Genomic DNA, 144,179 nt, shown 5'->3' on the forward strand with positions numbered 1-144,179 from the left:
TAAGTGTGAACTCGCTAGAAGCGTACTAGGCTGGCACTATAAGTGTAGTCCAGCTGTAGAATCACTGGCAGAGATCCTCCGTGTCGGTCACCTAACGCGCCAGTGAGTAAATGCCGTAAGCGGCCAAGACCCGTAGTGGATGCCAGCTCAAGGTGTAGAGCTCGACATCTCAACAGATTTGAGTAGAGACAGTCCTTCACTAGTACATGGGGAGTCCACAGAACCAATCCCATGCAAAATTGATGAAAAAGACATCATACGCGTATGATGTCTCCAGAGCCATTTTTAGCCCAAAATCTATCCAAACTTCATAAATCCACTGAATAAGCCTATCTAAAGCCAAATCCAAGCTTATAGAGAAATTTGGTCCAAAAATACACAAAAAGATATCATACGTGTATGATGTCTCACTATGTGATTTTGGGACCTCAGGGCTTCAACCACCAAACAGAAGTGATCTACATGCCATTTGAAAGTGAACCACCAAGTTTTATCCAATTCGGATCATAAAATCCAATTCCCTTTCAAAATTTTGCCAAGAGCCGGAACTGGACTAAATTGGCCAAAACTTGACCAAATGGGATCCAAACTCAAATCCAAGCATATGATAATCATGTATACACTATCAGCTACAAGCACAACCAATATGAAGTCATTTTGACACAAAAGACATCATACGCATATGATGTCTCCAGCATGATTTTGAGCCCATTTTGCATATTTTTTCACCTACCTTGCATCCTTAGGCCCTGAATAGCTCATGTTTCAATTTTCAAATCATTTGGATAGTTAAAAGCTTCACTTCGGCTTTCAGTACTAAAAAGACGCTAACTTCTGAAATTGGAGTTACAGGATCCATGGATTCCACCAAGTCATCGGCAACGAAGAGAAAAAGACCGACAATCAAAGATGCTATTGCAGAAGCGGAACCCTTTGACATTCCAGCAGAAACCCTCAAGCCAACCAAAAATTGGGTGGAGGAAGCAGTATTGGAGAAAGAGGGAATAAAGATCTACCAGGGGACTTTCAGAGATCCTCAAGGGCAAGCGGTGGATGTACCGATGATCCCACACGAATTGGTAGATTATAGCAGGTCAGGAGACATCAGCAGGTACCTGGAAAGGGTAGACTTGCACAGTTTCTTCACCTCGAGACCATTAGGTGTGGATACAAGAAGAGTGTACGAGTTGGCAACATCCATTCAGAAGGATGGAAAAGCCACATTGATAGCCATGGATGGAGAGAAGGTAGAAGTACAGATCACTCCACAGCTAATTGCAGACGCATTGAAGCTGCACAACAAAGGGAGCTCGGTCAGGGAAAGAAGAGAGGCCATAGAGGTCTATGGGCCCAAGAAACAGAATGCGACCTATGGAGATATGGCGGACCCAAGAGCGGCAACCCTTTGCCGATTGTACAACCAGTTTCTTCATGTTTGCAATAAAAGACCGCAAAAGTATACGACACCACCCCATGCCATTGCGACCACCATCACATGGGCATTAAAGAGCAATATGCCAAAAGAGGTGAATTACGCTCAACACATCCACGAGCAAGTAATTGCCATGCACAACGAGAAGCCAAAATACATAGGAGGAGCGGAAATTCTGACAAGAATAGATTATGAAGCTATTGGAGCTAGAGATCAGTGGCCAAAGGCTCCCTCCCAGAATGAGTGGCTTAGAGAAGCCGACGAGGAGGAAGAACAGCCCGAAGTACCCAAGAGGTCATCCACAAGAGCACGCCGGAAACTAGAAGTAGTTTCAGAACCTGAAGAGGATGTGGACGAGCCACTTAAGAAGAAAGTAAAGAAGAAGGTTGCTCCCAAGCAAACCAAAAGTCAGAAAGCGGCAAGGATGGAAAGATTAGTGGAGCAGTTTAGAGCAGAAAGAGCTCTAAAGGGTGACTTTGAAGAAAAGTGGGTGCCAGACCCTACTAAAGTCGGAACTAGCTCGGCCAGGCCACATATTGATCAATACGATCAATATATTAAAGCTTAAGAGGAGTCAGAGGCTATTTTGGAGCAGCAACCTGTCGAGCCATACACTGAAGAGGAGGTACAACAATTAAAACCTGAGCTGAAAAAAGACGACAAGGGGAAAAGGAAAGTAGATGAGTCTACTAAGCCTCAAGAGAAAGATGGGCAAGCCGACAAGGGGAAAGCCAAGGAAGCTGAGGACAAACATCCCTCTATGACTGATGTACCAAGCCCGAAGAAGACGGAAAAAATTGTGGAAGAGACCACAGTAGAGGTGGACACAGATGTTTTGGAAAATCCAGAAGTCGAGACCAAAGAAAGGAAGATAGATCCAGTTCAGCAAAAGAGAAATGATTATGAGGATCTAGTAGAGATAGGATACACCGAAGAAGAGGCCCTTGAGGCAGTTTATGGGATCACCCTACAAAAACAAGATGAACGGAGAGGGACGGAGAAAAAGACAAAGAGTAAAAAAGAAAGTGAAGAGAAACTGGACGAACCGAAAGTACTAGAAGATCCAAAGCCAGTGGAGGTGGTGGCGGAAAGAGCTTTAGAGTTGACAGATGATGATGAAAAAGACATGCACATAGTGCATAAACTGCTCTGCAAGATAAAAGAAAGGTCCAAGGCAAAGGAAGTAGAGATTGAGACAGCCAAACAAAGGGAAGCAGAGTTGCAGAGAAATTTAGAGAATGTTATGACTGAATCTGAAAGTCATAAAGCATCACTCTATGACGCGGAAAATGAGAGAGACGGCTTGGTACTCCAGCTAGCCGAGGCTTCAAGAGAAGTAACAAGTGCACAGGAAGCAAGGGAGCGGATAGAGGATGAGTTGGAGGCGGAGCTCATTGAGCTAAGGGAAAGAGTCGAGCTCCAAGAAAGAACAATCACTAGACTCAGGTCTACCCCTAGAGCTAGCAGAGCAGGAACCGAACAAGAGGGAGCTATCGTACCAGTTTTGGAAGACCAGGTCCGAAGCTTACAAAGAGAGCTAAGATTAGAGCAAGTGCAAAGGTTGCACATTGCGGAGGATCATTGGCCGCAGAGGAGAGGCTCACATTAGAAAATCAAACACTACGGACAGAGAATGAGGCCCTCCGCAAATAGCTCCAAGATCTACAAGAGCAACAAAGAAGAGAGACAGAGACACCACAAGAAGAATCAGGTGGAGCAGCCATAGAGCTACCAGAAACTGGAGAGGCAACCACAATTGAAGATCCAGCCCCAGCTCAAGAGGTGGCCTTGACTTCAAGAATCTCTGAAGAAGAAGAACAAAGGCTCCATGACCAAATAGAAAAGTCAGCAGAGGAGAGTGCCAAGGCGGAAATGGAATGGGAGAGGAGACTCCTAATCTCCATTAGACTTCAGGGACTAGACACAAAAGTGCTCCATGAACAGTGGATGCAACCCAGCCTACCTTTCCCTGTGATGAAATTTGAAGTGCTAAAGACGAAAAAGAGAATAGAGGAGGAGTAGTATGTCGCTCTTTACGAAGGCGACATCACAAAGGAGGAACAATCAAAGAAGATAGTAGATTCACAACCTAGATGGAGGAAAGGTTGGCTGAACAAATACCCAGCCTACCTCATCTACTTGGTGGAGGCACCAAAGGAGATTCGAGAGGATGCAACCTTCTGCCCGGTTCCAAGAGTCAGAAACTGGAAAGAGCATGGCAGGATTGCAGAAAAGAAGCCAAATTGGCTTAATTATCCCAGGATGCCAGGACCAAAGGTAGGAGAGAGAATAGGTAAAGCCTACCTGGTGAAAACCCTAACGGGCACCATCAAGCTCTTTACTGGCTCTCCTGACCTTTCATGTCAGATGCTCAAGAAAATCTGCAGGACTCTCTTAGCTTGCATTGAAGTGTTTGCGCCAGATAAAGCCACGACCTCGAGTCTACTATCGACGGCCGACACGGTGACTGATATGATGTACGATCTTTCATTGCAGCCTTCTCCAAAAGTGTTACACCTCCTATACCAAAGGATTATGTTTTTGCCTAGCTTCCACATGCAAACATTCGAAGAAGCTTTCTACACCGGCTTTTTCACCCACGAAAGCAAAATATTCGGCCCAACCTTGACCATCGACAACCTACGATACGAATCACATTTGCAGATGCTCAAGAGGACAGGACTTTATTGACCAAGCATAAAATTCATGTCAGGGATGACATGAACGCGGAGGGGGGGAGTGTTGAGCCAGCAGAGGATCACACCCACATTTTTGCTCACACTCATCATTTTGTAACCATTGATTGTAATAAATGTCTTTCCGACATTAATTTTGATTTGAGCCATTCATTAAGTAACGGGACTCAATTGAGTTTCCAGCTTGTAATCCCGAAGTAATTTCACTTGCTGATGTAATTAGTTAGAGATGTTCTCACCTCCAAGGCTGAGGTATATAAGCCAAAGTTTTTGTAACCTAAGGGATTCAGATTATTAATCAAAGTGAGTTTTTGAGCGCCGTGACTGTGTCTGAGAGAGAGAGAGAGAGAGAGAGAGAGAGAGAGAGAGAGAGAGAGAGAGAGAGAGAGAGAGAGAGAGAGAGTCTTATCTACTTGCTACGCGAGCTACGGAGCCGCCGTTGGAGAAGCGACACCGCCATTGTGTTAGCAACGGCGAGAGCTACGCATAGATACCAAGAGTGCGCGCTATCGGCTTCTATGTGTGGTAAGTTCCTACGAGCTTCGGTGTGAGTTTTCTTCCAACTCGTGTGTCGGAATGGAGCGTGTAGCATATCTATAGAACCACAACGAGTAGAGCTACACATTAGTACCATCGGGGTCAAGTTTCGATCACCTGTATATTTCGGCCTGTCTTCATACGCGTTTACCGCACGGAGTGGTTGTAGATTGAGTTTGCAGTTCAAGTCTTTAGGGTGTTGTTCTTACCTAGTGTATAGACTTCCCCTTGAGTTTGAGATCGATTCAATGATTCTAGATCTTGTTTCGTATAGCATTCGTTCGTAGTACGGATTTCAGTCACTTGCGTATTCTAGAAGTTAGATTTGATTTCCTTAGTAGTGATTGTCATTAGAAGGTCGAGTAGGTGATTTAACACCCACCTAGTTGTTTCCATGCGCCTGCGGGTCAAGCTCCGTCCTCGTCTGACAAATTCTGTTGTTGGTTGAGTTCTTGCTATTTAGCTTCCGCTAGCGGCGCAACCGCCCTAACAATGGACAATAGTTGTTGACAAGTTTAGCAAACAAGCACATTCTATACCTGTCAAGAAGACTATTAAGGCACATCAAATGGCAACCCTCTTTATATGTCAGATTTTAAAGTACCATACCTTGCCAACATCCATAGTGTCAAACAAAGATCCTAGAATGACCAGTAATTTTTGGAAGGGTCTCTTTGAGAATCTAGGAACAAGGCTAAATTTCTCTTTGGCCTATCACCCACAAACGAGAGTCAAACTTGCAAATATCGACTGTGGCACATACCGGAGGATGTGCAGGTTTAGAGGGGGTGGATGTCGTGCTGTGGCACGTGCATAGTGGGAACAAAAGCTAAGCCCTACAATATTATGGATTTTATGTGTATGCCTTAAGTGTGCATAAGTATATCACTAGAATGGTAACAAGACACTTTTATGTCCTTGGACACTTTTGTGTCCTGTTAAGTGACCATTTTGCTTGAATTATTTGCAGAGTATGAAAATGAATTTCTAGGTGCTATATATCCACAAAGTTGCCTTATGAGCTGAAAAAAACTTAGCATTTTTTTTAGTATCGATCTCACAATTAACCTGACTCTTGCACAACATTTTTGAACCTAAACTGTGTGAAAAAACGGGTCTTGTTTTTGGCTTTTTTTCAATTTTTGGCAACTATACCACTCTAAACTTCATGTTTGTGAGGTTTAGATGGCTAGAGGTTAGGCCTTCATAGTTCTCAACATGTTTTGATGCTTGTAGGGAGAGCTAAGTGTTAAAATTGAAAGTTATGACCAATTTAAAAGAATTGCATAATCCTGTTTTTTGGCCAAAATTAGCACTTTTATGATTTTTTTGGTGGCTTTCTTGATATCCAAATTCAATTTTGATTGTGTAAGTGTAATGTATAACATAAAGCTAATCTTCCTTGAGTTTTAAGGGACCTAATATGCTATATAGCGTAGTATATGATGATGGTTGAGTTTTTTGATTTGCTGAAGAATACGATACATTTTAGAGTAGCAAGTATAACTTTCTCAATATCGCTAGTTTCTTAGGCCAATTGTGTGTATTTTGTAGGTAGTGACCATATCTAATCATAGACTACAAAACTTGGCTAGATATTGAGTAGTTTCTATGGGTTTCTAGAGGTCATAATGCTAAACCCAGTTTTTTCATGTTTGCTGTATTTAGCACTTTATCATTGCCCCCAAGGTTCCAATTGTAAGAGATCCATTATCCTTTTGACATGCTCCATGGCTCCTTTTGAATCCAGAGGCCCAAAGGGAACTAAGAAAACATGTATATAGTACTGTATTGAGCGTGACTATAGAAACTTTGATGATAGGTGCGAAGAATGAAAAAATGCAACTTTTTTGTACCTATTTTTTTTGCCCAAAAAAAAATTAGTGAGGTAAAAGCAACCATATGTTTTGGTCACCAACCCATTGAAGTTAACGGAGCATTTTATCTCATGTCCTACAAAAATCTCCACTCTTATTTATATGCAATCAACCGTAAGAAATTGTTGTTTTGGGCAAAATGCACTGGTCCATCAACTTTGGAGGCTTGTAGTGACCAAGGGATGAGAAAAATTACAAGTTTCTCATTTTTTCCATATGTAGTAGTTATTGAACTATAAGCTCATGAAAGGATTTTTGAAAATAAGTGGATCTACTATGGTTTTGGAATTTTTTCCCAAAACCTTGAAAGGACACTTTTATGTCCTGTTAGGTTACCATTCTAGTGATATGCATTTTCTATTTAGCATGCAAAAAGCTAGTCGAAGTCTGATGTGTCACTCTTGTTGGGAATGGGCTTTGTCCTATGATCCCGGGCTTCTTTGTGAACCTTTTCTTGGAGCCATGATGAAATAAGCCTATAAAACATACCTCCTATCTACTAGGCATCCTAGGTGGCATATGACATGTGTAGCATGGCCAAAAGTGGCCTTAGTCATAGTATACCCCATGAGGTGTCATTCTACACATAGTAGGTACACTTTGGAGTGATTATGGACCTAGAAAAATCCCTTAGAAAAGTGGTTACGAGTTTGTTAGATGTCATCCATGATGTATGCAAAGCTCTCTCTCAATTATTTATGAAGATATTTTATGCACATGTTCCCACCATAGCTCAACAACTCTTGGAGGCTTAACCCTTGACATGTGGTGGCAAGGAGAAGATATTTGGAGAAAGATCTAGAAGAACCTCTAGATATTTCTTGAAGAGAAAGATCAAGAAACTTTGAAGATAATTTCAAGATATTTTGAAAAGATAGATACTTGTCACACAAATCCCTTGAATATTTCTAAGCAAATAAGTTCTTCAAGGGGCAACTTCACCTATAAATAGAGCCTCTTGCCCCTCACTTGAGCATCAAGAAAACCATTAGGCAATCAAGTGCTCAAGCAATCCTCACAATCGAGCCACTCTATCAAGCCATCACCCAACCTCCTAGCCATCTCCTTGAGTGAAACTTTCTCTCAATTTCAGCCCAACACATCTTGAGCTTGCTACATCATGCCTCAAGCCTTCTATTTCCTCGCTTGTAGTACTCATACACTCTATGCAACCTTCTTTCATCGATAAGGAGGCATTGTTGGTGGCTCTCAAATGGTGTTGGGTAACTACTACTCATCTTTCACTTCATCAAGTTGGCTACAATACCACAAAGTCTTGAGGTGTGCTTCACTTCTTTGGCTTAAGCTTGTGTGGGTCTTTGTGTTGTTTGACTGCTTTCTAATCTTTCTTAGATGTATAATCCCAATGGTGTAACCTTTCAACCCTTTCACTTTGTGCAAAATATTAGGATTAATGTTTGTATTAGCCATAAAATCCACTTCCAGCAGAGAATTGTGTTACTCTTTGGGCTGGAAAGACTGCGAGAAATTCTTCTTTCTCCACGTCCTCTTATTTGCCACTACTAGACTACTCTAATTCTTTCGATGTGCACATATTTATTCTCCTCTAGGGGTTGAGCCTTGCTTTCTTAATATTACTATGACCAAGAAGACTTGTACACACGGCTCACTCCTATCACTAGGAAAAACATCTACATCTTTGTAAGCACTAAGTCACAATTTCAAAGAACCATTCGTAGTCTATTTGGAGCACAACGACTTGCTGCTATAAATGCATTAGTGAACCCTTTCATCTTACCTTTGATTAGATATGATCAAAGCCTTGATGTTTTCATATTTGTTTTGTTTTGAAGGTTCCATGTGTGCGTATGTGTGTGTCTGCGTGTAAGATTCCAATGGCTACACACAATGTATTTGCTACAAACACTAAGCTTGCTTAAGTGAAAGCCTTCACAGTCTCCCCACAAACCCTCACAGCTAGAGGTCCGGCACCTTCCTGGCAAGACTGCCAACTCTTTGACAGCGGGACATGGAGGGATTCAGTCTACCCTAAAGGGAATTGAAACGTATTTCTATTGGCCTACCATGAAAGCAAACATACAAGAGTATGTTTCTAAATGTTTGGTATGCCAAAAGAAAAAATTTGATAGAGGGAAGCAACCTCAATAGCTTCAACCCTTGCCATTCCCTAATTCACCACGGGAGAGCATATCCATGGATTTTATCTTTGGATTGCCTAAGTCTATCCATGGAAATACGGGAATATGGATTATAGTAGACATGTTTAGTAAACAAGTTCATTTTATACATGTCAAAAAGACTATTAAAGCCCATCAAATGGCAACTCTCATTATTTCACAAATTTTCAAGTACCATGGCTTGCTAATGTCCATAGTGTCGGATAGAGATCCTAGAATGACCAGTAATTTTTGGAAGGGTCTCTTTGAGAATTTAGGGACAAGGCTAAACTTCTCTTCGGCATATAATCCACAAACGGATGGCCAAATTGAAATAGCTAACCTAACAATTCTTGATCTACTAAAAGCCTATGTAACAGAAGTGATCAAAGATACCAATGGGAGAAGTACTTACCCTTAGTGGAGTATGCTTACAATAACACTGTACATACTTCCATGGGAAAAACACCTTTTGAGGTAATTGAGGGAAGATCAAAAAGTCCCTTGATACTTAAGGTACATGGAAAGATCTTCGATGCAGATGAGTATAGTTGAGACCTACAAGAATCTTTTCAAAAGATTAAGGATGCTATCTCTATCTCACAGCAAAGTAAAAAGGCTGCTGCTGACAAGCACAGAAGAGCCCAAGCCTTTAAAGAAAATGATTGGGTCTTATTAAAATTTCCCAAGGCTCGACTAAGGCACACGATGGGCAAGAATCCTATGGGACACCAAAAGTACTATGCTAAACTAGCAAAAAGATTCTTAGGCTAATCAATGAGATGGCCTATCAACTCAAGTTGCCCAATCACTGTCTCATACACAATTCTTTCCATGTGAGCCTATTAAAGCCTTACAAAGGAGAGCCATCTCAAGAACCAACTACTGAAGACCCACCGGAGATCGAGGACCAAGAAGAGGTGCTCCAGCCCGAGTCCATTCTCTGACATGAAGACAAGGTATTAAGAGGCGGTAAGACTATCCGATGATATCTTATTAAGTTTAAGAATTATCCTTTTGAAGATGCGAGATGGATGCAAGGCATACAATTAAAGGATAACCTAAATTTTGTCAATGCTTACAATGCTTCCCAAGAGTAAGCAAATGTACAAATGTTAAAAATGAACAAAGTTTTTGTCTTATAAGACTCTCTTTTTCTTTATTATGCATGCTTAGATCAAGTTTGTGGAGACGACATCTCCCGAACACCAAGCAGATCTTGTCACTCTACTATGGAAGACTGATAGGACTAATGTGTAGACATGCTTGCGGCAGCTTAGGTTCTCAAGTGCCAAATGGACTAGTCATTCATTCTGGAACGATGTTGTAGGGTAACATAGGGATCCTCTACCCGCTAAGAAAAATGACTCATGAATATGCTTTATCTTCTCTACACCATAGTCGAGGATGACTATGATTTCAAGAGAGAGGTAATGTCATAATAATCAAGTTCTAATTCTCCTAAATGATTTTCTCATGTTAAACTGATTATTTAATATGGGGAAGTGCCAAGGGAGAAAAAGATAGAATATTGGTTAAGTTAGCAGACCGGCCACAATAGGGATCCAAAGGAGGGAAAATAGGGATCCAAAAGGGGGGCCATCTGCAAAAGAGCTATGTGCAACAATGGGCTTAAAAGACCCTAAGGTTCAGCCCATTAAGACTTCCAAAATGCTAAGGTTCCAAAATTCAAAGGTTGTGTCCAAATGTCAAACATTAGGGAAATTGGATGCTTTGTGTGTGCCCCAAAAGTCTTCATCCATCCCTACATAGGAGGGGGCGAGCCTTGCAAGTAGGGATGAGAGAGAAGATCACACACACACACACACACACACACACACACACACACACACACACACACACACACACACACACACACACACACACACACACACACACACACACACACACACACACACACACACACACACACACACACACACAAGCTCCCTTTACACAAAGCGAATGAGGGACACATGTCAGCTCCCTAGCCCAGATGCCCACAAGGTGTACTCAAATCCTATTGGATGGCCTTGGAGGTGGACCAATGAGAATTAGTCTAGAGTAAATCTAGTTTAATTAATTAAAAAACACTTAATAAAAGAACCAATGGGAATTAAGCTCTCTAGAAGACTATTGGACAGTCTCCCAAGGGGTCCAATGAGCATTCAATAGCCCAATGGCTTGCCTGATTCCTATTGGCCAGGAGGCAAAGGGGTCCAATGAGAGTTTAGTTGGATTAAATAATTACCTAAAGCTCTCACAAAAGGGGGACACATGTCAGAAGGCTATCACTTATGCTGCTTAATTGTCATTGGCTAAGCCTGGGGAGGTCCAATAGGATGCCAGCATGAGTAATTAGCAAGGGGGGTCGACCAAGAGAGATAGGGGGCTGATTTTTGCAAGGCATTATCACACACACACACTCACACAATCTCATGTGTGAAGCAAAGAAGACTCTCTCTCTCTCTCTCTCTCTCTCTCTCTCTCTCTCTCTCTTCTCAAGCTTTAATGGAAAGCTTATCACCTACTCCAAGCTTGTGAGAAGGGAGGCCTACATCAACAACTCTTGGCTTTGTGATGCAAATCCAACCAAGAGCCAAGCTTCAATGCATGCTCATCTCGAATACCATGCTAATTACTAAGCTAAGCTATGCTAATATGAGTGATTATGTGAGGAGATGTACATATTTCTCGTAAGAATACTCCTTCTTCCTCTCAATCTACTCTCATAGCCCGCTAGCTCTCACCATCTTCGAAGGTGTGTGAGGTCTTGGGTCTGAGAACGTGAGGGAATTGATATTGTGTTTGATAAGTGTTTTGCTTGGTGCATGAAGTTTCCATCTTCATTGCACTAGCTAGTATTGAAGGAACACAAAGAATTGTATTGTAAAATGTCTCTCTTGATGGGAGAAACCATAATACAAAGAATTTTGGAGGGGGGACCGGCTCCATGTAAATCCGGTCCTCAATTGTTGTCAATAGCTTAATTTCTCTCTCTTTTGAAGTATTGTTCATGCTATCTAACAAGGTGTTATGCTTTTTGTTGCTCTCTCCACCCTAGCACTCTTGTTATTCTCATTAGTAATCTATTCTAATGAAATGCTCACTATGTTCATGCTATTTTCTGCTACACACAAGTTACTAGGCCATTAAATGCTACACCAAAAGTTTTCCTGCGGGTGTGAGTAAGTGTGCGGAGGAGACACCGGAAACTTTGTGAGGAATAATCACCACTCTGAATTTCATGTCAGCTTCTTTGAAGTATTTATTATTGCTATGACAAAGTGGGGCTCCATTTCGAACCTTTTTCTTGAGTAGCAAGGTATATCTTCAATCAAAGTGCATATATGAGATCTGCAAACAAATGTTGGTGCATTGTTTCCACATATTTATCAAAGATTGGACAACGTTTCAACTGTTTGAAATGCTTATATTGCTTGGTTACAGTTGTAGGTAGTTGTGATCATGGCAATCAGCTAAGATTCGGGTAGAGAGAAGACCCATTCATGCCAGATTGTCAGATAGCAAACAGGTGGTTCTTTTATTGAAATGTTTATGGCAGTCATTGTCATACCATTATTTTTGGTTTTGGCCCCCCTTCTCTCTCTCTCTCTCTCTCTCTCTCTCTCTCTCTCTCTCTGTCTCTCTTTGGTCTATGCATCGATCAATTGGAACAAATGGTACTTGACTTTATGCAAGAAGAAGGCATTGAAGAGGTCACTATTTGCAATGCGGTAATCATGCTTTTGTTGTATGGGGATGATGTAGTGCTTCTAGCACACACTTTAGAAGATGCACAAAAGCTTATGGTTGTCCTTGAGAACTTTTGCTTGCATAGTGGGCTGATTGTAAATGAATCCAAAACAAAGGTTATGCTTGTGAAAACCAACCATAAGGAGAAGCCATGCATTGTGTACAACAACGAGACACTTGAAGTTGTTGAGAGCTTTAAGTACCTTGGCCTTGAGGTTCCATCCAATCACAAGTGGCATGAATGTGCTATGCGTCATTTGGAAGCGGGAAAGAGAGCATATTATGCATTTGAGAACATGTGTAATGCGGGAAACATCAAGTGTTGGGTTCTCAAGAAGTATCTTTTTGATGCATTGGTGACACCGGTTCTTCTTTATGGAGTTGAAGTGTGGGGTGGGAGCATCTCAAAGTCTACTTGGAAAGAGTTTGAGAATGTCCAAAAGCGTTTTCTTACAAACTTTCTCCAAGTTAAGACACAAACACCATATATGCTCCTACTTCTTGAGTCGGGATCTCTTCCAATTGAGGTTATGGGCATGGAAAGGGTTGTGGAGCACATGATAAAGATGCGTCAAAACCCCTCACATCGACTTCCTACAATTGCATGGGAAGCAAGCAAAAAAGTTCAAAAGACGCATAAAAGCAAGATCTTGAGCACGGGATGGATGCAAGACATAAAGAAGTGGTTTGGGAGATGGGATGCATTACACTTGCTACATGATGCTTCAATTGACTCTCAAGTGAATGAAGCTTTTCTACAACGCCAATGTATTACGGCTTGGGAGAAATCCGGTGGGTCACGCTTCATACATTACACCACCTATATTGCCCCCAACTACAAAACCATGTTCTTCGCTGAGAGAGGAAACCGTACTCACACTTACATGCATGAGCCTATTCCCTGTCCGCGATACGCACTATCGCAGCAATTCGGCTTAGCTCCCATTTCCTTCGATGCGAGATAGGGCGTTGGGGCAATGGAGAAGAGTCAAATCGATTGTGCACATTATGCTCACTACAAGTTCGAGAGTCTGAGTACCACACACTACTAGAGTGCTCAGCTTTTGATCACATCCGAACTTGCTTCTCTCACATTTTCAGCCATAACTTAGACCTACACACTTTCCTCTCCCAGCCAAAGTGTGGGCTCTCCATTGTGACTCTCATCACTACAATTTTGGAGCATCGAGAGTCACTCATCAGCCGTACACATACTACATCACATGTAACTTTGGTCCCATAGGTCATATTTGACCTCCGAGGACGATAATAAAATCTATCTATCTATCTATCTATCTATCTCTCGTGTCACTACCGGTTGAACAAATGCTAAGCCTTGTATTGGCTTAAGAGTAGCAGAGTCACACGCCGTCTTTAACTTATAGGTCTTTGTTCTTTTTTTATCTTGCTCGCCCAATGCCTTCTTTGATTCACAGCCCATGAGGCAAACGTGTGCACGCACACCTGTGTTTAACAAAACTTGGAAAACCTACAAATAAGAGTCATATTGAGTATATTTGAACGTTTTTAGATTTATTTTCCACAATTTCAAAGGTCGTCTCTTATAGGTCTTTGCTCGTTTTGATGTGTGCATGTGAGCAAATGCACACCCTTGTTTTTCAAAACTTGGAAAACCTACAAATAAGAGTCATACTGAGTATATTTGAAGGTTTTTAGATTTAATTTTCCACCATTTAAGAGGTCGTCTAACCTTCAAATGTTTAATTTGACAGTAAATTTCAAATTTTGTAGGTGGGATTACAGGTTTATTTCGAGCATGTGCAGTATGCAAACACATTCTCTCATAATGATTTTCACACTTCGAAAGGTGTACCAAAATGTCATCCAAAGAGTTTCATAAGAAAGTCACGAGGTAATTGATTTAAAAAAAAATTTAAACACTAGAGTTTTTGTCCATCTCCCCCACTTCAAGTTGGGTGCCGTGTGCACACACAAACTTACACACCTTTCTTTGTTTACCGATTTAGCTCTTCACTTATGGGTAAGGTCAGCCCATGATTCTTCCATGCCGTGTCAATGGTGTCTATGATGAGATTGCCTCGCTCCATATTCTCTAAGTTTAATTTTGCCAAGAATCCCCATCAATTTAAACTTTTCTATGGAACTTCTCTCCTAGATTTCCCCCCTTACTCACTATATAATATGAGGCACACTTGCTAGTTGGCCTTCTTTGACACCGCTCATACCATTAGGGTTGCACTAGTCCTCTCAATTGTGCCATAGATCTGAGTCCAAACTATGAAATCTATAGATCATGCCGAATAGTGAGCAGTAGCATACTTTTGGCCGATCAGGGGCGCGCCCAAAATGGGGGTGGGTGCGTAAGGGACGGATAATAAATCATACAAAACACGCACATACTGGCATGCGCACACACACTATGTTTTATGTAGTCATGATTTCAATCTTGTAGAGCGAGTCTAATACTTAAACACCAAGCTACACATTCATTATTCCCCTTTAAATAACACTAGTATGTGACCCGCGCGTTGCTGCGGCTAAGAAGAAGCAATCATGGCACTCTCCTCCCTCACCTTCCCCTAACGGTGGCAGCATGTACATATATACATTAGTATGTGACCCGTGCATTGATGTGGTTGAGAAGAAGCAATTGTGGCACTCTCCTCCCTCACCTTCTTCAAAGGTGGCATCATATATATATATATATATATATATTAATTACACACACATGTCACATACATCATACACACACACACACACACACACACACACACACACAGGCATGTCCATGCTTTGACATCGGCCTAGCCATGATCTTAGAAGAGGATTCACACAATCAAATGCACTCTTGTCGAATTTAATAATGGGCTTTTCAGAAACCTCCTCCCTCTCTCTCTCTCTCTCTCTCTCTCTCTCTCTCTCTCTCTCCCTCCCCTACACCCCGCGAAAAACTTGAATTACATTTAGAGTTGGCATGTGGATGGATTAACTTTGCCATAAGCAAACCAATACCCCTCTATTTGTAGAAACATACTCAACCCTCCAGGTTTCTTTAGTGTCTCTTTTGTGTACGCGAGCATATACACACTCATCGCAACAATCAACAACTCGGTGGGCGAGGGGACGAGGGTGCTCGTGACACATGGAGGTGTCAATTTTTCAAGAACTTTAAGAAAGAGTAGAGGAGTACCTCTTTAGAGTAATTTTTAAAAATATTAAATTATACAATTTTTAAAAATAATATCAATATTGGTCTTGAAAACATTCCCTTGAAAAAAAAATTCAAATTTATCTTTAAAAGCCATATTTGCATTGAGTAGAAAAAACCTCCTCAAACTTATCTTTTTTTTATGATTTATCCTAGTAGAGTAGAAAGTCTTTTGTCAAAAAAAAAACAAAGTAAGCTTTTTTACTTTTCATTGTCTTTAATTTGTGCATGTAGCTAGTTGTACATGGTTCTCACATTTCCAATTTGTTGCTCTAGTTCTCTCAAATTCATCATCATCTAGGCATTCTCAAAGATTTTTCAAATAATACGAATAAGCCTTTTTAGAGAGAGAGAGAGAGAGAGAGAGAGAGAGAGAGAGCAGTTAAAATTCCCTTTCTATTACCTACATGTAGTACATTGGTCATCCAAATTCCCTTCTAAGAAACAGATTCAGAGTTCAAGATTTATTGGAGGTAGAACTAATCTTCTTTTTCTTCTTCATCCAAATTCCCTTCTAAGAAATAGATTCAGAGTTCAAGATTTATTGGAGGTAGAACTAATCTTCTTTTTCTTCTTCATCCTCTCTCTCTCTCTCTCTCTCTCTCTCTCTCTCTCTCTCTCTTAGTAGACAGCAGCCGTTTTTTGACCTAGTAGACAGCAGTCCACTCTTTTGATCATAACTTCTTCATCCGAACTCCGATTTGGGTGATCTATAGCCTCAATCGAAGAGCACGAAGTCCTCTACGCATTGATGTAAAGACAGAAATTTTCAGAGTTATGGAAGGCGTTTCTGTAGCAGTATTTCCGAAGTGAACAGGTTCAACAAAATTGATTCTCATCTTCTATTTTACATACAATGTCTTCCGGCACTCGCAAGGGTTCTTCTTCTTCAACAAGGTCCACCACCATTGTGGAAAATGATCCAAAATCTCCTAAGTGTGGAGATAGCAACACAACCACCCAACCAACGACATCGAAAACCATGATCATGGCGTACTTGGTATCATTGCAAGAGACCGTAAACAAACAAGGCGAAGACTTACGAGCACTTGCAATGGAGAATGGCACACTAAGGGTACTTGTGGTTGAGAATGAGAATCTCAAGAGGACACTTGAGATGCAAACAACACGTTTGATGCAACTTGAAGAGGAAGTCAAGGAATGTAAACGCTCTCTTGTGGACTTGAATGCTTTGAAGGAGCGGATGAGCAAAGTAGAGCATGACCATGTATTGAAAGAGGAGAAATTTGACACTATGAGCCGGGATGTATGCGACATGAAAAATGTATGCACAAACAAGTCTTGGGCTGATGTATGTGGTAGCAATGTGGTTTCTAATTCCTCACTCATGCAAGCTATGGTTCAAACAAAGAATGTTGAGAATGTGGATGTGGAGGAGTTGAAGGAACGGGAGCGACGTTCCAAGAACATTGTTATTCGTGGAATTCCCGAAGAGAAGTTAGAGACACCTCCTTCTCTTGCCATTGTTATTGAAGATTTCTTCAAAACCCACTTTGGCATGTCCGGAGTTATGGTCTATGGAGCACATAGAGTGGGGAAGCAAGGAGCTCCTCGCTCGGGAGAACGGCCAATTGTATGCACCATGCCGGATGAGACCAAGCGAAAGATTATCCTTGATAATAGTTGGATCTATTTGAGGGATACAAAATGTTTTGTATGTGAAGATCGCACTATTAAGCAACAAAATATGCGTCGCAAGGCATATGAGGAAAAGAATAATAAAAACAAGGAATCTCTCATGAAGAAAATGTGCCCAAGGAGGAGGCAAGTCTCTCAAGCAAATAGGGATGCGTGACCTATGAGACCGAGTTACAATTGAAAATATGCTTTTGGAATTGTAATGGATACCCATGGAATGCGGGGGTTGGCATTGATGAACTAACAAGCAAAGCCGATGTTGTACTTCTTGTTGAAACTTGGGAGCATGATACACAAAGGATTAACGGCTTGGAGGATTACAATGTACATTCATTGATGTGGTCAAAGAATCTCAAGCAACGAAGAGGACAAGGAGGGTTAGCATGTATGGTTAAGAAAGGATTGGAAGATTTTGTATCAATTGTGAAAGATGACAAGTACAAACGTTATGTATGGCTGAAAATTATGACACCAAAAAGAGCACCCATTTTTGTAGCCGGTTGCTACATTCCTCATCATGATTCTCCCTTTTATGCTTGCATGGATAGAGATCAACCATTTTCTGATTTGGAAGAGGACATTGCTTATTTCAAGGTGAAGGTGATGTTATTGTATTTGGGGATATGAATGCTCGCACAAAAACATTGCAACATGATACTCAACAATTTGATATGCCATACATTTCAAGGGAGTTGGAGGAAGTTCACTTGTATGATCGTACTTCAATGGATGAGAAAGAGCCGGATCACTATGGAAAGTTACTTTTACACATGTGTAATAGCACGGGTATGCTCATTGCCAATGGTGTATCTTTGTGAGTGGAACCAATGGATTTACATGTAGAAGACATAATGGGGATAGTGTGATTGACTATATGCTACTCTCTGAAGCCATCATGTATCGCATAAAGAGTTTTATGTTTGGTCAATGGACCCCGGAATCCGACCATCGCACCTTATGTATTGACCTTTCATGTGGAGAAGCAACTAAGCATGATAATCTCAGCCAAAGGAAAGAGAAGTTATCACTATGTATGGATTTCAAACGGGCACCAATGTACATTGAAATGGTTGAGCAAAAATTATGGATGACAAAGCTTCAATGTGATGCACCATTGGAAACTAAATGGGAAGCTTTCAAGAAAGCTATTTGTTCTTGTGCGAAAGAATGCTTTGCCATAAAGCATCTCCATGGTATCAACAAAGATAGATCACGCAAAAGGTGGTTTGATAAAGAATGTCAAGATGCTCGAAAGTCCTTGATAAAGCTTGATGCAACTATGGACAAAGACAACTATCAAAGTCATTTGCATACATACAAGGCATTGATTCAAAAGAAGAGAAGAAGATGGGAAGTAAAGCAACAAGAATTTCAAGTCCAAGAAAAGGCACATGCATGTGGAAGATTTTGGAGAAACTTGAGAGGCAAGCGGTTGAGAATTTTGGTAACTTGAGTCTAGTGGATATGTACACACATTGTAGGCAATTATATGAGCAAGAAATACTGAAAAAATGCCATTTTATGGTTCACTCCCATGTATGCCGTCTTTTTTTACTATTGAGGATGTATGCGGTGGGCTTGAAAAGTTGGCCACTCGCAAAGCGGAGATCTTCAAGGTATCAAGCCGGAGATGATCAAATGGACGGGAGATTTTACCCATGAGTGGATGTGTGATATGTTCAACCTTGCACTTCAACATGGTATGCCTTATGATTGGAGTACTAATTGGGTTAAGCCTTTGCATAAAGGAGGGGATGTAAAGAATGTAAGCAACTACCGGACTATAATGATTGGGTCTCTTATGGCAAAGTTATTTGGGTGCATAATGGAGATGAAATTGAGTGATTGGGTTGAAGAGAATGACAAGCGTGCAAAGGGACAAGCGGGTTTTCGTCGATGCCATAGCACCATTGATCATCTTGTCACTCTTCGTGTTCTCATGGAGGAAAGTCGGTTGAAAGGCAAGCGATTGTATTGTTGTTTTGTGGACTTTAAGAAAGCCTTTGATATGATTCCACGTAACAATTTGTGGAGAAGGATGGAAGAACTCCAAGTGCCAAGTGAGTTTATGCTTGCGGTTTCTCGAATCTATGAGAAGGTGATTTGTCAATTGCGCATGGGAAGAGAAATTTCAGAAATTTTTGTAAGCACTATTGGGGTTAAACAAGGATGTCCATTGTCACCAACTCTCTTTGGTCTATGCATCGATCAATTGGAACAAATGGTACTTGACATTTTGCAAGAAGAAGGCATTGAAGAGGTCACTATTTGCAATGCGGTAATCATGCTTTTGTTGTATGCGGATGATGTAGTGCTTCTAGCACACACTTTAGAAGATGCACAAAAGCTTATGGTTGTCCTTGAGAACTTTTGCTTGCATAGTGGGCTGATTGTAAATGAATCCAAAACAAAGGTTATGCTTGTGAAAACCAACCATAAGGAGAAGCCATGCATTGTGTACAACAACGAGACACTTGAAGTTGTTGAGAGCTTTAAGTACCTTGGCCTTGAGGTTCCATCCAATCACAAGTGGCATGATGTGCTATGCGTCGTTTGGAAGCGGGAAAGAGAGCATATTATGCATTTGAGAACATGTGTAATGCGGGAAACATCAAGTGTTGGGTTCTCAAGAATATCTTTTTGATGCATTGGTGACACCGTTCTTCTTTATGGAGTTGAAGTGTGGGGTGGGAGCATCTCAAAGTCTACTTGGAAAGAGTTTGAGAATGTCCAAAAGCGTTTTCTTACAAACTTTCTCCAAGTTAAGACACAAACACCATATATGCTCCTACTTCTTGAGTCGGGATCTCTTCCAATTGAGGTTATGGGCATGGAAAGGGTTGTGGAGTACATGATAAAGATGCGTCAAAACCCTCACATCGACTTCCTACAATTGCATGGGAAGCAAGCAAAAAAGTTCAAAAGACGCATAAAAGCAAGATATTGAGCACGGGATGGATGCAAGACATAAAGAAGTGGTTTGGGAGATGGATGCATTACACTTGCTACATGATGTTTCAATTGACTCTCAAGTGAATGAAGCTTTTCTACAACGCCAATGTATTACGGCTTGGGAGAAATCGGTGGGTCACGCTTCATACATTACACCACCTATATTGCCCCCAACTACAAAACCATGTTCTTCGCTGAGAGAGGAAATCGTACTCACACTTACATGCTTGAGCCTATTCCCTTGTCTGCGATACGCACTATCGCAGCAATTCGGCTTAGCTCCCATTTCCTTCGATGCGAGATAGGGCGTTGGGGCAATGAGAAGAGTCAAATCGATTGTGCACATTATGCTCACTGCAAGTTTGAGAGTCTGAGTACCACACACTACTAGAGTGCTCGCTTTTGATCACATCCGAACTTGCTTCTCTCACATTTTCAGCCATAACTAGACCTACACACTTTCCTCTCCCAGCCAAAGTGTGGGCTCCCATTGCGACTCTCATCACTACAATTTTGGAGCATCGAGAGTCACTCATCAGCCATACACATACTACATCACATGTAACTTGGTCCCATAGGTCATATATGACCTCCGAGGACGATAATAAAACTATCTCTATCTATCCTCTCTCGCTCTATCTTTACTGAAAACTGAATATACTTTGTTGTGAGTAGTTGTTGAAAATCAATCGTCTCTATGATCTCTCTCTCTCCTCTCTCCTCCTATTTCTTTTCATTGATCATGCTCTAATTGTCTGACCTATCTATTCTCCCCTCTCTCTCTCTCTCTGTCTCTCTCTCTCTCTCTCTCTCTCTCTCTCTATATATATATATATATATATATATATATATATATATATATCTATATATATATATATATCTAATATATATATATATATAATATATATAGATAGATATCACACATGTCTCTTTGCTCTCTTCTTCTCGTTGATTAGCTCTCTCTTTTAACACACACAACCTCTATCTACTCTCTTCTTCTCATTGATTGATGCCCTCTGATCTCTCTCTCTCTCTCTCTCTCTCTCTCTCTCTCTCTCTCTCTCGTGGTGAATTCTCAGAGATTTTTCAAATAATACGAATAAGCCTTTTTTGAGAGAGAGAGAGAGAGAGAGAGAGAGAGAGCAATTAAAATTTCCTTTTTGTTGCCTACATGTAGTAGATTGGTTATCCAAATTCCCTTCTAAGAAACAGATTTAGAGTTCAAAATTTATTGGAGGTTGAAATCTTCTTTTTCTTTCATCCTCTCTCTCTCTCTCTCTCTCTCTCTCTCTCTCTCTCTCTCTCTCTCTCTCTCTCTCTCTCTCTCTCTCTCTCTCTCTCTATGAGGCGGTCCGGGCGGGCAACAAGAAGAGTGGCCTCTAAGCACTTTTCTAGGCTCCCGTGCTGCTCAATTGGGTTGGGGTTGGAAAAAATAGCAAACACACACACAAACCCGCAACCTAACCCTACACAAATTTGGGGCACCACCTAGTTTTGGATGCGAACTAGGACGCGCAGAGAGAGAGAGAGAGAGAGAGAGAGAGAGAGAGAGAGAGAGAGAGAGAGAGAGAGAGAGAGAGAGAGAGAGAGAGGAGAGAGAGAGAGAGTCTCGGGCTGCTTTGAAATGTTCGACAGTGATCAAGCAAACACAATTATATATGTAAGAAAAAGAGGGAAGGGGGAGGGGGTGCTTGTTGCACTAATATCTTCTTACAAATCTGTCATGACCAATGAAAGTGAGATTAGTATTTGTTCAACATAGCTTGAGTAAATTACACCACAACACATCACAAGAAAAGCCACCCCAATCACTGTCTTAAAGCCAGAGGAGTCCTCTCCACCGTGTCGCCCTCTTACAGTATGTGGGATTTATGGCTAAATTGATGACAACAGCCAGAAAAAAGCTATCAAGAACTTAAAAAAAACACCAAGACACTTACACATCATTGTTGTCCATTACTCACGTTGGAAGAGAGACAAAGTATCCAAGATTACTCCAAATCCACCCTCCTTGATTCAACAAATGTTGGGCTTACACTAGTAGGAGAAATGATAGATTTCCTACTCTCAATTGAATGATCACTCTCTCTTACAATGGCATAGAGTTCCCTTGCTAATCATCCCTAATACAACACATACATATGCATAAGACAATGAGCTTCCACTCAAGAGCTCCTTCTAGAGAGGTTGAGCTTGAATTCTCAAGCTATAACATAGTGCTCTTGCTTATGGCTCCCCCCCTTTTGTGCTAGCTACACCCTCCTTTTATAGCAATTTTGAAGGCTAGGGTTACTCCTCTGACCATGGTTGGGTTAGATTTTCAGCACTTATCTAATTTCTTTTGCTTGGAATTATCAAGAAGTTGGTGTGGATAGATGAAGAAGAGAGAGAGGAGAGAAGTGGAGGTGATAGGACTTTTCATAGTAGATTAGTGTTAGTAAATTAGTAGAGTTAGTATTTTTATTGATTTAAAAATGGAATTGGATATTTACAGTGGGAGTATCCATGTAGGATACAAATAAGGAAGAAAAAACTCTTAATAGGTAAGAAAACATGGATTTCTTACAATGTTGATGCTCCAAGAGTCTTGAGTAGGGTCAATTTTGACGCTTGTTGACGGTCCACTAGCTTTGACGGTACATTTTTTCTCCACTCTTGACCTTCCTTGGAAGCCAAGGTAAGTAAACATGAGTAATCAATCGCCATGATGCTGTCTTTCAAGAGAAGAGGCTAAATTTTGTGGTTTTTTTGATAGATATTAGTAATATGGAAGAGGAAAAATGAGACTATGTGGTCAATTTTGGAATGGAAGTGTGTGTAGGAGACATGAATTCACCATGGTTTCTCTTATTCTTCAAGGTTGAGAAGAAGGTGAGTAGGGTGCAGAGAGGAGTGGTGAGAGAGGTGGGGATGATGAGTGGAGAAGTGTGTGTGAAAGAGGAAAATGATAAAGTGGAAGAGGGAGTGTGGCTGCATAGCATGGGCAAACTGGGGTCCACCAATAAAATCATAGCTCATAGCTCGTAGCTCAAAAGAATATGAAAAAATTTGAGGTAAAAGTTCAGCTCACGAGCTACAACTTTTGTTGTATCACCTTTTCAAATTCGGGGAGCATGTGATCTTTAAAAATTCAGCAAAACCTTTTTTTTCCACTGCACAAAGTCCTTGTGAGGTCCTTCTTTGGATGATTCTTTTGAATACCTCCAAGAGTGAGCCTCCCATAGTGCATGCATGCATGCCACATACCCTTGACCTTATTTGGTAGGTCTATAATTGAAGATATTGTTGAGATCATGATATAAGTGAATAGTACAACTAAGAAAATCAAATATTGAGGGGTCTAAAAAAATATGTACATGTCAAATATAAATAATATAGGTGGAAAAAATATAAAGGGGTCAAAATAAATGTCTCTCATTATAAGCCTACCATAAAAAGATGAATATTTTGGTGGTCTAATTTATGAGAGTAATAGAGAATAGATGTAGGAAGGAAAAAATGACAATAGTGAAAAAATATACACATAAATAAACTAGTTTCTTTTGGATTTTTGTTGGGATGGAGTTACACCAAAAATAAGAGAAGCTTGCATGAAATTATTTTTATATGGAATAAAGAGTATGCAAAATGGTAAGAAAAAATATGGCAATGTTGAGTCAATGTACATAGCATAAATAACACACCATAGGTAGAAATATTTAAATAAATACCAAAATAATTATGAAAAATCCTTTTATTTAGGCCCTATATACAATGAAATATTTACACACAAATGGGCCATAATATATTTTATTTTTTTTGATTTTATTTAATTTTTTGGCTCAACTAGCCCAGTGACTAGCTAGCTGAGGGTTTTTAAGAAAATATGGAGAAAGTCCCTAACTCACACGCCTTTGTACAGTGAAATGGTAGGGATAACGAAAATGTTTGAGTGATTTGATAGGGTGAGGTAGCTTACTATGGCAATTATGGAAAGCCGAAAAACGGCTATCATTAGCCCTCCCCCAGGATGATGGTATATTCATGTACCATCATAGAGCATCTTTTCCAAAGAGAGTGCTTTAGAGTCCTTGACGAGATCTTCATTGTTTGGCCCCTCAAAATTTTGGCTGGAGTTACACTCATGCTTCATGTAACAATACTTACATGAGACAGCTGCCCTTTGATAGATCTTTGGTAGATCCTTTGGTAGAAGGCGACTCAAATAGGGCTTCAAGCGATAACCATTTACCTTCCTAGAGTGCTCTTTCCCATTCAAGTCCATAAGTTGATAGTAACTTGAATTGAAAGCCTTCTTAACTATGTATGGCCCCTGCCATCTAGTTTCAAATTTGGCATCAAAACGATTATCGAGTCGATTGTCATACCTTAGCACAAGATCTCCTTCATTGATGCCTTTGTCCTTTAGTTTCTTTTCAAGCTTCTCCTTCGCCTGCGTAGCTTTCCTCTTGTAGCACTCGTATACTGCTTCTCTTTTCCACTCAAGCTCAGCTAAGGTAAGAAGTCGATCCATCCATGCTTCTTGATCATCTTGTGCTGTTTTTCCATGAATTCGCATTGTTGGAATGTTGAGCTCAATTGGTTGTAAAGCCTCTTGACCATAGACCAAGTGAAATGGTGTAAACTTCGTGGCTTCCCTATATGTGGTTCGATATGCCCACAAGGCACCATCCAAGAAGTCATCCCACAACTTTGACTTGTTTCTCACCATATTCTAATGATGCCTGCAATGACACCATTAGCTTTTTCTACCAGACCATTGGATTGGGGATAGTAGGGTGTCCTATGACGATGTAGAATGTGAAGTTCTTCACAGACTTCTGTGAGCAAGCCCTTTCTAAACCCTGGACCATTATCAGAAACAATCTCCAAAGGTGTGTCAAATCTACAACAAATGTGAGTGTAGACAAATTTGCTCACTGTCCTCTCATTTACCTTTGCCGCACTTTGTGCTTCCACCCACCTAGTCATATAGTCTACAACCACTAGAATGTAGAGTTTACCATTTTTTGTCCTAGGGAGAGGATCCATAGCATCAATGCCCCACTTTTCAAAGGGTCCATTTGCAAGCACGATTTGCCTTGGACCATAAACCAATCTTCTATTCCCATTTACCTGACAATTGTGAAAACTTTTGCACCAATGTTGGACATCCACATGTAGACTTGGCCAAACATACCCTGCAAGAAAAATCTTCTTCACAGTTAACTCTTGGGAAAAATGAACACCACATGCCTCTTCATGCAAACCTTTTAGAATGGCTGGAATTTCCTTGATAGTTGGTACTCTTCTGCACACTTGATCCTTTCCTCTTTGATAGAGGGATCCTTCTAGAAAGAGATAAGCGCTTGCCTTTTTCATGAGTCTCCTCTTCTGAGCCTTCGTGAAGTCTTGTGGAAACTCACCCTCCAAAATGTAGCTAATAATGGGAGTCAATGACTCCAATCCCTGGTATCTCGGTTGCTTGACAGTTGCTGCCACCATGATGACCTGCACTTCTTTCTCAACACATGTAACTGCTTGTTGTGCAAGTAAATCGGCATCTTCATTTTGTTTCCTAGGAATATGATATAGTTGCACTTCTTCAAACTGATTAAACATCCTACAAATGGCATGAACTTTTGTCCTTAAGCTTTCATTCTTGCATGCCCAAATGCCTAAAATTTGCTTCACAATGAGAAGTGCATCCCCTTTTACCATGAGACATTGTATACCTTGGCCAATGCATATCTTTAAACCATGAAGTAGCGTGTCGTATTCTGCTTCATTGTTGCTAGTTGAACCTGGTAGATTGACCTTCTCTTTCATGACCACCTCTCCACTTGGGTTGAGCAATACTAGCCCTCCCCCTGCTTTTCCTGTGGCTTGTCGAAAAGCTCCATCAAAGAACAAGGTAAAAGCATTAGGAATACTTTTAGGTGGTGGCAATGGTAGGGTCTTTACTTCAGGCACCTTAATCTCCTTCTCATGTACCCTATAAGTAAGGATCCCTGCCAATTGTGCACGCACACTATCTTCTACCTTGAAAGAGTATTGGAACTCTTGCAATTCCATAATCCACTTTGAGATCCTAGTGCTAAGATTCATTTGAGATGACACCCAAGGAAATAAATTTTCTGCAGTGAGAATTACAAAAGGTTTTGGTAGCAAGTAGCATCTAAACTTTCTCACCGCAAACATGAGAGAGAAAGCATCATGAGTTCTGCCTCCGTGTAGCCTCTCTCCAAAGCATTCATGACCCTACTAGCAAAGTAGATGGGTCGTATCCTGGTACTGTGGGGATCTTGTTGTAATAAAACTGCACCAATTGTTTCCTTCCCAACACTAGAGCTAACAAAGAATGTGTACTCCCAACAAGGAGGCATGAGTATTGGTAGCTCTGACAAAATGACTTTAATGTTACAAAAGTACTCTTCAAGCTCATAAGACCATGAAAATTCTACTTGTTGTGTAAACTTTTGCAAAGGATGAAGCAACTCCGAAGCTAAGTGAATAAAGCGTGACATATACTTCACCTTTTGAATGAATGAGATGACCTCTTTGAGATTCTTGGGTGATGTGAGCTCAATAAGAGCCTTTGCCTTTGAAGGATCCACCTCAATGCCTTTATAGGAAACCTTGTGACCAAGCAAGATCACTTCATCCTCACCTATGTGACACTTGTCGGGGTTGAGTTGACCTCCCATGTCGTAGAGCTTCTTTAAACCTTCTTCTACCCTTTGAAGATGCAATGATTTTGAGCTATAAATGCAAAAATCATCAATAAAAACCCTAATGGACTTCCCAAAGAATGCTTGAAACACCATGTTCATGAAGCGTTAGAAAGTTGCAGGAGCATTTGTCAGACCAAATGGCATGACTCTAAAAGAATAACAACCCCAAGGAGTGATGAAGGTTGTTTTCAACTGATCTTCCAATGCGATACCTATTTGAAAGTAACCGAGTAGCCATCACACACAATGTACTTTTCATGAGCAGCTACCTCGTTTAGTATCTCATCTTGAAATGGGAGGGAAAAGTGATCTCTTTTTGTTGCCTCATTGAGTGGACGGTAATCCACACACACCCTCCACTTGCCATTTTTCTTAGGAGTGACAACAACGGGAGAGACCCACTCTGAATTCTCCACTGGATAAATGAAACCTACTGCTAGAAGCTTTCTTACCTCCTTGAGTAAATCCTGCTCCTTAATGACTCCTAGACTTCATAGCTTCTGAGCCTTAGGTGTGGCCTCTGGCTTTAACTCAATTGTGTTGAACAGTATCTACTCCACGCACATCGGTGTAGTCTTTAGAAAAAATCCTAGGAAATTTCCTTAACACACCTTTGAGATCCTCTCTTTCATCCTTTGTAAGTGTTGTAGATAACATACCTTCTAGCATTCTTTCATGTTCCACTTTTTGTTTTCTTGGGAACCTACCTCTTCCAAACGTGGGCAAGAGGTCTCTTGGTTGTTTGGCTTAAACCTTACCCCCATGAATTTGATGGAAGACTCCTCTTCAGTAATGCTACCGCTACTTTCTCCTTCTGAAGTGCTATCGGTCTAGCCTTCCTCCGTCTCACTTTGAGATGATTCTTCATGGAGCTCCTCTTGGCGTTGCTCCTTCATGTCAAAGACAACCTTCTTATGATTGTCATTCTTGCAAATTAGCTTTCCACTCTCCCAATCCTGCAAAGCTTGCATTTTCATTAGCCATGGTCTCCCTAGGATAAATGGGTAACCATTTCCTTTCGTAGACATAACATAAAAATCCACTGCCTTCTTAATGCCAAAGGCCTCTACAAAAACATTTTTACAAATGCCTACACACCTAGCTTTGCTATTGTTTGCCATCTTGACTTTAATTTCAGGTGTCTCATGGATGTGCATGCCTAGTTTTTGCATGAGTCCCTCTGTCATGATGCAAATTTGTGCACCCCCATCCACTAGACCTTTCCTAACCAATCTTCCTTTGATGTAACAATCTAGCACAGGTGTAATATCCTCATTCATTTCAATGTGCAATGTTTACAACAGGAACACTCTCTTTTACCTTTCTTCTAGTGCTAACTGCCTTTGTTAAGTCCCTCCTAACTTGTGGGCATAATGCAAGAAACTGAGGCCATGAGATATCAGGACCCTTACCTCTCATGTCTTCCAATAGGTTGTATGGAGCCATACCATGTCCAAGAGTGAATTCTTGGAGATTGATACGACGTCGAGTCCTCTTAGTTTCCTTGGTCTCCTTTGCCTTCTTTTCTCATCCATGATCACTTTGTGACGTGACTCCTTCTTTCTCCCTCCCTTTTCCACGGCCACGCTTAATGCCATTTGCTTCCATGTCAACCTGTTTTGAATTTTTCACCTCCACCACATGCACATTTGGGTCTGGCAAAGGTGGAACTCCTTCCACTCCTTGTGGAGGTGGTCTTGCTCCATTTGGCCTTTGTAGAAGCCATGGTTGCTGACTAGTTCCTTCACCTGCATTCATCACTGGGTAATTCAAGTTAGGTCTCCGTGGCTCCCCACGGGGCCAAGGACAATTATACATCCCATGTCCAGACTTACCGCAATTCCAACATTGCAAGACTCTCCTAGGTCGTGAATCTCGCTCTTCAGACTTCTTTGCTTGTCCCTTTGGACCTACAGCTTGTGCAAGGTGAATTGACAGGCTGCTTAAAGATTCATTTAACTTCTCAATCACTTCCGCCGTTACCTCAGGAAGATCCCTAGATGTCGATGCTTGTGACTTACCTTTGGATCTAAGACCTTCTATTGGAACCTCCCCCCTTAAGAACTTGAGTTTCTTATATTTCTCAACAGCCCTAGTTTCAGCTGCATCAAAGGTAGCAGGTGCACCCGCCTCAACCTTTACCTTAAGGTCAGGAAAGAGTCCGACTATGAACCTCTCCTTCTTTAGAAGTTCTGCACCATCACCAGGGTTAGAAACATTTCGTATCCATAGAGCCCAAAGACGTAGAAAATCTTGCTTGTACAAGTAGTAGTCATCTAAGTCTTTTTGCTTACGAGAAACAATGTCTTGCCATAGTTTTTGAGTGTTTTGGGGATCAAAGAAGTATTTCTTGAAACGATTCAAAACTTCTGTGTAATTACCCTTAACTTCCTCAGGCAAAGAGTCAAACCAAGTGCTAGCATCTTTCCTAAGGACTACCTCAAACATTTCTACACGTTCCTGATCAGTTACTATCCTCTTGATACGGCAAGACATTTTGAAATTTGCTAAGAATAATTCTGCATCCTCCCCAAGCTCTCCAAAGAACAAGGGGTAGCCACCCATTTGCCTAGTTGTATCCATGTTGTTGGTTTTACTCAAAAATTTCTTTTTCCTTTTTTATTTTTGTTTTGCAAAATCAAATTTCAAAGTAGAATGAAAATGTAAACGCCAAATCTTAGATCGTAGCGAATCAATGGCAAAATGAACGGATTGACTGAGGCATTGATAGCCGCTACTTGCCTAGGTTCAAACATACGACGAAAAACACGTTGAATTTGTAACTTTGTGCCAACTATTACATGCACGTCTTGTCTAGCCAAAGGAATGAATGTACGATACAAGTCCTCTTGATTCATTAACCTAGCTAAAACAAGATAAACACATGTACATCAAAAGAGACATTATAGTCTACAAGTGGGAGTATAATAGGATTTGGAGATTGTAGAATATCTCTTAATGCTTCAACACCAAAGAGGAATACAATACGTTGTTGAAAAAAGATTTTTCTTATCAATGCGAACATTTATCCTAATCCCTTGCACCCAATGAAACTGATGAAATTGAATTGCATGAGCAGGATCAGGAGGTGGTGGATTGTTCATGTAAACACAAGTAGTTTTTGAAGACTTACCTTGTGTATGCTAACACAACTGCTCGTCCTCAGTGGGGGCACCAATTTGAGGCGATCCGGGGTGGGCAACAAGAAGAGTGGCCTCTAAGAACTTTTCTAGGCTCCCGTGCTGCTCAATTGGGTTGGGGTTGGAAAAAATAGCAAACACACACACAAACCCGCAACCTAACCATACATAAATTTGGGGCACCACCTAGTTTTGGATGCGAACTAGGATGCGTAGAGAGAGAGAGAGAGAGAGAGAGAGAGAGAGAGAGAGAGAGAGAGAGAGAGAGAGAGAGAGAGAGAGAGAGAGAGAGAGAGAGAGAGAGAGAGAGTGCTCGGGCTGCTTTGAAATGTTCGACAATGATCAAGCAAACACAATTATATATGTAAGAAAAAGAGGGAAGGGGGAGGGGGTGCTTGTTGCACTAATACCTTCTTACAAATCTGTCATGACCAATGAAAGTGAGATTAGTATTTGTTCAACATAGCTTGAGTAAATTACACCACAACACATCACAAGAAAAGCCACCCCAGTCACTGTCTTAAAGCCAGGGGAGTCCTCTCCACCGTGTCGCCCTCTTACAGTATGTGGGATTTATGGCTAAATTGATCACAACACCCAGAGACAAGCTATCAAGAACTTAAAAAAAAACACCAAGACACTTACACATCATTGTTGTCCATTACTCACGTTGGAAGAGAGACAAAGTATCCAAGCTTACTCCAAATCCACCCTCCTTGATTCAACAAATGTTGGGCTTACACTAGTAGGAGAAATGATAGATTTCCTACTCTCAATTGAATGATCACTCTCTCTTACAATGGCATAGAGTTCCCTTGCTAATCACCCCTAATACAACACATGCATATGCATAAGACAATGAGCTTCCACTCAAGAGCTCCTTCTAGAGAGGTTGAGCTTGGATTCTCAAGCTATAGCATAGTGCTCTTGCTTATGGCTCCCCCCCTTTTGTGCTAGCTACACCCTCCTTTTATAGCAATTTTGAAGGCTAGGGTTACTCCTCTGACCATGGTTGGGTTAGATTTTCAGCACTTATCTAATTTCTTTTGCTTGGAATTATCAAGAAGTTGGTGTGGATAGATGAAGAAGAGAGAGAGGAGAGAAGTGGAGGTGATAGGACTTTTCATAGTAGGTTAGTGTTAGTAAATTAGTAGAGTTAGTATTTTTATTGATTTAAAAATGGAATTGGATATTTACAATGGGAGTATCCATGTAGGATACAAATAAGGAAGAAAAAACTCTTAATAGGTAAGAAAACATGGATTTCTTACAATGTTGATGCTCCAAGAGTCTTGAGTAGGGTCAATTTTGACGCTTGTTGACGGTCCACTAGCTTTGACGGTACGTTTTTTCTCCACTCTTGACCTTCCTTGGAAGCCAAGGTAAGTAAACATGAGTAATCAATCGCCATGATGCTGTCTTTCAAGAGAAGAGGCTAAATTTTGTGGTTTTTTTGATAGATATTAGTAATATGGAAGAGGAAAAATGAGACTATGTGGTCAATTTTGGAATGGAAGTGTGTGTAGGAGACATGAATTCACCATGGTTTCTCTTATTCTTCAAGGTTGAGAAGAAGGTGAGTAGGGTGCAGAGAGGAGTGGTGAGAGAGGTGGGGATGATGAGTGGAGAAGTGTGTGTGAAAGAGGAAAATGATAAAGTGGAAGAGGGAGTGTGGCTGCATAGCATGGCAAACTGGGGTCCACCAATAAAATCATAGCTCATAGCTACAACTTTTGTTGTATCACCTTTTCAAATTCGGGGAGCATGTGATCTTTAAAAATTCAGCAAAACCGACTGTTTTTTCCACTGCACAAAGTCCTTGTGAGGTCCTTCTTTGGATGATTCTTTTGAATACCTCCAAGAGTGAGCCTCCCATAGTGTATGCATGCATGCCACATACCCTTGACCTTATTTGGTAGGTCTATAATTGAAGATATTGTTGAGATCATGATATAAGTGAATAGTACAACTAAGAAAATCAAATATTGAGGGGTCTAAAAAAATATGTACATGTCAAATATAAATAATATAGGTGGAAAAAATATAAAGGGATGAAAATAAATGTCTCTCATTATAAGCCTACCATAAAAAGATGAATATTTTGGTGGTCTAATTTATGAGAGTAATAGAGAATAGATGTAGGAAGGAAAAAATGACAATAGTGAAAAAATATACACATAAATAAACTAGTTTTTTTGGATTTTTGTTGGGATGGAGTTAGACCAAAAATAAGAGAAGCTTGCATGAAATTATTTTTATATGGAATAAAGAGTATGCAAAATGGTAAGAAAAAATATGGCAATGTTGAGTCAATGTACATAGCATAAATAACACACCATAGGTAGAAATATTTAAATAAATACCAAAATAATTATGAAAAATCCTTTTATTTAGGCCCTATATACAATGAAATATTTACACACAAATGGGCCATAATATATTTTATTTTTTTGATTTTATTTAATTTTTTGGCTCAACTAGCCCAGTGACTAGCTAGCTGAGGGTTTTTAAGAAAATATGGAGAAAGTCCCTAACTCACACGCCTTTGTACAGTGAAATGGTAGGGATAACGAAAATGTTTGAGTGATTTGATAGGGAGGTAGCTTACTATGGCAATTATGGAAAGCCAAAAAACGGCTATCATTAGCCCTCCCCCAGGATGATGGTATATTCATGTACCATCATAGAGCATCTTTTCCAAAGAGAGTGCTTTAGAGTCCTTGACGAGATCTTCATTGTTTGGCCCCTCAAAATTTTGGCTGGAGTTACACTCATGCTTCATGTAACAATACTTACATGAGACAGCTGCCCTTTGACAGATCTTTGGTAGATCCTTTGGTAGAAGGCGACTCAAATAGGGCTTCAAGCGATAACCATTTACCTTCCTAGAGTGCTCTTTCCCATTCAAGTCCATAAGGTGATAGTAACTTGAATTGAAAGCCTTCTTAACTATGTATGGCCCCTGCCATCTAGTTTCAAATTTGGCATCAAAACGATTATCGAGTAGTTGTTGAAAATCAACGCCTCTATGATCTCTCTCTCTCTCTCTCTCTCTCTCTCTCTCCCCTATTTCTTTTCATTGATTAGTGTCTCTCTCTCTCTCCCCCCCCCGCCCTCTCTCTCTCTCTCTCTCTCTCTCTCTCTCTCTATATATATATATATATATATATATATATATATATATATATATATCACACACACACAATGTCTCTTTGCTCTCTTCTTCTCGTTGATTGGCTCTCTTTTAACACACACAACCTCTATCTACTCTCTTCTTCTCATTGATTGATGCCCTCTGATCTCTCTCTCTCTCTCTCTCTCTCTCTCTCTCTCTCTCTCTCTCTCTGTCTCTGGTGAACTACATTTGGAGTTGGCATGTGGTTGGCTTAACTTTGCGATAAGCAAGCAACCCCCCCCTCTATTCATAGAAAGATACTCAACTTTCGAGTTTTCCTTAGTCTCTCTCTCTCTCTCTCTCTCACTTGTGCCTACACACTCATCGCAAAAAATCAACAACTTGGTGGGAGAGGGGACGGGATAGCACGTTTCCTCATGACTTGTGGAGATGTCAATTTTTTTAGAACTTTAAGAAAGAGTATATGAGTGTCTCTTTAGAGTAATTTTCAAAATTTTAAAATACAAAATTACAGAATTTATTAAAATAATATCAATATTGATCTTGAAAAAATCCCCTTGAAAATAATAATCCTAATATATCTTCAAATTCAAAAGTCAAATTTGCATTGAGGAGTAAAATTCCCCTCCAATTTACCTTTTTTTGTATGAGACATATTTTATGTAGAGTGAAAAGTCTTTTGGCAAAAGAAAGAAAGTAAATATTTTTTTTCATTGTCAAAAGGAGGCCATTCCACAAGTCCCCCCCTTTTTTTTTAATAGCAAAACTCACAATTGTGAGTGAATTATATTTATCAACCCAAATAATTACAAGGTCTTGTCATGCTCGTGTTGAGCCATGACATCATCCAGGGACCATAATTACAACAGCTATCAGGGCAGCCATCCCACCCAACTCGCCCCCTTATCCTTGATACAAAGGGTCCCTTATCATGTTCTTTTGAGATCTTTTAATTACCGATAGCCAAGATTTTCCCCCGTCCTAGGCGTGCCCTCTACTGTCAACAAAGCCCAAGTAGTTCTAGACCAATCCTCCGAGTGTTGCTTGCCTCCGAGCGTCCATATTAGCACTTTGCTTTCTTGTCTGGGTAGCCAAGCCGTTGAAAACAAGTTGATTATGTTCGTTCTTCAATTTGTTTGTGTAGAATAGATGAGGTGTCATAAATTTGTCAAACAATTTGTTTCTAAGAGTAGAGTTCACATAGAGCAAATCTTCGTTTGTTTGTTGAGCCTTCCGTATTCTGTTGAGAACAGAAATAAAATTTGTGTCTGATTGGCGCATTATTTGTGTTAACTCGTGGCATTTGATATGTGTGTGCCAAAAAGAGGGTGTGAGCAATTCAACTGGTTCTTGTGGCTCGCAAAAGATCCAATGGTCCCAAATTGGGCTAGCTTGACAAAGATCTCCACAAAAAATTACTTCCAAACCACCAAATGGTTCAATGTGGTTATGCTTGATGTTGCAAAGTCTTGTATCTATGATTCTTAGAAGTCTGTTGCCTATCAAGGAGGCCTCATCAAACACAACTAGTTTGAGGTTTTTGTATAATTGTGAAAGTTCAGCAAGGCTGCTAGAAGAGAGGTTGACATTAGCTTGAAGCACGAGTGGTAGACGCAATGCAGAGTGAATTGTTGTCCCCCCAAGATTGGGTGCTGCTTTGCCAGTATATGCCAGTAGTAAAGCTGTGGGGATTTCAATGTCAAGTTGAATCGCCAAGTTGTAGTGTCGAATCAGCCCTTGGACTATAGTTTGCAGCACGAAAGTCTTCCCTGTCCCTGCACCTCCCGTCAAGAAAAGATGAATAGGCTTCATTGGCTTCAATCGTTTCCTGGTTAAAATATCATCATAAAGGGATCGTTGATCAGTGTTTAATTTTTCAACTAATGATTGGTATTGCTCGTTCGGTAGTGCGAGCTTCTTAGAAAGAGGGAGCGACCTCGCTACAAGTGGAGGTCCTTGAAGATCAAGATCTAGATTGTATTTGTGAATTTCCATTGTTTCTGCACTTGATGAAGTGTTCATTGAGGACTCCACAATGGTTGAAGTTGTGGTCTCCAAGCTTGAGAATTTTTTACGGTTCTCATTTATGGTTTGAGAGTGTGTGATATATTTCTCTCTCCAAGAGCTAGGTGTCAATTCAAAGGCTGACTCTTCACCAATGAACGGTAAAAACAATAAACAAAGCTCATGATAATGCCTCTCAGAGTCCTTCTCCAATTTGAAATTGATAAACCTAATAATGCGAGTTTCTTTGTTCTTTTGAGGACAGCCACGAACGAGCTTGTAGTTGCTAGCATATTCAGCCAAGCATAAGCACTGTAGATCAGGTGGATGGCGTGCGTACTTTGTGACTAGGTCATCGAAGAATATATTTGTGTCCTCAGGCTGCAAAGAATCCAACATGACTCTTCTTTCCAACAACAATGTCCTCTCAGCGCTCCAATCAGCATTTATAAACACAAATTCTTTGCTAGCACTATGCAAAGGTAGCGACAATGCAATGTATGCTGCTTGTTGTGATTTCATTTCTTGTGCATTGATCAATGCGCCACCAATATTTTTCAAGCGTTCCAACATTGGTAAGTTGTTCTTCTTGCAAGCTTCAACCACGTGTTTGATTGCTTTGCTTACGGAACTGCCACTTTTTGTCATGTATGATGTGCAATATGCAGCTGCACCGTGTCCATTGAAAATAATTTGAATATCAATATTTGCATCCCACAATGCACAAAGTTTCTTGTTGAAGTTATTTGTGAAAATGTCCTTGGGGTCTCTTTTCAAAAGAAGTGTTGGCTCTGTTATGTTTATGCAAAGTGCTTGGAGGTAGTCCTCTTCGTCCATATTCAGTGTTTCTAACCAAGCATCAAACGACAATGTCGACAATTGATCGATATATCTCTTCCTGTCGACAATTTATTGTCTTGTTGTGTTGTTCACATTGTTTGGACATAAGATAATTTTCCTTCTTGAGGGTGGTCCTTGGAAGCCAAATCGACACAAAGTTTTGTGCTTTTTGCATGTCTTGCGATGTGAGTGAATCTAGACAGCTCTCAAGGATTCATCAAGATCATCCTTGTTCGTCATTATATATGAATCAATAAAATCCACCACCTCATCATTCAAAGCAATGCCAAATACAAGTGCGTTTTCTATTCAAAGCAACCCATGGTCATGTTGGCTTCCTCTTTGTTGGAACTCAGTGACAAAGAAATAATCCATCAGCTCACCGAGAATGGTTTTGTCACGTTTTAGTTCTTTCTTAGTTTCTCTAAATCTGTGGACATAATATCGAGCTGTTGTAGTAGGATCTGATCGGACTAGTGTTCTCATGTAAGCACACCTATTGGATTGATTGTCTTCAACAATGTGTGGATTGAGTTTAATCAAGCAATCCATCAACGGCTTCCACCTTTGCTCTGCGCATGAGAATGTAATAAAGAACGTGGGTTGTCCTAATGGTCGAATCATGGCGAAAACATTGCGCTTAAGTTTTGTTTTGTAGTCAGTGGAAGTCCGCAAATTCTCAAAGTCACTATATCCGACTTGGGATGAAAGTAGTTGTTCGACATTGGTTGTTGATTGAACGTCTTTAGCTTGCAGCTGCTTGCCTCGCAGCTTACCTTTACGTAAACGCACGCATATAGAGCTGAGGACCTTGCTGATGATAATCTTAATTGTCTTGAGAAAATATTCTCGATATCTCCTGCAAATCTTCTGTCCACATTCTTAAGCTCCCATTGCGCGACTTTCTGATACCTTTTTTTTGCCAAGAGATGATACTGTCTTCTTTCGCCAAAGAACAATGCTGGGAAAGATAACTCTTCACAATATTCATCGTCAAAAAGGCTCAATGGTGCAAACCCATCTCAAGGTGCAATACTCTTGGCTTGTGCATTGTGATCTACAACTTGCTGAGAAGTGTAAAGGCCATGGAAAAGAGTGTCAGATGGTTCTTGGTCATCTACGAGAATGGCACCATTTTCAAGATACAATGGATTAAGCACAAGTTGATGCCATTCTCGTAGCACAAATGCGGTCCGGACAGCTCCACTTAGGTATGCATGATCATATTCTAATTTTCACTTGATCTCCACAAGGAGAGTAGCTTGATCGTCTACGAAGCGAGGCAATACAGTTTGCACCCTAGACAAATCTGCCATAACGTTGATAATGCTTCCTCGCAACCCATATTTCCCCTCATAAGTAAGTTCTCTTATTTGGGAAAATGGAATTCTAAGAGACACAAGACGGCGCTCTATAGCATTCAATTGCGAAACACTCTCCATACTTCGATTGAAAACTAGCAGCCCTTGCATGCAAAAAGGTGGAATTTGTTGACATTTCAATGCCCGCTTGCAAGCAACACATGCATTAGATTCCATGTGCGAAGTAGTGACAAGGACTCTCAACTCCTTCAAGAGAAGCAAGTCACCGTCTGATAATAGCCTCAAATTCTTACGAAAAAACAAACCATTGCAAGAGGCACATGGATAGCATGGAACATCTAGAATTTTTCTTGCGTAAAGAGTTGTTCGTGATTTTGACACCCTCATGTCACTGCTTGGTTGTGTAAACTCGGGTCTTTCCACATTTTATAAACCTTAGTTAAAATTTTCTTGCTTGAGAATGAAGAAGGATAGGACGCTTGAAAGAGCTAAAAAATATCTTTAGCACTTGCAAATGGATTCTCATTAATCAACGTGGTCAAGCAAGCAATGTCATCTTTGCTCCAAACACAACGTGGCTGTTTAAAATGCTTTGACGACATAGGAAGCCATACACATTTTGGTTCGAAAATAATGGAAGCAAGTGAAGGTATTGCAGATGTGGATTCTATGCTTATGCCTCCACAAAAAACAAATTTGATAAACTTCTTATTTTGGAAGACATGGACAACACATGTCACATTAAATTGTCGGCAAAACAAGATAACCAAGTGCATGCTCAAGAGCCGAGATGTTCCTTGTGTATGTATCAAAGTGTTCAAGTGGTCATGCAATGCGTGCTATCAACAACACTATTTGTCCATGGTGCAATCCATACAGCTCGTGTTTCATTTTTATTGTTAGCAAGGTCAAGCATTATAAGGTCAAGAAGATGTTTTTCCAATTCAATGAGAGACATAGAACAATTGAAGAGACAAATCAAAGCTTGCAAAACATCATCGTTACTATTATATGTAGACAAAAAATTTGGCAAAACATAAAGCTTTTTGTCATTTACAAAAAAGGATGAAGGATAGGCAACCATACTACCGTTCTTCAAGCAAAAGGTTAGGAGGAAAGATACAATTTAGGGTGCCTTGTAATCAATCACAAAACCGTGCTTGTCTATAGAGTATGTTCCAACTTTGCTAAAGGCAACAAGAGATGATTTCAAGTCTAACAAATTCTCATCAAAAAGGCTGAGAAAAGGCTTGGGAAAATTTAGAACTACATCCACGATATTCCTTGCAGAATTACTTGTACAGCTTCTCCATTTTGCAAACAGATTTTAGCTTGAAGAGAAGGCAACTTCACAATCTGCACACGCTTTCCACACGAGTAACAAAAGGGGTTGCAAATTTGACGACTAACATTTCTGCCTTTGCAAGTCACACACATATTCCACCTCCAAACTGTTGATGTTAACCATCTCCAAAGTTCCAAAGACCTACAAACAATTATGAGATTAAAACTTGCAAGCAATGCTCACGCAAATAGATCTAGTTAAAGTAGATTACCTTCTTCCCAAATCCCATACTAGTGACTTGTTTTGAGAGATGCTACGAGAAAACACTCTTTAAATTTTTTGGCAATGCACAAATAAGAGTTGCGTCCACCACAGATAATATGATTGATGCTGCTTTGAAGACGTTGATGTTGTGCGCAACACATGAAAAAGAACCCTTGGTTTTCAAAGCATCAACCATGAGATGATAATCGCCACACCTGGACGGAACAAATAGCAACTGCACAAATAATCTAGATTAGAGATAAGCCTTAAGATATCAAGGAAAAATTGATCAAATTGATGACTCACACTTGCTCTATCACTGGATGCAGGGCCATCTGCGATGGTTAAACGATAACTATCACCACCATCGGACCTTGGAGGTCTCAACCTTCACAAGAGTGAATGCAATAGTGGGAGCGAACTCAATCACTGCCTTATCAGTAAGCAACTCCTTAATTCTATGTTCACAGTAAACATGTAAACAACAATCAAAGCTTTCAACTTTTACAACAATAGTGGCAGCATTTGCATAGAGAGCCCACAAGCTAGTACCTCCATCTTTCCACACTTTTCTCTTGACATACACCCCCTCAATACGCTGGCGTGCAGCTCTGCTGCCATGTAGAGAAACAGAGCAGACAAATGCAAGCTAAGCTTCTTTGAAGCCTACACATTTAATGGTCAATGATCAAGGCTTGTTAACAGGCCAAGTTTAATGATTAATATATGCCAAATGCGGCTTTAAAAGGCCAACTGATACCTTAATGATGCCAGAAATGACTATGCTTGAAGTGAGCACAGATGTGAGTTTATGATCTAGAACTGTAGTGCTTGAAGAGCTCTACTGGCCTGTCTTTACGTCTCGTCAATTGGAGCTACGGTGAAGAAGTTATGGCATATTGAAGTTTGAGTCGATTGCAGATCCGTACCGGATTGGGCAACTACAAGTGAGGTGACAAAAATAAAATGAACGCATGGGCCTGAAGTGCTCATTTTCTGGAGCACGTTGGTTTTTTCAGAGCAGTGATCGGAGTCTCGATCGCCAAGATATTAGGCGTTAAAGATTCACCGGGGGCCGGCTTCGTACCAGTTCGGTCCGCTCGATTGGAGTGCAACAAAGTAAGTGCTCGAAGAGAATCTTGTCCAAAATATTATCTCCGACAGTGCATTGATAGCAGCTACATGTACGTCAAATGTGGTGTACGTCTCATTAAGTACAAAAACTGCTTGAAGAGCTTCATGTGATCTCATGGAAAGCATTGATTCCGGGATTGACCCTGAGGGGAGAGAATCCTTGATGAGACTGTTGACAAGGACTGCTCGAAAGAGATGTCGTGCTTGGCAGTGATTTGGCTGACATGTATGCTAAATGTGATGCCCTTACAAAGTCTATGGCCGCCCATACTCACAATTCAAATGGCTGCCCAAGGGCCACAACCTTGGCCACCCACTTAATAAACTAAGGGCTTTAGTGTGTAAGGGAAAAATAAAAAGCAAAGCATGGCGGGCAAGCAGACAGCAAGGGGCGCAGGGGGTGAGATGACGCTCGCAGCGCCTTCCCTGAGGCTCAGACGGGCACACTCGTGAAGCGGAAACTCCTCGGCAGCCCAGGGCGACCACTTTCGGAGCTTGTCCCGGCGAATTTCATGCTGGTCGAACCCCGGCCCTACCACGTCATAAATAGGACTCCCACGCCACATCACCGACGGCGCCGTCGTTGCAGGTTGTGGGTAAGTGAGACGGGGTGAGTAAAGAGAAAAAAATATAGGGTTACGAGGGGGAAGCAAGAGAGGCATGAGGAGGATCTCGATTAGGAGAAAAAGAAATGCTCTCTCTCTCCCGCTCTCTCTCTCTCTCTCTCGTTCGTGTTGGGACGACACGGCAACGAAGGCTTTCTCTCTCTCTCTCTCTCTCTCTCCTCTCTCTCTCATCTCTCTCTCTCTCTCGTCGTTTTCCAAGGGCAAGCCAAGCGAGGAGGAGAAGGCAAGCAAGCGGAGCTTGAGAAGAGCTTGTCGAGGAAAGCAAGCAAAGCAAGGGAGGAAGCTTGTCGAGGCAAGCATATAGGTCGAGAAGAGCTTGTCGAGGCAAGCAAGCAAAGCAAGGGAGGAAGATTGTCAAGGCAAGCAAGTAGGTCGAGAAGAAGCTTGTCGAAGCAAGCAAGCTTGACCAAGGCAAAGCTCTCTCAAACACTCTCTTTCGATCTCGTTCTTGAAGCTAAGCAAGGAAGAGCTTGGATGACTACAAACCCCTAAGCTATCGGGGCGAGTTTGGGCAGATCTCTTAAGGGAAGTGAAGGAGTAAAACTGAGGAATCTGTGAAGGGGGTGAAGATTGAGAAAGACGGGGGGTGTTGAAAGATCTCTCTCAATCTTTCTCTCAATTAAGCATAAAAAGGACGACAGAGGCGATCAAAGGATGCTACATAGAGATAGCTTGCAGAGAATTTGGCAATAATTGAAGCATAAAGATTGAGGCAATGAGCAGAATTAGGTAAATGAGACAGATAAAGCGAAAAAGGGAATCTCATCACCGAAAACAGTCTGAAGGTTGATTAAGAATTTTGTTAAGTCCGGTGTCGTTAACGGCCCGGTTAATCCTGTAACGGGAGCTTAAACTCCTAGTTAGCAGATGATCCAAGTGACGGTGCTGTTAACAACCCGCCTTGGCTAAGAATTTAGTTGTACTCAAAGCTTTAATCAATTAATTGAAGGGTACGGTGATTTCCAGATTCAGTTGCATGTGTTTCTCTCATTCTCTCTCTTTCACACCTCTCACAGCCAAAGGCCCGGCGCCTGCCCGGCCACATGTAGCGAACACATATCCCCAGACATCTTTGGTGAACCCGACGCGAAACAAGCCCGGGTGGGAGGTAAAGATGGAGATGCCAGAACAGTTAAAGCAGTTTATTGAAGATTTCAGTGCCAATGGATTTGATAAAAATCTGGCAGTTACAGATTTGCCAAAAATGATGGAATTGGTTCAGGGGTATCTACAGGAAGAAAAAGCCATGCAGATAAAAAAGCAGACTGATGATGCTGTAGAGCTAGCACTTGATGCTGTTCGGGAGCAGTATTATAATTTTCAGGGATATGATCCAGAAGGTTTTATTGCATGTTACGAAGCTAAGATGAAGAGCCGAAATGTTCCAAAAGATCGGATGATTGCAGCTTTGGAGGAGGTTTTAAACTCTGATTTTAAAATGCACGTTCAAGAAGTGGCAGAAGAATATCCCACACGGTGGAAGTATTTTGCAGAGGAATTTATTTACGAAAGCTCAAGGATTCTAGATCGGGAAATAAAGAAGATTACTGTAAGGTCTCTCACCCCGATCAAAAAGAGCACCATTGTACCTTGAAATGAATATACTGGAAAAAGTTACTACTTAAAGCAGTTTTCTGAATTCTGTCAGTGCCATGATGTTTATAATATTTTAAAGCTTCGAAATGTGAATAAAAATAATTTTTGTAAAAAAATTCCAAAAATAGTAAGTTTTTGGTCACCCGACCCGTCCGGTTTTGATCGTCTCGAAAAACTGCACTTGTACCCCGAATTTTAAAAAAAAAAACATTTTCGAACCCCGGGGGCTGCTAAATATGGCAGGTACTCGGGCCAATATGCCTTAGTTAGAGCTTGCTATAGCAATTTTCGGCATCAAATTCCGACTCGTATGACCCGTTTTAGCCTAAGATCAATGTTTCCCAAAATTGTCCGGGGAGGCACCGGGGGCTCGAGGCTGTGTGGGAGCAGGTTCCAGGCCACTCCAGCCTTTTGTCCTTGTGGGAGTCTTGGGAGAGTTTCCAAGCTTGCAACTAAGTGTGAGAGCCAATTAACCAAGCCAACTAGACACTTGGTGGGCAGGCAATTGGACTTGCCATGCTTAACTGGAGTAGCTCCCAGATGCAAATAGCAAGCAGGTTCGGTTTTTAGCTTGAGGAGGCCTATTTAAAGGTGTGCTCTCACACACACACACACACACACACACATTGTTTGGCGAACGAAGCAACAAGCAGCCGTTGCCAGAAGGACCATATTTTTCAGAGAAACCATTGTAAAATTCTTTTGTAAAGAAGCATCTCTAAGCTGGGAAATTGTCAAAGGATGTATGATTATTCTTATGGGAGCAATTGTATATTAGAGAGCCAGTTAGAGGTTTGGGAGCTTATGGCCGGACAAGCCATTTTGTAAAGACCTAATCTATAAAGGTCATTTTTTGTAAGTTTGAAGATAATCTTTTAATGGAGAACTCAGAGGACAGCGTACGTTTGAGAGCTCCTTCTTGTTCAACCTTGTAATCTTCGCCATTGCGGCTACGGTAATCCAAATTCAGATTTGATTATTGCATTGTGTTCCTCTCCTCTCGCTCTTTCATTCAAGTGTAATCATTCAAGATTCGGTGTAGGTTTTCAACTACGAGTTTGAGGCCTTAAATCGTTGTTTTGAGTGTCTATATGCGTGTTTTATGTTGTTTTGACCCTAGGAGGGGCTTTAGGGACCCTAAAACACCCATTAGGATCACCTGTTCGCTGTTTTTGCTGACTTTGGAAGGAACAACCGCGATCGTTGTACCTCTCCAGAATGCTGTGACAGTGATAGGATATATTCCTGATAGTCCCCTGTAGCTTCCCTTCAAGTTTCGTGCAATTTCGATATGATTTGCATGGTAAACGGGCGTGATGACTGAAGAACGGTGTAGGAGGACATAGGCAGATTACTTGGTGGTAATGCGATTGATTTACTTATAGAGTTAGTGGTTGCATCTCTTTGAGTTCACTTCATTAGGATTGACACCCTAGTGAGTTCCCATGCTTCATCCGAGTCGCTTCCCCTGTATTGATAAATATGTTGATGCTTGAGAGCTATGCTATGGACGTCAGTCGCGGTGACCCGCAAACATTGGCGCTGTTTCCGGGGAATGCACCTTAGGTGATGAGTGATCGAGTGCGCAGTTAGACTCCTTAAAAAAGATGAATCCACAAATCCATTTTACACCTCAGTTAGGCTGCTAGACAAGGGTTTAGAGCTTAGTGGAGTCTAGAGCCAATGGACCGGCTAGATCCTCTCTTAGGAGATTTAGGGAGCTGTGAGTGAGTGTGTTAAAGCATTTTTGCTCTTCAATTTCTTTAATTCGATTGAGTACTGAAATCTCACCCGAAATCCGTCGTGTTTGTTTTGTTTGATTCATTTTCTTATGTTTTTTCATTTCTGTACTTAGGAGTAGGATAAGTAAATCACATTCCAGTCAGATTTGGGACAAAAGTCAGAGCCGAGAAACCAGAAAACCATAACTTTGGCCAAAAAAAGCCATAAGACTCTGAAAATCTGACCAAACAGGATTGATATTGATTCAAATCACAAAGTGGTAGCACAAAACACTAGGAAACACTTGTCAGAGGGAGCAGACAAAATTTCATTAGATTTGGCCCAGGTACTACGATCGCGATCGGTGTACCTCAGTGTCAGATTTGGACAAGATTTGACATGTGCCTTCTTGATAAGATTCTAAACAACTTTGTCTAAAGCAACCACACTCAAAAACATCAAAAATCAAGGAAATCAGGCCACTTGGGTAAAACTAGCCTGACAGAGCTAGAAAGTGCAAAATCTTGGCTTTTGGTGATCCAAATGCAAAAAGACTTTGGGGATAGCCTTAAAACATCAGTGTCTACAAGCATGGCAAATTTGGTATGATTTGGGCTCAGAAGTACGATCGCGATCGGTGTACCTAAGTGCCAGATTTGGACCAGATTTCATATGTGGGATCCCCAGGTGTATACAAACATAAAAGTCTAAAGGACCTAGAGCCAGAAACCTCAAAATACCTGTCAAACCATCTGAACACAGATCCAAGTCAAAAATTGCTAAACTGGCTTAGAAATTGACTTTCAGTAGACCAAAACACATCAAAACTGAGAAGGAACCATACAAAGGGATAGCCTGTACATAGGACAACCCCAGGTATCTCTCAAATCCCAAATCAAACATCAAAATCCAATCAAATTGATAAATTTGGAAAAACAGGCACTTCCAACCAAGAAACAGTAAAAACTTCACCTTTTTGAGTCCAAATACAAAAGTGTCTGGCAGGTAGTCTTAAAATAGCCTAGTGAACAAGCTGGTGAAGTTTCATCTAATTTGGGCTCAGAAGTACGATCGCGATCGGTGTACCTTTGGCCCAGATCCAACTCATTTTTGACCTGCTCATAGACCTAGGTTATACAAGATACCAGGAGTTTTCAAAACCCAAATTGGACATACTGTCAATAATCTGCAAGAAAAATTGTGTTGAGATCATTTTGAAGTGTTGAATCTGCTGACAGTTGGAATGATACAGTGATCTCATGGCCATCCAGTGTATTCATTTGCAGAGACCGATCAAGTAACAACCCATGCAGTCGCAGGAATTGGAAGATCTTTCCATCTCCATGTAAGAGGTTTGGATTCACTCAGTAAATCACACTTTCTTCATGTTTTTGAGATCGGAAAAACAAATCAACACCAGACACCTAAATTTAGCGGATAAAACGAGTGTTGCATCAATGGAGGAGAGTGTAAACCAAGGGATAGTGCGATCGTTAGAGCCGATCCTTGAAGAAGTCAACTCCGACACTTCTTTAGAGATATCTTTCGAGTATTTCATAGAACACTTGGGACAAATAAAACTAAACGGAAGAAAAAACATGGCAGCAGGACCATCAGACCCCTCGGCCACACTAAAGCTATTGTTCATCAAGTATCAATATGACAACAAGCAAGGTGCCAAGATATACAAAGATGGTATGGACCGCTACTATGTGAAAATAGAAGGTAGACCAAGTGAGTTCAGGGACTTAGTGCCTGTAAGCTATAGCGGAGACAGGTACCTAGATGACGAGGGTATCATGTACTTGATAGTCCTGAATCCTAACATTGTAGGCAAGTGGGGATTGATGGGCACAAAAGCCGAAATAGACGAGGAACATGAGGAGAAGGCACCAACAATGAGCTTACCTAATGTGAGATTAAGGTAAGAAAACGATACGTTGAGAATCAACACGGATAATGTCTACTTGGGGTTATACAAGTATAATAATGGAGAGCAAGATCTCTATTATAGATGTGAGGAACCCTACGTCGGGGAGATGACTGAGCGGAAAAGACTTTATGTCTTCACCTACATAGAGGGAGCGGAAACGAAAATTGCAGCATACGACAAGTATGGAAGACGATATGCAGCAATCGATAAAAAATAATTGGAAGGATATACGTACTTTGGGGGACCACTTCATCAGTATTATGTCACTCCAAGCCCACTAAGACCAGCACCTACAACTGTCATGCCAGAACCGTTGACCACAGGTGGAGGGTGGACTCATGTAGCTGATTCTTTCAGTTGACCTCATTATTCAATGCCAAGCCCCATGGGAACGTTACATTCCAGAGAATCAATGGCTACGAATCGAGGTAGTGCAGTTCCTATCTCTACACATACGGCTGTAGGTCCGACAATTGCAGCCACCCCATCACATTTACCACCTAGTAGTAGATTTGGGGCGGGGGAGCCAACGAGAGCAACCTACGATCTCTGTGATGCACGAGAACGATTAAGTCGAGACATGGGAGCAATGAGATTGACCGCTGCCATAGACGGATCAGACCATCCCAAGTAGCAAAGTGCATGCCAAAGAAGTATAGCGGATAGGGGGATCCATATGCCCATGTATTGCTCTTCAAGCAAGTCCTAAGAGCAAAAAAGATCACTGATTTCCACACTCAATACGAGGGATTCGGGCTAACCTTGGAAGGGACGGCCTTAACCTGGTTTTAACCTTTAAACCCTGAAACTTGTCTGAATATTGAACACCTATCGTGCGAGTTCGCAGAAGAATTCTCAAAACGGGGTATAAAGCATAATACTGTATCACAAATATACGCTTTTAAACAAAGGGAGAATGAAAAAGTGAAGGAAGCAACCTTGAGATTCAAGCAATACATTGAGAGGTGCCTGAGGAGAGAATTACCGCAGGACGAGAGATTGTCTATGCTCTTCATTGAAGGACTTAGGAATGAAACCTTGAAAAAGGACCTTCACTTGAAAGCCTGTAGCACGTTTCAACAGGTTACAAGGGAAGCGTTATATCTTGTCGATAACTACAAAGCATATGGGGAAGTGTCGGAGGATACTGATTCAGTAACCAGTGGCTCTTCATCGATAAAAAGCGAATCCTCTACCAAGAAAGATGCCCAGGCATCCTTGATGCCGACAGCTGATCAATTGATAGAGAAGGTAACGAAGAGAATGCAACAACATATGAGATCAAATCCGGTGTTGAGACAGTCTCAGACGAGGAAGTGTGACACATGTGGGGGGGATCATCCGACGCCGTGGTGCCCACAACAGCCAAAAGCACCAGTTGCAAATGAACGAATACTGAAATGGTGCGCCATAGAACAAAAATGGACGAATCATAGCACGGAAGAGTGTTTTTATAACAAAAACTATGTGAGGAAAAGACCGTATGGGCCTCCAGCAGGACCATCCCAACCACCTCCTCCAAGATATCAAGTTGGACCAAATATGAATCTGGTAGCAGGAGAAGACAGACCTCAACCTATATTGGGTCAACAACCTCCATTACCACAGGAAAATAGGGCCATGATTAGGTATGCTCAACCTTGTGAAGCATCACCAGGAACAAATAGTACACTTCAAGTTTCTTATTACGAGGAACCGAATGAGCCTTACACAACAGAACCCGAATCACAAATATACACAGACGAAGCCTATCAACCGTGGGGAAATAGCGAGGGTATGGCACCACCAACGTATGTAGCACAACCTTCGAGAGATCAATATTTGGTAGACGAAAGAACGTTAATGTTCATTGCGAACCAGAATTACAAACCAAGAGGATATCCTAATAGAGCAGGACAACCTATGGGACCACCTCCTCAAAATCAAACTCCAATTGGACAGTGCTGTAGCTGTGGAAGTACGGATCATTGGGAGCGTAACTTTCCTTTCAAAGGCAAAAGAGTGAAAATTTTTGGGTTTTGTGACAGATGTGGTGTGAATCACATATTGCCAGATTGCCCAAAAAATCCGGACAGCAAGGGAAAAGCGACTATGAATATTGTGGGGGTTATACCAAGTGCAAGCAGCGGATCAGAAACCGATCCCATGATCCAAATCAATGTGATAACCAGAGCCCAAGCCAAGGACTTAAGGAAAAACGAGTCCGTGGAGGAAAAGGTCGAGTTTCCGATACCCACAGAACACGAGAGTTTATCCGTGAGAACCCAACGAAAATCCTGGAAGGCGAAACGAGACAGGATGAAAACAAGAAAATTGAACAACCAAATTGCCATGCAAAACGAATTGCAAAAAATGGGGAAGCGTCCTCAGGGGGATCGGTCTTGGTTGACAAAGTGCTAGAGCCGTTAGATGCTCTATTACAAGCGTGCGAAGCAAGGTTAAAAACAAACCAAACTTTAGAGCAAAGATGGCTAACTTATCCTCAACCAGAAGTGGAAACGAAGCGTTTGGAAATGTGTAAACACCTCATTGAAACAGCCCAGGCGTTGATAGAACCTAAGATGGTTAGAACCCCAGAACAAGAAGTGTTGATTCAGAAAGAGCGAGAAAAACTAAAAATCGATGAACCAAAACAAGTAAACGAACCCAGGCCTGAAACGATATTGTCACTGCATCATCGAGTGGTGCCAAACACGACTGATGACGCTAAGTCAATGGCGATAATGCAAATTCCAGAAGTTGAAGAACACTAGCCCCAACACTTATGGAAAACCATTAGAAACAGAAAGAACGGAAGCGCGACGTTATAGCCTGCTTCAATTCCTGAGATTAACCTGGATAACGGATTTTATCCAGACGATATACAATCGCTGTATGGGGATGCGGGAACGAAGGTTTCGATGGAAAGCAAAGCCCAATCCTTGAAAACCCTGCCTTCATTTATAATTGAACATGAGGCACAATTGGAGATAAAATTAGTTCCATCCCAAACGAGAACTATTCCACATATGGTTGACTCAAAATGTCTTCAAGAGATGCTGTCGACACCTATAACATGCACAATCACACTGTCCGAACTCTTGAGAGTCAGACCACACTTATGGGAAGACATGGGAAAACATTTAAAGCACAAAGGAGTAAAGATTCCTCTTCCGAAAAACCCTACGGGAGAAGAAAACAAACGGGAAAGTCAACCCAAAGCCTGACCAGTGCCCATAAACAAGGTCAGAGATTACTGTGAAGGTGAGGAGATACAACCCTACCTGTTGAATATCAGGATATAAAACGATAGCCATCCTAGACAGTGGAGCAGGAGTGGCGATTGCTACCAAGCAAATCTGGGAGAAGTGGGGCCGTCCAGCTCTCAAGAAAACGAGAATGAAACTGCAACTCGCAGATGGGTATGTAGAGAGACCATTGGGAATCCTAGACCAAATAGTTGTAACTTCATGTGGAATTAACTATGAGCACACCTTTGCTGTGGTGGATTTTGGGAAAACGAACAACTTCGACATTATTTTGGGACGACCTTTTATGCGTCAACTCAAAATGATACAAGATTGGGGGTACGACCAAATCTACCTAAGGTACAAAGAGCTAATAACGAAGATCAACATGAAGGATCACAGCTATAGAGACGTTGCAAAAACACCAGGGCAAGAATTTAATTCAACCACTATAAATGAAAAAGAAATACCTACATGGATGCAAACGAAAGCGCATGTCTGGATGTGTGGAGCATTTGATTGTGGAGAAATAATCAAGGACGAGTGCGTTTTGGAAAGATCCGTAGAAGACGAAGCTTATTTCCTAGAACCTTTCCCGGAAAATTTATTTGAGCCATTCGGGTGGACTCAAATATTGTCAACCTTGGACATATGTGTTAACGAATGTACACCTACGAAATTTTGTGACGAAGAAGGATACGACCTAGTAACGTTGCAAATGGCTAGCGTCATCCTTGAGTTAGGATCTGAGAGCAAGGAACAAGAAGAACCTCCACGTGAGACCAAGTGTAAAAGAATAATTGATGAGATATCTGTAGTGAACGATAGGAATCGAACAGAGGAGGAATTCACGGATTCACTATGCTGTGACCTTCCATCACACTGGACGACGAAATCCAACTGATAGAGGTTGATGATGAAAGATCAAGAGCATCAGAGACCAATAGGAAATATAGGTTGAGACAAGACAGGTTTTACGAGTTTCATAACCAAAAACCTGGTCGACAGGAGCGGTATAAATCCAAAAGAACTAGAAAATCAAGGGCGAATAAGCATAATCCGATGCCTCTTGTCAATGACAGAACGGGATATCTAAAGCTTGTCAAAGCTGAGGATTGTGTCAAAGACGCAGGTCACTAGCCGGTTTATCAAAACTAAACCGCGAAAAAACAACAAGAAGAACAGACACGAGAAGCAAACGACTAAGTCAAAGAAAGGGGGAAAACAAAGTCTGGAATGACCAAAACAGAGAGGAAAACAGAGTACAATAAGCTCAAGCAAACCCTCAGAGACATATGGACGGCTGACTTTGAAACAAATGAGGACACGAATTCTGACAAGATGGATGCACCGTCCCATTATAAGAAATATACCATACAAGATAGGAAAATCATAGTGTAACAACCAATGAGAGAATTGAAGGAAACCGGGTACATCATACGACAGTCCTGAAAATCCAAACGAATAGATCTAGCGGGTCCAGGAGAAGATCCAAAACCTTTATATATTTCCACGGATCTTACTGAAGAAGAGGAAAAGCTTTTGGTAGCTATTCTTAAACAATATAGAGATGTGTTTGCATGGTCATACAAAGATCTTAAGGGGGTGGATCCAAGTATCTGTCAACACACAATATCCCTTAAGAACGACACCAAACCCAGAAGACAACGTCCCTATACTTACAATGAAACGTTTGCGAAAAAGATCAAGGAGGAGATAGATAAACTTAAGGAGGCAGAGTTTATTTACGAAATTGAGCACACCGATTGGGTTTCACCGATTGTGGTGGTCCCGAAGAAAAACGGAAAGTTAAGAGTGTGCGTCAATCTCAAGAAAGTAAATGCGGCTACGATTTCGGACAACTATCCCCTACCCATTACTGATCATGCAATAGAAAGGGTGGCAGTCAAAGAGGCTTATAGCTTCTTAGATGGCTTTTCGGGTTACAACCAACTCTCAATAAAGCCAGAGGATCAACACAAAACGGCTTTCGTAACTGAATGAGGTATTTTTGCATTCTGGGTAATGGATTTTGGCTTAACAAATGCACCAGCCACATTTCAAAGGCTGATGGGTCATGCTTTTAAAGAATATCTAAGACAGTTCTTAGAAATTTACATGGATGACCTGTGTGTTCACTCTCTTATCAGATTGGAGCACATAGAGCACTTGACCAAGGTGTTCGAAAAATATAGAGATTCCATGTATCGTCTTCCTGAAGACAAAGGTGGGTATACAGTTTCCAAAAATGGTATACATTCGTGAAAAGAACACATTATTACAACAGAAGTAGGGAATGTAAAAGAACCAGTAATAAAATCTATTTAGAGTTATGATATTGCACATGTGGAATATTAGCGCGATAATGAAATATGATGGTACAAAGCGAAACTAATTTTAACTTTGAAGCGACTAAAAATGTAGTCAACAATTTGTGCGAGGGGAAAATACAAGCAGATGAACATCCGCACACAAAAGGCTCCGGAAGGGAAAGGATATTTCAATTAGATTCATCAGCATAGCAAGTAACATGCATTTGAAAGAAGAAAAAACAGGATGGATTTGGGTTCCATAAGCGGTAGAAAAAGAAAACACTACTTACAAAACTTACACAATGAGAGGTAGGAGGTGTTGGTCTATGCAGTAAAAAGTTTAGTACTTACTTCCAAAAAATTTGTATTCTTTTGGTTCATCAATTGCGTTGAGTAGTCAAAAAACCAACTAGTACCAAAGAGATGGTCATCATATTGGATTAGTCAAGAAAAGGACTACTGATTGAGAAATGATGCAGTAGGAGTTGAGATTGAGAGATTCAGATGCATATCTTTTCAACATAGAAATGGTTCCAAGATGAAGCAAGGATGTAATTCCTTTGCTGACTATCGGGTCATTGAATGTGACAAGAAAACCATCTACCATTGCAACATCCAGATCATTGGTAATGTTGGCGGGCAGGCTATACAAACAAGGATTGGATCAAATCCTTAGGCTTTGTGTTGAATCGAGTGAACGGGAAATGTACCTAAACCAAGCTCACGTACAAACAACGGGGATTCACAATGGGCATGCACAGAGTATCAGAGATTGATGAGAATGGGTGTGTATTGGCCAAAAGTGTGACATAGTGTTCATATGCATGTCAAATCTTACGCTAAATGCATGTTTCAAAAAGACAATAGAGCACGCGACTCTATTCAGATTATCTGTCACACCCCGATGGAGTAACTACATTGTGGAATACCTCACCACCAGGATATTGCCTGAAGGGATGAGTAGATCACGAATCAAAACGATCACGAAAGAGGCAGAAAACTATGTACTGATTGAGGACACTCTTTACAAGAGGGGAAAAGACAATCAATTGCGAATGTGCACGACTGAAGAAGAATATATTCCTATATTAGAGCAAGCACACGGTGGACAAGCTGGTGGACATTTCTCAACTGACAAAACGGCCAAAGAAATTCTTATTACAGGAATATCGTGGACTACACTATTCATGAGCTGAAGAGTTTGTGAAACGATGTGACGATTGCCAGAAAACAAAAATTCCTAGAGCACGAGATGATATGCCCTTAAGGCCAATGATGGGGGCAAGAGCGTTTACGAAATGGGGAATAGATTTTGTAGGACCGATAGCGTCTCCGGGATATAAAACACATGCTCAATACATTATTGTGGCAACAGATTATCTAAAAAATGGGTGGAAGCCAAAGCAATAACCAGAAATGATGCAAAAATGACAGCACAGTTTTTGTATGAGAACATTTTCACCATATATGGCTTACCAATTGAGCTAGTGAGCGATAGAGGAACTCACTTCATCAATGAAGTGATCGAATTCCTATTGGATGAATTCATGGTAATTCACAGGAAATCTGCTCCCTACCACCCACAAGCGAACGGCCAAGCCGAAAGTACGAATAAGATTTTGGTGACAATTCTCACCAAAATTGTTGGCGAATCAAGAGCTGACTGGGATCAAAAGTTGCATTCAGCTTTATGGGCATATAGAGTAGCTTACAAAACATCGATCGGAATGACTCCGTTCAACATGGTTTATGGAATTCAAGCAATTTTGCCACTTGAATTCCTTATCCCCATGATTCGAGTCGCTAAACCATTAGAATGGACGGGCCATGAATTATCCAATCAGGTAGATGTCCTGGAAAAACTGGATGAAACTAGATTGAGAGCCGTTGCATCAATCTACGTGCAAAAGAGAAACATGAAATCATTCTTTAATCAACATGTTATCAGCAAGGAATTTTCTACTAGGGATTACGTCTTAATGTATACCCTGAAACAACATTCCCGGAAACTCAAAAAACGAGGAAATGGAACCTATGTGATTCATGACATATCATCTAGCGGTGCCATTAAACTTGCGACATTAGAGGGAGAGGAAATGCCTAACTGGATTAGTGGTTGCAGACTAAAGAAATACAACATATCACTCACCACAGAGATGCTTGCCAAAATACACGCTGCAAAGGAGCACAAGAACAAAGCAAAGGAAACAAAAGCTCAAGCGCAGGAGGAGGCCAAAATTAGGATTTTAAAACGAAAACAAACCTTACACCAACAAAGACTTCCTCAACCAGTAAACACGGCTCAAATTCCTTTGTCTATACTTCAAACTGATGAGCAATGGGAAACAGAAATCAATGTTCGCATCAATGTCAGACTCCCGCATGGCAGATATCAACGAGCATTGATTGACACAGGAGCAAGAGTCAATGCGGTTAACTTCTCCACTTACAAGATGCTCACAGATGAACCCCTCGTACAATCCACACGTGATCTACAAAAGCAGCAAACGGTGCAACAATGCCAACATTGGGGATAGTAAACTTACCAATCAATCTTGATGGAAATAGTTGTCCTCATCAATTTTTCGTAATGAAAGACGGAGAAATCAGAGAATCAATATGCTTGGGAGTTCCATGGATGAGAACGTACAATGCAGTCACACTGAATGGTCAGAACATGCGTTAAGGTACACACACGACTCTAACGTGTACATGACTCCATTCGCCAAAACAGATCACTCGTGGCCAAGCATCCCCATCGACAAAAAGCAACCCGCGAATCATCCAAAAACAACACAAAAGGTTATTCGGAAAGTATGGATAAAGAAAATTTTGCTAACCAACAAATCGAGCAAGATATGGCTACCTAAGGACAAACTCCAGACGGTAGCAACATCATCTCAAAGACCTTCAGAAGGTACTCCAAAGTGGAAATGGCAACCAAAAATGGAGAAAACTACAGATTTGGCGACAGATCTTGAAAGCAAACCCAAAACTCAAAACAAGAAGCCTGAACCTTCAAAATGGCACTGGAAACCTGTGAAAACTAAAGCAGAATCGTACTGATGGGTTCCAAAAGTAGTTGCCAGCACAACACCCACAATCAAGGAAAGAGCAATTCGACTTCAAGCTCTTCTGTTCCATAAATACCTACCCTCGCCATCAAAAGCCACTGAAAACTACATTCAGTTCCCGTTACCCAACGCATTGTCTCAAACATCAGAATAGGGCCACATTACACGGCCATGCATAGACAGATTCCAAAACCCATGCACATGCACCAAACCTTCATGCGGGACGACTCAGACAAGGAAGGGGGGAGTAATTGATGAATATAGCAACAATCAGGGCCATTAAGGGGTCCAACGTGTATATATGTACATAATGTGTGTTTTTTTTTTCATTATTTAGAGTTTAATTTCCAACATATTCGATCAAAACCTGGCAATTTTAGCGTTTTTGTATCATGCGACCAGCATAATAATGAGCTGTAATGACAAAATCCGGAGCATTGGGATGCTTCTAGAGAAAATATATGCTTAGGGGTGAGTATAATAATTTTGGCTAATTTTTGCCAGTTAATAAGTATTTTCAATTTATTTTGTTTGATTTTTGTTAATAAACATCAAAAATTAAAAAATCTGGCTCACAAGTATCGGAATCAAGTTCTGGAAGCAAACGCCGAAGTATCATGATAAGGTTATCAAGCATGGAAGATATGAAGCTAATCTGAAGATGTCAAATTTCGGCCTTAATGATCATGACTACATTTCGCCAAAATCGCATCAAATGGTCATACGACTCCGGAATGACAAACGGTTCGACCCACAAGTGGTATGCAGATTATATCGGGATCAAAGGTGAGGAAATCAGCCCTGTGTCATGAAAATCTAGGGAAGATATAGGTCAGGTAGGCCAAATTCTAGCTCATTGTTCATTTTCACCTTTTGAGAGAGAAGGAGAGAGCTTTTTGACCTAGAGCGAGCTGCCACATTTCTACCCGTACGGACGGTCGGAGCCAGCATTTCACACCAGATTTCACAGGTATGTTCCTTATCAAGTAAGGATCAAGTCTATTACGCATGCAAGCGCGAATCATTGCACAAACGGGCGAAGGAATCAAATCAAAGTCGGATCGGGTCAAAGAGGTCAAGGGCCCTTAGAGGCATTCAAGCAAAACTTTTTTCAGGCACAGAACACATCAATGAGCTCCCCACAAGGTCAACAAATCCATATGGTCAAAACACAATTTGGTGGTGGTACACCGATCGCAATCGGTGTACCTCACTGACAAAAATTGGGACAGAACAAGAAAAACATCTCCCCTCAGCCTCGCCTACAATCTGCTGGTGTCAAAATCAATTTTGGCCTCCATGGTACGATCGCAATCGGTGCCCCTAGATGCAATTTTTGCAACTTTTGACTTGGCCCAGGCTTGGAACTCAGTTAAATGTACACACTCTTGAATGTTCAAGGAAAATGCACAAATTTTGCTCATGGAATGGGGCAAATTTGTCAAACACAACCGAAAAGGAAAAATTTGACCAACAACTACCAAAATCCGGTTAAAAATAATGATGGATGATTTGAAAGGTACACTTGTCCGACTAAGAGTCAGAACAGTTGTAGAAAACCTCGGATGGATCTCAGAATCTCCTACAAGTACAGATATAGTCATTTCAGTCTCGAATGATCATAAAAAGGTAGAATTGGAGCCGAGCCAATGCCAAAACCAAAAGGTCACTTAAGGATGTTCAAGCATCACATGGATATCCAAGAAATGCCTGAAAAATGCACAAATCTGGAAAACCTCCTAAGACAGGGTATGAAGTGCCTGATAAGGTCAAAATCAGACAATGGAGTAGGCTGATGGTAGCAGAACCTCATGGAAGCATTGGGAGCTCTAAAAATAACTTCAACTAACTCCAAGATCCAACCAAATTTCATTAGGAAAACCCAATATGGTTAGACTTAGTAAAATATGGTCAAACAGTGAAAAATTGCTCTAATTTGTTCATTTTAAGCCCAAACTTGAAAATAAATTGTTGAGATGTCGAGCTCTACACCTTGAGCTGGCATCCACTACGGGTCTTGGCCGCTTACGGCATTTACTCACTGGCGCGTTAGGTGACCGACACGGAGGATCTCTGCCAGTGATTCTACAGCTGGACTACACTTATAGTGCCAGCCTAGTACGCTTCTAGCGAGTTCACACTTAGTGACCGCATGTACATATGTGCTACTTTGCAGTATACAGAGATTTACTGTACAAGTACAGTGGTTGTGAAACGCTTGATTGTGGACACTCGTTGAGTGTAGAAAGCGTTACAGGAACCACGATAGCAGGTTCAGCAGATTTGCAGTTTTTGCAGATTGCAGCTATTTTGTCTTAGTGCTTCAAGATGTCTGACGGTTTCAGTCAGATTGTTACTGAGAAGCTTGAGAAAAATAACTACCCTGCATGGAAGTTCAGAATAACAAATTTCCTAAAAGGAAAAGGTTATTGGGACTATGTAGAAGGAGACAATGAAAAGGAACCAGAGATTCCCGAGGCAAATGCTACAGCAGAACAAAGGAAAGCTTTGAGGGACTGGCAACAAGGCCAGAGCAAAGTGATGTATTGGCTGTCTATGAGCATCACAGATGGCATGATGGGCTATCTACAGGATGCTGAAACCCCCGCCATTGCATGGAGAAACTTAGGCAGAGTGTTCGAGGTGAACACCAAGGCCAGGAAGCTTCAACTAAAGTCGGAGCTAAATCAGGTTAAGAGGAACAACCTCTCAATCAATGATTATGCCTTGAAGATCAAGAGTATCATTGAGGCTCTTGGATCTATTAAAGTCTCAGTGGAAGACGATGACATTGTCCGTGCATGCTTGGATGGTCTAGGAGATGAGTATGTACATTTTAGGTCTTCCATGAATACAAGAGACGACATCCCCGTGTTCCAAGATTTGATTTCTATGCTTATTCTTGAGGAGAAGAACCTTGACACATCTTCTTCTCATGGCAGAAATAATTCTGAACAGGCCTTCTATTCTAACTCCAACAGAGGTAGAGGTAGAGGTCGTGGTCGAGGCCCAAGGGGTTGCAGGGGCCAATTTCTGGAAGGTCAATCAAATCAAAACAATACAGGTGGCAGGGGAAACCAGTCTCAAGGCAGGGGGAGTCAAAGAGGTCGTGGTGCAGGATCAAGCAGGCAGCAACATACTCCAGATAGTAGAGAATGTTGGACTTGTGGTGAAAGAGGTCACATGTCACGTGACTGTCCAAAGGGAAAAGCAAGTAGAAAGAGAGAACAGGGCAACTATGCATCTACTAGCAGAGATGCAGATGACAGCAAAAACGAGCGCATGTTTGTTATGCAACATGTAATGAATACAATGACTGCAGAGAATTCCACCCAAGATGATGTTTGGTATGTGGATTCAGGTGCCTCTAATCACATGACGTCTCGTGGAGAGTGGTTTAGAGATATGCGCAAACCAGATGTGTCAGGCTATGTGCAGACAGGAGATGACACAGCTCACCCCATTGCTCATGTAGGGGACATACCTCTAAATACGAAGAGTGGGAAATCAAAGTACTTAGCAGATGTACTTCATGTCCCAAACATTACAAAGAATCTTGTTTCTGTTGGACAAATGGTTGAGCAGGGTTTGCAGGTTCGCTTCAATCCAAATGGCTGTTATGTAGAAGATTTCCAGAATGGCTGTAAGCTGATCACAGAGGGCAAATGTGTGGGCAGAATGTTTACGCTGAATGTAGACATGCCTGAGGTAAAAGCTGCATTATTTGCACAGGGCACAGGTGTTGTGGCTGATGTTGACATTTGGCACAAACGCATTGGCCATGTCAATGAGCAGAGATTGCGCAGCATGCAATCAAAACAGATTGTAAAAGGTTTGCCCAAATTCAAGGTGGATGGTATGCATAAAGTGTGTGCAGCATGCCAGTTTGGAAAACAGTCAAAGGGCTCATTTCCACATGAGCGCAATGTATGTAAAAGGCCACTTGAGGTGGTGCACACAGATGTTTGGGGTCCAACCGATACTGCAAGTATACATGGTTGCAGGTATTATGTCTCTTTCATTGATGACCATACAAGGAAAGTATGGGTCTACTTCATGCGTAACAAAAGTGAAGTGTTTGGTCACTTTCAAGACTTCAAAGTCATGATTGAGAAGGAGACAGATATGCAAATCAAGACATTGAGGTCAGATGGAGGGGGAGAGTACTTCTCCAATGATTTTTCAGATTTTCTGCGAATGCATGGTATACACAGGCAGTTTACATGCAGATATACTCCACAGCAGAATGGGGTCGCAGAAAGGAAAAACAGGCACATTGCAGAGGTTGCACGTGCATTGATGAATGAGAAGAACATGCCTCATCATTTCTGGGCTGAAGCTGTAAATACAGCTGTGTACATTATGAACAGGACACCTACAGCTGCGGTGCATGATGTAACACCTGAGGAAAAGTTTACAGGTACAAAGCCTGATTTGGCACACTTGAAAGTGTTTGGCTGCATAGCTTACGTGCATGTACCAGATGAGTTGCGTAGGAAATTGGATCCTAAAGCAGAGAAATGTATTCTTGTGGGATATTCCCTTGAACAAAAGGGGTACAGGTGCTACAATCCTACTACACGAGAATTACGAGTGAGCAGAGATGTAGTCTTTGATGAGATGAGCAGCTGGTACAGTAATGCACATGGCACTATTGGGGCTGATGTAAAAGATGATGTGGTTGTACAAAATGTGAGGCCACAGTCACAGGTTTTGAGTGGACCACAAGAGTCCTCTTCTCGTGGCTCTGTTGAGAAACCATGGAATGGTAGACTACGTACGCAGGTTACTCCACCAACAGGTACAGGGAATGTATCACGAAAAGGAAAGGAAAAGGTTGATGAACCTCCCTTTATGGTTGATGCATCATTAGGTTTTTCACATATAGACATGGATTCAGATGGTTCTGAACAAAGTCTTGATGAGGAATTTGGAATTCCGGCTGTCAGGACACCTGGTGTAAGGAAAGTACAAGAAGACGCTAGAGGGCAAAGGAGTGACCTAGGACCGCGCAGATCTAATAGAGTCAGAAATCCAGTTCAGAAATTGACTTATGATGGGTATCTAGCGCATCACAAAGCCTACATGGCTAAGGTGATACAGGATGTGGAGCCCACATGTTTTGAGGATGCAGTTGGAAATGTGCATTGGGATGATGCAATGAATGAAGAGATGGCTGCATTGGAAGCAAATGACACATGGGAGTTGGTGCCATTGCCAAGTGGCAAGAAGGCTATTGGCTGTAAATGGGTGTATAAAACAAGCATAAGGCTGATGGTAACATTGAGCGTCACAAGGCAAGGCTGGTCGCAAAGGGTTATGCACAGACGTATGGCATAGACTATGAGGAGACCTTTGCTCCAGTGGCAAAGATGACGACAGTGAGAGCTGTCATAGCAGTGGCTGCATCTAGAGGATGGATTATGCATCAAATGGATGTAAAGAATGCCTTCTTGAATGGTGAGTTGCAAGAGGAAGTGTATATGGATCAGCCACCTGGTTATGTCGATCCAGGTTACCCAGATTATGTATGCAGACTTCTCAAAGCTTTGTATGGTTTGAAGCAGGGCTCTAGAGCATGGTATGACAGGATTGCCAAGTATCTTGTCAGTATTGGTTTTAGGAGAGCTCATGCTGATCATTCACTCTATGTACGTGAGAGTGATGTGGGGATTGTGGTCATTACCATATATGTAGATGACCTTATTATTGTTGGTGACAATGCTATGGAGATTGACCATGTGAAGGGTCTTCTCAAACAGGAGTTTGAAATGAAAGATTTAGGCGAGTTGCGCTACTTTCTTGGCATTGAAGTGATCAGGACTCCAGAGGGTGTATGGCTATCACAGAGACAGTATGCTTTGGACATGTTGTCAAAGTATGGTATGGCTGATTGTAAGCCAATTTCTATTCCCTTGGATGTGAATGCAAAGCTGAGTGCAGAGAAGGGTGATGTTGTTGAGGATGTCAACATGTACAGGAAGATTGTGGGTAGTCTAATCTACTTGACTATCACGAGGCCAGACTTGAGCTACACAGTAGGCTTGGAGAGTCAGTTCATGCAACTTCCGAGGAAGCCACATTTGGATGGAGTACGACGCACACTTAGGTATGTGCAAGGTACTCTTGACTACGCATTGTTCTATGCAGCAGATGCACCATTAGCATTGTATGGGTATACAGATGCAGATTGGGCAGGTAGCATTGTTGATAGGAGATCTACGAGTGGCTTCATGTTCTCTTTTGGGAGTGCTGCTGTTACTTGGAGCAGCAAAAAGCAGCCTACGGTTGCTTTATCGAGCACAGAGGCCGAGTACAGAGGTGCAGCAGTTGCGGTGTGCGAGGTAGCTTGGCTACGCACATTACTTGAGGACTTGGGAGTGCAGGTGGACCAGCAGATTTTCATCCATTGTGACAACCTCAGCAGCATGCAGTTGGCTAGGAACCCAGTGTTCCATGCCAGGACCAAACACATAGAGGTCCATTACCACTACGTTCGAGAGCGAGTGTTGGCGGGCGACATCGACTTGGTCTACGTCAGCACAGAGGAGCAGATAGCGGATATCTTTACCAAGGCCCTCGGAGCTGAGAAGCTTCGACGTTTCCGGACTATGCTTGGACTCTGCGACATGCAGAGCTCGAGGGGGAGTGTTGAGATGTCGAGCTCTACACCTTGAGCTGGCATCCACTACGGGTCTTGGCCGCTTACGGCATTTACTCACTGGCGCGTTAGGTGACCGACACGAAGGATCTCTGCCAGTGATTCTACAGCTGGACTACACTTATAGTGCCAGCCTAGTACGCTTCTAGCGAGTTCACACTTAGTGACCGCATGTACATATGTGCTACTTTCAGCTTTAGCACTTAGTCATTTTGTACTCTCTTTTCTGTGAAGAAGAAGAAGAAGCTTTCCATCTCTGTGTGCTTTTGTGCTTGTCTTGTGTAGCTCTCTTGCATCCTCATTCTTTACATAAATCATCAGTGGGCTAGGCAGGCATAGGGGTTCATGACCATCTAGTTTCCACCCAAAAAAGGCCCAGAACACTGATCGCGATCGGTGTACCTCAGCTTCAGATTTTGACAAAAACCTATCAGATCCCTTGTATACATCTTGTTCAAGTCACCAACCAAGTTTCAAGCCATTTGGACAGCAAAAACTCATAAAAAGTCAGAGTCTAGTCCAAAACTCCCTTGTAACCCAGAAATGGGACCTGCAAACTCAAAAGTAGTTCAAATGACACACAGAGTGGATCCAAATGACCTTCCAACTATCAGCAACCCACTCATGTGATCAAATCTAATTTTGGCCTCTGTACTACGATCGCGATCAGTGTACCTCAGACCCAGAACTGGCTTAGATTTTTTTCAGTCATAGCTCTAGTCTTCCTAGTCCCACTGGTGAAATATGGACAAAAATGGATGAAATTTGTTCAAGTTATGATCAATTTTAACTTTTGAACTGTTTTTTTACTAAAAGTCTAAATGCGATTGATTGCGAAGGGAAAATCCTGACAGCTTGTGATTCTCCTGACACAAAATGCCTCGCCAAAAGAAAGAAAGGCAGTGGATAGCAACACCATATGAAGTGGAGGAGCTCGCCACAAATGAAAAGGCTCACATCTTGGATGAAATACTTGCTCAAATCCCTGCCCACATATTCATCTCAAAGTTTAAGGATGCGGATGGTGACTTGGTAAAAACAACTATCATGCCACCAGAGATATGGAACCTCCACCGAAGGCCGGAGGTAATAGAGGCTGTGCGAGCTGTACACTTGGAGAAATTTTTCAGATTACAGCCATGGGGAATAGATTACATGAGGTCCCATGAGCTCATGAGCTCGATACAATATGATGGGCAGGCAATGCTCATGGATAAGGATGGATCGAAGGTGAAAGTAAAGATTATGAAGGAAATCATCAACAAAGCTTTGCAGTTCTTCCCAGGGCAACACGATATGCTGGCAAAGACAATGTCACTGGATAATGAGAAAGCATTTGTCAAAGCAAAGGGAAACAAATACAAATACAGTGACATGATATACGGAGAGCTGGAATTGCCGATGAGATTGATCTCCCAGCATTTCAGAGTACAAAAGCCTCCTCGCTACACCGAGCCAATCTTGCACATTGCCGTAGTCATGGCTCTAGCGACGGCAGAAAATAGAACCATTTGCTGCGACTACGGTTCCTACATTCTGGACAATCTGATTGAAGAAAATTTGAAAAGCTCGGCAAAAAACAAAAGCTACATGAACGCAGGACCGATGCTAACCAGAATAGCATACCAGGCTTTGGGAATGATCGAAGATTTTCCAGCTGCTGCCAGCTCTCAAACGGCCCTGATCCAGAAAGCCAAGCTGGTTGCTCACTCCGTAAAGACGACCCCCGGTGCGACATCATCGCGCTCAGCAAAGGCCACCAATAAAAGTTTGAGTGATGAAGAAAAAATGGAGAAAGATGATGAAGGAAAGTCTCAAGATTCTAAAGACAAAGGGCCCTCAGAGTTTGAGGAAAGCGAGGAGGAAGATTCAACAAAGCCGCTCGAGAGAAAAAGATGGGAGAGAAGTGCAATACCGCAGTCGAACCTGCAAAAAGCATATGCGGAAGCTCAAAAAAGAGTCGAGGAAAGACGAACCAAATTACGAGCTGACAGACAGGCTCGAGCGGCTGCAACACAACAGGCACAAAAAAGAAGATTCGAAAGGGAAAGGCAAGAAAGGATAGAAAATGCAACTCACCTACGGGATGAGAAGCAAAGGTTAGAAGTAGAACAGAAGGCTGCAGAAGTGGAAATTTCTTCGCAGTCCACTGAAGGAACGAAGGAGAAAGACGCGGCTGATGAGACAAATCAGGCGGATCATCTTAAGAAGATCCAAAGAAAGAGGAATCTGGAAGAGCGACGGGCGGTGGATCTCACCTGCCAAATAATAATCGGGATTTTAAAGAAAAGAAAAGCGGAAGCATCTGCTTCGCAACAAGGGGAAGAGACCTTCAAGAAGAGACATGTATGAGAAGAATCAAGTCCACCTCCTCTCTCGCCCAAATCACCTCCTCCCTCGCCTAGAAAATCGCCTCCTCCATCACCAAAATCTCCTCCTCCTCCCCCTTCTCCATCGAACAAAAAACAACCAACCCCTCCCCCTTCAACCTCGCAAAAGGAATTTATACCACCTACAGAATCCATCGGATACCACGAAGCCTGCCAGGCAGTGGCTGGTTTTGATTACAAGCAAACTCTACGGGAATTAGAACGGCAATTCCAGTGTCAGCATGTGGTGCTGAATGAAAAGGAAAGGCAGGTACAAGAAGCCCAACAAAAGCAAGCATCTGGGCAAGAAGAGTTAGAGAGCCCGAGGACGCAACTAGAACGCACAACAGAGGAAAGAGACCTTGAGCGACAGCAGGCTTAGTCTCTGATCAAAGACTTGGTGGACGTCAGGACAGACTTGACCGCCAAAGAGAAGGAGTGCCAAGAGCTGACGACGAGAGTCAAGAAAGCAACCGAGAAGCTTGCCTATGAGAGTGCAAGATTCCAAAGACTTAGCAGTTCCTACAGTACTGTCAAAGGCACTCTGACGACTTTAATGGTGAATCAGGAACCTGCTGGGGCATTGGTCTCCACATTTGACGATGCCACAGCAGTGAACACTATAGCAACACTAAAAGTAGAGCTAGAGAAAGAAAATCTTCAAAGACAGCTGCTCGTATCAGGGATGGTGGCCCAGACGGCGGAAAATGAGCTAAAGTTAAAAGATGGAGCAGCAACTAGCTCAAGCAAGCCTGAACTACAGAATACGAAGCAGATCGGTGACACGCTGCTAAAGGAAAGAGAAGATGTGCTTTTTTAACAACAAATCAAAGCAGAAAAAGCCCAGACTCAACCGCAACTGCTGCTCGGACAACAAGCGCCACATTTGCCTGGAACATCACACCAAGGGCAACAGGAGCATGAATTTGAAGGGCCCAATCTGGATATAAGAGATGAACTCAATGAGAGCATTCAAAACATGCCAGAGGGGCCAACCAAGGAGTACATACTCTATGAAAAGAAAATACTGGAGTCAGCAGCCCTAGCATACTTACAACCAGAAGAGGAGGTGGAAGGATTTGGCCATGAGTACCTCCCGTTTCCTCTGCTATTCCATGAAGCAATTTTGTGGAAAGAAAAGATGCGGCCAGCCTTGCCACGAAACAAAGAAGGGGGTTACGAAGGCATTGCACTCACAGTGGAAGAAGCTCAGATGCTTGTCGATGACCACCCCAAGTGGAGGCAGAAGTGGTTGGACAAAAGGCCACATGATCTAACAAATTACCACAATGCTCCTTAACATATACAAATATATCCTACATTCTGACCAGTCCCTCGAAGACGCACTTGGAAAGATTTCACCACATGGAAGGGGTCAAGGCCGCACAAGCTAAATTACCCGGTTCTGACAGCGTTGCAACCCCCTATGGTGGCCGACATGGTCAGCACACTGAATTGAACAGTCACATTGCTGTGGGATGTCCCCGATTTGGCATGCCAAATGTTAGTAAAGATAGCCCGGATGATCGTCACCTGCATCCCGATGTTTAAAGATACTGAAGGCGACGATCATCCGTGGAATCTGTTCTTGGAAGGACACAGAGGCATCTGCTGGAATCTACAGGATTCGCCGCCATGACACATCTTGATGGCCATGTACTCCAGGCTAATGTACCTGCCCTCACAATACTTGCAGACATTTGAAGAGGCCTTCGTCACAGGATTCTTCGAAATGGATTCAAGGATTTTCCATCCCATGGTGAAGGACCTCAAAGCAAGGTACGTAGCATACCAACACACCTTATCTGAAAATCCATTCAGACAGCATCAAGAAGCCCTCAATGCCGTCCTGCGAACAAGAAGTTTTTCAGCGACACTCGCTTCATTAGAGCCACATCAATAGCCAAAGCACTGATCATGCACGAGGGCGTGCAAGGATAAGGAAGGGGGGAGTGTTTGGGGGATGAAGCAACAAGCGGCCGTTGCCAGAAGGACCATATTTTTCTGAGAAACCATTGTAAAATTCTTTTGTAAAGAAGCATCTCTAAGCTGGGAAATTGTCAAAGGATGTATGATTATTCTTATGGTAGCAATTGTATATTAGAGACCCAGTTAGAGGTTTGGGAGCTTATGGCCGGACAAGCCATTTTGTAAAGACCTAATCTATAAAGGTCATTTTTTGTAAGTTTGAAGATAATCTTTTAATGGAGAACTGAGAGGACATCGTATGTTTGAGAGCTCCTTCTTGTTCAACCTTGTAATCTTCGCCATTGCGGCTACGGTAATCCAAATTCAGATTTGATTATTGCATTGTGTTCCTCTCCTCTTGCTCTTTCATTCAAGTGTAATCATTCAAGATTCGTTGTAGGTTTTCAACTACGAGTTTGAGGCCTTAAATCGCTGTTTTGAGTGTCTATATGCGTGTTTTATGTTGTTTTGACCCTAGGAGGGGCTTTAGGGACCCTAAAACGACCCATTAGGATCACTTGTTCGCTGTTTTTGCTGCCTTTGGGATGAACGATCGCGATCGTTGTACCTCTCCAGAATGCTGTGATAGTGATAGGATATGTTCTTGATAGTCCCCTGTAGCTTCCCTTCAAGTTTCGTGCGAATTTGATATGATTTGCATGGTAAACGGGCGTGATGACTAAAAAACGGTGTAGGAGGACATAGGCAGATTACTTGGCAGTAATGCGATTGATTTACTTATAGAGTTAGTAGTTGCATCTCTTCGAGTTCACTTCATTAGGATTGACACCCTAGTGAGTTCCCATGCCTCATCCGAGTCGCTTCCCCTGTATTGATAAATATGTTGATGCTTGAGAGCTATGCTATGGACGTCAGTCGCGGTGACCCGCAAACACACATGCTCACACACACACCTAGTACACACACATACACACCTACACACACCTTGGGGAGGTGTTGCCGGCACATACATAGTTTTTGAAGGAGAAGCAAGGAGGGAGGTGCTACCGAAATTCTCATCTTGAGGATTCATTGGATCAGAAAAATCAGAGGATTCTCAACTCTAATCACGGTAATTATGGTTCTTCTTAAATCTCATCATTACTCTCCCATATTCTTCGTCTACTATGCCTACTTTCAGCTATAATTCCCAATAGCTGCTCTCTAAGTTTACATAGCTATACTCCATTACATAATCATCATTCAATTAGCTAAATTATGCAGCCATTCATCATCCTTAATCAAGGATTAATACATGATTAGGAAAGATTATCTCTCTAGGCAACATAGTTAATAAATTGATAGCCCAGTAATAGTGTAGATTTGATGAAATTCATTCTTTTACCACTCAATAGTGTTGTAATTAAATTAGAATCAATCTTCTCCCACATTAAAATGTGATTAAGGTTGAAAATTAATCCGTCATTAGGCCATTAAGAAGAGAATTTTCTATCACACATGCCTGCAGTAATTCTGCATCTTCAAATTGCTCTAAGAAAATGATTGAGCTTGCTTCCTTCATATCTTTTGTAAATCAATTAGTAAAATTATGAATTTATTAATCATCTAAGCCAAGTGATTAACCTTAGAACCAGTTCCCATAGGGTAAGTAAAGAATTACCCTCAAAATTGTTAGGTCTGGAAGGAAACGTCTAATCTCTTGCATAAGGAGGATTCTTTAATGATTCTAATCTGCCAATTGGTTTGTTATGATGCTCTCGGACTTTATCTCTTTTCCAAGTTTATCATTTAAAGTAGTGAGCAAAAGGGCCCCGGTTAAGAGAACTCCCTTTCGGTGGTGCCCATGACCGCGAGGCGGGAACGAGCAATGTGAACGGAAAGGGAAAAGCTCCCATGGATGAACAAATACCGGCCATCTCACGGGCCATTGACGAAGAAATGGAAGAGGTAGATCATAATTTCATTCAATTTGTTTAATTTAACATTGCATACGTTTAGCTAGTAATGAACATATCCCCAAAAATGTTGGAGAAATCCGACGAAAATCTCGGCATTAAATTCATTTGTACATTAAAGTCTAAAGTAGGAAAGAAATGATTGATGGGTATGCTGTTTGCAATAGGAAAGAATGTCTACTAGGAAAAATTTAGCTCGACATGTTCATTCTATTTCCAATGTTGAATCAGTCCTGACCCCCCTACTGATCACAGGGGGCAGAGTTCCTCGTTAAGGGCTCTTGAATCCACGACTTGCTTTTTATGCGGTGCATACCCACGACTTGCTTTCTATGCGGTGGGAGTGTCCATGTTGTGCTTTCTATGCGGTGGACATACCTAGTTGTATGGGCAGCTAGGCGACAACGGGAGGAGTAAACTCTTGCTGGAGGGGGGATGTTGTACCTCCAGAACATTGGAATTTTAATGAGTAAGTTTGAGTAGAATTTTTTCTAGAATACTGTCTTGGTGCCGTTTGCAATACTGATTGAAGGGCTGTCTTAACGAACAATGTGATTCGGAATCTAATCAAGGAATCTCTATGTTGAACAACCATTGTGGTAGTAATTAGGACACACAAGGAAGTGTGAGTGTGGGGGTTTGGATCAGGTTACCAATGCCTATGAGAAGGGTGGTCCCGATTGGTCGGGAACTCTTTGTCCCCATAGTGTTAATATCGATACTAGTAATACTCATTGCCTCTAGAGCGGCGAAGTCTCAAGTGTACGTGCCTCTGAAACATGGGAAAAAAGGCACTCGAGGTTTCTCTCCTCTTGGAAGGTGGGTTTTAGGATCGCTAGATAGTTTAAGTACGCTTCCCCTGTGAGGTGGAGCTAAATCTCTTTGCTAGTAGGCTCGAACTCGATTCACTTTGTGATGAGAGATCGTCCGTTAGTTGAACCCTGAACGACTTTGTTTGCTTCCGTTATAGATCTAGTGGCCACCAAGTTCACCATCAGATCCTCCGTTTGATACGGCAGGGTGGGGACCTCACACTTTGTATTAGAGCCTAGGTTAGGTTGAGAAATAAAGTCGTATTGTTTTAACATTTAAAAGGAACTGAAAGTATATGGGTAGTTGATCCAAATTCCTTGCATTGGTGTTGCAGGAAGACCCCGTGCTAGAATATCGGAATTTCCAAGTGTTTGAGCTTATTTATGAGCAAGCTCGATGATCCCCAGTTTACCAGTTCAGGCGAGATGTCATGGAGATATTGATGAAGGCTCATACGCCACACTCCACTCGCATAGATAGAGGATGGGGACTTGATTGGACACTTGTAGGAGGGGTTTACTACATCAACTCTCGGAAGCTAGGATGCCTGGCTACCGATTTGAAGAAGATACGTTGGGGAGAAGAGTTGAGGGTAGTGGAGTTATTCTACCAGCTGCCTACCCGATTGGACCTGACTGTCTCAGGCGACTTCAATCAAACCATCAACGACTGGCTCCTGGAAAAGGTCACCGAGGTGATCCCAGCGAACAGAGTCAGAACTTTTGGAGTACCAAAAGAAGAATCTCGGGTCGATATCTTAGTTTATTATCCACTCAAGGATGAGTACAGGAACTACTTCACGAACAAAGTAGTGCATCATGTGAACACAATCTCCTAGGCGTATCTTATACACAATCCAAAAAGGCCATGTAATAAGTTGATCATTAGTTATCCTAAACCTTGAGGGGTTTCAATTGTAATAAATTTTCATCAATAAAGTGATTTTTGTCTTTGAATCTCTGTCTCTTGATAAAGTGGAATCTTGAATTTTATTTAAAGTCTCGTGTCTATTTTGAAATCCAAGTAATGGTATCAAGAATCTTGTATAACCCATGTAGGCACCGCCTGTTGCTCTGTATTCGGCAACGCAAGAGAAGAAGCTCCTCCTTAAGCAAGCCCAACCTCCGATCTTTAAGGGCGAGGGGGCAAATGTGGAGAGAGATGCATAAGTGTGGATGGAAGCCATGGACGATTACTTTGAAGCTGCGGGGACCCAACCCGTAAATCAGACCATGCTTGCGATGTTCCGCTTGACTAGCGATGCCAAGATATGGTAGAAGCAACATTGCAGGGACCTGGCTATTAAGGGATCTTCTCAATCCTGGGAAGACATCAAAGCTACAATAATGGGGCGTTATTTACCACCTACCTATAGAACCTTGAAGATGAATGAATTCTTTTCACTTCGGCAGATAGCTGACTTCATCTGTCAAAGAATATTATGCAAAGTTTGTCACTCTTCGGAGATATGCTCCTAAGATGACCCTTTGAATACTCAGTTGGAAGCTCTCAAGCCAACAACACTACAGGATGCCTTGTTGAGGGCCAAACCTCTAGCTCTTGAAGTACAAAAGGTTAATCAGAACATGAGTAATCATTGGGCAAAGAGGTCAAGGACAACTGCTTGGAATAACAGACCAACCAACCAAGCATATGACCAGCGCCCTATTGTGGCTACCGCCACAACCATGGAGTTTCCAGATGTTCAATGTTATGGTTGCGGCGAGTAGGACATTACAGATCCAAGTGCCCCAGGAACATACAGGAAACCAACGCCAATGCCATACCCTTGAATACCCATGGGCGTGGCCAAGCTAACGGAAGAGGAGGACGAGGAAGGATGAACAGAGGGAGAGGGCGTGGAGCTACCGCCAGAGTGAATGCCGCAGTGGTACAACCAATTTTGGGTGATGAAGCAGTGGAGAGAGAAACCCTACATGCTGCAATTGACAATCTCAATGGTTGCGAGCAATACGCAGTCATTCATATGCCAGGATCTCTCAGAGGTGAACAAGTTAACTTCCTTATAGATTGTGGTAGTACTCTTTCATTTCTTTCACCCAGATGCGTGAGGAAGCTAAAGCTAGATAAGTATCCAACAAGCAAGCTAGTTGTAGAGTTAGCAAATGGCAAGGAAGTAGTATCTCAACATTCTGCAGGAAAAATCGACTTTGATTTAGGGGGACACCCAACTTCTGCCCAATTCCGAACCCTACCCTTAGGATTCTTTGATGGGATACTAGGGATGGACTGTCTAAAGAAAAATAGGGCCCACATACATTGTGCACAAGGAAACTTTACCTTTACAGATAACTTGGGTAATGAAGCTTTAATCCAGGGGGAAAATGGGAGACCTAGGGCTACTCTAGTTAAGGCCAGCAGACTTTTGAAGGGACTAAGAAAAGGACATTAAATTTATGCGGTAAAGCTCAACAAGGTGGACCAATCAGTTACCTCACTTCAACCAAACTGGTTGAGAGAGTATGATGATGTATTCCCTTAAGACTTTACGAATCTTCTGCCACATAGAGAGGTTGATCATGAGATTGAGACTATCCCTAGATGTGAACCTATCTCAAAAAGACCTTATAAAATGTCACTTCCAGAGGCCATTGAACTCAAGGAACAACTTATGCAACTCATTGAGCAAGGATTCATTTGACCCAGTACTTCTCCTTGGGGTGCACCAATTCTTTTTCAGAAGAAGAAGGATGGAACCTTAAGGTTATGCATAGATTACCGTGGACTGAACCAGGTAACTGTCAAGAACAAGTATCCAATTCCAAGGATTGACGAACTCTTGGACAGGCTCCACGGCGCCAAAATGTTTACAAAGATTGATCTAAGGTCAGGATATTACCAAATCAGGATCAAGGAATCAGATATTCCAAAGACGGCTTTCAACACTAGGTATGGGCACTATGAATTCACAGTAATGTCTTTTGGTCTAACAAATGCTCCTGCAAGCTTCAATCGACTTATGCAGGATATTTTCAGACCTTACCTGGATGATTTTCTCTTGGTTTTCTTTGATGACATTCTGATCTATTCTAAGAACGAGGCAGATCACGAAGAACATGTTCGCAAAGTACTTGATCTTATTCAAGAACACCTACTTTACGCTAAAGAGAGCAAGTGCACTTTTTGCTCACCAAAGGTCAACTATCTTGGATTTGTCATATCGGCTGAATGGATTTCATTAGACCTAGACAAAGTCAAGGATATCGTTGATTGGTCTCAACCATCCATCGTCAGTGAAATAAGAGGATTTCTTGGAATAACGGGATGGTACAGGATTTTTGTCAAGGATTATGCACGTATTGCTGCACCTTTGACGGAACTCCTGAAGAAAGGAATGAGGATCGAATGGAAGACCGAGCACGAGTCTAGATTTGCTAAGCTAAAATAATTCTTGGTCTCAGCTCCTATTTTAAAGCTTCCATACTTCAGTAAAGAATTTGAAGTAGCAACCGATGCTAGCAAATCTGCTTTAGGCGGAGTTCTTACTCAAGAAGGAAGACCGGTGGTGTATACTTCGCGAAAGCCAAGGGATCATGAGAAGAATTATCCTACTCATGATTTGGAACTTTTAGCGGTTATACATGTGCTGAAGTTATGGAGACATTATCTTCTTGGGCGCAAGTTTCAGCTAGTGACAGACCACAAGAGCTTAAAATGGATTTTTACTCAACCTATTCTTAATATGCGACAACGGTGATAGATAGAGCTATTACAAGAATATGACCTTGACATAAAGTATAGACTAGGGAAGGAGAATGTAGTTGCAGATGGTCTTAGCCGAAAATATTTTCTCGGTGCTATCTCTATTCCAAATAACCCTATCTGGGATAGAATCAAAGAAGCATCCTTGGTAGATCCAGAATACCAACGTATAGTATCATTAGTTCAAGAGAATAAGATGTCTAAAGCCAAAGATTACTCTCTTATGGGAGGATGTCTTTACTACAGACATAGACTCTATGTACCCAGAGATCCAGCCTTAAAGAAGTCCATTTTGTATGAAGCACACGATAGCCCTATATTTGGATATCCAGGCTAGGCTAAAACTCTTCATGCTGCCACGAGGAGTTATTTTTGGTATGGAATGAAAGGAGACATACTTCGCTATGTGAGCCAATGTCTTTCTTGTCAGCGGATAAAGGCCGAAAGGATCAAGTTACCAAGGCAGCTTCAACCTCTTGACATACCCCAGATGAAATGGGAATGCATCAGTATGGATTTTGTTACAGGATTACCTTCTACAGGAGGTTATGATTCTATTTTCGTGGTTGTTGATATGCTCACAAAAGTGGCTCATCTAATACCCGTAAAGACAACCTTTACTACTTCAGATGTTAGCCGGGTATTCATCAAGTAGATTTTTAGGCTACATGGTCTACCCAAGCGTATCGTCAGTGATAGAGATGCCAAGTTTACATCAAAATTTTGGACTTCTCTTTTCCAATCTATTGGGTCACAATTAGCTTTCAGTACAGCATACCATCCGCAGAAAGATGGGCAAACTGAAAGAGTTAATCAAGTCATCGAGGACATTCTCAGAGCCTATTGTTCGCAAGAACCAAAGAAGTGGTTACAATATCTACCTTTGGTGGAGTATGCTTATAATTCTTCCGAACACAGAAGCATTGGAATGTCACCTTTCAAAGCTCTTTATGGACAGGACTGTTTAGCACCACTGAACTTCTCAGATCCAACCATCAGGGTAGAAGCCTATAGGAAGATGTTAGAAGACATGGAAGCTCAGACTAGAGCTATTCGCCAGGACATTCAGGCAGCTCAGGATAAGCAAAAGCACTATGCGGATAAGAACCGTTCATAAAGAACTTTCAAAGAAGGGGATAAGGTTTTTCTACGAGTCCGACCAAAGAAAAGCAACTTATCTCTAGGCAGATATAAGAAGCTAAGCCCAAGGTATTGTGGGCCATTCGAGATCATTAAGGTTGTGAGTGACCAAGCCTACAAGCTAAAGTTACCTGCAAACTTGAAGGTTCATGATGTATTCCACGTCAGCTTACTCAAACCCTATATTCCTAACCCTGATCAATTCTTGGACTCACATCAGATAGTCATGCCAGCACAAGGAGTTCTCGAGCTCCAACCTCACTATGTACTTGAAATAAGGGAAAGAAAGTTATGCAACAGAACTATCACAGAGCATCTAATAAAGTGGAAGGATTACCATGAAGAAGATGCAACTTGGGAGGACAAACCAACACTCATAAAAGATTGCCCAAACACATTCTTGAGATGAGGACATCTCAAATTTTTCACGTTGGGGAGGTTGTAAGGTCTCTGACCCCGATCAAAAAGAGCACCATTGTACCTTGAAATGAATATACTGAAAAAAGTCACTATTTTTAGCTTTCAGAATTCTGTCTCAGTGCCATGATTTTTAGAATATTTTAAGGCTTTGAAATGTGAATTAAAATAATTTTTGTAAAAAATTTCCAAAAATAGTAAGTTTTTGGTCACCCGCCCCGTCCAGTTTTGACCGTCTCGAAAAACTGCACCTGTACCCCGAATTTCAAAAAAATGCATTTTCGGACCCCAGGGGCTGCTAAATATGGCAGGTACTTGGGCCAGTACGCCTTAGTTAGAGCTTGCTATAGAAATTTTCGGCATCAAATTCCGACTCGTATGACCCGTTTTAGCCTAAGATCAATTTTTCCCAAAATTGTTCGGGGAGGCACCGGGGGCTCGAGGCTGTGTGGGAGTAGGTTCCAGGCCACTCCAGGTCAGCTTTAGCAGCTAGGGGGCGTCTTTTGTCCTTGTGGGAGTCTTGGGAGAGTTTCCAAGCTTGCAACTAAGTGTGAGAGCCAGTTAACCAAGCCAACTGGACACTTGGTGGGTAGGCAACTGGACTTGCCATGCTTAACTGGAGTAGCTCCCACATTCAAATAGCAAGCAGGTTCGATTTTCAGCTTGAGGAGGCCTATTTAAAGGTGTGCTTACACACACACACACACACACATGCTCACACACACACCCAGTACACACACACACACCTACACACACCTTGGGGAGGTGCTGCCGGCACACACACAATTTTTGAAGGAGAAGCAAGGAGGGAGGTGCTGCTGAAATTCTCATCTTGAGGATTCATTGGATCAGAAAAATTAGAGGATTATCAGCCCTAATCACAATAATTATGGTTTAATTACGGTTCTTCTTAAATCTCATCATTACTCTCCCATATTCTTCGTCTACTATGCCTACTTTCAGCTATAATTCCCAATAGCTGCTCTCTAAGTTTACATAGCTATACTCCATTACATAATCATTATTCAATTAGCTAAATTATGCATCCATTCATCATCCTTAATCAAGGATTAATACATGATTAGGAAAGATTATCTCTCTAGGCAGCATAGTTAATAAATTGATAGCCCAGTAATAGTGTAGATTTGATGAAATTCATTCTTTTACCACTCAATAGTGTTGTAATTAAATTAGAATCAATCTTCTCCCACATTAAAATGTGATTAAGGCTGAAAATTAATCCGTCATTAGGCCATTAAGAAGAGAATTTTCTATCACACATGCCTGCGGTAATTCTGCATCTTCAAATTGCTCTAAGAAAATGATTGAGCTTGCTTCCTTCATATCTTTTGTAAATCAATTAGTAAAATTCTGAATTTCTTAATCATCTAAGCCAAGTGATTGACCTTAGAACCAGTTCCCATAGGGTAAGTAAAGAATTACCCTCAAAATTGCTAGGTCTCGAAGGAAACGTCTAATCTCTTGCATAAGGAGGATTCTTTAATGATTCTAATCTGCCAATTGGTTTGTTATGATGCTCTCGGACTTTATCTCTTTTCCAAGTTTATCATTTAAAGTAGTGAGTAAAAGGGCCCCGGTTAAGAGAACTCCCTTTCGGTGGTGCCCATGACCGCGAGGCGGGAACGAGCAATGTGAACGGAAAGGGAAAAGCTCCCATGGATGAACAAATACCGGCCATCTCACGGGCCATTGACGAAGAAATGGAAGAGGTAGATCATAATTTCATTCAAGTTGTTTAATTTAACATTGCATATGTTTAGCTAGTAATGAACATACCCCCAAAAATGTTGGAGAAATCCGACGAAAATCTCGGCATTAAATTCATTTGTACATTAAAGTCTAAAGTAGGAAAGAAATGATTGATGGGTATGCTGTTTGCAATAGGAAAGAATGTCTACTAGGAAAAATTTAGCTCGACATGTTCATTCTATTTCCAATGTTGAATCAGTCCTGACCCCCCTACTGATCACAGGGGGCAGAGTTCCTCGTTAAGGGATCTTGAATCCACGACTTGCTTTTTATGCGGTGCATACCCACGACTTGCTTTCTATGCGGTGGGAACCCATGTCTTGCTTTCTATGCGGTGGGAGTGTCCATGTCGTGCTTTCTATGCGGTGGACATACCTAGTTGTATGGGCAGCTAGGCGACAACGGGAGGAGTAAACTCTTGCTGGAGGGGGGATGTTGTACCTCCAGAACATTGGAATTTTAATGAATAAGTTTGAGTAGAATTTTTTCTAGGATACTGTCTTGGTGCCGTTTGCAATACTGATTGAAGGGCTGTCTTAACGAACAATGTGATTCGGAATCTAATCAAGGAATCTCTATGTTGAACAACCATTGTGGTAGTAATTAGGACACACAAGGAAGTGTGAGTGTGGGGGTTTGGATCAGGTTACCAATGCCTATGAGAAGGGTGGTCCCGATTGGTCGGGAACTCTTTGTCCCCATAGTGTTAATATCGATACTAGTAATACTCATTGCCTCTAGAGCGGCGAAGTCTCAAGTGTACGTGCCTCTGAAACATGGGAAAAAAGGCACTCGAGGTTTCTCTCCTCTTGGAAGGTGGGTCTTAGGATAGCTAGATAGTTTAAGTAGGCTTCCCCTGCGAGGTGGAGCTAGATCTTTTTGCTAGTAGGCTCGAACTTGATTCACTTTGTGATGAGAGATCGTCCGTTAGTTGAACCCTGAACCACTTTGTTTGCTTCTGTTATAGATCTAGTGGCCACCAGGTTCACCATCAGATCCGCCGTTTGATACGGCGGGGTGGGGACCTCACAATTACTGAACGAAATAAGGTTGTCTTCAGTAAGGGTGAAGGGGATCAGATGCAGATCCTCAACTATGATGAATTCTGGGAGCATATTTTTTCAAGAAGTAAAGCCAAAGAGAATGCTAAGCTGGAAGTAGCAGGTTCAGTTTCAGAGGAGCTTAATTTGAGCAAGGAAGAAAAGGTAAAAAATGAATTCAATGCTCGAACAGATTTATATGAATTTTTTTCAAAGATTGCTCGTATGGACGCTATCTCTAATAATGGTTCCACTGAAGACATAAATTGTACAACAAGTGGTTCACAAGTTGTTGACCTTGATATGGGTTATTATGAAGGAGTTCATAAAGCAGATGAGCCTCTACAGGACATTACTAAAACTATCAGTACTATAGCCGAGCAGGGCAACATGTTTGTTGCAGATGACGAAGCTATTATATACACAGTAGCTGATGAAGTGATGAAAATTATGGACCCAACACAGGATGAGCCTGAGGATGTCAATGAACCTATGATTGCTACTAACAATATCCTTGCTGATGTTGCTATCACAAAAGAGGATTCTATAATCGATGAATTTGTGTCTAGATATGAAGGAGATGTTTACGACAGTATAGAAGAGCTTTCTGATGCATATACCTCTTCAGAGGGGGTGCCAGATGAGCCTTTACAGCTCTATAATGTATTGCTAAGTAACATGGATGCAGATGAGGAAGTAGAGGGTGATATCGAGGAGTATTTCTTGGATCATATTGATTGTGAACAGGTTATCGACAGAGATTTTACATATACGCCTATACATGGACTACATGAGGAGATAACTCCTACAGTTTTGGTTAATGTTGAGACTTCTAAGAGTGATTTTCCCGAGGATGCTATGGATGAAGATCTACAGGATAAAGCTGTTTTTCATGATCAAGCTGAAGTCCCAACAGGTGAAAATTCATCTGATGATACAGGTCAAGAGACTCCCAAAGTTTTTCTTGATGGCTATGAAGCTAGAGGGGGTGATGATGCTAAATCATCCTTGATACAGCATAAAATGCACAGGGTTTTCATTTGCTTGGACAATGTGCTAGATGTGGCTGGATTTGGATGCTATGCCTATTGATGCTTATGTCAGTGATGTCTTGGCTGCCAGTAAAAGGGAGCTAGATTTCTTTAATGATTTCTGGTAATGCGCTTAAGTTGCCAACAGTTTACAGTATGTGGGTGCTGCTCAGGTGAAGCTCTAGTATATTGCGGAGCCCATCAATGTTATGTGATCTTGATGGTGTTTGATCCAAGAGATTCTAAGGATATTCATAAGAAGATTCATTGATGGATGAATATTGATCAGTATGCATAGTAATTGCGTGCTATTTGAACCAGGGGTAGCATATCTACACCAGAAATTCTTGATGTTGATTGATACAAGAAATGTATGCGCATGTGGATATTATGATGCTTCAGTGTGTGGGCAATTTCTTGTTATCCCATTTGATCCTGGGAGTTACTAAAGTGCAAGTTGCAGATGCAGAGGATACTAGATGCCTGATGTAGCACGCTGCATGATGCAAGGATTTGTTTTCTAGATTATGCTAAGTTAGAAGTGTGTTTGGTTATGCATTCAATAAGGTAACATGGCTGGCTTCCAGATGACTTCTTTGAAAAATTGCTGAAGTATCTTTACATCTTTTGAGTTGGTTCTGCTACTAGAACTTGAGGTAAAGGACTTGACGGCCATTCCGTGTGCAGACAGAGTAAGGCATACTTGAGCTTGACAGGGTTCCTTAAAGAGAGCTTAATGGTCAAGCCGTGTGCATCATTAACTGGAGCACTTGAGTCTGGCGGGGTTCACTAAACAGGTTCTCCATAATTGAATGCTTTGAAGATACGGCAGATACAGTTCAGAGACTTTTGATGGGCAGCTACATAATGATTAAGCTAGAACATTGATGATAGGGTATAAGCCTTATTTCATTTTTTTTGTAAGTTTATTAGTTACGATAGTCTGATGATGGAAAAGAGCTTAAGGTACCTAAAGCAGATGCATATTGAAGTGTAGTTGGCACAGACCGGAGGCTGTGCAGGTTCAGAGGGGGTGGATGTCGTTCAGCTCTATTGCCATGTAGAGAAACAGAGAAGACAAATGCAAGCTAAGCTTCTTTGAAGCCTACACATTTAATGGTCAACGATCAGGGCTTGTTAATAGGCCAAGTTTAATGATTAATGTATGCCAGATGCGGATTTAAAAGGCAACTGATACCTTAATGATGCCAAAAATGACTATGCTTGAAGTGAGCACATATGGGATTTTATGATCTAGAACTGTAGTGCTTGAAGTGCTCTACTGGCCTGTCTTTACGGCTCATCGATTGGAGCTAAGAAGTTATGGCATATTGAAGTTTGAGTCGATTGCAGATCCGTACCAGATTGGGCAGCTGCAGCTGAGGTGAAAAAAATAAAATGAATGCATAGGCCTGAAGTGCTCACTTTATGGAGTGCGTCGGTATTTTCGGAGCAGTGATCAGAGTCCCGGTCGCCAAGATATTAGCCGTTAAAGATTCACCGGGGGCCGGCTTCGTACCAGTTCGGTCCGCTTGATTGGAGTGCAGCAAAGTAAGTGCTCGAAGAGAATCTTGTCCAAAATATTATCTTCGACAGTGCATTGATAGTAGCTACATGTACGTCAAATGTGGTGTACGTCTCATTAAGTACAAAAACTGCCTGAAGAGCTTCATGTGATCTCATGGAAAGCATTGATTGCGGGATTGACCACGAGGGGAGAGAATCCTTGATGAGACTATTGACAAGGACTACTCGAAAGAGATGTCGTGCTTGGCAGTGCTTTGGCCGACATGTATGCTAAATGTGATGCCCTTACAAAGGCTATGGCCACCCATACTCACAATTCAAATGGCCGCCCAAGGGCCACAACCTTGGCCGCCCACTTAATAAACTAAGGGCTTTAGTGTGTAAGGGTAAAATAAAAAGCAAAGCATGGCGGGCAAGCAGACAGCGAGGGGCGCAGGGGGTGAGATGATGCTCGCAGCGCCTTCCCTGAGGCTCAGACGAGCATGCTCGTGAAGCGAAAACTCCTCGGCAGCCCAGGGAAACCACTTTCGAAGCCTGTCCCGGTGAATTTCATGCTGGTCGAACCCCGGCCCTGCCACGTCATAAATAGGACTCCCACACCACTTCAGCGATGGTGCCGTCGTTGCAGGCTGTGGGTAAGTGAGACGGGGTGAGGAAAGAGAAAAAAATATAGGGTTACGAGGGGGAAGCAAGAGAGGCATGAGGAGGATCTCGATTAGGAGAAAAAGAAATGCTCTCTCTCTCCCGCGCTCTCTCTCTCTCTCGTTCGTGTTGGGGACAACAGGGCAAGGAAGGCTTTTTCTCTCTCTCTCGAGTTTTCACAAGGGGCAAGCCAAGGCGAGGAGGAAGAAGGTAAGCAAGCGGAGCTTGAGAAGAGCTTCTCGAGGCAAGAAAGAAAAGCAAGGGAGGAAGCTTGTTGAGGCAAGCAAGTAGGTCGAGAAGAGCTTGTTGAGGCAAGCAAGCGAAGCAAGAGAGGCATGCGGAGGATCTTGATTAGGAGAAAAAGAAACGCTCTCTCTCTCTCTCTCCCTCTCTCTCTCTCTCTCTCTCTCTCTCTCTCTCTCTCTCTCTCTCTCTCTCTCTCTCGTTCGTGTTGGGGACGACACGGCAACGAAGGATTTTTCTCTCTCTCTCTCTCTCTCTCGAGTTTTCACAAGGGGCAAGCCAAGGCAAGGAGGAAGAAGGCAAGCAAGCGGAGCTTGAGAAGAGCTTGTCGAGGCAAGAAAGAAAAGCAAGGGAGGAAGCTTGTCGAGGCAAGCAAGTAGTGATAGCCGTTTTTCGGCTCTTCGTAATTGTCACAGTGATTTACCTCACCCTACCAAAATCACCCAAACACTGTGGCTATCCCTACCATTTCACTGTACATAGGCGTGCGTGAGTCACGGGACTTTTCCCATATCTTCTTAAAAAACCCTCAATTAGCTAGTCATTGGGCTAGTTGAGCCAAAAAAATAAAAAATAATAAAAAATATAAGTATATTATGGCCCATGCGTATGTAAATATTTCTTTGTATATAGGGCCTAAATAAAGGATTTTTTCATAATTATTTTGGTATTTATTTAAATATTTCTACCTAGGTGTGTGTTATTTATTCTCTGTACATTGCCTCACCATTACCACAATTTTTCTTACCATTTTTCATATTCTTTATTCCATATAGAAATATTTTCATGTAAGATTCTCTTATATTTGGTGTAACTCCACCCCAACAAAAATCCAAAAAAACTAGTTTTATTTATGTGTATATTTTTTCACTATTGTGATTTTTCCCTTCCTACATCTATTTTGTTTTTTTTAGAACACCAAAAATATTTATCTTTTTATGGTAGCCTCATAATGAGAGAGATTTCTTTTGACCCCTTTATATTTTTTCCACTTATATTATTTATATTTGACATGTACATATTTTTTAGACCCCTCAATATTTGATTTTCTTAGTTGTACTATTCACTTATATCATAATCTCAACAATATCTTCAATTATAGACCTACCAAATAAGGTCAAGGGTAGGTGGCATGCATACATACACTATGGAGGGCTCACTCTTGGAGGTATTCAAAAGAATCATCCAAAGAAGGACCCCACAAGGACCTTGTGCATTGGAAAAAAACGGTCGGTTTTGCTGAATTTTTAAAGTTCACTTGCTCTCCGAATTTGAAAAGGTGATACAAACAAAATTTGTAGCTCGTGGGCTGAACTTTTGCCTCAATTTTTTCATATTTTTTTGAGCTACGAGCTGTGAGCTATGATTTTATTAGTGGACCCCAGTTTTCCCATGCTATGCAGCCACACTCTCTCTTCCACTTTATCATTTTCCTCTTTCACACACACTTCTCCACTCATCATCCCCACCTCTCTCACCACTCCGCTCTGCACCTTACTCACCTTCTCCTCAACCTTGAAGAATAAGAGAAACCATGGTGAACTCATACCTCCCACACACAATTCCCTTCAAAAATTGACCACCTAGTCTCCTTTTTCCGCCTCCAATTTACCCATATCTATCAAAAAAACCACAAAATTCAGCCTCTTCTCTTAAAAGACAGCATCATGGTGGTTGATTACTCAGCTTCAATTACCTTGTCTCTCAAGGAAGGTCAAGAGTGAAGAAAAAATGTACCGTCAAAGCTAGTGGACCGTCAACAAGCGTCAAAATTGGCCCTACTCAAGACACTTGGAGCATCAACCTTGTAAGAAATCCACTTTTTCTTACCTCTTAAGAGTTTTTATTCCTTATTTGTATCCTACATGGATACTCCCATTGTAAATATCCAATTCCATTTGTAAATTAATACTAACTCTACTAACACTAACCCACTATGAAAAGTCATATCACCTCCATTTCTCTCCTCTCTCTTTCCCCACCAACTTCTTGATAATTCCAAGCAAAAGAAATTAGATAAATTGCTGAAAATCTAACCCAACCATGGTTAGAGGAGTAACCCTAGCCTTCAAAATTGCTATAAAAGGAGGGTGTAGCTAGCACAAAAGGGAGAGCCATAAGCAAGAGCACTATGCTATAGCTTGAGAAGCCAAGCTCAACCTCTCTAGAAGGAGCTCTTGAGTGGAAGCTCATTGTCTTATGCATGTGCATGTGTTGTAATAGGGGATTAGCAAGGGAACTCTATGCCATTGTAAGAGAGAGAGTGATCATTCAATTGAGAGTAGGAAATCTATCATTTCTCCTACTAGTGTAAGCCCAACATTTGCTGAATCAAGGAGGGTGGATTTGGACTAAGCTTGGATACTTTGTCTCCCTTCCAATGTGAAGTAATGGACAACAATGATGCGTAAGTGTCTTGGTGTTTTTTGTTAAGTTCTTGATAGCTTGTCTTTGGTGTTGTCATCAATCTAGCCATAAATCCCACATACTGTAAGAGGGCGACAGGGTGGAGAGGACTCCCCTGGCTTTAAGACAGTGATTGGGGTGGCTTTTCTTGTGATGTGTTGTGGTGAAATTTACGCAAGCTATGTTGAACAAATACTAATCTCACTTTGATTTGTCATGACAGATTTGTAAGAAGGTATTAATGCAACAAGCACCCCCTCCCCCTTTCTCTCTCTTTCTTACATATATATATTTATGTTTGCTTGATCATTAACGATACACTTCAAAGCAGCCCGAGCACCATCTCTCTCTCGTGTTTTAGTGTGTGAGAGTATTCCATTGGTGTTAGGGTTAGTGTAAATTCCTTGCTTGTTTGTGGGTTGCTCTAACGATTCTCCTCTTTTGTGTCCTAGTTCGCTCTTAAACTAGGTGGTGCCCCTTGTGTAGTTGGGATTTGGCTGGGGGTTTGTTGTTTTGGTTTGTGTTGTGTTGTGCCCCAGCCCCATTGAGCATCACGGGAGCCTTGAAGGGTGTCTAGAGGTTGCTCTTCTTGTTGCCCGCCCCGGACCGCCTCAGTAGGTCGAGAAGAGCTTGTCGAGGCAAGCAAGCAAAGCAAGGGAGGAAGCTTGTCAAGGCAAGAAAGTAGGTTGAGAAGAAGCTTGTCAAAGCAAGCAAGCTTGACCAAGGCAAAGCTCTCTCAAACTCTCTTTCGATCTCGTTCTTGAAGCTAAGCAAGGAAGAGCTTGGACGACTACAAACCCCTAAGCTATCGGGGCGAGTTTGGCAGATCTCTTAAGGGAAGTGAAGGAGTAAAACTGAGGAATCTGTGAAGGGGGTGAAGACCGAGAAAGACGGGGGGGATGTTGAAAGATCTCTCTCAATCTTTCTCTCAATTAAGCATAAAAAGGACGACAGAGGCGATCAAAGGATGCTACATAGAGATAGCTTGCAGAGAATTTGGCAATAATTGAAGCATAAAGATTGAGGCAATGAGCAGAATTAGGTAAATGAGACAGATAAAGCGAAAAAGGGAATCTCATCACCGACAACAGTCTGAAGGTTGATTAAGAATTTTGTTAAGTCCGGTGTCGTTAACGGCCCGGTTAATCCTGTAACGGGAGCTTAAACTCCTAGTTAGTAGATTATCCAAGTGACGGTGCTGTTAACAACCCGCCTTGGCTAAGAATTCAGTTGTACTCAAAGATTTAATTAATTAATTGAAGGGTACGATGATTTCCAAATTCAGTTGCATCTCTTTCTCTCATTCCCTCTCTTTCACACCTCTCACAGCCAGAGGCCCGGCGCCGCCCGACTCATGTAGCGAACACATATCCCTAGACAACGCACAAACTCCCCGACTTCAAAAGATTCAACAAACTCATTGAAAAACACTTCTATGACAACAAAGGTGACAATGTTCTTGGACTCTCTGTCTATTAAGTCAGCCTTCAAATGTCGTGCATAGCTAGCTTTAGGTATTTTATAAGTACCATACTTGCATAGCACTTTTCCCTCAAATGAAAAACGAAAGGTAATAGCATCAGAAAGCTCTGATATGGACAAAACCCTAAGAGAAGGCACTAATGCCAATTGCGAGCCAAAGTTGTCACTTATTGGTTCATTACTCTCCTCTGGTGTGACAAAAACGGAGCTCGAGTCACGAGGCTGTACAGAGAGGCATGTGACATAAATATGTTATTCACAACCTTAAACAAGCTTCAAATCGTGGAAATAATAGAAATACATTACCACGTGCATAGCTTAGAGATTTTCTTAAGGCTTTATAAGGGGATGACCTCTTCAAATTTGGAGAAAGCTTTTTCGAAAGCTTTGGGGACAAATCGGATTTGAAAGAAGGAGAGAAATGTGTTTCAGGTAACTTTAACAAACCAGAGGAAGCAGGAAGGTCTATCATAGCTTGCACACCCTCTTTACCCACATTAGAACACTCAAGGTCGTCTTCAAAATCGAAAGCAAGTTCCTCCTTATTCAAGTTAGGATTTGTAAGAATGTATTATAAGTTTCGAGCAAGAAATCAAGGCAAAACGTGTAACAATAGCTCAAAACTCAATAGAGACAAGTTCAAAAGGCCCTAACCAGACATTGTATGATCCATGGAGACTTGGTATGTAGGTAGAGCTTAGACTTGATAGTACAAGTCCACAAAAGGGAGAGCCGAAGTGAGGAAATAGCAACACAGAAGAAATATCCCAACACGTTATCAAGAAGACCAGAGGAGCAGAAAACGCCTTGCAAACTCTATATATAACTGGATGGCTAGAGGCTTTTATAAAGAATGCAAACGTGATGGATATTAATACAATAAGCTGGACAATCATAAGCTAAATATCCAGGTCTTAAAAGCGGATCTCTAGAGAGAGAAGGCTACAATTCAGGTCTTTTAAAAGTCACTTGCTAGTGAGAGAAGATAATAATAAACAAAATTGGCAAATCGAGGCAAAAAAGTTTCTTCTTTACGGTGGGTGACAACTGGCACCGAGATATATGAGAATATCCAAGCTAAAAACAAAAGCCAATAAGATTTTTCACTGTTAACAAGGCATTTATCAGACATACAGAAAGATATAATACATCAAGGACCAAACTCGATTTAAAAATATAAACCCAAGCTCAATCAAAACACCATATGGTCACTTTCATATCCGCAACGAACCCATAGTAGGAACAACAATCCAAAATATTGTTCAAAAATAATAACAAGAAAATAGAAACTGCTTCTTCAAAATATTATCCGTTCAAATAAAGGCAGCTCAGGGCTAGACTTTCCCGAGTATCACAACTTCTACCTGCAGTGAGGTAGACCTCCATATACCATACACCAAAACTGAAGGCTTCAAACAAACACCAAATTACATTTCTATATAGCATGCCAAATCACAAAAGCCAGAAACTTGTTACAAAATTTACAAAAAAACCAGAGCATGTTAAGCATAACACAAACCATACACAAATTTCACCCAGCAGCTAACTTGCACGACATCGAATATATAAACAATGTTAATTGGCAGATATGAATGTGAGACTTTCACAAAACAAAGCCATATTACATCAACAAGCCGTAGACAGAGTAAGAAACATAGATACTCCAATCCTATTAATTCTGCCAGCAACCTGGAAAAGGTACAGATAACCCTCCATCCAGAAAAGAACCCAATATTTTTAATAATAATCTGCATACAATCATAGAACAAAAACGAAGCGAAAGCTGCACCATCTTGAAAGATTTCCATCCACATGATTTTTGTTGTTCGTGCGCATTGTAGCTGATACCCAGCAACTCACTGCCAATATACAAACATGTAGACATTCAGATGCTCAAACCTTTTAGCAACAACCAAAAAGGACTTAAACAACCACTTGCATCAGCCTATTTCACATGCTTTCCGCTATTTAACAGAGCCGGCACCATCCTCCTCACGGTTAGAATACATCAGACGAGCAGAGGTCAAGCATGACATGCCTCCCATCGCATGGAACAATGGGGCACCATTCTTCTCACGGGTAGCACACATCAAGGCGACAGAGGGCAGGCATGAATCGAGCCAAAGCAGCATTCTTCAGAGACAGTGCTTCGGCAGAGGGCAAGCATAAATTGGCCGGAATCAACGAGTCGTAGCACCAACAACAGTGCTTCGGGAACAAAACAGGGGCGAAACCATCGCTGTCCACATGGCAAACCCTAGCACTTAACACAGGCAGCACCTAACACGGAACACCAAAACACAAGCAGAGAAACGTGCGTAGAGTTCGGCAGCTTACTCGAGGAGCAATGACAGATCCCCTGTCGAACAACGACTTAAGACACACATGGAAAGACCGACTGAGGATACGCGCGTGCCTTCAAATGCCTAGATGGCTACCACAAGCAGCAAATAAAAAAAAACAAGGCCAGCATGTACTCACGCCATCTGTGAAAGCAAGCTCACAGACTTCACTGAAGAGTAGGCAAGCATTCTACAAACAAAAGCCTAACCTAAAACATAACAAACAAAGCTTTAGTCTTCATCGTTCAAGCTCATACACGGGCTCGGAACCCAAAAGCAATGCAGACACAGAGGTCTCGCAAAGCGGGAGTAGGCGAGCGAAACGAGGTCTCCACTCATGACCACCCTATAATTTTTATAGGGGCGGCTTCTTGAGCTCCACCTGATAACGCTCCAATCACAAGACCCTACGTGGCCTCATCTATCCCCACTCACCTAGGATACCCTTAGATTTTCCCAATTCATCTAAAATGGTGCTACCTTGATATTGTTTATCCCGTGGGTCTCGTATGACATGAACTTCTATGGTTTCAAGACCTAAGAAATCATAGATCTTAGATTCTTGTCTATATCTATGTGGATTTTGGTCATAATATATACTTGTATAATCACAATGTTGAAGACTGACTTTTGAGATGGGTGAGAGTTTGGCTTTGGACAGATTTTTGGGTTCACACAGTAATGTCATTTAGCTCTAGAGAGGATGTGCTATGATAGATTCTTTCTTCAAAGATAAACCATCATTCCTGATCTATCATTGGTATAATTCTATGAGATGGTATGTAGACCTCTCAAACACTGGTCAAATCTTTTTGTACAATTTCCCTTCTTGATCTACATAATGTGTATAGGATTTATGTATGCCATACAATGCTAGTAGCATTCACTTTGATATATCCCTTAGAATCATAAATGATTGCACACTACTTGCTATGGATTAGGTTCATTTGAAAGACTAGCACTCTTTTTGACCACCTTAGACTCATAAATGATTTCACACTACTCATTGTGGATATAGGATCATTTGTGAGCCTAGCACTATTTTTGACCTCCAATGATAACTGAAGAGTCTAACTAAATTCATGCATGAATTTGTTGTTTAAGGGCTCCAACTTAAGCTGTTCAGGTGCCTGTGCATCTTCATGTATATTTTGAACTTTAAGTGTTTTTACTTGTGTTTCTAATCATGCTAATGCAAGAACATTTGATTGCACCAAAAATGGTAAGCTAGATGCACTTACACCAAAATTTTCCTTTCCCATTTACTCATGTTGTGCTTTGTATTTACTATGTTCCTATTGTATGGATTCTTGGGACAATCCTCTAGAAAATTTCCACCTTTTATTCCATAATCTGAGTAGTACACCATTACCGGTGGTACTTCAATTATCTCCTCCATCTCAAGATCTTGCTGAGAAGTTTTTGCTTCTACGTTGGCTAAGTTGTCGCCATCCTCTTTTAGAACACTTAGCAGCATGTTGTAGACTGCTCCATCTTGACCTCTATACTCTGCTTGGCTTGGTTATCTGATAAGATTGACTTCTATTGGCTGGTGTATTGGGTCTTCCAATTGTGGCTCTCCATTGTAGACTCGACCACTGTAGTCCATGTATAATGATTGTGATTACACATGCACCAATTGTATGGTCTGTTGGCTTGTGCAAATGTTTGGATAACCACTTTGGTCAATTTTGCAAACTTCTATCTCTCCACCTCATCTTTGAGGTTGCAATACCTGGCTCCACTAAAATTTGTAAACATCTAGGAGTTCTCTGTATCTAGCTTCACTCTAATCAATAGGATCTTGGCTCCTCTGCTACTTTTATTGCTCATCAAATACCTATGGCCTTGTAAATCAGCATAAGAAACCTTGTCTTTACTATAGCCATGGAGCTGTAAGATTTGCTCTATTGTGCTATGCTCCATGCTATTGTTGCTAATTGGTTTTGATACGATTGAACTCTTGGATCGACTCAAGTCCATGTTGGCTCAATCTATATCACTTCCTCGTAGCAAAGTCTCATGTTGTCCAATGGGATTTTCCTGCTTTGCATTTTCCAATTTTTGGCTGACAGGCTTACTTCTAACTTCTGGCATTCTTTGATTGAACTGCAGCAACACGTTCCAAAATTGGCTAGAATACTGATGATTTCCACAAAAGGGATTAGGACACAGTTGGGAGGATTTTCTAACTTTCTAAGGAAAAATTTGAGCTCTCTTGAGTTTTACAACTCAAATTTTGCCCATTTGTTCGAAAAGCAGCTCAATTAGTGAATTTGGCTTGTGACATTAGCCTTAATTGCAAGGTGTTACCGATAAATGATTTTGAATTGGATCTTGTTGTGGATCGTTTTTTCTAGCTGGTCACTTTTTGGCGTATTTTGCAAGATCACTTTGTTTCAGGGCAGACTTGATTTGCTTTCTTTTTTGACAAGTTTTACATTTTTCTACCTCATTACCACACGGCTTTGATTCAATCGTTTTCTCTCTCTTTTTGGACTAAAACTCGGTCTGCTCTTGATGTGATACGTCTGCAAATTTTTTTTGACACATCTCTCTCTTTGTTTATATTTTTTTAATTATTTGATACTTTTGCAAATTTTAGCAAATTTATGATTTTTAGTTTTTTTTTATGATTTTTAGTTTTTACGTGATTTATTATGATTTTAAGATTTTTTGACTTTTTAATGAATTTTCAGGACCTTTCACGTTTTCATATGATTCTTAAGATTGTTTTAGGAAACTTTTTAGTGATTTTTCCATTTTTTAAAACTTGTTTATGATTTTATATTTTTTGAATTTTCTTCTACTTTTTTGATTTTTTTAATTTTTGATGTTTTTTCTAATTTTTATTTGTTTTTTTTAAAAGTTTCTTTATATTAATTTTTTTTTCTTTCTATTTTTATTTTATTAATTGATTTATATTTTTTGAACATTTTACTGATTTTTGATTTTTTAATTAATTGTTTTTTGAGTTTTCATTATTTTTGGCATTTATTTGACTTTTTAAAAGTTAAAAAAAAGTTGAATTTTCTTACAAATTAGATCAAAGTAAATAAAAATTAAACAAAAGTTTATTACCTGTGGACGTGTGTAGCCTTGAACGCGGTACAGAGGAAGAGACAGAGGCAAGGGGCTAAGAGAGAAAAAAAGAGGGATGCTGCTCTGTTTTTGTCCGTGTGTGTGTGTGTGTATGCGAGTAGGTCAATCATCAAAGAACAGTGCCTATAAGGCTAGAGAGAGAATAACAGCTTGTCAATGTGCAGTAGAGGAGAGAGAGAGAGAGAGAGAGAGAGAGAGAAGAGAGAGAGAGAGAGAGATGAGAGAGAGAGAGAGAGTGAGAGAGAGAGAGAGAACAAGAGAGAGGTGTGTGTGTGTGTGTGTTGGTGCTTTTTTGCCTTGCAATCAACGTGATGAAAGCGAAAGAGACAGAGAATCTCAAGGGTGGCGGGTCCCACGAGAGAGAGAGAGAGAGAGAGAGAGAGAGAGAAAATAAGCGCGCTTTCTTGAGAGGGAGAGTTTTTGTTTTTAAAATTTTTGAACCTTAATAAAATTAAGAGGGGGTTCTCACCAATATGAGTCGTCGAATCCAATTTTTCATCGAAAGCCAAAGCTTACCATCGCATTCATCATAGATTGTCTTGCAACATTGTTGGGCCGCACACCAAAGCTTGTGATCAACCATCGAATTGAGTTGTGGTCAAAGTTCTCAGAATTGTCTTTTTTTTTTGAATCTCAAAAAAATGCCAAAATTAGCCTAAAATTAGCCAAAAACTCAAAAATTCCAAAACAAATGCCAAAAAGTCATAAAAGTTCTTGAAAATTTTCATAAACCACAAAAATAATCCACAATCACATTTAAACACTCTTGACATACACAAGCAAGCCAAAACTAGCAATTTTTGATCAAAAACACTAATTACAACAAAATCACCTAATCGACCTCCAAAGTGCGAATCACGCAAAACTCAACCAATGAGGGCATAAAAGTGCTCCAAATTTGTGCCGTCATTATGCATCCAAAAGAGCTCATCAAGATCATGTTTTATCAAATTTTTACGAAAGTATTAGAAATTAATACAAAAACTAGCAAAACAAAATTATAAAATTTATCCATAATTTACAAAATAAATATCCAAGGCATTTAAGAGTCCGTACATTACTATATCTGCAACCTAGGCACACAAATTGATGTATTATTATAGCTTGGAACTTTTATTGAGCCCGTAACACGTTACAATTATTACAATGGCTTGAAATAAATCTAGAAATTACAATACATGGCCATTTTGAGAAAACGTAAAAAATGTGTAGTTCCAATCTTTACTGCTTCTTTGCATTAATCCTTGATGCGCATTTACAAGGCTTGGGAGTTTAACATCTTCTGTTCACTAACATCGGCTTAGTTAACAACATGTTCGATATTACAAGATTCTAGCTTCTCTCTATGTTGTGTACAATCTTTGGTTTAGCCTTGGTTCTTAGTATAGGAGGGTAGTTTTTCTCATACGTTCCTCTGGTGAACTTTCAAATTATTCTCTCTTGATGTATGGATTGACAATACACCCCTTTCTCTTACAAAGGGGCTAAATGTCCCTACATTATAGTCTTGGGTGGGCCTAGATTCTTTACAAAGAGGGTACACCACAAACTGCTTATTGTTTCTTTTTACATGTATGTCATGTTTACTTTATGAGATGCATTGCACCTAGGTCATCCTAAACTTTCATATTGAACATGTTGTTTTCTTATACGTTTCCTTTAGAGTATGTGCAACAAAAATTGCATACATCACACTCTCTTGCACTTAAATTTGCACACATTAAATACGATCTCACTTAAAGCTGCATACATTATGCATTTGATTGAATGTTTGAGGATCTAAATGTGAGAACCAAGATATATTATTTTTTATTAGAGTCCTACTTTCTTGTGCATAATACAAGCTATACCCACATTATGATTGGCATTGGAAAGGTGATGAAAGTGGAGCGTTGCTTTGTGGAAGAGAGCGTATACATGAACCTAATAGCTTCACATGGAAGAAGGTGATGCAAACCTATATGGATTAGGAATCTATTACCTTTGATATCCAGGTTGAAGCTAGCTGAAAAACCAATATGGGCCATCTTGGTGTGTAAAAGGCTTAGTTCAGTTGACATTTATCAATCTTGCATGAGTGTTCCACACACTATGATGCACACTCATTGAGTTCACACAGACCACAGACATTGGGAGGGGCACTATGGAAAATTGATAAAAACCAAGGTCAATGGATATGGATGGAGGAACATGTTCTACATAAGGAATCTAGTGAAAGCTTGCAATGGGCGGACATTTGAAACCATAGCCATCCACGAGGCTATAATTCTCTCTTTCACACATAGTGGCCTTATTACAATGCTAGGGATTTCTTGAAATCTCAAGAGGCAACCCATTTTCAGCTTCAAGTATTGGAATTGTCACACACTTGACCATTGTCATAATTTTGACTCAATGAATCTTTATTCATATCCTCCATCTTTTGGGAGCAGACCTAGCTTTACCAACATTTTGGAATTTGAAGGGGACATATAAGCAGTATAATTTTTTTACGAATGAACTCAAAACTTTTCGAACCTTTTGGAGTTAGAATGTACACTTTGAGATCTTTCTGTTGATATATATAATGCCATGATATTCTTCATTGTACTCTTTGAGATCTTTCTATTGATATATTATATAACTCCATGAGATTCTTCATATTTTAAAAGATTTCATTTCTTCATGTGAAAAATCCATCTTATAAAAAGAATCTTCTTCAAATCCCCATTTTAGTGGAGATGACAAGTACTAAGAATCAAGTATAACTTTGTCAAAGTTTGTTGATTTGGGACCTACTTCCTAAGATGTTTCCAATATGTCATTTGATGGGATTTTGATCAAGTCTTTATGGACTTCACCTCACTATCAATGTCTCTTGGAGATAAAAGTGATTGCTCAAACACAACCAAGTGACCCTAGTGGCTCTTAATATTCTATGTTAGCATGGGGGTAAGAGCATTGGATCAAAAGAAACTAACATTGTATGCAATTTCTTTAGAGCTTCTCATTTTAAGATGCAAAAGTTGACCCCAAAATAATAATCTTTTAGATGAGTCACACGTTTTCCTTTGAACGACTAAAACTCATTTGTGTAATTTATGTATCATGTAGAAATCCGCATGAGTAAAGCGTTACGCTCAAATTATAGCTTGTTGTCCACTGTACAATCAATATTTTGGACCCCAACCACCTTGGAGAACCACTATATAGATTCATTGGATGAAGAAATCTGCTTAACTAAATCAAATATTGATTAGATAGGCTGATAAATGTATTTAGATTTTTGATATCACTTTGTGAGTGCGGGTTATTAATCGTAATTTTTGATCAAGATTACCTATACATGTAGGGGTGCTACCTAGGGGGAGTTTCCTATGGCATCGTGAGTTGAATGAGTGGTCTACATATGTTTCATGATTTGTTTTGGTGAGTTAATTTCAAGTGTTTGAGGCCCATAAACTCATGTGTGGATGGTTAGTCAATCCAAACCATATGGGAAAATATGCATAAGGTGACTTCCTTTTTGTGTCACGGTTGTTTGTATGGGTCTCATATGGATGATGTGATAATGTGAAAATCTATGTTATGGGGTTGAGCTTGATGCATTGATTTGAGGTCGAATATGTACACATTATGAAAATTTTAGACTCAAATTTGGTCTTTTTAGCGCTAGAGAGAGAATGTTCTGCAACTAATAGATGGCGGGCAATTGTAACGGTAGCTCGGATTTTCCTTATTTTTATGTCAAATTTTTTCATTTTCAAAAAATAATCTTTAGTTGTTTCAAAAATGTAAATACTAATACACATTTGGATTTGCTCAAATCTCTCTTCTATCAGCACTAAATACAAGACAAATGTGGTATAACTCACACTCAATGCACTTTTGCACACTTTTTTGATATGAGAGATTTCATGCTATTCCCGCTCAGTCCCATCCACTTGCACTCAACATACTATTCTTTTTACATCAAACTGCATGCTATTTGTCCTCAATGACACTACTAAACACTATCCCTCTCTCTACTGTGTTGTGCATCTTAATGCCATAAAAAAAACACTAATGGAGAAAAGACCTCGATGACCATCCGCAAGTAATTATTATGTGGAAATATTCAACAAATTCAATTTGAACAATGGTCATTGGATTTCCACCACCATTACAATTAGAATTTGGTAGATGAGAAAGAGAAAGTGCATCTTAATGCCATAAAAAAAACACTAATGGAGAAAAGACCTCGATGACCATCCGCAAGTAATTATTATGTGGAAATATTCAACAAATTCAATTTGAACAATGGTCATTGGATTTCCACCACCATTACCATTAGATTGGCAGACGAGAAAGAGAAAGTGCACAAAAATTGAAAAGTGTGAACAGCTGCAAAGGCAGGGTGAAAGACTTTTGCTTGTCACAAACGAGAAAAATAGTCAAAGAGGTGCTCATTGAACATGCATATATGCACTCAGAGCTACATCTGAGAGAAATGTCAATATTTTTTTTGTCTCACCAACCAAACTATGCATTTACTAACCTCCACTAAAGATTTTTTTAACAATATTTTACTTGTGTTTAACTTGTCTATTGGAGATATCTATCCCTCAAACAAACAAGACTGGTAGCCGGTGGATTACATTATAGGAATTTTTTATGCATTCCATGCATGATGGGTGAGCTACTATATAATACTACTGCAAGGTAACACACCCCTTTTGAACACTCTGGTGTAGTCAGATTTGTCAAATTTGGTCTCGAGATGCCTCTTGAGACATCATACGTGTATGATGTCCAAGGTTACAGAATTTCAATTTTTTTCTTCATAGAACTTTTGCAAATGTCCTCTTGTATTCACAACATCAATCAATCATGAAAAAATATCAACAAAAGCCTGTTCATTGCATTTTTACCGTTAAAATCAAACTTTTTCGTGATTTCAAATACAAACAAGCACTTCAACAAATAATTCAGTGATGAATACCTTTAGATCAGAATTAGATCACTTACCTAAAGCTACTCCTACTCATCATATGGGGTGTTGCAATTGTAAATAGAGAAACACTTCACTGCCACACACAAACTAGCAAATGCTTTTATCACCTCACAAATCACTCGACCACCAACAACTACTCTAATCTAAAACTAGTACTACAAATTCTAACTAAATCTATCTAGTCACAGACCCTCGGCAAGACACACGCTTCTTGGCTGTCCACTTGATCTTGGAATATTCTCTTTCGGATCCACTTAAGAAGAATGCTCTCTTTACCGAGACCAAATGAAGCAACCATCATATGGGTGTTAGTAGGATTACCTACTCAAGTCCTTCTGTCCCCAACAATGTTGCGGGAGCAAACCACACCACCTATAAAGTGCATGCAACACTACCTAGATCAACATAATGTCAATCGAGGACACAGATGACACAATAGGCGCATGGAGGCAGTCTATATAGCTTGTTAGACTGAGACCATCCCACACATACAACACTCCGGAAGGTAAACTAAACCAAAATCAAGAATCTCAATGCTCTCAACCACACCACCGAGCCCACATATACACAAACAGAAGGAAAATCACCAAATCATACCAGAATCGTATGAAACTTAAGGAACACCATCCCCTCACTAGGATACACCTACTCTAAAGCCACTTAAATTCTAACTGTTCAACTCTAATAAGAGCGTATACCAAAGTCACATTTTTCCCACTGGGTTTTTTCCCTTTGTTCATCCAAGTTTAAGACCATCCTAATCTAGAGACACCACCCATCACCATCCTATTGTATATATTCTTTCTACATTAACAATAAGAAATTGCTACCCAAATCAATTGACAATGACTTGGAGCAACAACTACAGATCATTGTGTACTTTTCAAGAGAAAATATTACCTTTATGTACAACGGCAAAGATTCAACAAGCAATGGCTATCCATGACAGAATACTTGTCATCGACAGGGTTGATTATACTAACATCCTCTTGAAGATTCTAAGAAACTATAGCAAGGCAATAGTCCTTTCTCAAGTCAAACAACTCCATGATATCATCTAGCATAACATAATGGTGATCACCGATCGGGATGGTAGGGAGAACATTTGTTGGAAAATCCCCCTCTGGGAGCTGAACACCCTCCAAAACACGTAAAGAACCAGTTTGAGGTGGCTCCATCTCATCACCAGTAGGCCCCGGCTGCGCTTTGCCTCCTCCGCTGTGTCCCGGTGGTCATTTAAATTGACATTCAAATATAGTACGAGTCTAGTATAGTATTCCACGACACGACACTTCCGTCTATGTACAGGACATTTGATGTCATTCCTATGTAAATGCTTTGGAAGCTTGAGGCTGCTCTGTAGATAACATCTTTCTTGGAGCGGTTGAAACATATATCCTTCACATGCACATATCGGCAGTCCTCAAACTCAAAAGTGCCCTCGGCCATCTGTTGCTCATATGCCTGCTCAAACTCTTCAAGAAAATGTCTTGTAGAAGCTAGCCACTCTTGCAATGAGAAGTGAGGGTTAAAGATTGGCTTGATTTCTTGCTCCTGCTGCTGCTGAAGCACAATTCGATAGAGAAAATGGAATAGTTTGTCCTTTGGATCCTCGTTAGAGCAAGGCAACTCCTCCTCTATCTCAATCTTGAAGGTATCCATTTGTAAAAGGAGACAAACAAATCTTTGAAAAAGAGGAGGCTACTTTGAAAGCACTGGCTACGACAGGGGCACTAAGTAGGAAAAGAGAAAGGCAATATTTATAGACCCATCCCACCAATGATTGTAATTATTTTGGTGCATTGAAGAGGACACACAACCCGAGGCAATCAGAACCACAGGATGTGCCACTTTGCGAGAGCAAAACCGAAAAAAACAGAACCTCTATAGCCTCCACACCACCCAAAAACAACCTATGCATACCTATCATAAAGGGGCGCAATACCATGAATACGGGGTTCCACAAGAGCGCGAGAGCAAACTATGGCCGGATCTATAGTGGCCGGCCACACCAGTAATCCAAAAACGATAGATAGGTAGCGAGTGAGGGACAAACTCTCCTCAACTCGATGAACCAACACAGCTTTACAATGAAAAAGAAAGGGGTTCGGAGCACGATGGCTCTCCCTTTGACTGGCATACAAAACGGGAACTTGAGATCCTCTCCAGAGACCAGCAAATACCTCAAAAACAATTCGATACTCTGGCTCAGCTGAGTTCAGGTAGAGCACAAAGCAACCACAACCCGATGCGGATGTCCATTTGCATTGCCTCAAGTCTTTTCTAGCATCCATGTTTGCTTGTTTTTACTGTGATTGGTAGCACAATATTCAGCACATTTGTTTAGTATTAAAACATTAGATTCAATATGATTTTCTATCATGATTCCTTGTCTAGGTTTAAGAATCAAGCAGTCTGATTAAGCTATTTTGATCAAGTTAGGCTTTAAATATCTTCTCTTAATACCATGGAGAATGCCTTCCTAATAATCAATGGTTACTTTAGGTTCTTAACCCAATTTAGGCAGTGTTGTGTGCAATGTACTAGGGATTTCTAGTGGGCTTAGTCACTATTGACCTTTAGCTTAAGTATTATAAAGAGAGTTTACTAGTATGACAAGCCTGGGGAGGGTAACGTGTCAATATGACCCCCCAAAGTTAAAAAATTGAAAGGCAATGAAAAACAAAAAACAAAAGTGCCAACACATGTAAAATCCTAATTCGGTACTTCACCCATATGTATTGCCTATGGTACTAAAGCCTTAGAGGTTCCCAGTGTGGGCGCTTTCCTTTGAAAAGCAAAAAGACCAAGGCATACAAAATAAACACACAAATCGAATGAATTAATGTGAAAAAACTTTGGGGGGTCAAAGAAAAGGGAATAATTCAAGCAATGATTTCATAAGTAATTCGTTTTATTGTAGCTTAACTAGAAGGTCTTCTAGGTATAGCCTCTAGTCAGCCCTCGAACATGCAATACTTTGCTCTTGCGATTAAACAACTTAATTGACCGGAGATAATTGAGAAGCTTGCCCATGGTATTAATAGTTGACCTCTAGTGCCTCTCAACCGTTGAATTAGCGACCCCAGACTTGTTTATTTTTTTACCTCTATAAAAAAGTGCTTATGCGTTTCATTATATTAGAGTTTAATGTTTAATGCTAATTTTTTAAATATTTTGTTACCAATCAATTTGTGTGCCTATTAATTGCATATGATTTTTATTGTATATGAGAATGCAATTACTATGCGATTTATGGTTGATTTTGCAAGAAAGCTCAAGACTCAAACTCGGATGCTCTTCCACCTCAACGAGCAGGATTCATCTCAATAGCTTCCAAGGATGGAATCTACATCAGGAAGCGGGGCATGTTAACCCTTACGGACATCCTATCACCTTCGACGGATGCCTTATCCTTAGTTGATTGAGTCATGGACCGGGCTTGTCGGTCCAATAGGAAAAGGATAAGAGTGATCACCGATGAGAGGCGCACTCTAACTGTAACATTCAAGGGTTAGTTGGCTAAGCATGGGCGCCCAAGTGTGAATGAGGTGACCTCATATAAAAGTCACCTAAACCTAAAAATCACTCATTCTATCATTTGTGCAATTGAAGAGTGCTCTTGCTCCATCTCCATCTTCTTCTTCATCTCCTTGTGTGTGTGTATGCAAGAGAGAGAGAGAGAGAGAGAGAGAGAGAGAGAGAGAGAGAGAGAGAGGGAGACGTCGAGCATTGTGACAACTTGGCGGCGGCAAGACGGTTGAGCGTGGCATGATTGTAGCTCCCTCTTCTTTGCAGCAAGGAATCCTCCACGAAGGCGAGTGTAGGGCAGTGAGTGACACACCCTTGCTCTCTTGAGCTTGCTAGATTAGTCCGGTTGTGTGCTTGCAGCCATTTGTGGCTCGTGCATAGTGTACGGCAAGTCCCTTGCTTTGACACGTTGTCAAAAAGTGTGCGATCTAGCTGGGAAGGTGCAGAACCTCTGGCTGTGAGAGTTCATGATGAGAGTCACAAACCCTTTGCAAGAAAGCGTTTGTGGAGAATCACCAACCGTCTTTCTAAGGGTGACATAGAATCTAAGAGCGTTCATGACAGCAAAGTCACAAACCTTCTTTCCTATCGTGCTTGGAAATTGCTTGTTTTCGTAGTCGAGAGTATGATGAGAGGATCATCAAATCACATTCAATTTCACTTAAAAAGACCATCGAAAAACATTAATGTTTCAGACATGAAACCTTGATGCTCATACAAGCACAATTCTCAATCAAAACGCAAACCTCTTTGGTATCATTTAGCCTCGCCCCCAATTACATAGTCGTAGCATCAAATAGTTGAAAGGAATGCTCAAGCTTCCACCTTCTTGGAGACCATTTTTTGATTTTGCAGAGATTTAAGAGCTTCTATATTGAAGCCCAAACACCATTTTGATAAGGGGAAACCCTAATCCACTCCCTCACAAGCTCAGTTACAAGATTGCGAAGAGGCGGGACTGCAACACACATAGATTGGGCAACCATGGAAGCTATTACACAGTAGAGAAAAATTTCTGGTTTTTTCTCTGTAAAAAGCAGCCCTCTCTCTCTTCCCCACAGCATTTTCAGCTGATGTGTCAATTTTAGGCCATTTTTACATTTTGGACCAAAACTAGGCCATTTTCAGCTCATTTTTGACCAAAAAATGCCATTTTTGATGCGAAAAATCCCAAACAGAGTCAAAAAAATCCCTAAATTTGTGGGATCACTCGTATAAGCATAAAAAGCATAGATAAGCATCATTTTCCATCAATATACCATTTCGATCACTTTCCATGATATTCTGCAACGGTGCCTGTTAGCTGCTATTTTTGGCAATTTTTACCCGCATCAATCTTTATAGGCGAGATGAGTTTGCCACCATGAAACACTTGGAATATATACATTGTAAAACCAAATTAAGCATCTTATCTTGTGGAAGAGAATGCAAATGTGCCACATCCAGGGCCATGACATTTCGGATAGGTATGTACATGATAATGACCGCAATAGACACTTCAACATATAGCACAATATGTACATGATTGCTTTTATTTGCATACATCGAGAAGTATCAAGAGTGAGGTGAATGTTTTATTTCACACTATGTACGTGCCACGGCATGACATCCACCCCCTCTGAACCTGCACATCCTCCGGTATGTGCCACAACAACATTTGTAGAGCATTAAAACTCACGGTCAGACGCCATATTCTCACTTTCATCCTCAGTTTGCATATAGTTGGATTCATCATCCTCTTCACTTGGTTGTGCATCAAATGGATCATAATCCCCTCGTCTTTTGAATAATTTAATTCTTTTCCTGCAATGGGAATTTTCAGTTCAGTCCCATCCAGTTCACGCAAGGTGTAAGTTGCATTTCCATGCACATGTTTGACAACATAAGGAAACCATCTCTTTGCAAGCTTCCTGATTGTAGAGTGCTGGTTTTCAAGGCTACTATCATACACCAACACCCAATCACCTTCTTCAATGTCTTTTGGTATGAGCCTATGCATCTTGTCAAATTTGTCTTTGTTTTTCAACCTTGCATTCTTTAGTCGAGCTTTTGCAAGCTCAATGTCTTTAGACCTTCTTTCCAATTGCCGTATGCGCAATGCAAGAAGGTCTTCTCTACTCATTCCATCTTCCCATGGCAATACATTCCATGTAAGAACTACATCTTCAATTGGATTCACAGGTTTTTGACCATACATCAATTCAACACGCATGTGTTGTACGGCCAGCCCACAATGCAAATGGCAGTAACCTTGGCCACTCTCCAAGATTACCTTCACAAGCCTTAGCTAAAGCTTTGATTATTGGAGGATGTCCTCCTTCACTTTTGCCATTCCCCTCTGGGTTATAAGCACAAGTTAAAGCTAGTTTGATGCCCATTCTAGAGAAGAATTCCCTTAATTCATCAGCATCCAATTCTCCTCTATCTGCAGTTATCTTTCCCACACACCCATAGCGACAGATCACATCTTCAAGAAGAAATTTACATACAGATTGTGTACTCTTTGTCCTCAATGCTCGCCCTTCAACTTGATTAGACAAATCTTCTCTTGCAAGCACCAAATACCTCATTTGCCAAAGTCCCAAAGGCATTGTAACCAAATCCACAACCCATTTGTAATGCATGGCTAATGGATAAGTAGGATGTAGTCCATCACGATGCCGTACATTTGAATACATTTGGCATGTCACACAAGACTCCACAAACTCAACCACATCCTTATACATCCCTTTCCACCAATACCTTTCTTTTACCTTGGCAAATGTTGCCCATAACCTCGATGTCCTGCCCATAAACTTTCATGGAACTCCTTGATGATTTGTTGCTGAGTAACCTTATCGTATACTACGCGCAATGGTGTTCCATCTCTTCGTTTAGGATGCTCTTATAAGTAGCCATCCCTAAAGAAGTATCCGTATGCTTTTCTTCTTATCTCTTAAATTCTTTCTCAGTCCAATCATCCTGCTTTTGCAGAGTACTTAAGTAGAGACCTATCAAGAGCCATTCATCCTCATATAGTTCCTCTCAAAAGGACTCAAGTGAAGACACAAAACATGCATGACTACTCTTTGCATGATCAATAGTGTAAAACTTTGTGCCAACATCATCTCCCTCAATAATCATGTCATGTTCATCTTCATACCTTGCCCTAGATAGCATATCTGCCATTGGATTGTCTTTCCCTGCAATATGCTTGAACTCAGGATTCAAGGACTTTATGTAGGCTATCCATCACAGCATTGCAATATCAGGAGTCAAACAATTTGTGATCATTCCAAGAAGAGGCAAACAATCAGTTTCCACAACCACTGATGCCCCTATCAAGTACTCCTTGTCACACCTCAATGCTGTAACCACCCCCCATAGTTCCCTTTTACTTGTGCATAATCGCGTTGGCAAGAACTCAGAATCTTGGCTCCAAATCTCACCACATACCTTTTTCCTTCATCATCATCTTGCCCTACTGCCCATCCTATCCCTGTAGGACTCATGTCCACTGTCACAATGACAGGTCTCTCACATGCATAGTCTACCTTTCTCAAGGTTGGCGATGAAAGAAGTAGCTTCTTTCCCATCAAAACTTTTCATTCTTTCTCAACAACCTATAAAGGGGATCTGCTACGTGTGCATAATGTGGTATCCAAATAAGATAGAAGACGCAAGCACCAAGAAATCTTTGAACTTCAGTTATAGTTGTACATGTTTCTTTCATGTTTTTGATTGCATCCTTTTTTGGACAAGGTCTTCTACCATAAGGACCACACATATGCCCCACAATCAACACTTCATTAACACCAAATACAAATTTTTGCCCTGATAGGGTAATATTAAATTCTTCAAGCTTTGAAAAATCTTCTCACAATCTTCGATATGGTCTGCAACAAACTTACGACCCCTTGAATCCATAGCTTCATCTTTATCTTTGTCTTCACATCCTTTGATGGGCACATCATCAAGAAATGGCATTGTGATTTGAGGTATGAAGTCACGTAGAACCATATTCATCCCATTCATCATGTGTGCAACTGAATTTGTTGCTCCTTGAGGTAAGGTACACATTTTTACCAATCCCAAAGGTGTTTTCATAGTTGTCAGATCTCTACTCCTGCAAACGCCTCTGTAAATTCATCCACTATAGGTCCTGTACCCACATTCCTGATGGTAACCTTGTTTACAGGTTGCATATCTTGTATGAACCGCAAAGCTCCATTCTTCTTAGGCACAATAAACCACCTTGAATATGGCGCACAAGAAGGCTCCAAGATACCCATGCTAATCTTTTCATTGAGTAGTTCCATTAACTTTGGCAAATGTTCTTTTGGAACAGGAATTGGGCGTAGATTCCAAGGTACGTGAGGGATAGTGAAGATCACCATAGCTGCAACAACATTAGGATCAACACACCCTATCTCATGTGGCTAGAAAGCAAAATCCTTACCATGTCTTGAAAGCATTTCTTTAAAACTCTTCTTCTCTTCTTCTATTAAAAACTCTTCACAACCAACTTTTATCTCTTTTAGGGATTCCATTGTGAACTTGTGTCCAGTTCTTTTTGGATCCCTAAGACTCGGCTGCAAAGAAGCTTGCTCTAGCTTTTTCCTGCAATCTGATGGTAAAGGTAAGGCCACTGGTCTCACTTTCTTTGCCACCGTTTTGTACTTGGTCTCCACACGTACTTCTGGTCCTTCATTAGCATTGAAATCTTTCTGATCTTCAAAAGACTCAATCACATCATACATTTCCATAGAGCATACTTCCACAATGTGGGTTTCATCTTGCATGCTAGAATCCATTATAGCTTCAAGCTCAAGCATAGTATCTACATGAGAAACTTGTTCAAAGAAACCTGAAATATATTCAGTATCCTCTATGAAACCATTTTCTTTCATGTATTTCTGTACACTATATACATATTGTTGCGCACTTCTTTTCATATCATCAAGCTTCATAAAACATACTGACCCATGCTCTATTAATCCCTGGAAACCTGTAGAAAAATTCTTCTTGCTTTGGGTCAGGCGAGAATCTTTTTTTCTTGTACCATTGCAATCTCGCTTCACAATGGTACATGGACAAAACCCTTGTCTCCCTGTACTCTTTGAACTCTTTGTTCGCTTTTGGAGAGGATACTCACGAAGACTATTGCAGTTCCTCTCATGATTCACACACCCAATCAAAAAAGTGCACATCTCGCTTCCCATCTCTTCTCTTTACCCTAGCATAAGCAGAACCATCATCCAAGACCTTTGTTTCCATGCGAATGGCTGTGATGTATGGCTACCCAAGGATAAGAGGATAGGTAGACATCTCCTGCACAAATAAATTTTGCTCATCCTTCACATTACCAATCGTCACTTTCACATTTGGACAAGCCCCATACAACTCTTATGATGAGTTATTTGCAGCTCTAATCATCCACCCATGGTATGTGTCTATCTGCCACTTACCCTTCATGGAAAGACTCTTGGACATAAGATTGATCTCAGCGCCATGATCTATCAATGCAACATATCGCTCCTCAAGATCACCCACCTCGACTAAGGTTTCTGTTGTAGCTCTTGCCCAAAGACTTTTGGAGTAGTGGGTTTATAGGAGGCTTCATCATCATAATCATCATCTGCAAATCGAGCATGTGCATCTCTTCAAGAAGACTGGTAGCATCCTACCATATTTTCATCACAATCACTCTCTTGGACATGTATTCCATGTGCATTAAGTGACTCCCCTTCACCCTCAGACTGTGGAGGAATAGACTCAGTGAGAGTTTTCCTCTTTCTTTTTATGATATCTATAATTTCTTCATGAAACTCGCATTTAGCAATGCCAAGAACCTCACCCAAGGTAAACTCAACTTTGCTATTCAAAATCCTTTCCTCCAATACCTGCTTTAAGTTTGTGGCAACATCAATTTCATATTGTAGTTTGTATGCAGGGCCTTTTGCTTTAGCTTTTCCTTTCTCTTTCTTCTTTCCTGTAGATGCCTCCTCCATAGGAATCTCAAGAGGAGGAGGCACATGTGGTGGAGCCTCATAAGAAGGTCCTGGATCCTTTCTTCCACAAGCTCTTGTAACCCTCTTTGAAGTAGAAGGACCTGCATCTCCATTCTCACGTCTGTGCTTCTCTTCCACAATTGCTTCATTGTTATAGCATTTTGCAAGATAGGCATGCACTGATAAAGAGTCCACATGGTCATCCCAAACCTGTTTTATGGCGTATGCAATCACCGGCTTCATGTAATACCTGTTTAGTTACCTTCCCTTTTTTGGCTGCACTACAACAAAAAAGGGGGCCTTCGATGTAGGTTTCGACGCTCTCCATCGAAAAAACCATCGAAATACGCATCCCTACAAAAACGTCGCAATATGCGTCGAAAGGTATTGTTTTCGACGCATATTTCGACGTGCCTAACGACGCAGATTGCAACGACCATAACAAAAAAAAAAAAATATTGGGCAGAGGACAGGCATCCGAGCCTGTGCCTAGTGAAAAGATGGACACAGCCACAGCCAGACTGCCTGTCCTCTGCCCAAGAAAGCGAGCAGCACCAAAACCAATCGTGCTCCCGCAGAAATTTTGGCAGAGCTCCCTCGTTTTAACATAAACTAAAAAAGAAAACCATATGTATATGCCTCCTACATGCTATCAATGTAGGATCTCACATGAGATTTAAGGCAAATGAAAGAAATGAAATGAGCTTTGTGCAAAACCATAACCAACTTAAAACCATAATCATAACGAACTTTGTGCAAAACCATAACCGGCCATAACCATATTGATCAAAACCATAATGATAACCATAACCATAACCATAACCATAACCATAACCATAACCATAAACAAAACAATAACCATAACCATGTTTATACAAGAACAATAACCATAACCATGTCTATACAATGACAATAACCATAACCATAACCATAAGAAAAACAATAACCATAACCATGTCTATACAAAAAAAAGAGATAGAAGCGTGTCTGTGTTTCACAAAACATATATATGAAATCCACTGATGACTACGTGTCACAACCTGCACATAGGACAAGTCATAAAATTAGTATTGATATACTTCACATATACTTATTTAATTAAATCAACTCACACATATTAACGTCTCACCTCAATCGATCAGCGAGACTCTAAGGCCTCCCAGTCTACAGTCTCTCCTAAAGCATCAAGATCATTCAATACTTCATAGATACCTCTGCAATATCCATCTGTCTCCTCCTGGCATATTGAGGCTCGATGCATTGCAAGATTCTGCGTTTACACAAAAATCAAAGTAATAAGAATACATGATTCATCACATTTAAAAAAACTCCATAGCTAGGATTGGATTGGAAACTCACAAACTCATAGTGAAAGGTGTCGAAGCCTCCGCTGCTAAGATGAGATATCCCCCTGATCATCTGTCGTATCTGCACGGCCTGACGTTGCTATCTGAACCGTGTATTCGCTCTCCGCTCATCCTCCCTTATTTGCTGCCACGTCTCGTGTGGGATGCCTGAAGGCTTCGGTGAGTCGGTCTTGAAAGCCTGCCAAGTTGTATCTCGTCGATGTTTCATGGTGTCCCGTGCAACACCCTTGATCCACTTCCTCGGAAGATCCTTTGAACCCGGAGCAGGCTGATACTCTCTCATGGTGGTCTCCACTATATAATTGATTTTGTCGCGATCCTGCTCAGGCCAAGGCGTCAGAATGCTGGTAAAAAACTGTAGCTCCGCGAGCTGGCGAATCCGCTGTCTTATCTCAGTCCGACTCTATCCATGTCAAATAACCATCTGCTCGTACAATATAGATCTTGGAGGCACTAGGATCGTGTGCCCCCCAAGGTGTCCGAGGTGTGCTAAGAGATGTGTCGAGAGGTGTGCCTGGGTAGGACGGGGGTCGTGAGCGAGGAGGGGTCGAAGCATCTGTGGACCCTCCTCCACAGCAACCACCACCTCCACCTGACGATCACCGAGATCGACGAGTGCGCCTGTGCTGTGGAGATGAGGACGTACCCGCCTCTGCCGCACCCCTAGGTGTCGAAGCGGCCGTGATGGGAGACCTCACAGGCGTCGTACTCGTAGGCGTCCCCCCCCCCCCCCCCCATAGGTGTCCCCCCATAGGCATTGTGAGCGGGATGGAAACACACACAACGCCTCTATAATGACCCGACACACACTCTTGGGATGATACATACACACATTATGGGGCACCACTCGGCTTACACAACCAGCCTGGCCGAGACAGGAAACACACAGACGGAGTGAGAAGAGAGATTTCCCACTTGCCCACTCAACACTCACACATACACACTCACACACACACTCTCAATTCAGCTCAAAGGAGGCAAATTGATGTTGTTTAGACTCAATGAATCTCAGCCCAACACCAATGGGGCAAATAGTTTACACAGTATTGAGGAAATACACCAGATACGAGCACAAAGTTAAGCAGAGGCTTCATTCACCGGAGAAGATTACACAGAAAAATAGCAGAAAACCTATGAGAAATTTGGAAAAATGGACAGTGCCATTGCATCCGGAATGCCCAAAAACCCCACCGTACAATGTCACAATGCTCAAATCCGACCTCGAATGAGCAGTTTAGGGCCAAAAAATACTCCAAAAATAGTAAAAACACACTTGCGGCGTTTCCGCCTCTCTTCTCCACGTTTGTTTCTGGTCTTATCTCTGTTTTTTCAGTTCCCACACTTAGCTTTATTAGTTGGCCACCCGTGGCCTTTTAGATGACCTCAAACGGACCCCGAACAGGCCAAAAACTGACCTCACAGTGCATAGTTGTCACCTTTTTGCATCATCCGCACACTTGGCACTCTGTTTTTCCAAATAATGCATCCCGCAACCATGTGAAGTGGCCCCAAAAATTGGTCCTCATGATGACCTTTCTGCATAAGTATCACAAGAAAACACCCACGCCGTGTCCATACTTCTCCGCGTGCAAGTATTGACCCCGTTCGACCTCCTGACACCACTCGATGCCATCTGACGCACCTGCTTATCTCATGTCGTCGGCCCACAGATAGCTTCCTCAAGAAGTTTTACGCGCTACCAACTCCTCCTTATTGTAGAAAAAACACGGTGGTACTGGTAATAGTGAAAATCGATGCACTATGTACACCCTGTCCTACCTGTACACATGTGGGTCCCACGTAACCACCTGGCTCTGAAAAATGGGAAATTCTTTATTTGATGCACCATGCATGTATATGTACATATGCGCAATCCCTTGCTCCAAAAAACTCCTGACAACGTCGGACCCTCGGGTGTGAAGCCCGGAGGTGTAGTTCCCTTGCCTCTGGCTACCCAGTACTAAGACGCCTCTACCATCTGACTGGGCGTCATCTGTGTGACGAAGCCCATAAATGCATCTACACTCATAAAAGCGGGATCTGAAAACTGGTCTGCCATACTAAAGTCCTGCACAAAGAAATAAAAGAAAGCGTCAGAACACCTTTGTTTAAATTAACTTTAAGATTAATTTTAAATCAACGTCTTCACACAAACACTTATAGGCCTAGGCCTCGACGAGTGAGGCATCATCGATAAGATCTTGCACCATATCATCGTCTATCTCTAATCGCAGAAATAACTTTTCCCAACTCGTTCTGGCAGATTGTCTTCATCCATTGCATCTTCATCTACAAGTGTGATATCTGCCTCGTCTACGTCATCCCTCGTATATCTGTCAGCTTCCTCTGCCATACCTTCGTCCATCTCATCTAATGTCACAATAGTATCTGCGTCGTCTGACCTACTTTCCTCCAGGAGCTCTTGCCCTTCAAATACTCGTTTATTTCTTGGAGCAACCTGAACCACAAACCACCATTGTCGCTCTCGAGGGTCCGGTACAAAGACCACTTGCTCGCAATGTTCGGGGAGAGCAAATGTGTCACTTGCATCTGTCCAAACCTTTGTAGAATCTATTTGCACAAGCTTGTTTCCATCTTTGCGTACCGTTGCATTGCGACCAGAAGTAATCACCTTGAACCGCTTCACATCCAACAAAAACATCTCAAACCGCCTAACTGACTTTCAGGATATCTGACACCAGACCACAGTAATCCAAGTTGCTAGTGCTCTCATTCGTGTCTCTGGCACTGGCCCTGCTCTTTTGCATGAAACTAACAATTACCCCACTGTCAAACGTGTTTCTTCTGCTGTCAATTTGTTGTGTTCTGAAATGCTTTCCATGCGACCACAGTGCCATGTATATATGATACCTCCAGTCACATCCAATAGCCAGCTCTTCCTCTTCTAGAGATATGGGTTCTCCGATCTGTCGAGCTGCTCTCATTGTCTTGTCCAACCATGCCATTGTAGGGAATTTAGGTAGAGGAGCGAGATAGTCTGGCAAGGGTAAGCCTCTAGTCATTCGGCTTCGCCTCCAATCGTGTCTCTCCCTATTGTGTCTCTGTTTCTCTTCTTCGTACCTTTCAAGCCATTTTTGCATCGGCTCTGAATTTAGTATACAGAACTTTATGATCTTTTCTCGCATGGCGCCGTTCATTTTCTTTGGCACCCCTTGCCCTTGTGGCTCCTCTCCCACCAGTCTCGCATCCTCCTCATCGCTCCACAATCGAGGCATTTCTGGGTTAGAAACGGATAGAAATTTGGTCGTCAAGACAAGAGACTCTTGCACCAGCCATCCTTCTGCCATGCTCCCCTTTGGACGCGCTTTTTGGCGAACAAAACCCTTAAGTATTTTCATGAACCGCTCTAGAAAGAACATCCAACGACCGTGGACTGTACCTGCCACTGCAACCTCTACATGGACGAGCAAGTGCATTTGGATAGTTAGGCAGCTCGTGGGTAGATACTTCTCAATCATGCAAACTACCTCAATGGAGTTAGCCTTTGTGACTGCAATAGATTCCTCTCGTATCTCCTTGGAAGCGATCCACCGCACTAGCTCTGAAATTGTGTATATGCAGGTCCGCACTTCCTCCATTAAACACCCCTTGATTGCAACTGGAAGAATGAATTGCAAGAACTTATGCCAGTCGTGCGATTTCAGTCCTGACAGTTGATCGTCACATGGTGAATGCTATCTTGAGACATCACATATATCCTGTTGGCGTCTTGAACTCTGAAATCACCCTTTTAACTTGTGGCTCCTCGCTTTTTAGCAATACCCATGGTGCTCTTGGAAGCTTTGCTTGGCCAGCTGCATTGGTGAAAGGACACATCTTTGGCATCTTTCCAACTGACTGCAAATCATCTCGTGAAGCTCCATTGTCTTTCATTCCCATGATTGTCTTCTAGAGGAGCTCTCCCACATTCTTGAATATATGCATTGAATCCAGCAAATGGTTAATTAGTAGATCACCCAGTATGGCAACGTATGGAGAATGGACAAACGTTTCATTCCTAGAATAGGTTGCCCCTCATGTTGCTCCCATCGGCGACGCCACTCTTGTACATGCATAGGACGACATTCGAAGCGACCAAGCTGACCTTCGCGGAAGTGATGGCCATCTGGAAGATAACGGTGGTGGCCTTGATAAATTGTATTTTGAAGCGAGGCAGAATAGCGCACATCCAAATACGGCCTGCAAATTGGACATGCATTGTATCCCGAAGTTGTAAGCCTTGCATATATTAAAGCATGATTCAGGCCAAGGCAAAGTGCTTGCGAATAGCGAGAATTTTGTAAATCAAGAACCATTACCAGAAGCTTCTCCGTATCTGGACAATCATGCATAGTCCACACAAGAAGTCCATGGATCTTTGCATGCTCTTGTCCTACAGGTTCAACCGCATTTGCTATGTCGATCCCATGCCATAACTTTGGAGCTCGTCAACTAGTGGAGCTAGATAAACATCCATGTTTTTTGCCTTGAACTTACCAGGTACAGTCAAGCTTAATATCAAATGACCCTTCTTGATGGCAAGCCACGGCGGGAGGTTGTAATTGATAAGGCACACAGGCCAAGTGCTCCATGACGATCTTCTCAAGCCAAATGGATTGACTCCATCCATTGCCATGTCCAAACACAAATTGCGTGGTTCACTCTTAAAATGTGGCCAGGTATCTTCAATGTGCCTCCAAGCCTTTGAATAAACAGGCACCCTAAATGTTGCGTCAGTGGATCTATTCGTAGAATGCCACTGCATCAACTTTGCAATGGAACCACAACGAAACATGCTTTTTATCCTAGGAATAATAGGGAAATGCCGTAACACTTTAGCTGGCAGTGTCTCGCCAACCGCATCTTGTTTGTAGCGAATTGCTCCGCACTTAGGACACGACAAAAAATCTGCGAATTCATTGCAAAAAAGAATGCAATCATTTGGACATGCATGAATCTTGTTGTAGTCCAAGCCAACTGAGGTCAATAGTTGCTTTGCGTCTGGCCTAGAGGGGGGCATTTCATTGCCAGCCGGGAGAAGTTTCTCCTGCAACAACCTGTTTAAGCCACATTAAATTAGAAATCTCCCTAAGCACGTCACCATTGCAATCGAAAAATCTCTTTTGTAAATTACGTACCTAAACAAAGCAGTGACGCTTGCATCTGACCACCCATACACTGACTGAAGATTCAAAAACGCCAGACAAGTACGAAGCAAAGATATTTTGGCGCCTTCATAGATTGGTTGATGTGCCAACTTCCTCAACATGTCTTCAGGAGATAGGCGCACGACTTCTGGTGCTGCTTCGTTAGCATTCTCCTCGCTTGTCTAGAAGAAGGCATCCAACATCTCCTCCATGATGTTGTCTTCTGTCTGTAAGCCCTTTTCTTCTTCCATCCTTGGCTCTATATTGGTCAGAGAAAAAAAATACTTTCCAGTGGCTCTCTGCCTAGTCTAACGCAATAGATTGATGAATTGGAGATAAGCTGTCCAAAAATAGAGAAAAAAATACTTTCCAGTGGCTCTCTGCCTAGTCTATCGTGATAGACTGATGAATTGGAGATAGACTCACAATCAGGCAAAACCCCTCATACCACATGTAAAACACATCAATACAAGGCTGCTCCCAAAAATTGAGTGTACTTGGACACCTGCTTGACCACCAAACCTCAAGTGTGGTGTTTAGAGTCTAAGTTCAGAGACACAGTGGTAAAAAGACCTTGACCAATAGTCCAAAGATTGCACAACTTTGTGTATTCACTATACAGAGGATAAGGAAACTAGTTGTGAAGAGAACTTTGTAAAAAGACCAAAACTGGGAAACTTTATGAGCCTATCGCGATAGGTTGGGGATATTTATCTGTGGACCTTATTTTGCAAATCCCTCCTAGGGATAGCTTAAGCAGAGCCTACATAGCATACACACCAAATTTCAAGGTGTTTGGATCACTAGAAGTGAATCTAAAGCCCAGATAGAGATTGAGGTTCTGACAAAAACACTAAAAATGGCCCAAAACACAAACCAAGTGTCCAAATTGCATGAAATTTGAGGGATAGACACAAGAGAGTAAGGGGAATCTAAAAGTGAAGTCACAATTTTGAGTTGACTTTTCTGTGTGTGTGTGTGTGTGTGGTGTCTCTGAACTTAGACTCTAAACACCACACTTGAGGTTTGGTGGTCAAGCAGGTGTCCAAGTACACTCAATTTTTGGGAGCAGCCTTGTATTGATGTGTTTTACATGTGGTATGAGGGGTTTTGCCTGATTGTGAGTCTATCTCCAATTCATCAGTCTATCGCGATAGACTAGGCAGATCTGGTCTAACTGACGAAGTAAAAGTCCAAACCACTTGAAAATTGGCAGGAGGACTAAGGAGAGGTGTTGGAACACAGTGGTATAGTCAAAGTTCAAGTTTGACCTATAAAAGGGGTACTTGCTGAGTCTATCGCGATAGACTCAAAGCAGGGCCAAAGAAACTGAATTTTTCAAAACCCTCTAGAGCATAGCTTGTTTAGCCTCTCAGGAGGTTACACACAAAATTTGGTGGATTTTGGACATTGGGAAGTCATCCTATGTCTATTTTCTAGTGATCAGATAGACTTAGAATTTAAAGAGTTGAAGTTAAAGACCTAAGAAAAAGTCCAAAACAAGTGGAAATTGGTGAGCAAGGTGTACAGAGCATAGGGAACACAGTGGTGAAGAGAAATCTGGAAAATTTTCAAAACTGAAGAATTTGCTGAGTCTATCGCGATAGACAAGGTTTTTTTCACAAAAATTGAAATTTTTGAAAATTGACCTTAGGGCCTTGTTCTACATGTTGTTGTGAGCCTATGGTTAAAATTTGAGTAAATTTGGAGTATTGTAAGTGCATCTAAGAGGATTACTTCATAAGATCAGAAAAGAGACTGTTGTTTGATGCAAGTTACAAAGGAAAGTATTCCAAATTGGTTGAAACTTGGTGAGTAGTATCTCAAGAGAAGGGGGAACTCAAATCTGTGAAAACAGTTGAAAAACTGTATCCCAGTAACATTCTGGTGAGTCTATCGCGATAGGCTCAAAAATTCACTAGAAAAATCAAAATTCAAATCTGACTTCATATTTGGGTTCAAAAGGCCCATTATACCCTGTAAACAAAGTTTGAGTGCATTTGGACATCTGCAAGGGGTACTTGGTGAGTCTATCGCAATAGACAACTGAGGAAAAAATTTTGAGAAATTTTTTGAAACCAAGTATACCACTGGGTTTATCATTGCCTAAGGAGTGCACACACCAATTTTGGGCTCAAACTGACCACTTGCAAAAACATCAGATAGAGCAACTTTCCAAATTACATCTCACTGTTTTGGTCATAACTTTCACATACGGACTCCGATTCCAAAACTTTTTTTATCAAAACGTAGCTTGAGAGTAGCACTACAGATCTTAGAGTAAAATGACCTCAAAATGCATCCGAAAGTCAAGGGGTGTCTAAAACCGACAATTTGAGAGAATTGTGAGAAAACGCTCACGGTTTTGGACATAGTTTTGGATTTTCCTTGACCAAAACACTTGAACACACTGAGAGAGGTATTACTACAACAAGCTAGATCTGTTAAACCTAGAGTTCATGTCTACATCAGACTCAGACTCAGCTTATACAAGCACATGGATTGCAGGGATAGATGAGCACCCGCCCAGAATAGATCTTCCAAACCTATAGTACATAAAGACCAATTTTGTGGAGAGAGTTTGGACGTATAACCATGAGAGTGAAGGACTATATAGGTATGTTAATGGAGATCAATTCAACCTTTACAGTTGCTTAGAGACTTACCCAGATGAGCTGACAGAGTACAAGCTCTTATATGTCTATACATACGAGGTCGACCGACAATGGACATCTTTATTTGTTGACAAGTATGGACGAGAATATAGAGCTGTGTAGAAAGCACAAATCCGCGAACCAAATTAGATATGAGTGGATATTTGGTCAATGAAGGACCTCAGATACATCCACCAAACACAAGAACCTCTAAGAGAATTCCAAAGAGGGGACCACCACCTGGATTTCCCCCTAGAGCGATAACGAGAGATGAAACGATACCAGAGAGGAGTATGATTCCATACTTTGCACCCCAAAGTATAAGACCATCTCAACTAAGAAAATGGGTAAATAGAAAGTACAATGGCATAGGAGACCCATACACCCATGTATCGGCTTTCAAGCAAGTCCTACGAGTAGAACGAGTAGAGGACTTCCACACGCAGTATGAGGGTTTTGGACTTACATTGGAGGACAATGCACAAGCATGGTTTGAACTATTGAACCGGAGAGAGTTCACAACCATTGAGAAAATGTTGGATGAATTTGTTCAAGAATTCACCAAGAGAGGCACAAAACATAACACCCTTCCTAAGATTTAGGAATTTAAACAAGGCGAAACGGAAACAATGCGACATGCAATACTGCGTTTCAAGCAATATGTTGCTATATGTCCTACCCAAGAGTTACCCACGCCAGAACGTCAGATCCTATGCTTCATCAGAGGGCTTAGGAATGAGAACCTCCGAAAGGACCTATACATGAAAAGATACCAAACCTTGGAGGAGGTGACCAAAGTGGCAGTTGACCTAGTTGACAATTTTGAATTCTATGCAGATGGTCAGAAGAAGATGAATGATGCGAGTGAGAAAAAGAAAACCGCTGATCTTGAGTATCAAAGAGGGAATCTAGGACAAAACCAAGTAAATGTTGAGGAGAAAATCATAGAGAATGTGCACGCATCAACCACTCTGACAGAGTACCAGCCTATAGAATTCCTCAACAACGAAGGTGCATGACATGTGGGGGGACCATCCGACGCAACATTGTCCTGACTATAGACCTAAGACTCCACCAGATTTTGAGCATGTTATGTCTCAACCACCAAGATATCATCCTGTAGCGGAACAAGTATTCTTAAGTGAAAGACCCATAGCTGCTAGAAATGCATATGTGAGTCATGAGCTTCAAATAGAAAGAAATGTGGTAGATCAGGGGCCACTTCAAGGTCAATATCAAGTATTGCCACAACAACCAATACGTCCATGTGACAGATGTGGTAGTAGTGATCACTTGATTAAGGATTGTCCACACCATGATATCATGATAAATGTATATTGTAATGAGTGTGCAATCACACATATGATTTTGGATTGTCCTAAGAATCCAAGAAAGAAAGGTAAAATGCAACCACATGTTACCTTTCTTTCTACCAGCAAATCAGAGAAAGAACAAGCCGCAACAAAAGGAGAGACGACAACAACAACAGAGCAAGAAACAATTGCAAAAGAACAGGTGCTTAAACAACAAGAAGATGAAAGTAAGCAAGTTGCTCCACTAAACGTTGTCACAAGAGCTCAAGCAAAAGTACAAGAGCAGAAGTCTACAGATGGAGAGACTAGTAAGAGTTCCAAAAGCCATAGAAACTCTAGACGAGCAAGAAGGACTAGAATGAAAGCGAGACTAGAAAGGGAAAAAGGAGAAGAAAAGGTTGTTACAACTGAGTTGGAAACAACTCAAGAGCAACAGACACAGCAAAGGGAAGCTGAAACCCTTAAACCAGCTAAAGCACCCAAGAGTGCTAGTTCAGGAGGATCTGTCCTAGTGGACAAAGTGAATGAGCCTTTAGACGCGATTTTACAGGCTTATGAGGCTAGATTGGCAAATAGACAGACCTTAGAACAAAGATGGATGACTTATCCTTATCCTGAACTAGAGAAGCAGAGGCTAGAAATGTGTAAGCAGCTCATTGAAACTGCTCAAGCATTGCTAGAACCACCTCCACCAGAATTGAAGGATAGGATAGTCACCCCAGTGCACAAAGACGAGAGCATTAAAGTAGACGAATTTCCTAGAGAAGAGGTGGATCATAGGGAAGAACCACTGCCAAGGTCGCAAGACTCGAGGGTTGTCCAAAATACAACAGATGAATCAATGAGGGATTTTCCACCCTATGTTCCTATAGTTGAGGAGCAGTGGCCAGAGGAGTTATGGAAGGCTGTTTGAGATGCCCAAAAAGAGAAGAGGATGCTGGACCAACACCATTTCCTGAAATCACATTAGATAGACCACAAATGAGTGTTAATGCGAGGTCATATCATGGTGACATAGGATTGATAGCCTCCAAAGACAGTAGACCTGCATCGTTAAGAACTTTGCCACAGTACATGGGAGATTTTGAGGCAAAGTCTGAGATTGTGAGAGTTCCATCACAGAGGCTAGGAGGGACAAAAGAATTGGACACAAAAATTTTGACTGACTTGCTATCCACGCCAATGAAGTGCACAAAATTACGTTGGCAGAACTTTTAAAAATCAGGCCAAGTATGTGGACGGATATAGGAAAATGCTTGGAAAAAATTGGGATCAAAAGCCCGTTAAGGTTCCTGGAAAAAGAGCTAGATGAGATCGAGAAGCCTAGATCAAATGTAAGACGGTACCTCTGAACAAAGTAGGAGAGTACTTTGAAGGAGAAGATGGTAATGCCACTTTGCCTATCGAGTACAATGGGATTGAAACGAAAGCTATACTTGACAGTGGAGCATGAATTTCCATAGCAACAAAACGAATATGGGAGAATGGGATAGGCCGCCTTTAGAACAACCAGAATAAAATTACAGTTAGCTGATGGGCATGTGGAAAGACCCATGGGATTGCTAGAAGCTATAGTGGTGTCTTCTTGTGGTATAGAGTATGCGCATACTTTTCCATAGTTGACTTTGGCAAGAAAAATTAACTATGAAATCATCCTTGGAAGACCATTCATGAGGCAACTCAAGATGGTACAAGATTTGGGTTATGATTATCTATACTTGAGACATGCTGAGACCACACATGTAAATATGAGAAATCATAGTTACCAAGATGTAACTAGAACCGGTGGAAGATTTTGATTCTTCCACAAAAGTGGATCAACAGACCATCTGTGGATGGGCAAAAAGAAATAAATCTGGATGTGCGGAGCATCGGAGTGTAGTGACTTTGGGAGAAATGAGAATTCCTTAGAGAGGGTCTTAGAAGATGATGCTTACATAAGAGAACCTTTTCCGGAAGAGGCGATTAGAACCGCTAGAGTGGACTCAGATATTGGCTACTTTGGATGTCTGTGTTAATGAGACCACGCCAACAAAATTTTGCGATGAGAATGGGAATGACATAGTCCCCTACTACATGCTAAGGGTTATGGGTGAGATAGATGACGAATCTGAGTATGAGTTCGAAACAGGGTTATCAACTATGGGGATAACACAAAACCAGATACCTAGCCTGAATACTGGTCATATAGAAATAGGTGCTCTTTGCGATCAGTGTGCGATAACACACTTGATTACAAACTGTCCAACTCGAATGCATAGTACAAAGGAGGAGCCGCAAGTCAACAAAGCAAAGTTGCAGGAAGAAGGGCTAAGATCCAAAGAAGATGCTTCAGGTCCAGCGCCTACAAACGAGCAATATGAAGACTTGGAATCAATCAAAGAAGAGGTGCAGCAAGTGACAGAAAGTTCAGACACTATTGGTGACATTTCAACAGTTGAAGTCGAGGAAGAAGAGCCTATGACTCTACAGGAACCAAATGCTGATTTTGTCTCTCCAAAAGACATATCAGAGGAAATGGTGGTCAAGCAGGAGCTAGAACACACAGATGAAGTCAGAAGTGTGAAAAATGGAGAAGAAGACGACAAGGAGTCTAGGCCAAAGATTGCTCAAGTCACTCAAGAGAACACAGGCAATCTAGTACCAAAGAAGATCAAGTTTTTGCTAAGTGCACAAGACGGAGTCAAGATGAATTTTATGGTAGAAATTGATACAAATTCCACGCCTAATGTTATGTCATATGGCATGTGGCTACTTCTAGGTAAGCCACAGCTTTATGATATTCAGATAAAGGTAAATCTCTCACCTGAAGTAGATGTTATAAGTATGGGGATTGCTGAATCTACTCTCCAACTACACTCACAGAATGTCCAGGCAAAATTCTTGGTAGTAGATTCTCAACATATGGGAACACACTTGATTTTGTCCAAGCCATGGGCACAAGTCTGTGAAGACGAGCCTGAATCTTCAACAATGGTCATCACGACAAGCTATCAAGTGGCAACAGAGGTTAAGCCTACAACAGTTCAAAGATTCTTGGCTATTAAAAAAGGCAAAGCTAAAGTAAGCCCATAGTCTCTATCCCAGCGAATGCAAGTGCAAGACAAAGCCTCTACATCAAAAGCCAAACCATCAACAAAACAATGGAAACCCAAGCAAAAAGTCTATCAACCGAATTTTCCATCGCCCGAAAGTCTCCAAAGGAAGTCAAAACAGGTCAACCAAGTGCTAGTATCCAAAGCACAGATTAAAGTTAATGATCCAATTTGGATACAATCACAGGAACAACCTCAACAAGAAAAGGTAACAGGATGGATCACATCAAGCGAGTCAATTATTGCACAAGGCTACAAGAAAGGAAATTCAGATGTTTGGGTCAACAAGCCCAAGATAACAGCCTGGCGATATCCATCCCATCACAACCACTCAGTTAGGAATCAACAAAGCCATCAACGTCAATCACATAACTCAACCAAGAGAAAGGACAAGTACAAAAAGCAAAAGAGAAGGTCTTCCACTGGACAAACCATACGACAAGTCTGGGTAATGAAATCAGAATTCTACCAGACTACCCAACAAAGTCAAGTGAAGATCACCTCCAAGCAAGTCCAAAGATTCATTCCAGTCAAGTTACTCAAAGCACAAGGATTCTATGAGGGTAACTTTCAAATCTGGTTACCTAAGGTAGTAGCTTATCAAGGAATCACCAAGGAAAAGCAAGAAACATCAAGAAATGAAGAGCAGCCACCCGCTACACCCAAGAGTACTACAACCTATAGATGGATCCCTCGTCAATTACTACAAGAGCAAGGCTTTTACAAAAGTAACAGCCATATTTGGAAATTAAAGAAAAGGTACCATCAAGTCAAAGAAGAAACAAGGCAAGTGGCAAAGGAAATCACACACACCAGGCCCAAGAACAATGTGGGTTCCAAAATCCGCGATTGAGGCTCAACAACAAGAAAGATACACAACTCCTTTACAGCCTCTTAACAACAAAAAGAAAGCAACGGTAAATGCGGAGGTCACAATTTTGAAGAACGCTATCTGGAAGAAGAAGACTTCATCAACCATTGCTTCAACATCAATACCTGTCTCATCAAGCGACCACAATTTGCTACCAAGGAATGAAGAGCAGATATATGCCAATGTATTGGACAAAATGGCATCTCAAACAGAAACTAACGAGAAAGGCCTTAACATCAAAATCATATGGAATTGGATTTCAGGCCACGATCAGGTAAGTCCAAGTCGCCATTAAACTTACATGGCATAAGAGTCTAGAGTCGGGCAGCTAAGCCACTAAATGAGCGAAGTGTCAGACCCAAGCTTCAAGTTAATATTTTTCTATGGTCTATGAGTCTAGCTAACAGGTATAAGCTCAAGCTGGAGAGTTGAGCATACATAAAGTCATGTCGCTCATGCTGGAAGAGGTGAGCATAAGAGTCAAAGTCCATATAATATATAAGGTGGAGAAGACAGAGTAGTCCCCAAAAAAAAAAAAAAAACACTCACGCACTTGACACAGTGAGGAAGAGTGGAGAAACCTCAACAGCAAAAACCCTTCTTGTGAGTAGTGAAAGCTTTTGAAGCACTCATGCTATATGTTTTGCTTACTACACTAACTCCATGAAGAACCCATCAATACTCTTCTCTCGCACCGCATCTTGTTTAACATGCATAACTCTGTGCAAGCATATAGATGTCCCATCATTGGATATATGCATTAGGCACTCTTTTTTATTCCACCCATGCACTTACACAAACAAATGACAATGACCAAGCGGAAACAGGTTTTATGAGCCTTTGCTCAACAACAATGACTCGGACTTCAAGCTACTAACACTTATCCATGTATATCAAGCCCATACTAGTAGCCATATAGCCAAATGTACTTTAACTCAGCATAACTCTATAACATCAAAACCTAAGTACATATAGCCTCGCATTTAATTATGACTAAAGACATTTTTTCCCACTGGGTTTTTCCCTTTAGTCTTATCCAGGTATCCAAGACCTTCATTTTGTATATACGCTACATTTTACTTTTACTCTTTTATTTTTTATAACAACAAAAACAAGAAGAACCACGCTATCCCCACACTACTAATTGAAAATCTACTGACAAGTCAAAAGGAAGAGGCAAAAGAAAAACAACTTGACAAAGCTTCAAGTCAACTTACAGGTACGACTTCCAGATAACAACCACAGGAAAAGAAAACTAGAGCTACAATGACAACGACCTGCTGCACCAACAAGTCGATACAACCTCATGCAATTCAAGATACAACAACCAATCAAAGGGGGAGAGTTCCAGGCTTCAGATACACTACAGGTAAAACTTCAAGGAAGCTTTAACATCACGCAAAGCAACCAACTGCGGAAGAGGCTGCCACAACAACTTCAACCAACACCAAGACATCAAGAACTCATCAAGGCCAGCAAAGACATAGGGTCTTGTCGGGGATGACAAGAATTCGGAGGGGGAGAGTATTGAAAGGACGCCCTTTCAACAACGTTTCCATAAATATTCCATTAAAGATTCCTCAAAGATTCCACATGAAGATGGTGATGAAGTAATGAAGATGAAGATGGATGCTACAACATGAAGATATATGTTCATGGACGTCATCGAATATCCCGTTATTATTATTTTGAGCCATTACGGCCACTTTTGTAATGTTTACGGGAACCTCATATTTTAAATCGGCACTTGTATTTTGGCCGCAGATGCTTGTATAATGAGTAAAGCCAACCCAGTTTCTTGTAATTAAGCTCTGTAGAAGCCTAGGGACAATTCAGTTCATTTGGCCGGACATTAGGTTTGAAGGCTTTGTATATAAGTTAAAACCTAAGGCTTTGTAAAAAACACATTACGTTGTCTCAATAAATATACAGTCGTGGGTTCTGCAGCACACAGTAGTGAGCTTCACGCACACACACCATCGCGCACACTAATCACATTGCAGATATGAGAGTAGGAGCGTGTTAGCATCGAGGAGCTCTCCGTGTCAACGCAAGCAATGCAAGCCGAGGACCACATCGCGAGCCTGCCTGCTACGAGCTATATTTGGTTGTAAGTACCTCAAACGACATCCGTTCTGAATGATCGAGTAGTCGTTAGAATCAAGGCGAGAATCTCTTCGTGTTGATGTCTTTGTAGATCAGTTCCGGACACTTTGGAAATTGCTGTTTTGAGTCTATCGCGAGAGCGAATAGAGGTCTTATAGTTATGGTTTTCAGGGTTTAGGTGTTTGGCCACATAGGATATGTCCTTGTGAGTCTTGCCCTCCGATTTCGAGTCATTCCGATATGATTTGAGACAGTTTCGAGCTTGTAGTGTTTCGTAGGATGCGTTGTCTGTTTCTTTGCTTTATGGTAGTGTTGTGGTAGGATTAATGCCTGTAGAGTGTTGTTCGTGTTTAGCTCAGGGTTGACAACCCAGAGATTGCCTCCATGCCCTAGTCGGGTCAGCTACGTCCTCGGATTGACAATTTGTTGGTCTATGTTCTCGCTGTGCTCCGTCGTCCATCGCGGCGTACTCGCTAACAGAGATCAAGACCACCAGGTCAAAATCTCATCTTTATTGGTCAAATTCTATATGGGTAGACACATACGTGCACTCCCAGGTGTACATGGCAATGCATGTAGCGGGCAAAACCCCTTTGCCTCTTTTAGTTCCATAGTTTCTTCTAGAGGGAGAGAGAGAGAGATAGAGAGAGTTTCTGTCCTTTTCACACAATTGGTCAGCCAACCTAACTCTTTCACGCCGACTTTCTCTATCTACTATCTATCTCTCTCTCTCTACCTCTGTAGCTATCTCTAGTTAATTCTCTCTCTCTCTCTCTCTCTCTCTCTATATATATATATATATATATATATATATATATATCACTCTCTATCTCTCTTCTTTCTCTCTCGATCTCGCTCTCGCTATCTCTCTTTCTCTTTCTCTCTCACTCTTCTCTATTAATTTCCTCTCTCTCTCTCTCTATTCCTATCTGTTTCTCTCTCTCTCTCTCTCTCTCTATTTAGAGAATTTTAGATAATTTGGGAAAATCCCGTTTCCCAAATGCTAATTGGGATGTCAAGATTGTGTTATTTAACTCTTTTAAGGCTCAATTTGTCGTTAGTCTAGATGTGATGTCAACATTCTACCTATTATTTTTATTTTACTACTTAATAATCTATAATAAAACCACTAATGTAAGTTACAGCAAAAGGATTTGCAATCAATAAATGCTTTTAAAACTTTAATCAAGGCTTTTAGAGATGGCATCTTAAAAGAAGAATCCAACAACACCCAATAAGATGGATACTAAGCTATATAGGTTTATTGCACCAATATCAAATGTTCTTATAATATCAATGACCTTAATTTGCTTGTATAGCAAAGTACTAAGTCTTTACTTTGCATCACTATCAAATACCTATTACACCATAACTAACATTTAGCAATTGGAAAAGCTTAACAATACTATAGAGTACCCTATGGCCCTAAGACCATAAGATGCCACATATGGCACTTATAGTGCCATTTGATATATTTTGTGTCCTATAATGTAACATGAGACACTTATAGAAATAAAATGTCTTAACTTTGCAACACTATCAAGTTTTAATTACATTTTAATATTGTATAATAGAACCATAACTAATATTTAGCAATTAGAAAACCTAAATAGTAATATTAAAGTATCCTATGGTCCTAAGATCATAACATCCTACTTATGGCACTATATCTCTTTTGTGACCGTAAGTTGTTACATGAGACACTTACATAAATATAACTTTATAGTTTTAAGTACTGTCATAAAATCTATTATCTAACCAACCCAAATGATTTTATCATATTAAATTGATCACTTAATGTGGGAGAATAAACGGGAACAAGTGTTAAGATATAGATATGTGCTTATAGATCTATCTCAACACGGGGCCAATAGTAAAGGGGCCCAAATGGGAGATGGTCTATCAAGACTCCAAGGCCAACCAATGGAGCATAAGACCTTAGGGTTAGCTTCATTGAAGACCTCTAATAATGTGTGTAAAAGTCCTTTGACCTTAGGTAAGCTAGGGCTAAGCTTGAGGTGGGAACGCGGCCCAAACTCGAGGTGCTTGTTGTGCTTGTCCTGCTTGAGGTGCTTGACTTGGTGCATGATTAAGGTGCTTGAGGTGCCTTGAGAAGCTTGCCTGAGATGCTTGTGGGAACACCCCCTACTTCAAGTGCTTAGTCATGCTTGATGACTAAGGGGCTTGCTCATCCAAAGTCAAAAAGATCCCTACAAGGAGGGGGGCGAGCCTACAAGGGGGGGGGGGGGATGAGAGAGAACACACACACACACACACACACACACACACACACACACACACAAGGGAAGCCCCAGCTTGAAGAGGCAGCAAGGACACTTGTCAAGTTCCTCCTCATGTTGCCCTCATGGTATGCCTGAAACCTATTGGTTGGCCATCCAAGGGGTCCAATGATAATAAAGGATATTTAATTAATTGATTTTTTATTTATCAAGTCCTCTCTCTCAAAGGGGAAAGGGGGACACTTGTCCCAAGGCTATCCCTGTTGCTTGTAATGGCTCCTGCTTGTGATTGGCTAGGCCTGGAGGGGTCCAATGAGCTTCAAGCATGAGCTACAAGGGGGGTCGACCCAAACAAGCTAGGGGGGTGCTTCGGGGGTATACTCACCCACACACACTCACAAACACTCTCATTGTGTACTATGCAAAGTGCAAGAGCTACCTCTCTTTCTCCAAGAAAGTAGAGGTTGAGAGCCTACACCAACACTCTTGGCTATGGAGTGCAAATCCATCCAAGAGCCATGCTTCAATGCTTGAGCTTGCCATCTATTTCTTCTTCATTACTATGCTATTATGTATGCTAGCACAAGAGTTATGATAAGTGAGGAACTAGCTCTTTCTCGTATGAAATGTTTCTTCTTCCTCTTCCCTACCCTCATTCCCTGCTAGCTTTCCATCTTCATTGCTTCACCTAGGTCACAAGGAACACAAAGAATGTATTGTAACAAGTCTCTCTTTATGGGAGAAATCATAATACAAATGCCTATTGGAGGGGGGACCGGCTCCACATAAATCCGGTCCTCAACTGTTGTCATGTTCTCTAAATTCTCTCTCTTGCAAAAGTATTGTCTATGCCAAGTTAACTAATTGCTATGATTATGTTGCTATCTTCAATTATGTCAACCCGCTATGCTCACAAAATCATTTCTTGAAAGTACTCTCATTAAATTCCACTACTCTCAAATTGAATAGGAAAATTCCATTACATTGGTATCAAAGCATTTGGTTTCTCTTTTCTTGCTTAAGAAGAGAGGTCCTTAAGCAGCCTATAAATGGTTGATGTTGTTAATTATAATAGAGTAAGTGGAAATGGGATCTAATATCGGTTTTGTTAAGCCCACTATGTGGGGGATAGTGCACACCTCAGGAGATTTGGACTTAATAATGGAGTCATTTTAGACTTGCCTACGGCTTTACCATTATTGAGCCATAAGAAGTCCGAAAGGAGCTAGCCCTTGGCAACTCTGCTATGTTAGACCTACTCCTCTACTCTATATAATTAACCACTTTGAGCCATGGGTGTAGATACTTAAGAGCCAATTTTCAAAGGCTAAGAGGAGTGGCAACTAAGGTTTTGTATTGCCAAAGCATACACTAAGTATAAACATAAATTTTGTTAACATGGCTGACAATAATCAAGAGAGTAGAATGAACATTGATAGCTTTGATTTTGCACATGAAGGTGCTAATGATGATGCTCCCATGTTTGTGAATTATCTCGTCACTAGGTTGCAACAAGCTATGGGCAACCCTATTTTGCAAGCCGAAGTTACTCAACAACTTCGTGCTTATGGAATTTCCCTTCCTCTCCCAGAGGAGAGAGAGCTTAGGAGGCCTCTTGAAGAGACCCCCAAAAGAAGACTCTCTCCCATTCGAGAGGAGGAATCCAAAGAGAAAGAAAGCAATGACAGTCTAAGTTCTTCTGAAGATGTGGCTCCACGAAGACGGCGGCCTAGACGATCGCCTACTCCTCCCAAGAGGAAAAGAGCAACCCATAGTCCTTCTCCTCATCACTCTGAAAGGCAAGAGAGGAAACAAAGGAAGAAAAGGGCTAGGAAGAGGTTACCCTCTTCTCCTTCTTCTTCACCTTCCTCCTCTTTCGATGAAAGTTATGGCTATTCTCCTAGAGAATACAAGAGGGGAGGACATCGCAAATCATTTCCTGCATGGCGAAGGTCACAAAAGCTAAAGAAGTTCAAGGAGGGAGGAAAGAGTATCTCTTTTCTCACCTATGATGGCACCTTTGGTGCTACCGACAAAGTGTTGCCCTTCATCCAGCAATTTGATGCGGCCTTTGGGGACGAGGGCTTCACAGAGTCCTCCAAGCTACGCCATGTAGCTATGCACTTCCAAAAATCAGCTCGTCAATGGTGGGCTAGCCTTCGTGGCAATGGAGAAGCCCCAAAGACATGGAAAACTCTACGAGTTTCCATCATGAAGCAATTTCTTCCAAGTGATACTAAAGATAAAGTTCTTACCGAATGGCGCGGCTTGAAGCTTCTCTCTCATGAGTCTATCAACAAGTATGTAGACAAGTTTTGGGATTTACATCTCAAAGCTACTGTCTTTCAAAAGATAGACTTTGCCGAGCAAAGACAACAATTCTGTGCGGGATTACCTGAAGAGATGGCCGAATACATCAACTCTCAACGGCCCGTACTATTACCGAAGTAATCCACCACACCATGGTTGCTTCACGCATCAATTTCCATCAAGGGGCTAGACGTAATGTCAAGCCCATGGAAAACAAAGATAAAAATGATGCAAAGGGGAAATCCAATGCTCAAAATAATTCCCAAGGCACTTCCAACAACAACAATAACAACAACAACAATCGGTCCAAGGAGAAGGGAGTTTACAAAGGTAAAAACAAACTCTCTCCTGAAGAGCTTGAAGCTTTTCGCGAGGACCATAAGTGTTTCAAGTGTGGGGAGCAAGGACATGGCTATCGTTCTTGTCCCAAGAAGAATACTCGCAATGAGACTCCTAGGGCTTCCACCATCGAAGCTCCAAAAGAGGATGCTCATTGCAAAGGATCATCACTTTCCTATGCGTGGGGAAAGGTAAGAGAGCATGATGTCTTCATCTTGTTTGACACAGGCTCTACTCTCAACTTCATATCAATAGAGTTGGCCACCAATTTGGGCATTCAAGCTTTTGAGATGGGAGATATAGTAACAGCTGATGCAGCTTTCAAGGGACAACAAGCCTCCGTTACTCCCTTGATTGGGAAGTTGAGGCTTCATGTCCAAAGCTATGTCAACAAAGAAGACTTCTTCATCTCTCCTCTCCAACATCAGGATGTTATCCTAGGGGCACCATGGTTTGATCGCATGGCTGCCAACATGAAGTTCCCTGAAAGGAGAATTTACTTCACCTACAGGGAAAGAACATGTATATAGATGCTAGTGAGCGTGGTCTCACTATTCCACTTGTAAATCCTCTTTCTTTTGATAAATCAATGAAGAGCTCAGTTTCTGCGTACATGATTTATGTCAAAGAGTCTCTAAAAGCTAATAATGTTTCATCAACTGAAAATGATAGGAATCAAGAAGAGTTAGACTTGTCTACTTTTCTAAAAGGATTCCAAGATGTGTTCATCGATGATATCCCTATGGACCTACCTCCAAAACGAGGGGATGATGACCATCGTATTGAGCTCCTTCCAGGAAGCTCACCACCTAACAAACCTCCTTATCGAGTCTCACAAGCTCAACAAGAGGAGATTATGAGGCAAGTACAGGAATTGGTAGACAAAGGGATGGTGAGGCCTAGTTCCTCTCCCTTTTGTTCTCCAGTCCTTTTAGTGCAAAAGAAAGATGGTACATACCGTTATGTCAACAAGGAGCCATATGGCAATAAGGCCATAGGGTGGTCTAGTTGCCTTGTGTACTACATACAGGATTTGTATGTGCTACATACAAAGATGACCGAATGGCTCTCTATTCGTATCTTGTGGCCCCATGGTCATAATCTCACATTTGTGAATCCTTACATTAAAAGGGATAAAATCTTTCTAAATAAAAAAACTAAAAATTTGGCACATCAAGCTCATGTGCTACTCATAACTCTAATAGAAAAATTATAACACTTTCACATCTTCATGTATGTTGAAAACATAAGCACTCTTACAAAGGTTTTTCTATACACAAAGATCATTTGTAAATGCCATAACATTACAACATTTTGTTCCATCATCTCTACAAATGTGAACCTATTTAATACAATATTGACTTTTGAGTTGTTTGATATAATTCTTGGCTTCATGTGCTTTGATCACAGGCTCTTTGTACCCCAATTTCTGAGCAAGCATAATTAACTCAACTCTTTTCAAGGTTGATATAGATTTGATATTCTTCAATATCCTCATTTTTTCTTGATCAAGTGTCAGCCTTTTCTTATCTTGACTTCTAGTGGACATTCCAGTACTGCTAGATGAGGCACCATTCTCATCATTAAGAACGCGAGGAGCTTCTGGTAGCCTGCTTGTAGGGTAGGTTTTTTGTAGACAAACCAAATTGCACTCCTCCCACTTTGAAACAACCTTTTGTACATGATTGTAAAGCTCGTGACCTTGCACTATGGGAGCTTGTCCATACAAAGAAGATCTTGTAATTGTACGAATGTCGTTGACATGATGAAGAGCTTTGGTATATGGTAGGAGCTCTCCAAGGAGAATATTATCCTCCTCATCAATGTTAAATGATGGTGGAAATATACAATTGAATGCAGGATTAATGCATCCTTTCAATGGTGCATCATCTATAAGAAGCAATCTTTTTAAATCAATCCCAAACTTTGCTGATGAAATAGCTAAAGGTTTGAAAAATGCCTCTACTCCAGGATTGTCGGGGCGAGTGATTCTTGACTCTACATATTGTTGACATTGGCTTTGCCCCCAAATCATAAAGAATGGAAGTTGTTCTCCAGCTTCCTTCTCTAAAATCTTGATGATTTGCATAACATGTGTATCATTAGCTGTTGACCATATGCCAACATTGGAGATGCTTAGGAGACTCTTTACAAACTCAATGCATCCTGGTCGCAAAACAATATACTCATGTTTAAACTTCAAGCTCTTCATTTTTTTGGACTTTTGCCAACAACGCCTCAAAAGCAATCCACACAAGCTCAGTATTATAGTCAGCATTGGTCCATCATTAGATGAAAGATTTGGATCACCATACACTCTAATGCTCAAATATTGAGCTACTAAAATGTTATTGACAGAGTCTTCTTCTGTCCTTCTACTTCCATTGTATCGCTGGAATTTCTGTCCAACAACTACGATGGTCGACCTTCAAAAACTTGTATCTCTTTGTCATCTTCTTTACAAGCTTATTGGTTAAAATGAGGATTGATAGATTCTTCCTCAATAGGCTCAATAGCTGGAGCATCCTTTGTATCAATGACCTCACAAGAGACACTATTAACTGTAAAGTCTTGTTGAAGTGCTGCAAGTTTAAACAACACCCACTTTTAGCTTTGAAAATACCTACAATCTTGATGGCTTTAAAAAACATTAAGTATCCAAACTACATATTAAATATCTCATAATTATATTGCAATGTTGTATATACTACATTATATGTTTATTTAATGGCTCTATACTAGCACCCTATTGCCCTAGGACCGTAGGGTGCCTTCTATATGAAAAGTTTATAGCTATATGGACATAAGGTGTTGAGTTATACATAATGACTATAGGCTCATCTTTTTGCACCTCTACAATGACATCCTCTATCCCTATGGCCATGTAGTCCTCTCTATATTTGTGTGGAGCCATATGTTAGTGAGGAACCTTATGGCCATTTGTCCATAAGGTGCTCTATTTTGAGTCATTCGAACCATTGGAACATTATATTGCACATCTATATTGGCACCCTATGGCCCTAGGGCCACAAGGTGCCTTCTTTGCTAACTAAGAAACCTATGATCACTAATGTGGCCAATGAGAGCATTACCTATATAGTACACATAGTGAAATTTATGGGACTAGGTGTACATAAGGTACTTATGTAGAGCTTCAATGACCATAAGGTGCTCTCTTTTGAAGCTAAGGACAATAGATTCATCTTCTTTTTACCTATGTACTAGCACCTTAGGGATATGGGATCATCTTTGCATTACAAGGTAGCCTATGGCCCTAAGGCTATAGGGTGCTATTTATGATAACAAGGAACCCTATGGTCCTAAGGCCATAGGGTGGTCATGTTGCTTCACTACTACATATACAAGAGCGGAGGGATTTTTACCTTGGTTGTGTATGAACCTTTTGATCCTAAGACCGTAATTTGTTATATGCTCTTTTACAAGCTACTACTTACAAAGTGTGGCCTACAATTAGAACCTTTGACCATGAGGTCACTAGTCATAGATTTTTTTAAATATTTTAGAGGATGCATACAATTGCCACCCTATGGCCTTAGGGCCATAAGGTTGCATGTCTACAAAGAATGATATGATGTTACAACCATGAAATTTGTCTTCAACAATGAAAAACCTCTGACCCTAAGATCATAGGATGCTTTGACAAGACCCCTAGCCTTAAGTGGTACAATGTCATATGTGTGACAATAAACCTCATAGCATCACATAGCTTAAAAGCATTACATAATATATCAATAACCACATAGCTTTAAAGTTTTACATCATACATCATTTGATCACAAAGCTAAAGGATGACCTTTGTAACCTCATGTCTATGTATAAATTTTCCACTTAAATTAAATTCATTTATTTTGAAAATACTCAAGCTCACAAGTATACACTCTTATGGTCACATAGATAATGGTTACTCTATGCCACCATATGTTCATGACATGATATTTACACACTTAAATTTAATTCATCTAATTTGAAAACATTAAAACTCACAAGCGTGCAAAATAGTTTTTAAAACAAAACAATATTGTTCGTCAATATTTACAAAATCAAAGAGAAACAACAATCTCGATATCATGGGAGAATTGTCGTTGGTTGACCTTCGCAAGCTTGGATCTCTTTGTCATCATCTTTATGGACATTTTGGTTTAAATGGGGATTGAGAGGCTCTTTTTCAACAGTTTCAATAGCTTGAACATCTTCTGTACCGATGGCCTCACATGAAACATCCTCAATTGAAACATCTTGTTGATGACCTGAAAGTTTAAACAACACCTACTTTTAGCTTTGAAAATACTTACAAATGTGATGAATTTCTATAATCAAGCACTTAGAAAAAATATTGAGTATCCAAATGACATATACATCAGAATTAAATTACAATGCTTTATATACTATATGCAAAGTTCACTTAATTGCTCTATACTACCACCCTATGGCCCTAGGACCATAGGGTGCTCTATATGTTGGTCAAGAATCTTATGGCCCTAGAATCATGTGGTGCCCTCTATATTGACAGTTTATAGTTTCATGAATATAAAGTGCTCCATTTCACACATTGGGACTATAGACTTATATTTTTTGCACCTCTATGGAGGTATCTTTAGTCCTTGTGCTATACCAACCTCTCTTTGTTAGTGAAGAATTCTATGGATCTACACGAGTATTTTGTACTACATACATGTACCTCACGTCCATCAAGTGTTCTATTTGGGTCATTGGGACCATATGATCATTACATTACACATTTGTATTGGCACCTATGACCCTAGGGCCACAAGGTGATTTCTATGCTCAATACAATTCCTATGTCCACCAAATTGATATAAAAGTGCATTATGTACTACCTACATGGTCACCTAACGGCTCTTAAGCCATTAGGTGTAAATAAGGTAGCCTATGTACTATGTATAGCTTCTTTGTACAAACATCATAGGTCCATGGATGATCTTCATGTTGAAAATGAGCCTTATGGTTCTAAGGCCATATGGCGCTATTTATGTCTACAAGGAACCCTATGGCCCCAAGGCCATAGGGTGGTCATGTTGCTTTATGTACTGCAAACAAGACCTTAGGGATTTCCACTTGGTTTTTGTGGTGTATGACCCCTGTGATCATGAGGCCATAATTTTTCTACAAGGAACCCTATTGCCCCAAGGCCATAGGGTGGTCATGTTGCTTTATGTATTGCAAACAAGAGCTTAGGGATTAACACTTGGTTTTTGTGGTGTATGACCCCCTGTGATCATGAGGACATAATTTTTCTACAAGGAAGCCTATGGCCCCACAGCCATAGGGTGGTCATGTTTCTTTATGTACTGCAAACAAGAGCTTAGGGATTTACACTTTGTTTTTGTGGTGTATGACCCTGTGATCATGATGCCATAATTTGCTATATGTTCTTCTACAAGCTACTTACAAAGTGTGGTCCACAATTATCACCTTATAATCAAAAGCTCACTAGCAATACACTTTGGATCCCTTTTTTAACGATTCAAAAAAACTCTAAGCAATACGATGATCAAATTTATGACCATACGGTGCTCAAATATATACCAAAAACTATTGACTCACCTCTAAAAATCCACCCTTAGGTCCTAGGGCCAAACAGTCCTCTCTTTGTTAGTGAAGATCTCAATGGCCCTACAAAAGTACTATGTACTACATACATGTACCTCATATCCAAAAGGTGTTCTATTTTGAGACATTGAACCATAGGATCATTATATTGCATATTTGTATTAACAGCCCTAAGGTCACCAAAAGGTGGCCTACAAGAGCATTAATGTACTACCTACATAAGTACATCTTAATGGATCTTAGGCCATTAGGTGTACATAAGGTTGGCTAGGTGTTATGTAGAAAAGATTCTATGACCATAAGGTGCTATATTTTGAAGCTAAAGACCATAGACTCGTCTCCTTTTTGCCTATGTACTAGCACCATAGGGCCATATTTGATCTTAATGTTAACAAGGATCCCTATGGCCCTATGGCCACAGGGTGCTGTTTATGATTACAAGAAACCCTATGGACCTTAAGGCCATAGGGTGGTCATATTGCTTTATGTACTACAAACAAGAGCTAGGGATTTTCACCTTACTTTTTGTGGTGTATGATCCCTATGATCCTAAGGCCATAATTTGTTTTTTGTTTTTCTACAAGCTACTTACAAAGTGTGGTCTACAATTATTACCCTTAAGACACTAGCAAGACACTTTGGATCTCTTTTTTGACAAATTTGGAAAAAGTCTAAGCCTCTTAGTTAAGATATAACATAAAATATTTGGCACTCCTATTTAGGATATTTTATTGTTTCATAGAGTCATAACCCTATGGTCTTGAGGCCATAGGGTGTCATGGGAACCATATACTTTGCACCCAATGGTCACACTACCCTATGACCCTAAACTTTAGATTCATGGGTTTCTCTAAATTCTATAAATGCTACATAAAATTTCCATAAACCTAAATCGATACAATTTTATCAAGGTCTTATAAACCTAAATTGATACAATTTTATCAAGGGCTTATAAACCTAAATTGTAAGTGCTCTATTTTGCATCTAAGAACAATATGCTCATCAATTTTGCACTTATACGTCAATAAGGAACCCTATGTCCCTGAGGCCATAAGGTGGTCTAGTTGTGCTACGTACTAGATACAAGATCTGTGTGTGCTACATACAAAGATGACATAATGGCTCTCTACTTGTATTTTTTGGCCCCATGGTCATAATCTCATCCTTTTGCATCCTTACATAAAAAAGGAGCCCTATGGCCCTAAGGCCGTAGGGTTCTAGTATGGATCCATTAGTACATAATGTCAAAACAATACAAACCCTTGTTCCATGATCTTTTCAAGTGTCAATCTATTTGAAAACATAAGATTTATCACAAAGTACATAATGATAGAATATTACAAAATATTGCTCCATCATTTGTTCGAGTGTAAATATATTTGATCGAGCCTATGGCTTACGGTCATAGGGTGTTGATACCATAAAGTGAAAATTTTCTTGTGTTTATAAATCAACTTTTGGCCTTATGACAATGTACATTGTCCTTAACATCGAAAATAAACTCAAGTTACAAAATAAAAACAAATCTTTAAATATGAAAACTAAACATTTGGCACATCAAACTCACATGCTACTCAAAACTTTGATAGAAAGATTTAGAAAACTTTCACATCTTCATATTTTGTGGTTATATTTGATTCATCTATTTTGAAGATACTTTAATTATCAAGCATACATATCTTATCGGCACATGGTTAAAAGGTGCTCTTTGCTCTTTGGCACCATTTGTTCATGAAATATTTGCACACTTCAATTCAAATCATCTCATTAGAAAATACTCTAAACCATAAGCATACACAATTGTTTTGTGAAATAAAATCAAACCAATGTTTAAGATTTCAAAATCAACGTTCAAGATTACAAAGTCAAAGAAAAACACCAAACCAAATACCAATGTTCTAAAGATCATGAAAGAATTGAAATTTGGCTAGCTTAACCTGTTTCCTGTAGAAGCTCTAGAATGGCATCACCCTCAACATCTAATGGCTCATCGATTTCTTCATTCTCTGAGTCCTTGCCATTATCATTTTGTGGAGTAGAGACCAAACCTGCCCACCTTTTAAGCTCATCATCTTCATCTATTGTAGAATGGCAAAGAGCTTCTAGCTCAGTCATTTGCTCATTGGTACAAGTAACTGAGATCACCTTTCGTTGTTGTAGAAGTGCCTCTTTGGTCCCGTAACCAAGTGAAAATATGCCCACTACCTTATCATCCTCTTTGAGACAAATACACTTGATGGCGCGCCGAACAAAAAAAGCTTTGGCGGTAGTCATAGCATCAAACTCTTCATTGTCGTCAATGCCTAGAGTAGACATTGGTTGACAGAGAGACTCCTTGAGACTAGAGTGATTGGTGAATTTCTCTTCTTGACTAAAGAAAGCCCAAAGTCCAAAAATTACTTCACGAAGAGCAGTGGGTTGGACGGTCGCTGATGCTATTAAAGAGCCAAGAGGCAAAGCATACAACTCATACTATTTTGCTTTTTCAGAGATTGCCTTCTCAAGAGAAGTAGCATGTTGGTACTTGCCTAGACCAACAATAACAAATTCTGATGGTTGATGTGCTATCCTACAAACTCCATCAATAACCTTTCCAAATTGAGTAGCACTCCAACCACTAGATATAGTGCCCTTGTGTGTTGTGTCTATGATACATACACCAACACGCACTGTAGAATTATTCTCACCTTGGAGAAACTCAATGCCTTCTAGATTCTTCCCCATGCACTTTATGGTCCATGGAAAGCTGAATTGTAATCTAGATGAACCATTCTTTTGTGCAATGATCCATTGCACATATCCCTTGGTAACTTCTGGAATTGCTAGGGTCTCCTTTGTTTTTTGAAGCCTAAGATGTAGCCATTGGGTGCAACTGATAAGAGAGATTTTTAGATCTCATCTGTAATGTTATAATGAGATCTACATTCCTCCCATGAAGTAATGGCTTCTACTAGATCAAGCTCTTTGAATAACTTGCACATCTCAGCCAAAAACACCTTCGTTTGTTTTATGTTTGTTGCACGTGCAAAGAGGTCGATCATGTCCGGTTGATGTGGTTGCTTCACCAAGAAAATCTTTTCTTCTTTGAGCTCCTATTGTAATAGCTTAACATCGTTATCTTCTAAGCCTCGTAAGCATCTAAGAGTAGTTATACTTGGTTGGCGTCCATGTGCAAATGAGGCTTGATGGTTCTCTAGGATTTTTATACACTCCTCATAGATGTCTTCTGGATACATGACCATGTGGGCTTCTCTATTCGCAAATGAGCTATGGTTAAATGTGATATTTTCCACAATCACAAAGGCCTATAAGAAACAAAAAGTAATAAGGTTTTATCTACAACTGCAGATTAAGAAAATTAGAAACAAGAAATAGAACTTACATCCCAATCTTTTCGACTCTCATGACCATGGGGAACACCTGCCTTTGGTTTTTTTGGACAAGAATATGCTAGCCACTGTCCACGCCCATGCTTCAAGACCTCCACATAAGGTTGGGTTTTCATTGTTGTCTGTGTCTCTATGTTCTCCATTTTGGAGATTCGCACTGCAATCTCTTTAGGGGCATCTACAACAATCCTTGCAGTTCTGTATTTGTAGAACTCTCTCCTTGAAGCATACTTTGTGCTCTTGTTGCACACAAATGCTCTAGCTGCTATTATGGAGTGTTGACCAGAAAGAATCCAGTAGTGTTATGTTGCCAGCTTGTCTGCATGTACTTCATTAGCCTTTAGAGGCTCCTTTTTTATGGGATCATATGGCATAAGGTTAGCTGCATTGGAGACTGGTCTAGAATTCTTTGCAAATTGTCTCAAAAGGAACTTTACATACACACCTGACAATGGCCTACATTTGAAGTGATCAGGTGCAAGATTGCATTGGTCAACAGAGATGAGTTGTGTAAACTGCACCCCAAACTTGAAGTAGTGCTCTATTCCAATGTACCCATCTAGCCCACTCTTGAAATTCTTCTTAACATCCTTATCAAGATCTTTTTCTTCCGGCTGAACAATTGAGGCCAGCACCTTCACTGAGGCTCAATCTGCAATTACTGCTATTGAAGGAGTTATTAAAGGAGGTTCAGTTAAGCTAGCTTCATCCCTACGTGGAGCCTCTAGAGGTACAAGTGAAAGACTTTCTTGCTCCACATTTTCGGTGCTATTTCTGACTGAGGGCATCTCACTCTCCTTTAAAGTCTTCTTCTGATTAACTTGACTTGTACCTTCATTTTTTCGCTTCTTACTATTCTGTGCCTTCAAGCTGGCTAAATATTGAATAACTTTCTTGAAGCCTTCAGTAAACATGTCCATGAGATTCTCGCTGGGAGTATCTTCCCTGATTTCTATCCACCCTGCCTTTATCATTGTCTCTCCATCACTGCTATCTTTCAGCAACTCCCAAGCAAAGGCCATGGGCTCTAGCAAGTAACAATCACTGTTTTGTACTTTCACACCAAGACATGGGGACATGTCAAGATCTGAGAACTCTTTATTTATCTCCTTGACAATTCCACAATCTTTGAAGGGAGATTGTTCTTTATCTCTAAAGAACAAGTGGACTCTCTCATCAGATTTACCACTTGGTAAGTGAAAATCTAGATACCATGGGCTTGGAGTGGAGCCTGTTGCATCAACTGACTTTGGAATTCTTTTCTTTGAAGAGGATTGAGCCATATCTCTGAAAACATAACAATATAACATTATTTGTATTTATGTTCGATTTGAATATGATTGAGCCAAGTTTATGTAAACTTAACAGCATAACATTACTTTGTTATAAATGGCTCTAGTGCTACATGGCTGGCCTATGTGGCCAAGTAGAGTCTCTATATTGAATGCTACTGGTCAAATAGAAAACTACCTCACATTATCTAGCCATGATTGATCTCTGAACATTGTACATTGCCACCCTATGGCCCTTAGGCCACAAGGTCTCTAGATGGGACATATGACACCTTGTGATCCTAGGGCCATAGGATCTCCAAAAGGAGCTTATGGAACCCTATGGACCTTGAGATTGTACATTGGCACCCTATGGATCTTGGGCCATAGGGTCTTCAAAAGGAACATAGGGCACCCTGTGACCCTAAGTCTATAGGGTCTCACATCATACTTGAGGGCATCCTAGGGCCCAAGGGTGGCCATAACAAACATAGGGAATCCCATGGTGCACATTAACGGGAAACATGGCAGCCCTTACGGCCCTAGGGCCATAGGATCTCCAAACGGAACATAGGGAACTCTATGGCCCTATAGATCTCTAGATGGGACATAGGGCACCCTGTGATCCTATGGCACTAGGGCCATAGGATCTTCAGAAGGAACATAAAGAAACCTATGGCCCTTGATATTGTTTATTCCTAACCTATGGTCGTGGGCCACAAGGTCTCAAGATGGGACATAAAGCATCCTTTGATCCTATGGCTCTAGGTTCCTTATGTTCCTTTTGGAGATCCTATGGATCTAGTGCCATAGGATCTCAAAAAGGAACATAAGGAACAATATGTCCCTTGAGATTGTACCTTCCCACCCTATGGCCCTTGGGCCACAAGGTCACCAGATGGGACATAAGGCACACTTTGATCCTATGGCCCTACGCTCCTTATGTTCCTTTTGGAGATCCTATGGCCCTAGTTCCATAGGATTCCCATAAGGAACACAGGGAACCCTATGGCCTTTGAGATTGTACATTGCCACCCTATGGCCCTTAGCCCATAAGATCTCTAGATGGGACATAGGGCACCCTATGATCCTATGGCAATAGAGCCATTGGATTTCCAAAAGGAACGTAGGGAAACATATGGCCCTTGAGATTGTACATTCCCACCCTACGGCGCTTGGTCCACAAGGTCTCTAGATGGGAAATAGGGCATTCTTTGATCCTATGGCCCTAGTTTCCTATGTTCCTTTTGGAGATCCTATGGCCCTAGGGCCATAGGATCCGATAAGGAACATAGAGAACCCTATGGCCTTTGAGATTGTACAAGGCCACCCTATGGCCCTTGGGCCATAAGCTCTCTATATCGGACACAAGGCACCTTGTGATCCTATGGCCCTAGGGCCATAAGATCTCGAAAAGGAACATAGGGAACAATAGAGCCCTTGAGATTGTACATTTCCCCCCTATGGCCCTTAGCCCATAAGATCTCTAGATGGGACATAGGGCACCCTGTGATCCTATGGCAGTAGAGCCATTGGATTTCCAAAAGGAACATAGGGAAACATATGGCCCTTGAGATTGTACATTCCCACCCTATGGCCCTTGGGCCACAAGGTCTCTAGATGGGAAATAGGGAATTCTTTGATCCTATGGCCCTAGGTTCCTTATTTCCTTTTGGAGATCCTATAGCCCTAGGGCCAGAGGATCCCCACAAGGAACATAGAGAACCCTATGGCATTTGTGTTGGGGTATAAAGCCCAATGTGGTCGCCCAGGTAAGTGGGCGGGCTGCCAAGTATGTACACATATTCTTTTGTAAAAACCTAATAAGAACTCACTATGCTCTACACATTACAGTAGAGCGAGAGTTCACCATATCGTCGTGCTCTTCTTCTCGCACTCTCTTCTCGCGTCGCACTTCCGCTCATACTCCTTCAACTGGTATCAGAGCACAGATCGAGGCTCGGGGCAGCACTGCAGGAGGCTAGAGTCACCAACTCAGATTGGAGTGAAATTCGACAGGCGAAGACATGGCCCCAAATCTCGTGGGCGAGCCCAAAGGGCTCGGTGTTGTCAGAATTTCATTCTGAGGTCATCTAGGCCACCGTTTGGCTTCGACAAAGGTTTGCGCAGGCCATTTTCGACTACGTGGTCTCAGTGGGTGCAGATCCGACTCTGCAAATTTGGGATTTTCAGCCTACGACTGTAGTACTGAGGATATCAACACTCCCAGAGTGCTGATTTGTGGTTGTCTACACATCGAAGGACGACTCACAGTTCTTGGAGGCGTGTCACATACGACACGGGCGCATCTACACACAGACTGTAGGCGACATCCACTAGTTCATCAGGTAGCTTGTGTTTGCTGCTTGATATTCTAGATTTCATCCTGACATTGTAGGTACTTCCACATGGGATGTATTGTCAGAGATGATGTATGTCTGTTGAGTGTTTGCTGGCTGTGAGTCACGCAGCAAACAACCGCCGCAGCAGTTACAGCATACAGTGGGAAATTTGTGGATGTATGACTTTGTGGGAAGTCTATGTACTGTCAGATTTACTACAGCCTTTGTTGAGGGTCGAGTGAGGTTTTATTGAGCTGGGGGATTCTCGAATGTTGAGATCCTTTTGGTGATATAGGTCTTGGAGCGATCCCTCGAGCATCCTTAGATAGGCAGCTAGGATGTATTGACTGTGAGTTAGACAGTTGGGATTGCATATTTATTTATTGCCATTGAGGCATTGTCGCAGTCTATGTTTACGGGACAGTGACACGATAGTCAGAGACAGTACAGGTGCAGGACAGGTAACCACAGCTTACAGTGTCAGAGAGACAGTGTTTTTTGAGCTGTTTTTAGTACACCAGAGCCATTTTACAAAGGATACTCTGCCAAAATTTCTGCAGAATCTGAAGCTTTCTTGGTTCATTTGACAGGTTGATATTGGTTCAGTGGTCAGTTTACAGGGGAAACTCTGCCGAATTTTTCCCAGAAAAGTAAACTACTGTGAAGCGTAGCTATGGCTGGATCACAGGACACTGCTCTTTACAATATCAAGAAGCTGGATGGAACCAATTTCCCATTGTGGAAGAAGCAGATTTGGCACGTGTTGGTACAAAAGAAGCAGATAAAACCTATAAATCTCAAGGGGATAAAACCAGAAGATATGGACGAAGATGAATGGAGTGAAATGGATGAATTGGCACTTTCTACCATTATGCTGACTTTGGCAGAAAGCGTTTACTTCAATGTAGCAGACGAGATGTCGGCTTATCAAGCATGGTTAAAGCTGAGTGATCTTTATGAGAAGCAGAGTGCAGCTTCAAAGGTATACTGGCTTAAGAAGCTTGTTGACTTGAAGATGAAAGAAGGGACACCTATGTCCAATCATCTGAATGAATTCAACACAATCTATAGTCAGTTGTCAGCTCAAGGTGTCAAGTTTGATGAACCTGTTAGAGCTATGTTCCTGTTGATCACATTGCCGGAAAGTTGGGACACTTTTCGCACAGCTTTGAGTAATTCTGCACCTCCAGATGGTTTGAACATAGCAGGTGTAGAAGGAAGTCTACTTACTGAAGAAACCAATAGAAAGACAATGGGCAAAGGCAAAGGAACAGCCTTAGTTGTCAGGGGAAGGACCAAAGAAAAGTACAAAGGTGGAAAGAGGAATCGGTCTCGTAGCAAGTCCCGCAGTGCTAAAGGCAAGAGTGACATAGAATGCTACCATTGTGGCAAGAAGGGTCACATGAAAAGAGACTGCAGAGAATGGAAAGCAGAAAAAGGCAAAGAGAAAGCTGAAGACCATGGTGAGAAGAACAAGTCCTCAGTGAAGATTCAAGAAATAAATGTGACAAACACTGTTGCAAAGGATGACAGTCTAGTGTCAGGAGACATCTACTTCTTGAAGAATGCAATGGACTCAGCTCTTCTTACAGCATCTGATGGAAATGCACTGAGTGAATGGATTATAGACTCAGGGGCATCACTTCATGTGTCTCCAAACAAGGAGTGGTTTACCTCTTATGTGACCACTAAAGATCATGTTCGGCTAGGCAATGGGCACACACGTGAGATCTTAGGTGTTGGAGATGTTCAATTGAAGTTTCAGAATGGCTCTTCCTTCATGCTGAAGAATGTGATACATGTTCCCGCAACTACAAAGAGCTTGATCAGCACAGGTTTACTTGATGATGCTGCTACGTCACCACTTTTGGACAGAACATGTGGAAGATATCCAAGGGTTCTATGACAGTAGCACATGGAGTAAAGTCTAAAGGACTTTACATGATTTATGTATCAAATGTCTCTAAAAATGAAATCAATGTAACCGAGCAGCCGAACGTTTCTTTGTGGCATAGCCGGTTAGGACATATGTCCAAGAAGGGAATGGAAATCTTGTCTCATTCTGGTTATTTGCCTAGATTTTCATTTAATGATTTTGAATTCTGTGAACATTGTCTGTATGGTAAGCAAACACAGCAGCCACATAAGCATAGAAGCAGTAGAAGAGATACACAGTTGGCACTTGTTCATAGTGATTTGTGTGGACCTATGCCTAACCTATCTCTAGGGGGAGCTTCTTACTTTATGACATTTATAGATGATTACTCGAGGAAAGTATGGGTTTAATTTCTCAAGCACAAGGATGAAGCGTTTAGTGTTTTCAAAACGTTTGTGACACTTGTGGAGAATCAGAGTGGCAAGAAGCTTAAATGCTTACGCACTGACAATGGTGGAGAGTATGTTTCAAAGGCCTTTCAGGACTTTTGTGAGTCAAAAGGTATAAAACGTGAACTTACTGCTCCTTACAATCCTCCTCAAAATGGTGTTGCTGAGAGGATGAATAGGACCATACAAGAGAAGTTCAGAAGTATGTTGTCTAATGCACAACTGCCAAATGGGTTTTGGGCTGAAGCTGTATCAACAGTTGTTCATCTTGTAAATAGATCTCCTAGCAAGGTTTTGCAGAAGGATTCAGTGCCAGAGATGGTATGGTCAGGCAAAATGCCCTCATACAAGAATCTCAGAGTCTTTGGCTGTGAGGCATATACTCACGTTCCAAAGGAATTTAGGAACAAACTTGAGCCAAAGAGTAGAAAGTGCATCTTTCTAGGCTATGGTAATTCTGGTGAGATGGGGTACAGACTTTGGGATCCCGAATCCAGAAAGGTTGTCCGCAGCAATGATGTTCACTTTAATGAATCCAAATATCATTGTACACCAGAGAGGGTTGAGGAGATTAGAAGATTTGTCTTCCGAGAAGATGGACCTGCACGTGCAAGACAAAATGTCAGGGCTCAAGAGGAGCAAGGACAGGATAGAGTGGAACCACAGGTTGTGGCTGAGCCTGAGCCACCTATTGTGCGTAGATCTAGACGTGTCACGCGACCTCCTGATAGGTTTGTTCCATCTATGAACTATGTCATGTTGACTGATTGCAATGAGCCTTCATGTTACAAGGAAGCAGTGCAAATGAAGGACTCCGGGAATTGGCAATTGGCCATGCAGTCAGAGATGACAGCTCTGCATAAAAACCAGACATGGAAGCTAGTTAAATTACCACAGGGCAAAAAGGCTCTACCTTGTAAATGGGTTTACAGGTATAAGATCACCGCTCATGATAGTCAGCCAAAGTACAAAGCAAGGCTTGTTGCCAAGGGCTTTAAGCAAGAACAAGGCATTGACTTTGATGAAGTCTTCTCTCCGGTGGTCAAGATGACTACATTGAGATGCTTTCTTGCATTGGTTGCCATATTAGATTTGGTGTTGCACCAAATGGATGTCAAGACAGCGTTCTTGCATGGTGATTTAGATGTGGAAATTTACATGCAAGATCCAGAAGGGTTTGTTGAGAAAGGCAAGGAAGATTGGGTATGCCAGTTTTTAAAGAGTCTTTATGGCTTAAAACAATCACCGAGGGCATGGTACCATAAATTCCACAAGTTTATGCTTTCTCAAGGCTACAAACGTAGTGAGTTCGATCACTGTCTATATACATAGAAGGCTAAGGATGGTAGTTGGTTGATCCTTATTTTGTATGTGGATGACATGTTGATTGCTGGCAAGCACTTGGAAGAAATTTCAGCTTTGAAGTCAAAGATGGCAAAATCGTTTGACATGAAAGACATGGGTGAGGCAAGTCATATACTTGGTATGCGCATTGAGAGAGACAGATCAAAGAAGTTGATTTGGTTATCTCAAACAGATTATATTGACAAGGTTTTGCAACGTTTCAATATGGAGAAGGGAAAGGCACTGAGTGTTCCATTGCCACCATATGTGAAACTTAGCAAACAAGATTGTCCTGTGTCTGAGGAAGAACAGGCTGAAATGGATAAGATTCCATATGCGTCTGCAGTGGGTAGTTTGATGTATGCAATGATTGCTACTCGCCCAGACATTGCATTTGCAGTGGGAGTAGTAAGTCAATACATGTCAAACCCAGGCAAGAAACATTGGGAGGCAGTGAAAGGAATATTGAGATACCTGAAAGATACAAAGAGTATGCGTATATGCTATGGGAGTCAGGAGCTAAGTGTAAAGGGTTTTACAGACTCAGATTATGCAAGTGACTTAGACAACCAAAGGTCTACGTCAAGGTATGTCTTTACATTGGCTGGTGGAGCAGTATCATGGCGTTCTAGATTACAAGATTGTGTTACTCAGTCTACTACAAAGGCTGAATATGTTGCAGCATCAGAGGCATGCAAAGAATCAATTTGGCTTAATCGACTAGTAACAGATTTGGGAATCAAAGAAGAGATGCCTGTGTTATATTGTGATAGTCAAAGTGCTATACAATTGGCTCGCAATCCAGTTTATCACTCAAAGACAAAGCATGTGGATGTGAAGTATCATTTCATCAGGGAAATGCTCGAGGATAAGCAACTTCAGCTTGTCAAAGTTCACACCACAGAAAATCCTGCTGATCTACTTACAAAAGGACTTCCCTCAGAGAGCTTTGCGCATTTTCGCAAGCAGTTAGGTGTAGGGTAGTACATCACTTCTCTACATCTCTTGTATATTAGCTTGTATAGTAGCTTCTCTCACACTTAAAGTACCACATTAGAATTTAAGTGGGAGGTTGTTGGGATATAAAGCCCAATGTGGTCGCCCAAGTCAGTGGGCGGGCCGCCAGGTATGTACACATATTCTTTTGTAAAAACCTAATAAGAACTCACTATGCTCTACACATTACAGTAGAACGAGTTCACCATATCGTCCTGCTCTTCTTCTCGCACTCTCTCTCGCGTCGCACTTCCACTCGTACTCCTTCACTTTGAGATTGTACAATGTCACCCTATGGCCCTTGGGCCATAAGCTCTCTATATTGGACACAAGGCACCCTGTGATCCTATGGCCCTAGGGCCATAAGATCTCGAAAAGGAACATAGGGAACAATATAGCCCTTGAGATTGTACATTTCCCCCCTATGGCCCTTGGGCCACAAGGTCTCTAGATGGGACATAAGGCACCCTTTGATCCTCTGGCCATAGGTTCCTTATGTTTGTTTTGGAGATCCTATGGCCCTAGGGCCATTGGATCTCCAAAAGGAACATAGGGAACCATATGGCCCTTGAGATTGTACATTCCCACCCTATGGCCATTGGGCCACTAGGTCTCTAGATGGGACATAGGGCATTCTTTGATCCTATGGCCCTAGGTTCCTTACGTTCCTTTTGGAGATCCTACGTCCCTAGTGCCATAGGATCCCCATAAGGAAAATAGATAACCCTATGGCCTTTGAGATTGTACAGTGCCACCCTATGGCCCTTAGGACATAAGCTCTCTAGATGGGACACAAGGAAGCATGTGATCCTATGGCCCTAGGGCCAAAACATCTCGAAAAGGAACATAAGGAACAATATGGCGCTTGAGATTGTACATTTCCCCCCCTATCGCCCTTGGGCCACAAGGTCTCTAGATGGGACATAAGGCACCCTTTGATCCTATGGCCATAGGTTCCTTATGTTTTTTTTGGAGATCCTATGGCCCTAGGGCGATTGGATCTCCAAAAGGAACATAAGGAACCATATGGCCCTTGAGAATGTACATTCCCACCCTATGGCCCTTCGGCCACAAGGTCTATAGATGGGACATAGGGCATTCTTTGATCCTATGGCCCTAGGTTCCTTATGTTTCTTTTGGAGATCCTATGGACCTAGTGCCATAGGATCCCCATAAGGAACAGGGTGACACCCTATGGCCCTTGGGCGATAAGCTCTCTAGATTGGACAGAAGGCACCCTGTGATCCTATGGCACTAGGGCCATAAGATCGCCAAAAGGAACATAGGGAACAATATGACCCTTGAGATTTTACCTTTCCCCCCTATGTGGGACATAAGGCACCCTTGGATCCTATGGCCATAGGTTCCTTATGTTCCTTTTGAAGATCCTATCGCCCTAAGGCCATAGGATCCCCATAAGGAAGATAGAGAACCATATGGCCCTTGAGATTGTACATTCCCACCTATGGCCCTTGGGCAACAAGGTCTCTAGATGGGACATAGGGCATTCTTTGATCCTATGGACCTAGGGCGATTGGATCTCCAAAAGGAACATGGGAAACCATATGGCCCTTGAGATTGTATATTCCCACGCTATGGACCTTGGGCCACAAGGTCTCTAGATGGGACATAGGGCATTCTTTGATCCTATGGACATAGGTTCCTTATGTTCCTTCTGGGGATCCTATGGACCTAGGGCGATTGGATCTCCAAAAGGAACATAGGGAACCATACTGCCCTTGCGATTGTACATTCCCACCCTATGGCCCTTGGGCCACAAGGTCTGTAGATGGGACATAGGGCATTCTTTGATCCTATGGCCCTAGGT

At 41.3% G+C, this 144,179-nt stretch overlaps 1 pseudogene; it reads right to left on the reverse strand.

The window, feature by feature from the left end:
* Positions 1-38,518: 38,518 nt before the first annotated feature.
* Positions 38,519-84,609, reverse strand: LOC147464656 (uncharacterized; annotated as a pseudogene).
* Positions 84,610-144,179: the final 59,570 nt, after the last annotated feature.

The sequence above is a fragment of the Adiantum capillus-veneris genome, chromosome 1 (genome assembly GCF_014529385.1).
Source record: "Adiantum capillus-veneris isolate H3 chromosome 1, ASM1452938v2, whole genome shotgun sequence".
NCBI lineage: Eukaryota > Viridiplantae > Streptophyta > Polypodiopsida > Polypodiales > Pteridaceae > Adiantum > Adiantum capillus-veneris.